A 127580-nucleotide genomic window follows, 5' to 3' on the forward strand; every position below is an offset into this window, starting at 1 on the left:
GACAGCGCCTCCAGAGATAGGTACGCCCCTTATTTGAACAGGAAACCCACTAAAATAAAAGGACGGTACCTCTCCACCGCATCAGTTAAGTTACAGAGCACAGAAAAGGAGTACTAGAAAAAAAAACGGGGTTAATCCAACACCAAGGATCACACCCACTAAATCGTGGAAGTCAAAAACGTGAGTAAAAAGGAAAAAAAAAAAAAGGGAGGGTGGGAAGTAGTGGCGCTGTCATGGCTCTGGAAAAAAACATTACCGGTAAGTAATCATGATTTTTCCAGTCGTCACTAGAGCGACACCAAAGAGATTCAAAAGATAACACCATTAGGGAGGGACCACAGCCTATAGAACCCTTCTACCGAATGTCATATCAGACATGGCAGAAAGATCTAGCTAGTAGTGCTTAAAAAAGGGGGGCTGAGGCCCCTGGTCTTAAAAAAACCCATGGGCCCCAACCCTAAGCCGTCCTGCACTCTGACAGCGCCACAGCACTTCTGGCTCTACGATCCTAGGACAGAAAACCAAACTGATGCGGTGGAGAGGCGTTGGAGTGGGTGGAGTGTGTCCAAATGAGGGGCGAACCCATCTCTCTGCTCTGATGGCGAAAATTCTTGGTTTATGAAGAGTTATTAGATTTCCAGTGTCTTTTCCCCTAAAAGATATTTTGCAGTCTTTTGCTTGGACGGTGCACAAGTTGGAGCAAATTATGAGGAGCCGCTTCGAAGAACAGATGTCATTTTTTTAGTATTTTTCAAAACAAAGCTCAAAAAAAAAAAAAAATGCACAAAACACCAGGACCTCAATGTTCTTATCGTAGTGAATGGAAAAAGCCTTGTGATTTTTGAAGGTCAACTCCATGAACCTCCCATCAGCGCCGAGCCGTTATTACTTTCTGCCTCCAATCTACCTACCTGAGTAACTTCATTCCCGCTTAGCCCATTCCCCACTCGATGACCACACACAATGAGCGAGCATGATTTTATTTTATATCTTTGGAACAGAATCAGTGATTAACACTGGAAAAAGGAAAAAAAATAAAATAAAATCCAACAGAAATTGACCCTTCTGAAATACATCACGTAAGTGAAGAGCTGATGTATCCTAGACCTTAAATACATTGTGGCTTGTTCAGACCATTCAGCCACTGGACCACCAGGGTCTTGCTCGAGAAGACACCATTCTACTGCTCTAGTCTACTCATCGCTAGGTCTTAGTTCTCTTCAGGGACCTCCCATCATGCCACGTCGAGGCCTCATGTCTTCGCTCTCCCAGCGAGCAGCCACCGTCTGTCCGCTAGGACGTTTTAGGCTCCTTGACGTGGACTCTCCGTTTATGTTTGTTGAGGGTGGAGTTATCAACGAAACACTTGTCACACTGGGGACAGGCGAATGGCTTCTCCCCAGTGTGGGACAATTCGTGCCTCTGCATGGTGGCTTTACAGATAAAGCCTTTCTCGCAATACTTACAGGTGTACGGCTTCTCCCCAGAATGCAGCCGTTTGTGGACCACTAAATTGGCATACTGGCAGTAACTCTTACCGCACTCGTTGCACACGTGCGGCTTTTTCTCCGCATGCATCCCTGAGTGCTTGACCACACTCGATTGCCTGGTGAATCTTCTCCCGCACACTGGACATGAGAACGGCTTCTCTCTGGTGTGGACCACCTTGTGGAGCACCAGATGGGAATGGTTTGTGAATCTCCGGCCGCACTCCGCACAGGAGAACGGTCTCTCCCCGGTGTGGATCCTTTGATGAGTTTCCATATGATTCTTGCAGGAAAACATCTTCCCGCACGTGTTACACGGGAAGGCTTTCTCCCCCGTATGAATTTTCAGGTGACGGCTGAGAGACGCCTTGTTGACAAATTTTTTGCCGCACCGCTGACATGGAAACATCTTCCCTCCTGACCTCGATTTTCTGCATCTTTTATCGGTGACTGTTAACTGATATATTATTTCAGATCTGACGGTCGGATCTTGGATGTACTCATTTTCTGTTAGAAAAAAAAGAAAAAATGTCAGAAATGTTTTCCTCCGCTGCCATCTGAATAATGTCAGAGTAAGGACAAATGAGGCCTCTCGGTGGGAGGGACCCCAATAAGTATCCACGTTTGAGGACTCAGCGTGTCCATGCATTACTCAAGATTGTAAATTTATTTTATTTAATGGTTAAAAAGGATTGCCCTCTACTCCGATACTGATGGTCTATCCTCAGGATCGGCCTTCAACATCAGCTAAAGAGGGAAGACGCCAAACACTCCCACCGATCAGCTGCCATCAGCTCCACCAACGACATTCGAAGAGGTGTGGTGGCCAATCCCAGGTACTGGAGATCATCTTCTATTGAAATGAATGACAGCTGGACAGCAGTACCCCAAAAGCTAACCAGTACATGGCATGGCGAGACGGCACCGAACACCATTTACATCTGACCAATGCAAACAGCAGATCGGTGGGGACGCCGGGTGTTGGACCCAAATTGATTGGATTGTTAGAAAGCTTGCAGTGGCTCGTTGGCGAGTATATCTATGGGCGTTACATACTGAAAATGTAGACGCCACTAGGGCGTAAAGATTGGAAACCCGGTTACATTATGTGGGGTCGTGATGCCGCCACAAGCAATTTTCATAGCAGAGATCAACGCAACTTGTGTGCGACTAATGGATTTGGGGGAAGGCAAAAATGCTTCCTAAATAAATAAATCTTTATATAGCGCTAACATATTCTGCAGCGCTTTACATACATCAGGAACGCTGTCTCTATCTGTATGGTTGTTTTTTTTTTGGAGTGTGGGAGGAAACCGGAGAACCCGGAGGAAACCCACGCAAACACGGGGAGAACATACAAACTCCTTGTAGATGGTGCCCTTGGTTGGATTCGAACCCAGGACCCCAGCGCTGCAAGACTGCAGTGCTAGCCACTGAGCCACCACAAGACTGCAGTGCTAACCACTGAGCCACCGTGCCTAGACTCATCTCCAAACTTTTACCCATTAGGCAGCGATCCGCCAGATGCTTGTCCATCTGACAACCATGTATCATCAACACCGGAGACGGTCACACTCCACACCTCTCCAAGAATAACCAGATCAGGACACTAAAAATCAGACCGCCGGATTCTCATCTACCCCAACTTCCGCTATCAGGACGAGTCAGGAGATAACCCCCCCCCCCCTTAAACTTTAGATATCAATCTTGTCCAAATCTGAGGCTCTGGCCGCTATATATCTATGTACGGCTCCCCATTGTTTCAATAATAAGGAAAAGCGATTTTTACCCTCGTGGATTCTGTCCGCTGTGTCCTCAACGACGACGTCTCTAGGCTCAGACTTCACGAGACACAGGGGGATACACGTCTGCTGAACTTCTAAAAATCACAACAAATGGTACAAGTCAAGAAGAGGTTTTCTCCCAGAGTATATGTATATATATATCCCTTCTAACTAAAGGGTTGTCCAGTGTACGAGAAAATAAAAAAAAAAAAAACCCCTCAACAATTCCAAACACCCAATGGTGAAGTCTCAGTTGATAAAAAAGGGGGGACCATAGTTCATGATCCTCGGGCTTGGCCAGAAAAACCATCCCTTGCTCCAGAGGACCCTTCCTGTGTTACATAGGCTGCCCATTGATATGAATGGGTATCGTCCTTTGCATCTCGACGTCACGGGGCTCAGTAAACTACATTGGTGCCCACAAAAAAAAAAAAAAAAAAAAAAAAAAGAAAAGACTGCCCACAAAGTCCAGACTGGACCAGGGACAAGCGACTCTTTCTCCTAACCTCTGATCTGCCCTTCTTTTGGCGTTTCAGCCTTACCCTCGTATTCTCCGGTGTCCGGCTCCTCTTTAATATGGTTCAGGGCTGGGAGACGCTGCTCAACGTCCTGGTGGTTCACGGGAACAGGTTCCCCTGCGAGAGATTAAAAGGATTGTCCCAAAAATCAAAACCTATAGACACAATAAGAGCGTTTCTGATCAAGTAGGCAGCTGGGATCTCAAGGGATTATGGAGAACAGGATCCCCAAATCCCAGCGAGTGCTTTGGTCTCTCCTGCTTCATTTAATCCGGGACTGGTGAAGATCACCCAGAACTGCCATCTTCATCACTCCCTTAGAAACCCTCCTTAGACCCTCTGCAATCAGAAATGCATCTTCTATCACAAGAACAGACCATCTGTTTCTGCTTTGGGACCATCCCCCCTTTTCTAAATAGGTACATTGAGATGGAAAACCCCTTTAAATGCTCCTCCTCGAGGCTGCTCAGTAATTGGGCTGCAGATCAGATCCATGGGCTCCAGGTTACCTTTGGCTTCGCCCACCCGCTTGTAGTTGTAATGTTCTCCGTGTCCTTCCAGATATTCCCATTCATCCTTTGAGAAATAAACCGCCACGTCCTGACACTTTAAGGGCACCTGAAATACAACCACACATAAAAGTCATCTCCTGTCAATTTGATAGGTGTGATCACTGGAGGTCTGACTGCTGGGACCGTCATCGAAACCAGGAGTCTGATGGGCCCCTTGGAATGGAGGTAAGGTTGAGCCCTTCTGCTCCATACATTTCCTACGAGAGAGCCAGAGATGGCCAAGTCTAATGGGCGGACCCCCAGCGATCAGTAATGTGTCCGCTATCCTATGTAGGGGCAATATCCTACTAACTTGGGAAAAATGTTAAAAAGGGACAACATTGGATTGCTGGGAGTTTAGAGTAGGACGGTTTTGGACAACGCCTTTAAATGACTTTTTAGAATCCTCTGCCCTAATTTTCCCACCTCACATGTCAACAGCCGGATCATCTTATTGGTCAGCTCCAGGATCTTCTTCTGATTTCGGTCCGCTATTCCCAGGAGGGTGAATGTGAGATCCGATCGCGTTGCCGTAGAGTCCGCCATGTCGTCATGAACTTCAGCAGCTTGGAGGCTGTAAGTGCACTGGTTTCCATCGGCTTCTCTCTTCACAAGTATATAATCCTGGTGGAAGAGCGTGGAAGACATTATCTATGGTGTGGCACGCCATGAGCCCGAGGCGGCTACCAAGGGAGGGCGTCCCGCCAAGAGCCCGAGGCGGCTACCAAGAGAGGGGCATCACGCCAAGAGCCCGAGGCGGCTACCAAGGGAGGGCGTCCCGCCAAGAGCCCGAGGCGGCTACCAAGGGAGGGCGTCCCGCCAAGAGCCCGAGGCGGCTACCAAGGGAGGGCGTCCCGCCAAGAGCCCGAGGCGGCTACCAAGGGAGGGCGTCCCGCCAAGAGCCCGAGGCGGCTACCAAGGGAGGGCGTCCCGCCAAGAGCCCGAGGCGGCTACCAAGGGAGGGCGTCCCGCCAAGAGCCCGAGGCGGCTACCAAGGGAGGGCGTCCCGCCAAGAGCCCGAGGCGGCTACCAAGGGAGGGCGTCCCGCCAAGAGCCTGAGGCGGCTACCAAGGGAGGGGCATCCCGCCAAGAGCCCGAGGCGGCTACCAAGGGAGGGGCATCACGCCAAGAGCCCGAGGCGGCTACCAAGGGAGGGGCATCACGCCAAGAGCCCGAGGCGGCTACCAAGGGAGGGGCATCACGCCAAGAGCCCGAGGCGGCTACCAAGGGAGGGGCATCACGCCAAGAGCCCGAGGCGGCTACCAAGGGAGGGGCATCACGCCAAGAGCCCGAGGCGGCTACCAAGGGAGGGGCATCACGCCACGAGCCCGAGGCGGCTACCAAGGGAGGGGCATCACGCCACGAGCCCGAGGCGGCTACCAAGGGAGGGGCATCACGCCACGAGCCCGAGGCGGCTACCAAGGGAGGGGCATCACGCCACGAGCCCGAGGCGGCTACCAAGGGAGGGGCATCACGCCACGAGCCCGAGGCGGCTACCAAGGGAGGGGCATCACGCCAAGAGCCCGAGGCGGCTACCAAGGGAGGGGCATCACGCCAAGAGCCTGAGGCGGCTACCAAGGGAGGGGCATCACGCCAAGAGCCCGAGGTGGCAGCCAGGGGAGGGGGAATGATATGAGTGACAGCTAGGGGAATGGGTGGGTCATGGCATGAGCCCAAGGCGGCAGCTGGGGAGGTGGGGGAAGGGATCACGCCATGAGCTGGTCTGAGTCGTTCACAGATCCTCACCTCAGTAGTCAGGAGACAGATGATCTCCAGCGTGTGATTAAGTATGGCCTCTGCCTTCTCCATTGTCTCCACACACACATGGATCCTTCTCCAAACGTTCACCGCCCTAACAAGAGAAAACGATACTTACAGCCAGAGATTAGTGCCCGTCGTGGGTATTTACAGGAATCTGTTTCACCTCACTAGTTGTGAGAGCTGTAGATAACCATTTTTTGTTTAAGGGGGGTGGGGGGGGGGGGGTGTCCGTAAGAGAACCAGCACAACCCGCCCCCCACCCCAAAAGAAAAACAACAACAAAAAAAACCAAAAACCCACACACACTACGGGTTGAGCAGGCGAACTCGACCCTGAACAACGAACCCTACACAAGTCATGGGAAGCCAAGTTCAGGGCTGTAGAATAGTTGTAGTAAGGGCTAGGGGGCTATAAAAGGAACCTGAACGGGGGTAAGAGCAGGACAATTGTTCTGCAAACAAATGTGGAAAGGGCTTCAGAGATTCTCCACAGACCAGCAATTTAAAAAAGCCCCTTACAGATTCTGTATTGCCATGATAGGAAAAAGGTGCCCCACAGAGCAACAATTTTAAAAAAGGCCCCTACAGAGTCCGTCCACAGCTCCAGCTCAGTGGGTAACTTCAACCCCAAACATCCGAGTTTCAGCACAGCCGGCTGTTGAGTCCCCCTGCCTGTGCTAAGCTGAGGATGGTCGTGCAGGTGTCACACTGACCGGATGAGTAGGTGCACCAAGCGGAGTAGTAGTACTAGTAGGAGGCGGCAAAACAGAGATAAAATGTGCATTAATTCTCGGTGGCGTTAGGACATGCACTAAAACAGTTTCTGTCTAAGGCGCAGCCCACATTACATTATACCCTGCGACCCGCTTTTCACATTTCACCATCACAGCCAAGGAGGGCGCCCTCACAAAACATTTTTATTTTTTAAAATTCCCCGATTGAGCCTGTTTTCCCAAGTTCCCCTTACACGGCCTAATTTTCAGCTCGTGTTGAGCGCAGTATACCGCTAGCTGGATTTGAGATGGAGCAGTGGTCCGCTAGCTATACTTGCTGCTGCCAGTCCCAGACATTTACACTTGAAGCTGCTCACCCATGTGGATTAGGGTCTATCCCGGGAATCTGAAGCATTTATTTTGGAGAAGAACAAAAAAAAAAATATTGTTCACAGCAGGCAGCTGTGTCTGAATACGACAACTTTCAATAATGGACCAAGAGTGGATTTCCATTTTTGGGTTTGGTGTTAATGTGGCCATTAATATACAGTGTGTCCACCCATATCCTGTCCACCGCCATTAACCTGAGAACGGCGGCAGCTATAGGCATAGAAGTGGTGTCTAGGTATAGTAAAGTAGCCATGTACTACGCAATGAAACCACCTATAGCGCCACCTGGTGGAAAACGACGGAGTTAGCATTTTTATCTCGAAAACGGAACGAGATAGAGAAAAAAAGTGAATTACAAAGTTGTATGGCATCATCAATTCAATACGAATCAACACCTTGCATACAGAAATGCTGTGATATGAAACCCATGACCCCCCCCCCCCCAAAACACTGAAGGCTGGTCACGCATATGGCGCTCATGTAACTTTGATGCTCCATGGCCCCCGTCAGCAGCAATGCACATCTGGCCTCTGCACAGCATACTGTATCTTGCTGCACGCTGTGCAATATGGTGGGTGACACGTTTGCACAAGCATCTGTGATACGTGGTCGTAGGTCCTGCAATGTTGGTGGAGGGGTCGCATACACCTGCTGTTTGATGTGACCTCACAGAAAGAAGTCCAATGGGGTCAGGTCAGGTGAGCGGAGGCCACTCCACACAGCCACCATACCCAATGACTTGTAGGAAGGTCTCCATGAGGTATCGCTTCACGTCCGCAGCCTTGTGAGTTTTACACGTTCTAATCACAGCATTTCTGTATACAAGGTGTCGATTCGTTTGGAATTGATGATGCCCTACAACTTTGTCATTCACTTTTTTTCTCTATCTTGTTCCGTTTTCGAAATAAAAATGCTAACTCCGTTGTTTTCCAGCAGGTGGCGCTATAGGTGGATTCATTGCGCAGCGCATGGCTACTTTACTATACCTAGACACCACTTCTATACCTATAGCTGCCGCCGTTCTCAAGTTAATGACGGTGGACAGGATATGGGTGGAAACTGTATTACACCGCCTGTACGCTGTGGTTTTGTACTGCTACACAAAGCTGCGTGACGCAGCGCTGTATTTCACTTCTACACCGAACTCTTCCTATTCTAATGAAGGCAATATGGCGCTGCGACTCATGATCAGACCTTTATACAGGCCGAGTCATGGGGTGCGCTGGCCAATCACAGCTATGCCAATACTTAACATGGCTGCGATGGCTCCGGAAGTGCCCACAGCCTAAAAGCTTGCTGACTGGCTGCTCCGCAACCTTCAACAAGCTTTACTCGGGTGACAAACCCGAACAGGGCGTACAGTAAAAAGTACGCGTTCGGGGTTCAGCAGTGGACCCTAAACTTTACAGTTCATGTTTGCTCATCCCTAGCCCATCGCACAACTAACCAGCGCCCAGCGGTCCCTGCAATATCACTACAGCCATCGCTAACAGGAACGCTGCAGCCAATTACTGGCCGCACATATCAGCACCACTGAGGCCAGTGATCGGCTGCAGTGGTGACGTGAAAGAGCGGTGATTGAGGCACTTATTAAAGGGATTATCTTTCTATAAGAGGATTCACTGACTGCTGGAACCCGCCAGCTCCATAGATCGGGGTCCTGCTGCGCTCGGCGTCCGCTCCATTCACTGCTCATAGGGCGGCTGGAGAAGGTGGTGAGCAGAGGCCAGCGCTCGTGACACGGAGGTGGGCTACATACAAGATTATATGCTGCTATGTAATCCATTTTATCCATATACACAGGCACTTGTTTCTTTTCTTTTGCTGCCCCCCCAAAGAAATCCCGTTCTGCCATTGAGCTTTCTGCCTCCTCATCACATTTAATGAAAGGCAAATCTTTTTATATAGGTTGTTTTTTTTTACTTCTACTGGACTCTCCCAGGCACCAGATAGTCTTTGTAACTTAATAGAAGGGCATTTCCTTTTTAAAAAGCCTTTAACTTTCACTTTTTTTTTTGGAAGCTGCGGTATATTGGGACGCTGCCCCGGGCAGTCCGGTCACCGGCTTCATCAGAGGATGGAGATGGCAGTGACAGGGGCTTTCTTGGGGTCCGCTACGGCAACCAGCAATGGAATCAGGACTGAAGCCTCTTGTGCACCCTCCAGAGCCTCCCATAGCATCTGCGCGTGCCCCCAGAGGTCCGCCTATCACTCACAGGCCCACCTAGACCCCGTAGGCCCTCCTAGCACCCAGCCCCGTAGGCTCGCCTAGCGTCCACCCTCGCCGACCCGTCCCTGCAGGGCCACCTAGAACCTGCCCACGAAGGCCAGCCTAGCCACCACCGGTTCACCTAGCGCCCACCCTCAAAGGCTTACCTAATGCCCGTGCCCACCCCCGGAGACCAGCCTAGCGCCCGTGCCCACCCCCAAAGACCAGCCTAGCGCCCGTACCCACCCCCAAAGACCAGCCTAGCGCCCGTGCCCACCCCCAAACACCAGCCTAGCGCCCGTGCCCACCCCCAAACACCAGCCTAGCGCCCGTGCCCACCCCCAAACACCAGCCTAGCGCCCGTGCCCACCCCCAAAGACCAGCCTAGCGCCCGTGCCCACCCCCAAAGACCAGCCTAGCGCCCGTGCCCACCCCCAAAGACCAGCCTAGCGCCCGTGCCCACCCCTGTAGGTCTGCCTAATGCCCGAACCCATGCCCAGAGGCCTGCCTAACGCCCGCCCCTGTAGGTCTGCCTAGCGCCCGTGCCCACCCCCTAAGACCAGCCTTGCGCCCGTGCCCACCCCCAAAGACCAGCCTAGCGCCCATGCCCACCCCCAAAGACCAGCTTAGCGCCCATGCCCACCCCCAAAGACCAGCTTAGCGCCCGTGCCCACCCCCTAAGACCAGCCTAGCGCCCGTGCCCACCCCTGTAGGTCTGCCTAATGCCCGAACCCATGCCCAGAGGCCTGCCTAACGCCCGTGCCCACCCCCTAAGACCAGCCTTGCGCCCGTGCCCACCCCCTAAGACCAGCCTTGCGCCCGTGCCCACCCCCTAAGACCAGCCTTGCGCCCGTGCCCACCCCCAAAGACCAGCCTAGCGCCCGTGCCCACCCCCAAAGACCAGCCTAGCGCCCGTGCCCACCCCCAAAGACCAGCCTAGCGCCCGTGCCCACCCCCAAAGACCAGCCTAGCGCCCGTGCCCACCCCCAAAGACCAGCCTAGCGCCCGTGCCCACCCCCAAAGACCAGCCTAGCGCCCGTGCCCACCCCCAAAGACCAGCCTAGCGCCCGTGCCCACCCCCTAAGACCAGCCTAGCGCCCCTGCCCACCCCTGTAGGTCTGCCTAATGCCCGAACCCATGCCCAGAGGCCTGCTTAACGCCCGCCCCTGTAGGTCTGCCTAGCGCCCGTGCCCACCCCCTAAGACCAGCCTTGCGCCCGTGCCCACCCCCAAAGACCAGCCTAGCGCCCATGCCCACCCCCAAAGACCAGCCTAGCGCTCGTGCCCACCCCCAAAGACCAGCCTAGCGCCCGTGCCCACCCCCAAAGACCAGCCTAGCGCCCGTGCCCACCCCCAAAGACCAGCCTAGCGCCCGTGCCCACCCCCAAAGACCAGCCTAGCGCCCGTGCCCACCCCTGTAGGTCTGCCTAATGCCCGAACCCATGCCCAGAGGCCTGCCTAACGCCCGCCCCTGTAGGTCTGCCTAGCGCCCGTGCCCACCCCCTAAGACCAGCCTTGCGCCCGTGCCCACCCCCTAAGACCAGCCTTGCGCCCGTGCCCACCCCCAAAGACCAGCCTTGCGCCCGTGCCCACCCCCAAAGACCAGCCTTGCGCCCGTGCCCACCCCCAAAGACCAGCCTAGCGCCCGTGCCCACCCCCAAAGACCAGCCTAGCGCCCGTGCCCACCCCCAAAGACCAGCCTAGCGCCCGTGCCCACCCCCAAAGACCAGCCTAGCGCCCCTGCCCACCCCTGTAGGTCTGCCTAATGCCCGAACCCATGCCCAGAGGCCTGCTTAACGCCCGCCCCTGTAGGTCTGCCTAGCGCCCGTGCCCACCCCCTAAGACCAGCCTTGCGCCCGTGCCCACCCCCAAAGACCAGCCTAGCGCCCGTGCCCACCCCCAAAGACCAGCCTAGCGCTCGTGCCCACCCCCAAAGACCAGCCTAGCGCCCGTGCCCACCCCCAAAGACCAGCCTAGCGCCCGTGCCCACCCCCAAAGACCAGCCTAGCGCCCGTGCCCACCCCCAAAGACCAGCCTAGCGCCCGTGCCCACCCCCAAAGACCAGTCTAGCGCCCGTGCCCACCCCCAAAGACCAGCCTAGCGCCCGTGCCCACCCCCAAAGACCAGCCTAGCGCCCATGCCCACCCCCAAAGACCAGCCTAGCGCCCGTGCCCACCCCCAAAGACCAGCCTAGCGCCCGTGCCCACCCCCAAAGACCAGCCTAGCGCCCATGCCCACCCCCAAAGACCAGCCTAGCGCCCGTGCCCACCCCCAAAGACCAGCCTAGCGCCCGTGCCCACCCCCAAAGACCAGCCTAGCGCCCATGCCCACCCCCAAAGACCAGCCTAGCGCCCATGCCCACCCCCAAAGACCAGCCTAGCGCCCATGCCCACCCCCAAAGACCAGCCTAGCGCCCGTGCCCACCCCCAAAGACCAGCCTAGCGCCCGTGCCCACCCCCAAAGACCAGCCTAGCGCCCGTGCCCACCCCTGTAGGTCTGCCTAATGCCCGAACCCATGCCCAGAGGCCTGCCTAACGCCCGCCCCTGTAGGTCTGCCTAGCGCCCGTGCCCACCCCCTAAGACCAGCCTAGCGCCCGTGCCCACCCCTGTAGGTCTGCCTAATGCCCGAACCCATGCCCAGAGGCCTGCCTAACGCCCGCCCCTGTAGGTCTGCCTAGCGCCCGTGCCCACCCCCTAAGACCAGCCTTGCGCCCGTGCCCACCCCTGTAGGTCTGCCTAACGTCTGAACCCACCCCCAGAGACCCGTCTAGCACCCAGAGCCACTTGCGCAGGTCATGGACCCTCACGTCCGCCAGCGCAGGCTCTGGATAGCCGTCCGGTCATCTCCCACCAGCAGAAACTTCACAGATAAAAATAAAAAGGGCCACTCTGCGGCTTCACAGACCCTTCAGATCACTCCGCGCCCCATAGATGCAGCAGTTGCCATTCACTGACAGGAAGCAGAGATCTGAAGGAAACACAAGGGAAACTCGCAGAACTTTGCTCCCCGGTAATAGCATTGCTCTGAAACTCACTGGGTAAAAAAAATAAGTGAACCCCCAAAATGTATGCAAATTCTGCAACGTGACCTTGCGTGTATGAACCAATCAGCGCCCTGACTCTGGTTGCTATAGGCAACAAGCCCATTTCTCAGCTATTTCCATATATCAGGCTCACAGGGGCAGACTCGGGGCGCATCAGCTGCGCCGCCCTCCTGCCGCCCGTATATCACAGCACACCGCGCCCGCCCGGCTCCGCTCACATGTAAACACTTTCCCAGTCCAAACACAAAGCTCCTACCTTCTCCGACCATGTGAGGGGGCGGGCTCACCGGCTCTCACACTCCTATTGGCTCCTTATTTAACGCCTCCGAAGAGCATTCTGGGAATCGTAGTTAGGTCATTGTATTCCAACTGCTAATTACGTCCTCTGCTAAACTACAACTCCCAACATGCCACGGCGGAGCCTTGTCGTATTTCATTTCCGTCCATGTATGGCAACACGGGATATGTAGTTCTACGCGGTGCGCTGATCATTAGTCTATAGCGAGGATTGAACTACAATTCCCGACAGCCTACCGGGCTCCTCAGCTGTGATTGGCTGTTGCTTTCCAGAGCGCGTCAGGTCGAGTAGTTCTACGTCACTTATTGAAGGTTGGGTTGTACTGGTGCCTGGACTACATTTCCCGAGATGCCACAGTGCTAGGATCGCTTTGATTTGTATTGGTTGCTGTCTTTACAGGCTGCTGGGATTTGTAGTTCTGCGGCAATTAAAGAAAAAATCATTGCGGTTTCCAGATTTCAGCACAAAAATACATTTTTTGGTGTTTATTGCACTTCTATAATGTTAAGCATCGAATCCTTTCCATTTTCAAGAGCTCTGCTTGTTATCGGTGAATGGAAACACGATTGATTATAACCAGTGGCTGAAACCTGTCCTGGTCGCTTCCCACTAACCCCAAAAAATGGCGTTAGAGGGACTGTCCACTACTTTTAAACACCTTATTGGTGGCAAAGAAATTAAAAATCCATCCTACCAATCGGACTGTAGTCGCTCTTGGATCCCCTTCTAAAAGGGAATATGCTGTAACCGCTGCAGCCGATCAGGAGCCATTGACTGGCTGCAGCAGTCACGTGACATGTCAAGGAGCGAAGGATCGGTGTCAGTCCAGAAGCAAAGTTTTCATTTTATTAAATATTTTATACATCAACATACAGCTGTTCATATCCAATGGTGGACATCCCCTTTAATCTTAAAGGGATAGTCCACCATTGGGGCAACTTTTCTTTTTTAACCTTAATCGCATGGATTTGGGGCTAAGAAATATTTTTGCAATTGTGCTTCATTAACCCTTTTGCCCCATTCGGCTTTTACAGGCGCTTTGGTTTCCCGACACATTTAACTTTGATTCTATCTGGGGTCATAAATCAGCTGAGAGGAGCTCAGAAAGACAGTCCCATCAGAATGAGCTCACTGATCAATCCTCAGTAAACTCAGTCTGCAGCCAGTGAACGTACGATGAAAGATAAAGGGTGCAACATTTTTAATGAAACACAATTACAAAAAGGATATTTTAGCTCCAAGTGCAGGCATTAAAGTGAAAAAAAGACCCCCAAAAGTGGACGGGTAACCTCAATAATAGTAGGGAATCTCTATAACCCAAATTTAAAGAGGTATTCCCATAAATAAAGCGAGGGTTTCCACGCAGACTTTTATAATGTAGGGTCTCCATCCATTCTAGACCCTGTGCAGCCCCCCACCAGTCTAAATATCCATGAGATGACCACTTTCCTCCCACTGGCAGCAAATGAGGGTCGGAAAGTTTTTCCGCAATTACAAGGCACTGCTGGGTCTAGTCCTTAGGATTATAGTATCGGACCCCCATACTTTATATTTAGGGTACAGTTCTATTTTATTATTAGGGGGTGGCTTAGAAAATAAAAGGTCATCTGTGCCCAAGGGTTTTTCCACCTTCTGTCCCAAGTCCAAAGTGTCTTATGGCTCGTACACATCCATGGGGTCCTGCTGTACCTACAATATTTTATGGGGTCACACTATGCTCCAGGACGGTGGGGGCCACATGAACATTCAAGTGTATTCACGCAAATTTTAAATATTCAAATAGCACCATCAGTGAGGACATGAACTCTAGCGCCACCTATAGGAGGTAGCAATAAAACCCTATAGTGACTCTTGAGACTTCTCATGACTTAAAGGGAACCTGTCACCAGATTTGGGGCCTATAAGCTGCAGCCACCACCACTGGGCTCTTATATACAGGATTCTAACATGCTGTATATAAGAGCCCAGGCCGCTGTGTAGAAGGTAAAAACACTTTATAATACTCACCTAAGGTGTGGTGCAGACTGATCGGATGGGTGTCTCTGTTCTCCGGTACCGGTGCCTCCTCTTTCGGCCATCTTTGTCCTCCTTCTTCTGAAGCCGGCGTGCATGACGTGTCCTACGTCATCCACACTCGCCAGCATTGAGGTCCCGCGCAGGAGCACTATAATACTTTGATCTGCCCTGCTCAGGTTCTTTTTATGATATGAAGCCAAATGAGAAACTCCATTTTTCGGGATGTTTGCCCCTCATCAGTACAAAGCAGGAGAATAGGTTTGGCTGGGTGATAGGAGACCTAAAAGAGTAAAGTTTCTCCATGTGGGAGACTTATAAATCATTCAATGACATAAAAGATATTGACTTTTAGTTTGCCACTTCCAATATGTGGCGCTAGAGCCCCTGCCCTCTTTCTCTCAGAGTTGATTTATATATGTGAATTCCATGGCCTTTAAGTCTCCTTACACAATTTTGCACTTTTCACAATGAGAAACTTTACCCCTAAGTCCTCATGTGGATTTCCCATCACGGATTAGCAGGTAGATTGTGTAAGAATACAATATATATTTTTCTATATGCTTTTCTACTGTGAGAATACAATATATATTTTTCTATATGCTTTTCTACTGTGAGAATACAATATATATTTTTCTATATACTTTTCTACTGTGAGAATACAATATATATTTTTCTATATACTTTTCTACTGTGAGAATACAATATATATTTTTCTATATACTTTTCTACTATGAGAATACAATATATATTTTTCTATATGCTTTTCTACTGTGAGAATACAATATATATTTTTCTATATGCTTTTCTACTGAGAATACAATATATATTTTTCTATGTGCTTTTCTACTGTGAGAATACAATATATATTTTTCTATATGGTTTTCTACCGTGAGAATACAATATATATTTTTCTATATGCTTTTCTACTGTGAGAATACAATATATATTTTTATACTGTATATACTTTTCTACTGTGAGAATACAATATGTATTTTTCTATATACAATATTTATTTTTCTATATGCTTTTCTACTGTGAAAATACAATATATACTTTTCTACTGTGAAAATACAATATATATTTTTCTATATGCTTTTCTACTGTGAAAATACAATATATACTTTTCTACTGTGAAAATACAATATATATTTTTCTATATGCTTTTCTACTGTGAAAATACAATATATACTTTTCTACTGTGAAAATACAATATATATTTTTCTATATGCTTTTCTACTGTGAAAATACAATATATACTTTTCTACTGTGAAAATACAATATATACTTTTCTACTGTGAGAATATAACATATATATTTCTATAAAGCTTTTCTACTGTGAGAATACATATTTTTCTATATGCTTTTCTATAACTAAGCTTTTTTCTATATGAGTAAGAAGATAGAACCTGTAAGCATGTGTACATCAAAGTCAGCAGCTGATGTCATTAAACAAGGGAACAGAATGAAGATGTTGATAACAATGACTGGTTGCAGCTGCGCAAATTCAAATTTGGGACCCTACAAGTTATGGTGAGTCAGAAAACAGTAGAGGCTGGAGAAGAAATCCAAAAAATCGACAAACATCACAGGCTATCTACATATGCTTTTAATATAACCAATGGCATACTTAGGAATTTTGCTAAAAGAGTAACCCATTACTGTTCTATAAAAAGGCTTGTAATAATAAAGCACGTCACATGTGTGCACCTTACTGAGAAAGGAATTAATACCAGATATCTTGTGTGGTCTGAATTCCTCCGCCGGCTCTCAGTGACCTTTGAGTTTCAGCAGACAATCACTAGAAGATGATTTCCTGAAACTGTGGAATTTCTCCTTAACAAAAGTATACAGAACATTATCACTTACCATCTCAACTGCGGACCGGGTAAAGTCTGTGGCCCGTCTACAACAAAACCCCCGATATGGAAAATCTGCAAATGTCGGACAACCCCATCCACATGCACTGGATCAGGAAACTTTCTAGCTAAGAAAAAAGGATGACAGACCCCCATGGAAAATTATTTTTTTCATGCTAAAAAAAAAAAATTAAGAAACAGACCATGGGCCCGATTCATTATGTCATTTGCATCTTTTTTGTATATTTTATTGTGTTTTTTTCCTTCTTTCCCTTTTGCGCCTTTTTTATAGTCTAGTTTTAACTTGTTTGCCTTTTTGTTCTGTTCCTCATTGCTGGTTCTTGTGTTTCAAATGTTTTTGCCTAAATAATCAAATACGACTATTAAAAAAAAAACAAAAACACCCTCAAAGAAGAATATAAAGAAAAAAAAAAAAATATATATATATATATATATATATATATATATATATATATATATATATATATATGAGAGAGAGAGATAATTACGGTATGTCTGTATATATATATATATATTATATACATACATATACAGGGTGGTCCAAAAGTAGGTGGACAGTATGTGTAATAGGGTTATCAAACATGGTGTAAAGTGAAACTGACTCAGTTGCCCTTAGCAACCAATCAGATTCCACCTTTCATTTTCCAAAGAGTCTGTGAAGAATGAAAAGTGGAATCTGATTGGTTGCTTCGGGCAGCTGAGTCAGTTTCACTTTACACCATGTTTGATAACCCTATTACACATACTGTCCACCTACTTTTGGACCACCCTGTGTATATATATATATATATATATATATATATATATATATTGGTAATTGTTTTCCACAAACGCACTCCAGTCCTCCCAACTAGAGTCATTATACGTCCATCTCGATTTTTTTGTACAAATTGTTGCCTAATATGTGACTCAAAAGAGTTAAAGTAAAATACTTTTTTTTTTTATTTTTCACAAAACTCATGAACCACGTGCGAAATAATGAAAACGTTAGAGCATAAAAGGTCCACAGATACCACGAGAGTGTTTGTTGTGAGGAGGTAAACGTTGGAGGATTTATGAGATTAGTGGCCTCATCATAAGCTGCTTGGATGGTGTCCATCTGCCGGCACTTCCAGCAATCACCGATGTATTTGTCCTACAGCGCCTCCACAGCACAAATGAGGAATTACAGTTTTCATGAAATGCGTCCTCCAGAAAAAGGGAAATTCTTCATAGCTACTTTTTTGGCTAAACGAAACAAGTGCATCTCAATAAATTAGAATATCATCAAAAAGTTATTTCAGTAATTCAATACAAAAAGGGAAACTCATATATTATAGAGTCATTACACACAGAAGGATCTATTCCTATATATTATATAGAGTCATTACACACAGAGGGATCTATTCCTATATATTATATAGAGTCATTACACACAGAGGGATCTATTCCTATATATATATACACACTAGCTGTACTCCCCGGCTTCGCCCGGGTTAATAACTGTTGTTAACAAAATAGAATGTATTAACCAAAATGTATTCTGCACACAAACACCACAAAACAGATATAAATGTAATTATTAAAAGGCAAAAACTAAGCTAATAGAAGCATTTCACAACATATATTTCATCACCACAGATATTCCACACAGATTTAACTAAGTTGGTCAAGTAATGTGCTCCGTCTGTCTCTTTCCAGATCTGTTCTTTCCCCGTCTGTCTCTTTCCCCATCTGCCTGTCTCTGTCTGTCTCTTTTTTTGTCTGTCTCTATCTCTGTTTCTTTCCTTATCTATCTCTTTCTAGGTCTGTCTCTTTCCCCGTCTGTCTCCCTGTCTCTTTGTCTGTGTCTTTTCCTGTCTGTCTCTTTCCTTGTCTGTCTCTATTTCTCTGTCTCTTTCCCCATCTGTCTCTATCAAGGTCTGTGTCTTTCCCCATCTATCTTTGTCTGTCTCTCTGGTTGTCTCCTCCTTCCCTGTCTGCCTGTCTCTTTCTGCATGTCTGTCTCTTTCCCCATCTGTTTCTTTCCAGGTCTGTCTCTTTCCCCGTCTGTCTCTGTCTGTCTCTTTCACCGTTTGTCTCTGTCTGTCTCTTTCCCTGCCTGTCTCTCTGTCTGTCTCTCTCTATCCGTCTCCCCACCAACATCTTATTACCTCACATATAAGCTTCTTATACTATGAATGTCTTTTGTTCCTATAGCAACCAATCACAGCTCCTACTAAAAACCTGTAGTTCCAGGCTCCATTTACTTTAATGAAGGCATGTTTTTTGGAGAGTAACTGTAAAGCGCGGGGTACATTTTCCTGTCAAAACATTGTCTACGACGTTCCCTGGGTCACATGAGGTGTCTGTCAGAGATCCCTCTGTGTGTAATGACTGTATATAATATATAGGAATAGATCCCTCTGTGTGTAATGACTCTATATAATATATAGGAATAGATCCCTCTGTGTGTAATGACTCTATATAATATATAGGAATAGATCCCTCTGTGTGTAATGACTCTATATAATATATAGGAATAGATCCCTCTGTGTGTAATGACTCTATATAATATATAGGAATAGATCCCTCTGTGTGTAATGACTCTATATAATATATGCATTTCCCTTTTTGTATTGAATTACTGAAATAAATTAACTTTTTAATGAATATCTAATTTATTGAGATCCACCTGTAGATCCCCCTAATAACGGACCCCCTTTCTATATTAGTCCAGAATGTCCTATTCGGCTATTTGAATAAATGTTTTTTTTCCACCCAAAAGGTGAAAAAATGAATCCATGATAGAATTATAATAAATCCATAACATGAGTATTTATCTGCCCCTTAACAGTTGGGGCATTTATACGCCATCTTCAAAAGTTTGGGTATGACCTGTTTTTGGTAGAGTCCGGAGTCACGAGCCGTCCTGCCCCTCGGGTGACTGGCGCTGGGCTTTACAATGAACCCTTTTATGCACCATCAGAGAAAACCACAGGATGAAGCTTTTCCCACATTCGCACTGGTAAGGCTTCTCTCCAGAGTCCTCATACTGGACATCACTGTCACCGTCCATGTCGTCCACGACAAGGTCCTGCATCTTGTGTGTTCTCTGGTGTCTGTACAGGTGTGACGTGCAGGTGTAGCTTTTACCGCACTCACATTTATAAGGTTTTTCCAGAATTCTTTCTCCATCCCGAAACCTGGAACGTATAGCGACGTCTTGGTGAGTCCTCTGATGTCGGTAGAGATGAGAACTCGACGTGTAGCTTTTCCCACATATGCACACATATGGTTTCATCCTCCCTTGGTTCTCCATCTCGGTATCTTCCACAGAGTCACCCTCATGTTCTTCTATCTTGACCTTCTCTAGGGCGTGGGTCTTCTGGTGCCGGTGCAGATCTGATCTCCTGCTGAAAGTCTTCCCACAATCGCATATGTAAGAACTGACAGTTTCCTTAGGTCCATCTAAGTGAGTTCTCTGATGTCTGTAGAGATGAGAGCTGCATGTATAACGCTTCCCACAAGCGCAGACATAGGGCTTCAGTAGATGTTCTTCAGGGTCACGCTCAAGATTATTCGAGGAACCAGCTGGGCAAGTCTTCTGATGCCTGTGGAGATGATAAATGGTGGTATAGCTCTTCCCACAGACGCATGAAAAACATTTTTCAACTGTGGCCTTCACTCCACCAGATTCTCCGACACCACCACCAGTATTCATCTCAATATTTCCTACGTGAGTCTTCTGGTGTCGGTTGAGATGAGAGCTCCTGGAGTAGCTTTTTCCACAAACACAGGAGTACGGCTTTGACTTTTGGTTTTGCTGGTGTTTGGTTCCTTTTGTATCTTCAGGTTGGTCGTCTTGGGCACCTTTGTCTTCTATTAGAGTCTCCTGGGGTTCAGTCTTCACTGCTGTATGGATCTGTTCAGTAAACAAACCTGTTCCATCAGCATTTTCTTCAACTTTAATGGATGATATTGACGGAACATCTATGGTTTTACTTACACCACGACCGGAGCTTTCCGTACTAATATAGTTTCCATCAGAAGTAAAGTCTTTTTCCGTTTTGATAGTCTTCCCAATACTTCTGTTTTCATGGACAGTCTTACATAGATTGCCCACATTCTCCACCGTTTGTGGAGGCAAGTGTCCTGACGAGGACAATGAGGAAGCATTGGGTTTCGACTTCTTCGATTCAGTCGATGATCTTAGAGACGTTTCTACGGAAGCTCTTTTCCTTGGTTGTTCCATGGTCTTCTCGCTTATAGGACCTGGATCTTCTCCACTTTAGCAGAACATAAACCGGACTGGATGATCAGGATCTGCTGGACAGAAGCAAAAGTATACAAAATTATCACCCCAACAGGATCTTCCTTGGGTATAATGGACAGGTATAAAATAAGCCATTGCTGACGTTAGCGCTTCTAAGGCTATGGGTCCACGGGACAATGTACCCGCAGACTTTTCCACAGGATTCCCGCAGCTGCTCCCCGGAATCCACAGACATCCATTGCTGCGGGATTCTAGCATTTTTGTTGCGGTAAACCTGCGGGACAAGTGCGGAAATACCAGCGGAAGTCCCGGCCCCTATCTCTAAAGCGGAGAGGTGGGACATCCGCAGATATTTCCGCCGGAATAATTGACATGCAGTTACGTGTGGCTGTGGGAAATCCGCAGCATATTCCGCAGCATGGAGACAACACTCCCCAAATCCCATAGGATAACATGGGGAGTGTCTGTACTTGCTAGAACCTGCAGATTTATATAGAAAATCCAGATAAATCCGCAGGTTTTCCACGGAAAAATCGCGGGTACGTTGTCCCGTGGGTACATAGCCTAAGGTTGTAGTAAAAAACTCCCAATATGCCAAGAGCTGCTGCTCCCCGCAAGCAAAACACGTGAAGGGTCATTCCTGTCATTAAAGAACATGCTTATACTTTTGCAGTCTTCATACAAATTTTTTTGCAATGTTTGTGGGACGCCCTGGACTAGTAACCGGAGCACCAGGAGGGGTACTCAGACCCAGTACAAAGCCCCGAACCGACAGGGCCGAGTCAAATCAACTGATTGAGGACTTGACTTAAGGACCTTTCCTGCAAAAGACCCGTTAGAAGACAACAGCCCAACCATACAGGGTAAAGCCACCACCAAGGCATAGAGACCCAAAGGGCCAGCGTCTGCGGGCAAACGGGGCTCTTCCGACACCCAGCAAGCCGAGGAGCGGACTACCGTTACTTAGGCATAGGAGTCAAACATTAACACAAAGATGTGCAGGAGAAAGGCGGAAACCACCAACCTGATAAGGGAGAAGCTGCAGCCGTTCATCATCCCGTTTGGTTTACCAGAGACTCCAGTGTATCGTGTCATAGTGAGTACACCAGTGCCTTTGGGACGTGCACCAGCATCCAGTACGCACCTGTCCCCACGCCTCAGCACCCCCCTCCCTCAGGCCCCCGGGACCATCACTCCCCTACCCACGGAAGGGTCAACACCAAGCTGCGCAATACAGTCCTCGGGAGTCTAGTTAACGGCAGCGGTGGTGTCCATCTATTCACCACAACCCGTGGGTGGCGTCACAAACTTACATCCCTTTCAAACCACCGCGGCCCAGGCCGTGGAACTCCCCACCAAAGTCCCTGCATGTAGCGCCGACCCCCTTACAGAGCGACGTGACCCCCGGGTCCGTGAGGAGCTCGAGCCACCCACCGTACGAGCACGGATCTGAGCGGCTCGGCGGTCGCAGCCAAGCCCGCGGGGCGGTACACATCGACTCATCTGGCATCTGCGAACAGGATAGAACCGTCCACTTACTTGTGGGAGTGCGACTTGAAATTGTCGTTCGCGGCGTCCCGCTGAAAAATTGCAGAATCCACCATCTTGGGCGCTAAAAGTTCCCGCCCGAGCCGTCTTCTCCGAGCAGAAAGGGTGCGAAAAGCGAAGCCCCGCCCCCTGAGAGCAGAGCGGTGCAAAGAGCAAGGAGAGTGCCCCAAAAGGACCAAGGGGGGGAGGGCAGGTGAAGATCCAGCCTCATGTGACTGAGGAGATAAAAGGCAGGGACTCCAGGACTCTGCCACCCGTCTGGTTCCTGGACAAACAAGTTACAACACGTCCGCCCCATCTGAGAAGCCCGAATTCCCGGAGCCCGAGCCCGGAACAGCGGCGTGGGTGGAAGCTCGGACGGCCATGATGTGCTGCCGTCTCCAGGCCCAGGTACGCTACCTTATGGAGCAATGGGCGGCCGAAATGGAGGGGATAGCCGCCGCCGTGCGGGCATGTGACGTGGCGGCAGTGTTGGAGGAAAGGGTGCGCGACCCACGTCCCTATGTCCGAGAGGGACCGGCTGTTGCGGCTGAGGGACCCGGTCTGCTTCTGCCCTCCATACTGCCTCCCCCACTGTCCATAGTGGTCGCCGTTATCTCTCCACCCGGATCCACACCCCCGTCACCGGTGGCGGAGCCCGTCCCAGACGCCCAGGTGGAGTCGCCTGTGGCCGCAGCACGCGGACAGCCACCCGATCGGCCCGCACTACCTCCGCTCCTGTGGAAGGCTAAGTCCCGGAAATTGCCCGCGCCTGATGTGGTTCGGCCCCGGCAGTCCGCCCGGCCGAGGAGGAGAGCGCTACCCGGAAGAAGGCCCAGAAGGTGCGGCAGGCCGTTCCCGGGTCTCGGCTGAGGTCCCGCGGGGAGGCCGCTGCAAGGCAGCAGAGCCGGCTGCGACACAGCGGTGTTCCCCCTGGAGGGTGACGGTCGTGGCCGCCACCGGGGAACTCCAGCTGGGCCAGACCCCCACCCATAGAGACCCCGGGCACGCAGACGCCCCGTATTGGGAGCGGCAGCCAAGCCAGATGGGCCGGGAGATTGAAGCCCGGAAAAAGCGAAAAGCAGAAATCCTGGCCCGCACAATCCGGGAGAAGGAGAACCTGAGGAGTGCCACCTACCGGGTACGAGGCCAAAAGTACCAGGGTCAGGTCCGGAGGTTTGACCGTGACCGCGGATGGGGGTTCATCTATGAGCTCGGCCTGGAGGCCGAAGTGTTCTTCTCCCGCAGAGATGTGAACTCGCACCTACCCTATGGTCACCCGGACCGTGACCTGCTACCCGGCGACTTGGTCCATTGTGGGGAGAGGGGCTGGTTTGCCCTGGATGTCCGACAGAGAGGGCCGCAGTGCCCCGGAGCGGCCCCAGTCCCCTCCAACACCGTACAGCCCTGAGGTTGCCGTCGAGGAGGAATATGAAGAGGAGGATAAGGAGTAAAGGCAGCGGATCCCGGCTGCCAAAGTTGAACAGTCCCCGTTGGGCCCATACTGCCCATGGGACTTTGTTTTTGTCCCGTTTCATAAAGACAAGGCCGAGAACTGGCAGGCCACCCAAAAACTATTGGGCTTGTAAATAGCACCTCCCTTTAACCGGCCTTACGGTTTCACAGCCTCCGGAGAGGCAGACTGGAGGATGGGCCTGCGGGAAATAGATGGCCGAGGCCCGCCACCACTGCGACCGGTGGCCATCCTCCGAGTCAGGGGTCCCCTTGGACGTGGGGCCTCTGAAAAGACAGGCAGATGTGAAACCCTGCACCCGTCCCGTTGGATAACGCCTGGGCCCGTTCCTGGACTGGGGAAAAGGGGTGCTGTCCACTTCTTAGGGGCAGCATCAAGGCTCAGGTTGTTTGGGTGGGTGATTGAAGGACCCGGACCAGTTTCCCGCTATTAATAAAAGTTTACCGTTTGCAACGGTCAAGCATGTGCCTCCCGTAAGGGAAGATTTAAAAAGCTGATATTCAAAGTTTATACAACTGTTAGTATACTTACTGTGTTCCCGTTTTTATCTTTCAGAAACAAAATAAACTGGTGATGGACGGGCAGCCCGCGGACGGTCTGCATTAAACCAGGGGGGAATGTGACGCCCTGGACTAGTCAGGTCGTCCCAGGTAGTCCATGCGCACACACCCCCTCCCTAAAAAGGTGACAGCAGCCAAACTTAAAAACCTTGTCACCACCCTCTGGGTTTGATGTCCACACCAGGGGGGTGGAGCCAGGCGGTTGGCTCCACCCACCGATGAGTTCACAGGCTTGGAGGCGGGAAAAAGACAAGTTGTGGGAGTCTAGTCTTGACAGTGAAGGAGAGAGGTCGAGATCAAGGGCAGACCTGTGACCAGGCCTGCCAATAGTCTACTCAGGTGGCTAGGTCGGAGCCCAGTCACCTCTCTGGCAAGGAGGCAGATGGTGGTGGCCTCCTGCAGGAGCTGGGATTACAGCTGGTGGAACCGTAGGGACCAGGGTCGGGCGGTGGCCCGCCGGTAACGAACCGGAGAGCAGATTGGAAACCGGAGGACCAGGAGGGGTACTCAGACCCAGTAGGGAGCCCTGAAGCGACAGGGCCGAGTCAAATCAACTGATTGAGGACTGGACTTAAGGACCTTTCCCGCACAAGACCCATTAGAAGACAACAGCCCAACCATACAGAGTAAAGCCGCCGCCAAGGCATAGAGACCCAAAGGGTCAGCGTCTGCGGGCAAACGGGGCTCTTCCGACACCCAGCAAGCCGGGGAGCGGACTACCGTTGCTTAGGCATAGGAGTCAAACATTCACATAAAGAGGTGCAGGAGAAAGGCGGAAACCACCAACCTGACAAGGGAGAAGCTGCAGCCGGCTGCGGGCCCCGTTCATCATCCCGTTTGGTTTACCAGAGACTCCAGTGTATTGTGTCATAGTAAGTACACCAGTGCCTTTGGGCCACGCACCGCACCTGTCCCCACGCCTCAGCACCTCCCTCGGGCCCCCGGGACCATCACTCCCCTACCCACGGAGGGGGTCAACACCAAGCTGCGCAACACCGTCCCCGGGAGGCCTAGTCAACGGCAGCGGTGGTGTCCATCCATTCACCACAACCCGTGGATGGCGTCACGAACTTACATCCCTTTCAAACCACCGCGGCCCCGACCGTGGAACTCCCCACCAAAGTCCCTGCGTGTAGCGCCAACCCCCTTCCAGAGCGACGTGACCCCCGGGTCCGTGACGAGCTCGAGCCACCACCCACCGTACGAGCACGGATCCGAGCGGCTCGGCGGTCGCAGCAGAGCCCGCGGGGCGGTACATTTGTCTTTTACAAACTGTTTCCTGGCCCTTGCTGCCTGCAGAATGAGTTAACTGAGAAACCTATCAGTGAGCTCCTCCCCAAGTTTGCAACTTATGTCTTTTTCTGACCTCCTCTGTGCTGATTTATAACCACATTGAAGTTGAACCGAGCGATTGTGCTCAGAAATCAGCTCAGAAACAGTGACTTACAAACCGTCCCATCCGAACAAGCTCGTGAACTCATTTTACTGTAGACGCTGCAACGTGGAGGTTATAGGGTTCAAACGGTGCAACATTTTTCATAAAAACGCAAAAATAATTTTTTGTACAACATACACGCACTGACCCTAAGAACGGGGCTCTCTAATGTCCATTTGGGAGTGGAGCGGTGACAGCGCATTTATATTATTGCTTTAGCAAAGGCAAATACTGATCTTTGAGAATAAATCATCGCTATTGTCATTTTTTGTTTTTTTTTAACTTGATTCCTTTTATAACACAATCAGAAACAAAATTTCAAAAAAATGGGTATAAAAGCTCTTAATTTATTGTATATTAATTAAAATACAAAACAATATAATACAATACAATATCAAAAGCAAGATTGCCAATCCATCAAGTCTGTAGCTGGAATATACCTTCATCAGGAGCCTCCTGATGAAGTAGTAGCACGAAACACGCGTCGAGGCAACAGGGTCTGACTGAATACCTTTTCTGCACGAAGTAAGTTAATTTTTTCTACATTGAATGTGTTATTTTAAATTATTTATGAGCTGATTATATTTATAACACTAGCTGATGTTAGAATTCAATTCTGGAATAATATATAATTTTAGTGTCGCTCATTATAAATATTAAACGCTTACTGATTCTTATTATAAGTGCAGGTATATTTGTTTTACTAAACATCTTTTTGCACTAAGTTCTTTTTTTTACAATTTTCCTTATAATTAATGCGACATTTTGAATATATTTATATGAAGATAATTTATTCTACCACTAGATGGTGCTAGAGTTCAATTTTGGAACAAAACGAATATTTTAGTGTTTCTAAATATAATTAATAAATAAAAAGTTACTGATTTTTACTGTAAATGCAGGTATATTACAAAAATGAACTTACTTAGTGCAAAAAAGGTATTCAGTCAGACCCTGTTGCCTCGACACGCGTTTCGTGCTACTACATCATCAGGAGCTGCCTGATGAAGGTATATTACAGCTACAGGCTTGATGGATTGGCAATCTGGCTTTTGATAGAATATTGCATTGTATTATATTGTTTTGTATTTTAATTAATATACAATAAATTAAGAGCTTTTATACTCATTTTTTGAAACTTTGTTTCTGATTGTGTTATTGATTAAAGGAGTTTAGCTCATTATTTTATGATATTTTTGGATGATTGTTTGATTCCTTTTAAGTCCACTTTCAAAATGATTGTACATTACCAGCATCTGACGCAGTAGGGTATAAAAGTAGATATGTAGGATAGTGTAAGACCATGATAGACGCAAATATGAACAGGGTCTTAGGGTACTTTCACACTTGCGTTGTTTTCCTTCCGTCACAATCCGCCCTTTTGGAAAACAGCGGAATCAGTTAATGGATTTTCCCATAGACTTGTATGGATGACGCATTGTGTCAAAAGTACTTGCGTTGCTTCCGCCAGGTGGAGAGAAAGAAAAAAAAAAAAAAAAAAAAAAAAAAAATCACAGAAACTTTATTTTGTCTCTCGGTGGCTGAACGTTCAGCTGAGCACCTGGCAGCCGGCTTTTGAGAGCGCTCAGCTGATCTCCCAGCAGCCGGCTATTGAGAGCGCTCAGCTGATCGCTTGGCCGCCGGCTTTTGAGAGCGCTCAGCTGATCGCCCGGCCGCCGGCATTTGAGAGCGCTCAGCTGATCGCCCGGCAGCTGGCTTTTGAGAGCGATCAGCTGATCCGCCGGCATGTGAGAGCGATCAGCTGATCTCCCGGCAGCCGGCTTTTGAGAGCGCTCAGCTGATCGCCCGGCAGCTGGCTTTTGAGAGCGATCAGCTGATCCGCCGGCATGTGAGAGCGATCAGCTGATCTCCCGGCAGCCGGCTTTTGAGAGCGATCAGCTGATCCGCCGGCAGCCGGCTTTTGAGAGCACTCAGCTGATCGCCCGGCAGCCGGCTTTTGAGAGCACTCAGCTGATCGCCCGGCAGCTGGCTTTTGAGAGCGATCAGCTGATCCGCCGGCATGTGAGAGCGCTCAGCTGATCTCCCAGCAGCCGGCTTTTGAGAGCGCTCAGCTGATCGCTTGGCCGCCGGCTTTTGAGAGCACTCAGCTGATCGCCCGGCAGCCGGCTTTTGAGAGCGCTCAGCTGATCGCCCGGCAGCCGGCTTTTGAGAGCGCTCAGCTGATCGCCCAGTAGCCGGCTTTTGAGAGCGATCAGCTGATCGTTCATAATAGTCTGCTGCCGGTAAAACTGTAAGGCTATGTGCCCACGCTGCGGATTTTGCGCGGATTTTGCGCGGATTTTGCCGCGGATTTCCTGAAAATCTGCAGCAGCGGCACTTCCAAGCCATTTCAATGGCATTTTGGAAATGCTGTGTCCATGCTGCGGATTTTTCCGCTGCGGATTTTGATCCGGAAAAATCTGCAGCATGTCAATTGTTTGGTGCATATTTGGTGCGGATTTTTGGTTTTGAATGGGGAAAAAAAAAAAAAATCCGCATCAAAATCCGCGGCAAATCCGCGGGTGCGGATTTGCCGCGAAAGTCGCGGATTTTCAGGCAGAAAAATCCGCAGGTACATTCTACCGTGGACACATAGCCTAAAGAAGAAAAAAAAAAAAAAAAAAGCTTTCCGTTGTTTCGTACGATCCATTGCATCTATCACACAACGCAATGCAACGGATGCCGTCCAACGCAAGTGTGAAAGTAGCCTTGATTGTACTTGTTTTTGGGAAAACCGTCTGCCACCCAATAGGGTCACCATAAGGCTATGTTCCCACATTGCAGATTTTCTGCACCTAAAACTGCATGTCTTGGCAGGAAAACCCTGTGGGGGGGTAAAAAAAAAAAAAAAAAAAAGAAGTTTTTGCCGCAGTTAAAAAACAAAAAAAAAAGCATGAAAAAAAACAAAAAAAACCCCCACTGTGTATGCACACGGCCTAAGGGTACGGGCACATGCTGCGTTTTTTGGGTGCAGTTTTGGTCTCAATACCGCATGCATTTAATTCCCCAGCAAAGTCTATGAGATTTTATTTTGGCTGTCCGCACAGTGCAGTTTGTTTTTTTTTGCTGTGTTTTTGTGGTGACCATAAAGATGCAGCGTGTCAATGCTTTCTGCATTTTTCCTCCATCGAATTCAATGGAGAAAAATGCAGCAATAAAAGTAAGTGGTTTTTTTTTTATAGGTTTTTGCGGGGCCAAAAGCGCTGCATCTTTGTGGTCACAAAAAACCGCAGCGTGCGCACACAGCCTTACAGTCCTGTAATACGCTCCACATATAACTAGGAAGGTGCTGACATTCATATTCATGTGATTAGCGGTAAAACCTGTAGACGAGTTCTCAAGCACAGAATTCGCGGACCCGCTGTTTTTTTTATTCGCCATTTTAGGTTATTAACCCAATAATTGACGCCTTTTATCACCAATTAGAGCAAATGATCAGTTTTGCTTTTTTATGTTGTGGATGATTTTTAGATTTTTTTTCTTCAAAAACTGCAAATTCCAAATATTGGCGCTTTTCTTTTTCACTCCAATATTTAGCTACATCCATACATATCTGAAAACGCTAGTAATTACTGGGAAATTCCCGTACCCCGGCCGAAGATAACCTAAAAAAACCATAACTCATCGCCCAGCAGTGATTGCTGTATGAAATCTAGAGTGTACGAGAACAATTCAATTTTTTTTAAAAAATTTTTTTAATTATTATTTACATTTTTTTTTCCAAAATCAACAAGATTTTGTTGCAATGTTTTACGGGAAGTTTTGTGCAGGTTTTTTTTTTTTTTTCGTTAAAAAGGGACGTTGTGGGCAAATATTGGCTTCAAATCAATAGGAAAAAAAGGATTCCACACCGCGCAGTCTTGGAGGGGCATTTTTGCACGCCTCCGGTGTTTTTTCTTGCCGCCTTGGGGTCTTCCTAATCCCGGCATATTCTTGTATGTTTTCCCATCAGGATATAACATAAAGGCTGCAGTCACCTGGTGACAGATTCCCTTTGGAATAGTCACATAAGAACTTGTGTGTTGTAGTTTTTGCATTATTTAGGGTAAATCGAACTTATTTTTTTACTTCGCTTTTTTTATGCAGCTTTAGGGACTTGAACCAAAAGGTCCGAGCACACGACATCTGGAGACGGAACAAGGAAAATCCTTTTAACATGCAAGTCCATAAACAGGTGTGTACTGTGCCGCCACATGGTGCGCTGAAGTCTATACAGATGTGTACACTACTGTGCCGCCACATGGTGCACCAGAGCCTAAAAAGGTATGTATTGTGAAGCCACATGGTTCATCAGAGTCTATATAGGTGTCCTGTGCAACCACAAAGTGCACCAGAGCCTAAACAGCTGTTTACTGTGCCTCCACATAGCGCACCGGAGTCTATACAGGTGTGTACTGTGCCGCCACATAGCGCACCGGAGTCTATACAGGTGTGTACTGTGCCTCCACATAGCGCACCGGAGTCTATACAGGTGTGTACTGTGCCTCCACATAGCGCACCGGAGTCTATACAGGTGTGTACTGTGCCTCCACATAGCGCACCGGAGTCTATACAGGTGTGTACTGTGCCTCCACATAGCGCACCGGAGTCTATACAGGTGTGTACTGTGCCTCCACATAGCGCACCGGAGTCTATACAGGTGTGTACTGTGCCTCCACATAGCGCACCGGAGTCTATACAGGTATGTACTGTGCCTCCACATAGCGCACCGGAGTCTATACAGGTGTGTACTGTGCCTCCACATAGCGCACCGGAGTCTATACAGGTGTGTACTGTGCCTCCACATAGCGCACCGGAGTCTATACAGGTGTGTACTGTGCCTCCACATAGCGCACCGGAGTCTATACAGGTGTGTACTGTGCCTCCACATAGCGCACCGGAGTCTATACAGGTGTGTACTGTGCCTCCACATAGCGCACCGGAGTCTATACAGGTGTGTACTGTGCCTCCACATAGCGCACCGGAGTCTATACAGGTATGTACTGTGCCTCCACATAGCGCACCGGAGTCTATACAGGTGTGTACTGTGCCTCCACATAGCGCACCGGAGTCTATACAGGTGTGTACTGTTCCTCCACATGGTGCACCAGAGTCTATACAGGTGTGTACTGTTCCTCCACATAGCGCACCGGAGTCTATACAGGTGTGTACTGTTCCTCCACATAGCGCACCGGAGTCTATACAGGTGTGTACTGTGCCTCCACATAGCGCACCGGAGTCTATACAGGTGTGTACTGTTCCTCCACATGGTGCACCAGAGTCTATACAGGTGTGTACTGTTCCTCCACATAGCGCACCGGAGTCTATACAGGTATGTATTGTGCCTCCACATAGCGCACCGGAGTCTATACAGGTATGTACTGTGCCTCCACATAGCGCACCGGAGTCTATACAGGTGTGTACTGTTCCTCCACATAGCGCACCGGAGTCTATACAGGTGTGTACTGTTCCTCCACATGGTGCACCGGAGTCTATACAGGTGTGTACTGTTCCTCCACATGGTGCACCGAAGTCTATACAGGTGTGTACTGTGCCTCCACATAGCGCACCGGAGTCTATACAGGTGTGTACTGTGCCTCCACATAGCGCACCGGAGTCTATACAGGTGTGTACTGTGCCGCCACATGGTGCATCACAGTCTTTACAAATGTGTTGTGTACTGTGCCGCCACATGGTGCATCGAAGGGTTTACAGGTGTGTACTGTGCCGCAACATGGTGCACCGGAGTCTATACAGGTGTGTACTGTGCCGCCACATGGTACACTGGAATCTCCACCGCCTCGGGGCAGATTTTACAGTGCACTACTCTGTTAGTATATAATGGAGGGGGTATCACATTTTTTTCCAGAATTTCCACATCACAACCAATCAGAACACAGCGCTGCTGTATAGCGGTGATCAGGATTTCTAGATGGCGGTCTGCAGCCCTGATTAATAAACCATCTCCATGGTTCTAGAGTATACTACCTGCATACAGTGTGCAGCTATCAGGGCATGCTGGGAGGTGTAGTCCTGCAGATACTAGCTGCCCACCCGCCTGGCTCTGCACGGGGCTGGATCCCCATCAATTCCCTATTTTAACGCAATGGGACATCATCCATCCAGCACAGGGACTGCTAGTCCCAGCATGCCCGGAGTATAATAGTCCCAGCGCCACATTGCGGGGTCCCCCCGCCGCATCACTCACCAGCGTCCCCCCAACAGCAGCTCCCGGGAATCTGCGCCGCATCACAGTCCTCCTGGCCCGCTAACAGGCTTGCTGCATCGTGATTGGCTGCTTCCGACCCAGTGACGTCTCTCAGCCAATCAAAATTTAGGGAGCCGCACAGAAGCAAATATGTGAGCCAATCATAGAGCTGCTTGTAAGACTGAAGCGATGCGCGCGATGTATGTGCGGCAATGCATGATGGGACTTGTAGTTCTCGCTCTGGCTGATGTGATGGCTCTGTATGTGTGGCATCTGTTGTGATAACATTGTCTCGGTCCTTGGAAACCGCCCACAGTCAGCAGAGGAGGAAGCGGCATCCCTGCGTCTCCTCTGCGGAGAGGATCGATCTTGAAGAACTACAACTCCCAGCATTACCTATTTACTTCTTAATTACTGTCCTCTTATCTCCTTTTATCTGCCCTGGTAATCAGACTATAGAAACTAAAGGAAATAAAGCGGGGTACAGCACCACCAGGCCCAATACCGAGGCAGGGTCGGGACACACTAATGCCAACCACTGGTTGTCATGGTGACATCAAAATCACTACCCTCCCTGCCACTCCAGTGTCATCAAGCATCTCATGTCCCCATCTTTTACCTTGGGCATCACCGAGCCCCCACCATCTTTTACCTTAGGCATTACCATCTTTTACCTTAGGCATCATAATCTTTTCCCTGTAGGCATCACGGAGCCCCCACCATCTTTTACCTTAGCAATTACCGAGCCCCCACCATCTTTTTACCTTAAGCATCACCGTCTTTTCCCTGTAAGCATCACTGACTCCCCACCATCTTTTACTTTAGGCATCACCATCTTTTCCCTGTAGGCATCACCGAGCCCCCACCATCTTTTACCTTAGGCATCACTGAGCCCCCATCTTTTACTTAAGGTATCAAGCTCCCCCATCTTTCACTGTAAGCGTTACCAAGCTCCTGCCATCTTTCACTATAGGCATCACTGAGCCTCCACCATGCTTCACTGTAGTTATCATTGAGCCACAATTATCTCTCACTGTAGGTATCTCTAAGCCCCCACCATTTTTCACTGTATTAATGACCAAGCCACCACCATCTCTCATTTTAGAAACCATTGAACCCTAGCCATTTTTCACTGTAGGCATCACCAAGTCCCTGCCATTTTTCACTGTAGGCATCACGGAGCCACCATCTTTCACTTTAAGCATCATTAAGCTCCCAATCATTTTTCACTTCAAGCAGCACCAAGCCCCTGGCGTTTTTCTCTGTAGTCGTCATCACCAAGCCCCTGACATCTTTCACTGTAGGCATCAATGAGCCCCCACCATTTTTTACTGTAGGCATTACAGGGCCCCTACCATCGTTCACTATAGGCATAAGGGCCACCATGTTTCACTTTAGGCATCACTGAGTCCCTGCCATCTTTCTCTGTAAGCATCACTAGGCCCCAGCCACACTTCACTGTAGAGCGTCCTTCTCAGCACATATTCAATCTCCCCGCTCCTGACGCACCCCTGATCCCGAGACCCAACAATTTGCAGCTTTGTTTCATGGTTCCGAAGAACAGAACCCCAAACCTTTGGCTATTTCTATGGTTTTCAGCGCATTGTGGTCACTTTGTGCTGTGGGGTCAGTAGAGGTGACGTCCTAGGGTCCAGACATGGAGACCTTCAGCCCTACCCACTCTGGGTATAAAGGAACTGAACGCATCAGGAGCCAGAAATCTGCAGAAATCACATTCCTGGGACTTTCTTACTCGTCTACATACATTTCCAAAATTCCATGGGATCAGTCCTTCGTTAACTTCATAATCCCACCCGGTCCCGTTTACCCCACATTGACGGCCATTAAAACAAAACCCCAAAACAAGGAACTTGACTTTCTTATCCCCAGACATTTTAGACAATACCCCACCCCCTATCTTTTGCAAGATGCAGATTACTGGCATCCAGAAGCATGGAAAGGGGGGTGATGCGACCTGATACACGGTGTGCTCTATGGGGAAGAGGGAGTAGAACCCAACACTGATGGAGTGGGAAAGATTGGAGGGGGGGGGGGGCAGCTTCTGGAGTGCCCCTACCGTCACCAGCTGCCAGAAGCTCCTGCACATTCCCCCTTAATGTCATGGTAATGATACAGCAGCAGCACCAACGTTATATACTGCGTCCTCTGGGCGATTCCTCCCCCCAACCATATATTATGTTATAAATATATCAGTATTGTGCAACAAGTATCACCTAATACACTTCTGGGTTCAATTAGACTTTGCATTAAACCGTCCTCCTCATCACACTGGTCACATTTTGACATCATGAGACCAAGACGACGCCTAACAATTGATCAGCAGCACCGCGCCAATGCGAGGCTTCAAGCAGGAGGTTCTCAGATGGAAGTGGCCACTGAGCTTCAAGTGTCACCAGCAGGTTGTACAGAGACACAGAGAGACTGGAAGAGTCACAGAAAGGCAGAGAAGTCGATGTCCTCTGACCACATCCCACACTGATGACCGTTCATCATGAACCAAACGATGAATGCCAAACAACTCCAGGCACATTTAAGGCAGGTCAAAGGCCCGCCCAAGTGTCACATCAAACCATCTGAAACCATTTACATCAGTGTGGTCAGTGTGCTAGACGACCTGCAAGGTACCTGACCACACCACCAGGAACAGGCGTCATCTACGTTGGACCAGTGGCTTCAGTGCTGGTCACTGATGAAAGTTGATCATGCTGAGCAGAAATGATGGCCGCCAATGATGTCAGGGACATCAAGGAGAGCGCTGTGCATCAGCCACTGTTACCAGATGAGCATTTGGTGGTGGTGTTAGTGTGGGCCGGTGTGTCTACTCAGTACAGAACGGCCCTACACTGTGTGTCTGGTACAGAGACAGCCCCGTCTACTGGAATGACATCATTAATCCAGTCATTGTGCCTCTGCATGAACAACACTGGCCTAATGTCATCTTCATGGAGGACAATGCTCCAGCTCATTGAGGTCACATCATTAGGGAGCGGCTGCTGGAGACCGGAGGACCTCAAATGGAGCGGCCGGCACTATCTCCAGACCTGAATCCCATAGAAAACCTATAGGATCAGTCGAGATGCCGTGTAGCAGTTGTAATTCTGTACCCCAGAACCTCAATGACCTGAGTGACGGGCTTCAAAAGTGGGACGCCAACCTCCTCAGACAAAAACTCCACTTGTGACCAGCAGGAGGCGTCATTGTCAGGTGTACTTGATGCTTAAAGGGAACCTGTCACCAGATTTGTGGCGTATAAGCTGCAGCCACCATCAGTGGGCTCTTATATGCAGCATGTTAGAATCCTGTACATAAGAGCCCAGACCGCTGTGTAAAACGTAAAAATCACTTTATAATAGTCACCTAATGGTTGCTGTAGTGCAGACTGGTCGGACGGGTGTCTCAGTTCTCCGGTGCCATCTCTTTCGTCCATATTTGTCCTCCTTCTGAAGCCTGGGTGCAGGACGCGTCCTACGTCATTCATAAAAGCCAACACTGGGGTCCTGAGCAGGGCAGATCAAAGTATTGTAGTGCGCCTGCGCGGGACCTCAATGTCGGCTAGTGTGGTTGACGTAGGAAGCGTCTATGCACCCAGGCTGCAGAAGAAGGAGGACAAAGATGGCCGAAAGAGGAGGCGCCGGTATTGGAGACCGGAGACACCCATCCGACAAGTCTGCACCACACCTTAGGTGAGTATTATAAAGTGATTTTTATGCTATACCCCCGGCCTGGGCTCTTATATACAGCATGTTAGAATGCTGTATATAAGAGCCCACTGGTGGTGGCCGCAGCTTATAGGCCCGAAATCTGGTGACAGGTTCCCGTTAAGGCCACACAACAAGTCATTGAGACAGTGACATTTTTGGTTTTTGTTTCAATAAATTGTTTGAGACTAGGAAATCACCATCGCTTAATCTACTTAAATGCCCGAGTGTCATGATGATATCACTGTAGCGGGAACTTTACATACTTCATAAGTTTCACCCGAAATTCAAATAGCCCTAATTTTTGTGAGTAGAGTATATATCTCCACGATGCACACCATGAACCCCGGACCGGTTTTTATAAATATTGGGTTAATAATATACATATATTTTAAGTTCTAAGAAATACACGTCTCTCCTAGAAATGTTTCAAGGATCCTTTTATTTATAGCAAAAGCCGAGGACTTTCCTCTTTAGGGTATGGGAACATTAAGGGGGTTTATAGCAGGTTTGTGGTGCTGGTAAATTGACTTTGCCGTTCATATGGGTTTTTTTCTGTCTTTTTTTTCTGTCTCCCCCTTTACCCGTTTTAAACAGTCACTCTGGGTATACAGGGTATAGCATGGTGACGGTCGTCTTCCCTGTACGCCTCATAGCAGATATCTTCTTATATCGCCGTATTGAAATGAGCGCTTCTAGGCTACTGCGCGTTTGCTGCCCTCCTCCGCACTATTACCCTGGATGTCTCCTCCTATTAGAGTCACCGTATACCTGTGACTTTTTCTCCAGTTGCCATATCCGGCGCATGCGCAGTAAATTCTTCTTCCGTAGCGTCGTCTTCCGAGTTCCTTCAATGTGCTGCGCATGCGCCGGGGCGTCACCGCTACTTACGGTTTCTCTATCCCCAGCAAAATTAGGAGTGTCGCCAAGGGGTTAAGTATAATGCCTCAAGCATATGGAAAAATATTGGAAAATACAATGAAAAATGCTACTTGCTAACTTGAATATGTGAATAATGAATTGCATACCTGCCATGAATATTAGGAAAAAGGAGATATTTAGCAATCGCATTGATCAATGTAACTGAGCCCCAAAACCTCGTCAAGGTATATCTCTATATTGGGGTCCCTAGCTCTGTGACCCTAACTGTGTGATATCTCATTGCAATTAAAAACTGCTGTGTGTGGAGAGGGGTAACCAAGGACTTTCTTATATAGGAGATGGAAAAAACATGGCCAAAAGGGGCGGAGCTGTGTTCACATTCAGAAAAAAAACAAACAACAAAAACAAAAAACAAACTACATATAACTGAATAGGATAACTGAAGTGAGCACTAATATATATATTTTGAGTGCAAGCCAAAATATACATACTATATAAGGATAAGGCTGCACATCAAACTTAGATAATAGTATAATGCCTCAAGCATATGGAAAAATATTGGAAAATACAATGAAAAATGCTACTTGCTAACTTGAATATGTGAATAATGAATTGCATACCTGCCATGAATATTAGGAAAAAGGAGATATTTAGCAATCGCATTGGAAAAATGGTTACCCCTCTCCACACACAGCAGTTTTTAATTGCAATGAGATGACACACAGTTAGGGTCATAGAGCTAGGGACCCCAATATAGAGATATACCTTGACGAGGTTTTGGGGCTCAGTTACATTGATCAATGCGATTGCTAAATATCTCCTTTTTCCTAATATTCATGGCAGGTATGCAATTCATTATTCACATGTTCAAGTTAGCAAGTAGCATTTTTCATTGTATTTTCCAATATTTGTCCATATGCTTGAGGCATTACACTATTATCTAAGTTTGATGTGCAGCCTTATCCTTATATAGTATGTATTTTTTGGCTTGCACTCATAATATATATATTAGTGCTCACTTCAGTTATCCTATTCAGCCAAGGGGTTAAGGACCCCAAACCCTTCCACTATCTAGTTGGCCCCATAAACCCGCAGTTGGACCCTACATAGGTCTTGGATATACAGTCAACACCTCTGCCATCTACAGCGGCTGATACAGGTTTTACAGATGAGACCTTCCTGATTTTTTTTCTGGGAAAGACATTTCTCTTCTAATTGTCAGCGCAGGGTTAAGTGATGCGACAAAAAATAAAGCAAGAAGTGGTAATGACTGTGGTGTGAGGCCACTGACCACAAGAGAGGCCCTGATGGAGCCATGAACATGGGGGGGGGGCAACACCACGGGCCAGCCATAAACAGGGGGGCACACCACGAGCCAGCCATAAACAGGGGGGCACACCACGGGCCAGCCATAAACAGGGGGGGGGGGGGCACACCACGGGCCAGCCATAAACAGGGGGGGCACACCACGGGCCAGCCATAAACAGGGGGGCACAAAACGGGCCAGCCATGATCTCCATTTATGTAAACCAGGGGTGAGCAATTAATTTGGAGGGCAAACCAATAGGCTGAAATTAACTCTGCCCAATATTAATAATTTTATATTAAATAACAATTGTATAACTTAATAATGAGCAAAATTAAAGGACAAGTATACTGATCCCCTTGTACACAGTGCGAGCCCCCCCTATACACAGACCCCCCTATACACAGTGCGCGGCCCCACACAGCCCCCCTATACACAGTGCGCGGCCCCACACAGCCCCTCCTATACACACTATAAGGCTGGTTGCTAGGCAGTGTGCCCTTAGTAATCAGGTGATATTACTGCATTATTCATATAGCTGACCATGGCAGCCATATTTTGGTTGCTAGGCAGTGTGTCCCTAGTAACCAGATTACTGCATTTTTCCTATATCTGAGTGACTAGATCCTGTCCACCATATTTTGGTTGCTAGGCAGTGTGTTCCTAGTAACCGGATTATATTACTGCATTATTCCTAGTAGGTCATGTCCTCCATATTTTGGTTGCTAGGTGATGTGCCCTTAGTAACCAGTTGACCATGCTGTGTAATTCCTCTATTTGAATAGCTAGATCATGCCCACCATATTTTGGTTGCTAGGCAGTGTGCCCCTAGTAACCAGGTGACCTTGCTGCATTAGTCTTCTTTCTGAGTAATTAGGTGATGGCAGCCATATCATTTTTGACAAAAGGAGGAGTTTCCAGGGGGATCTGCTCTTTCCTGATCTTCTTGGACCTTGTGATCACCAATCCTCGGAGTCGTCCGTGTTTTCAGACTTGGGGTCCGCTTGGGGTCTTGTCTTCTTATGGACCCTGTAGTGCACGTCCAGAGTAAATTTCCTGGAGAAGGTCTTCTCGCACTTGTGACACTTGTAGGGCTTCTCGCCGGTGTGTATCCTCAGGGGCCGCTCCAGGAGGGTCTTCCGGCCGAACGCTCTGGAGCACTCGGTGCACTGGTGTGGCCGGTCCCCCGTGTGAGTTTGTTGATGCCCGTTTAGGCTTGACGAGGTAGTGAACGTCTGATGACATATTGGACACGTGAATGACCGCACCCCGGTGTGGACCCTCTTGTGGGCGGTAAAGTGGGACTCAGTGACAAAGGTCTTCTCACATTCGGAGCAGCTGTATGGCCTCTCCCCGGTGTGGACTCTCTGGTGGGCCGCCAGACCCCGCTGATCGCAGAAGCTTTTCGCACACTCCACACACTTGAAACCAGTCTGGCCGGAGTGTTTCCTCTTGTGTCGGTTCAGATGACACCGGTGCTTGAACATCTTCCTGCAAATGGCGCAGACGTAACGAGTCTCTCCATTATCGTCCTCCACAATCTCCGAAGTGTCTTGTACGTCACCTAAAAACTCCTCTCTACCATCCTCCCCGAAATACGTGACGTCCATCTGTGGCCCGTGGATCCCACCCCCCCCTTACTGTCCTCAGTCTGGACACTTTCATCCATGATTAGATCCTCCAAGGTGTCTGGAGAGAGACAGACGGTTAAGGTCTGGAGAGAGACAGACGGTTAAGGTCTGGAGAGAGACAGACGGTTAAGGTCTGGAGTCATCCCAGGGTCTGGCTTCTTCTTGGATGGATGAAGACTGTAAGTTCTTCCTGTCTTCTCAAATCTGGTGCAGGTCATCCATCATGGCCAAAAGACATTTTCATGTCCACCGCTGAGGGCGGGAGGAGGTGACCGGCCGTCCCACCGCTGCCACTTACATGTTGGGTTTTACACCTATCAGCAGGAGACAAAAAAAAAAAAATCAATTCCCAATCTTAAAAGGTTTTCTCCACAATATTTAGACAAACACGTCTGCTTCCAGAGACAGCGCCACCCCAGCCCATGGTTGTATCAGGTACTGCAGCTCCACTGAAGTCACTGAGGCTGGGCTGTAATGCCGGGGACAACCTGTGAACAGAGGAGGCAACGGTTTAGGCACAAAAACAGCCCCGGGACCCGCAGACGCCCCCAGCCCCACAGACGCTCCGCGGACCCCCGCAGACGTCCTCCTTCCCCGGAGATCCCCGCAGGCGCCCTCCTTTCCCGGGGACCCCCGCAGGCGCCCTCCTTTCCCGGGGACCCCCGCAGGCGCCCTCCTTTCCCGGGGACCCCCGCAGGCGCCCTCCTTTCCCGGGGACCCCCGCAGGCGCCCTCCTTTCCCGGGGACCCCCGCAGACGCCCTCCTTCCCCGGGGACCCCCGCAGACGCCCTCAGTCCGCTCCTGTCCTTAGTGCACTCAGCACTGACCGTCCCTTCCTTCCTCAGCGGGGACACATCAGAGTGAGTGCAGCTCCAGGACAGCACTAAATCTCAATTCTAATTGGTGGAAAAAGTGAGGTCACGCCCATTACAATGTCTGGATTTCATTACTTTCATTGGTCGCGCACTTGAGCCTCGCTTTCAGAATGGAAACTACGCGTTTTGATTGGCGGAGCCGCCGCTGGAACGCATGCGGACACTTCCGGCTGTCTGCAGTGCAAACCGCGCGGCGGAGGAGAGAGGGGAGGTCAGCGGCGGCGGGAGTCGCGTGAGGCCAGTAACACTGTCGTGCAGAGCGGCCGTAAAGCGTCTACCCCAACAATCACGTAAATGCCATCTAGTGCAGCGCCATTATTCCTGCATAGTATCTCCATTTAGTGCCACATAATACTGCCTGCAGGTCCTCAATAAAATAGTCATTAATTGTGTGCACTGTGCCCTGATTATACCTCTGCAGCCCCTAATTGTCCCCTCTGTGCCCATACAAGAATCCAGCCACATGGTGCACAGGTAATGTGTGCCGTATACAGCACCGGATGCAGCCATGTAATGGTGCCCACAGGGCCTGTCATTTCCTCACCATTTGTGCCCATATGGTATGATATAATACTGCCATACTGTGCCTGAATAGTAAACCTGACTACTGTATACCCTTATAGTGCTAAATAATACTGCCGTCCCATCCTACATGTGTCTGCATAGTACCCAAATATTACCGCCATGCCTTTCCTAAATAATTCTCCCTAATGGTGTATATGTAGTGCCGCCAAGTGGTCCACTCCTAAATTGTGGTGCTACAGTATTACACCTAAATAATTATGCAATGCCTGCCTGCTATTGGTGCCAATATAATGTCACAATGCCATTATGGCCGCACCGTACGGCACCGCATTACCCATAGTGCTCTGCTGAGGCGTCGTGTCTTAAAGGGGCTGTACACAACAATCTCCCTTTCATTACTTGGTTTCTTCTGCCTTTTAGAACTCTTCCCCCTCCATTGCGATGCTCCGCCTCTTACGTGCCCCCAGCCGCGGTGTCATAGGGGAAGCACCCTGCAGGGGCGCCGCTAACGCCACCACAGAGCGGATCAGGCGGGATGAGCGGAGACGCCGCCAGCAGAGTCAGCGGGAGGAGGGCGCCGCTCTGGAGACGGTATGTAACACTGCAGTACAGTGTGCGAGTGTGTGTTCATTCCCCATGTACAATCGCTCATGTCACCTGCATCTTCAAAACATCTCCGGAATCCGACCACTTCTCACCTGTCACTCATACTCATTCTCGTCTGGACTAGTCCTTGGTCTCCCTCTAACCAAACATTCTCCTCTCCAATCCGTCCTGAATGCGGCTTCCAGGGTCGTATTTCTATCCAGCTGCTTCACCGATGCCTCCACCCTGTGCCAGTCATTACACTGGTTACCCAATCTCTTTAGAATACAATACAAACCTATACCTCTCACCCACAAAGCTCTCCACAGCTCTGCACCCCCCTATACCTCATCCCCTCCATTCCACAACTGACCTCAGACTAACATCCTCCATAATCCAATCCTCACACCTCCCTCACCAAGACTTTTCTCATGCTGCACCAGTTTCCTGGAATGCACTACCCTAAACAATGCACCTAATATCCAGCCCCCACTTATTGTAAAGCGCTGCGGGACGTGTTCACGCTATAAAAATAAACGTTATTATTATTTATTATATAATATATATTCATTAATTAGCATCACGTGTCCACAGGCGGCTCCAGGCTCGGGCCGGCGCTGGGGAGACAAGGAGACGGTGGAGTATAACGGAGGCACGGCGCCAGGAGAAAAGAAAGGTAGGACTCCGGAGGCTCGCGAGACATTACTGTTCTTACCTCCTGCTGTCACCAGAGGGCAGCATCACACTGTGTGATGTTATATGGGCACAGTATGGCGGTATGTCAGCTCCTTATTATGATATGTCATCTGTCAGACACTGTGTGACATTATATGGGCACAGTATGGCGGTATGTCAGCTCCCTATTATGATATGTCATCTGTCAGACACTGTGTGAAATGTAGGGGCAGTATATCAGCTCCTTTTGATCATATGTATCCTGTCAGACATTGTGTGATCTTGTTTGGGCACATTATGGCGGTATGTCAGCTCCTTATGATCATATGTCGTCTGTCAGACAGTGTGATGTTATATGGGCACAGTATGGCGGTATGTCAGTGCATTATGATATGTCTGTCAGACAGTGTGACGTTATATGGGCACAGTATGGCGGTATGTCGGTGCCTTATGATAATATGTCGTCTGTCAGACACTGTGTGACGTTATATGGGCACAGTATGGCGGTATGTCAGTGCATTATGATATGTCGTCTGTGAGACAGTGTGACGTTATATGGGCACAGTATGGCGGTATGTCGGTGCCTTATGATAATATGTCGTCTGTCAGACACTGTGTGACGTTATTTTGGCACAGTATGGCGATATGTCAGCTCCTTATGATTTGCCGTCTGTCAGACACTGCGTGACGTTATATGGGCACGGTATGGCACAATATAATATCTATGACTATCTGAGCTCTGGCACTGCGTAGCTTTATATGTGCTCAGTATGGCGCTACCTTGGCTCTGTATAATCACATGTTGCTTGGCTGTATGTGGGCACAGTATGGCAGTATGCGGACTATGATTATATATGGTGTGTTGGACTGTACTCTACCTCTGCTTGCTGTCCTTTAGGCTCAGCTTCCCTGACTGCTGCATTATATTTAATTTCCAGATACCAGCATCCCCCTCCCCGCGGCGTATAGCCCCCGATACGTGGAGGCCGCGTGGTATTCCTGGTGGGTGACGCAAGGATTCTTCAAGCCGGAGTATCAGGTGAAGACGCGGTGGGGGATGTAGCCCCCGCTCGTACTTCGTGACCCCCATATTAGAGTGAAGAGCTCATACTGAGAACAAGGAGAGGGGAGAGGAGGGAGATGCGGCTTCAGGACCCACACATTTTCTGCCCTTGTTTTTTTATCAGGGGTCTTTACAGGGTTAAAATAACATGGGGGGGAACGTCTGATTGGATTAGATCCCCTTCTGGTATATGGCAGATCCCGCCGCTGTGTGGACAGAGGGGAGGAAGGACCCCACATCTGCAGATCCCACCCTCCTGGCTGCTCCCTGTACCCGGCCGATGTAACATGTTATGGATGTGATTATTCGGGGTTGTTTCTCCCTTCGCAGGGTGGTCTCCCCCACGCCCAGCCCCAGGTCTTCTCGCTCTGCATCCCTCCGCCCAACGTCACCGGCTCCCTCCACCTGGGCCACGCTCTCACCGTCGCCATTGAGGACGCTCTGGTGCGCTGGTGAGTGGAAGCCATGATTAGTCCTGTAATACCAGACACGGCCTGTATGCTGGGGCGGCGCTGTTTCTGCGTGGGGGGGAAAGCAGCGCCATCGTTTTCATATTCAGCAGCCATCATGTCACCGCTTTCTTCTCGGCCAGGAGGCGGATGCTGGGGCAGAAGGTCCTGTGGGTGCCCGGATCCGATCACGCGGGAATCGCCACTCAGGTAAGAAATGGGCGGATTTCATCACGGATCCGTGAATGCGGTTTGCGGCGCCCGGTTACTACACCGCCATGCTGTACATAACTGTAACTCCCAGGATGCCACATTCTGGGACTTGTAGTCCCACAGACAGACTTGATGTTTTTTTCCCATCATAGACCGTGGTGGAGAAGAACCTGTATAAAGAAGGGGGTGTCTCTCGCCACGATTTGGGTCGGGAGGAGTTTCTCCGGGCCGTGTGGCAGTGGAAGGAGAGGTAAGAGGTGCTGCACGTGGCCTGGACGTGGCCGTGGCCTCGTTGGGTCTTTTTTTTTTAATTTCTCATTTTTTTTCTCCCTGAAGTAAAGGGGACAGGATCTATCATCAGCTGAAATCCCTGGGGGCGTCTCTGGACTGGGACCGGTCCTGCTTCACCATGGACGAGGTAAGACATATACACATACATGTATATATGTAACATACACTGTACATATACACCAAAACACATACAGCTGCACTCTAGAATGCTAACGATGGGTAAGGGAACTCTGGTATTGCATTACTGCTATAGGAATGTCGGAAAAAAAAAGATATTTAGTTTATGTATTGGCCAATGTATGTGAGCCCAATAACCAACGGCAAGGTGATCTCTTACTGTATATACCGGGAACTTAACCTGTAATGCCACTATCTGGGTTAAAACCTCCATGTCTGGGCAGCTAGACTCCTGTTATAAAGGGGAGTGGACACAGCCTGGTTATAGGGCAGAGTGCTCAATCAGAAAGGGAGGTACTACAAATATACAAAATTATATATATGTGTGTGTGTATGTGTGTATATATATATATATTTATTTATTATATATACAGCTAGCACCTGTTCACACCTATTGGATGTGCGGGTCAGTCTTTTTGTATATTATACAGAGATCACCTTGTCGTGGTAATTGGGCTCACATGCATTGGCCAAAATATAAACTAAATTCTCTTTTTTTTAAAAAAAAAATATTCATATATCAGTAATGTAATACCAGAGTTCCCATATTCATTGTTAGCATTCTAGAGTGCAGCTGTATGTGTTTTGCAGTTATATTGTGTTTTCAGCTAGCCCCTGTTCACACTTATTGGATGTACGGGTCAATCTTATTGATATATTTGTTATTCATATACACCGACACCGCACACCAGGAATGTACACAGCACCGATCGAGATCCATTCTCAGGATCGGCCAGGGTGCAATCCACAAGACATCACCTATCCTGGGATAGCATTTAATGATGGAGGTAACCCTCTCCTGCACCATGACACACGTATTATCCGTCCACTGAATGATAATAAAATACAGTGGAGGAGACCCACGAGGACCCCACTGCTGACACAGAGACATTCCCATTACTGAGATAAGAGATGGCAATTGGTGCCGATCAGATTCTATGGAGGTGGGAGGAGCTAGAGGAAGAGCTCCGCCCCCTTCTATCTAGATAGAATATCGCCACCACCAACTGCCATCTCTTATCTCAGTAATGGGAAAGTCTTCACTGAATACAGATTTTACCTCCAAAATTGATAATTTTGATAATGCTGTTTGTGCCCGTGTCCTGCGCTCCCTTGTCCTGCGCTCCCTTGTCCTGCGCTCCCTTGTCCTGCGCTCCCTTGTCCTGCGCTCCCTTGTCCTGCGCTCCCTTGTCCTGCGCTCTCTTGTCCTGCGCTCTCTTGTCCTGCGCTCTCTTGTCCTGCGCTCTCTTGTCCTGCGCTCTCTTGTCCTGCGCTCTCTTGTCCTGCGCTCTCTTGTCCTGCGCTCCCTTGTCCTGCGCTCCCTTGTCCTGCGCTCTCCTGTCCTGCGCTCTCCTGTCCTGCGCTCTCCTGTCCTGCGCTCTCCTGTCCTGCGCTCTCCTGTCCTGCGCTCCCTTGTCCTGCGCTCTCCTGTCCTGCGCTCTCCTGTCCTGCGCTCCCTTGTCCCGCGCTCCCTTGTCCTGCGCTCCTTTGTCCTGCGCTCCCTTGTCCTGCGCTCTCTTGTCCTGCGCTCTCTTGTCCTGCGCTCTCTTGTCCTGCGCTCTCTTGTCCTGCGCTCTCTTGTCCTGCGCTCTCTTGTCCTGCGCTCCCTTGTCCCGCGCTTGTGACAGCCGGGCCCCTCTTCTGATGTCCGGAGTCAGAGGTGTCACAGATCCCGGTTGATTAACTCCTGAGATGCTGAAGTGAATATAGAAGTGTATCAGCGATGTCCCCCTGGCCGGTCCCTGTAGTGGCTCGTGGGACTATATTGGCACAGGCCACATTCTTAGTTTGTCCCGATTGCTGGTCGCCTCTATAGAAGTAATAGCTGTGATTTATGTAGCGCTTTCCTATACCGTGGTGCAGTATAATGATCGTCGCCGTCGCCCCTCCTGACCTTCTTCCTCTCATCCCCAGCGCTTCTCTCGGGCCGTGTCTGAAGCCTTCATTCACTTATATGAGAGCGGTTTGGTTCGGCGCCGGCATCGTCTTGTGAACTGGTCCTGCGCCCTCCGATCCGCCATCTCTGATATCGAGGTAAGACGCAGACATGCGCTGGCTCTTATACGGCATGCGGGGGACGTGGATACACCGCCACATCTGATAGAGGGGAGACGCCGACTGATGGCCACCCTTCAACATGGAGGGGGAGACATGGATAGTCTTCTGCCTCAGAGGGGGGACGTGAACCATCGGCCACCTCTGATACAGCAGGGGACACATGATCCGTCAACCACCTCTGATACAGCAGGGGAGACATGATCCGTCAACCACCTCTGATACAGCAGGGGAGACATGATCCATTGGCCACCTCTGATACAGCAGGAGAGACATGATCCGTCAACCACCTCTGATACAGCAGGAGAGACACGATCCGTCGGCCACCTCTGATACAGCAGGAGAGACATGATCCGTCGGCCACCTCTGATACAGCAGGAGAGACATGATCCGTCAACCACCTCTGATACAGCAGGGGAGACATGATCCGTCGGCCACCTCTGATACAGCAGGGGAGACATGATCCGTCGGCCACCTCTGATACAGCAGGAGAGACATGATCCGTCAACCACCTCTGATACAGCAGGAGAGACATGATCCGTCGGCCACCTCTGATACAGCAGGAGAGAGATGATCCGTCAACCACCTCTGATACAGCAGGGGAGACACGATCCGTCGGCCACCTCTGATACAGCAGGAGAGACACGATCCGTCGGCCACCTCTGATACAGCAGGAGAAACACGATCCGTTGGCCACCTCTGATACAGCAGGAGAGACATGATCCGTCAACCACCTCTGATACAGCAGGGTAGACATGATCCGTCGGCCACCTCTGATACAGCAGGGGAGACATGATCCGTCGGCCACCTCTGATACAGCAGGAGAGACATGATCCGTCGGCCACCTCTGATACAGCAGGAGAGACATGATCCGTCAACCACCTCTGATACAGCAGGAGAGACATGATCCGTCGGCCACCTCTGATACAGCAGGAGAGACATGATCCGTCAGCCACCTCTGATACAGCAGGAGAGACATGATCCGTCGGCCACCTCTGATACAGCAGGGGAGACATGATCCATCAACCACCTCTGATACAGCAGGAGAGACATGATCCGTCAACCACCTCTGATACAGCAGGAGAGACATGATCCGTCAACCACCTCTGATACAGCAGGAGAGACATGATCCGTCGGCCACCTCTGATACAGCAGGAGAGACATGATCCGTCAACCACCTCTGATACAGCAGGAGAGACATGATCCGTCAACCACCTCTGATACAGCAGGGGAGACATGATCCGTCAACCACCTCTGATACAGCAGGAGAGACATGATCCGTCAACCACCTCTGATACAGCAGGAGAGACATGATCCGTCAACCACCTCTGATACAGCAGGAGAGACATGATCCGTCAACCACCTCTGATACAGCAGGAGAGACATGATCCGTCGGCCACCTCTGATACAGCAGGAGAGACATGATCCATTGGCCACCTCTGATACAGCAGGAGAGACATGATCCGTCAACCACCTCTGATACAGCAGGAGAGACATGATCCGTCGGCCACCTCTGATACAGCAGGGGAGACATGATCCGTCAACCACCTCTGATACAGCAGGAGAGACATGATCCGTCGGCCATCTCTGATACAGCAGGAGAGACATGATCCGTCGGCCACCTCTGATACAGCAGGAGAGACATGATCCGTCGGCCACCTCTGATACAGCAGGGGAGACACGATCCGTCGGCCACCTCTGATACAGCAGGAGAGACACGATCCGTTGGCCACCTCTGATACAGCAGGGGAGACACGATCCGTCGGCCACCTCTGATACAGCAGGGGAGACACGATCCGTTGGCCACCTCTGATACAGCAGGAGAGACATGATCCGTTGGCCACCTCTGATACAGCAGGGGAGACACGATCCGTCGGCTACCTCTGATACAGCAGGGGAGACACGATCCGTTGGCCACCTCTGATACAGCAGGAGAGACACGATCCGTCGGCCACCTCTGATACAGCAGGAGAGACATGATCCGTCGGCCACCTCTGATACAGCAGGAGAGACATGATCCGTCGGCCACCTCTGATACAGCAGGAGAGACATGATCCGTCGGCCACCTCTGATACAGCAGGAGAGACATGATCCGTCGGCCACCTCTGATACAGCAGGAGAGACATGATCCGTCGGCCACCTCTGATACAGCAGGAGAGACATGATCCGTCGGCCACCTCTGGTACAGCAGGAGAGACATGATCCGTCGGCCACCTCTGATACAGCAGGAGAGACATGATCCGTCGGCCACCTCTGATACAGCAGGAGAGACATGATCCGTCGGCCACCTCTGATACAGCAGGAGAGACATGATCCGTCGGCCACCTCTGATACAGCAGGAGAGACATGATCCGTCGGCCACCTCTGATACAGCAGGAGAGACATGATCCGTCGGCCACCTCTGATACAGCAGGAGAGACATGATCCGTCGGCCACCTCTGGTACAGCAGGAGAGACATGATCCGTCGGCCACCTCTGATACAGCAGGAGAGACATGATCCGTCGGCCACCTCTGATACAGCAGGAGAGACATGATCCGTCGGCCACCTCTGATACAGCAGGAGAGACATGATCCGTCGGCCACCTCTGATACAGCAGGGGAGACACGATCCGTCGGCCACCTCTGATATGGCCGAGGGAGGTGTTGACCGTCCTCCTTCCCCTCTGTTCTCAGTATACACCGCACCTCCCGTTCTCTCTCCACAGGTGGACAGTCGGCAGCTGGATGGTAAAACCTACCTGGCCGTTCCTGGCTACAAGAGGAAAGTCCCGTTCGGGCTCCTGTTCAGCTTCGCTTACCCCACAGAGGAAGGAGGTAGCCCCCGTCCCCCCATTACGCCCCCTCAGTGCGGCCTCCCGATCACTCACCTGATTTCCTTATTTGCAGATGGTGAAATCCTCGTGGCCACCACCCGTCCGGAGACCATGCTGGGGGACACGGCGGTGGCGGTCCATCCAGACGACCCCAGGTACCGGGTGAGTTTCCATTATTCTGGTTTTTGGAAGAAGATGAGACACAAGAATGTGGGAAATAAGATTCCAGAGAACGCGATCCTCCTTCATTACTGTAATATGGCAGGTGCCGGCTGTGCCATACGTCCTGCACCCGGATCTAGCTCTGACCACTGCCATATAGTCATAGAAATCCCGCTGTCATTCCCTAGTAGCAGCTTATAAATGGCACAATCTGCTCCCAGCAGCCCTTCTAGAATACAATTCCGGGGGGCTGATGGGTTGTCATTGTCCCCAGGGGTCTTTTCTTTGCCCCCATTTCTGCCATTTTGGTCATTTAAGTCCAGTCAAAATTATTTATCAAAATCTAAAATGTAATTCACTTCCAGGGTAAATCCTATAAAGAGGAAAAAAATAATTTTGTCCCCTTTGGAAGGATAATATTCGGATGCCGGCAGCCACCACTAGGGGGAGCTGAGTGCAGACAGATTCACAGTTGAGCCCTATAGAAGCTGTCAGCGCCCCCTGGTGGCTGCAGGAGGCAATACAACAGCATGAGGGTTATTTATATGAGTGTATCTGAGTTTTATGAGTCCTTCTGCCGTAGAGTCTCCATGGCAGAAGCCTCCGTCACCCCTTCACCGGGCGTCTGCTCCCTGTTGTCGCCCACCAGCTGGTGAACCCCGAGTTTGGCACCGGTCAGTATAGCACCATATGGAGGTTTACAGCTATGACTCACTAGATGGCGGTGTGACCCTCGCTGCCGGTTTATTTCTAGGAGCGGTGAAGGTGACCCCCGCTCACAGCCCGGTAGACTTTGAGATGGCACGAGACCTGGGGCTTCCATCGGTGTCTGTGATCGGGGAGGATGGAGCAATGACGGAAGCCTGCGGGGACTGGATACAGGTCTGATCGCCGTCACATCACCCCCCCCTCCATCTCTCGAGATAGTCGGCGTTACAATGTGTCAGCGCATTCTTACAGGGCGTGAGAAGATTCGATGCTCGGGAGAAGATTGTGGCCGCCCTGAAGGAGAAAGGGCTTTATAGAGGAGACCGCGAGCATTCAATGCTGCTGCCCGTCTGTAGGTGAGACCGTCCGCCATCCAGGTGTAGTGCTCTGTACAGCCACCAGGTGGCGCTGACTGACTGCTTCATCGCCATCTAGTGGCAGATTACAGCTGCATCATCGCCATCTAGTGGCAGATTACAGCTGCATCATCGCCATCTAGTGGCACACTGGCAGATTACAGCTTCTTCATCACCATCTAGTAGCACACTGGCAGATTAAAGCTGCATCATCACCATCTAGTGGCAGATTACAGCTGCATCATCGCCATCTAGTAGCAGATTACAGCTGCTTCATCGCCATCTAGTGGCAGATTACAGCTGCATCATCGCCATCTAGTGGCAGATTACAGCTGCTTCATCGCCATCTAGTGGCAGATTACAGCTGCATCATCGCCATCTAGTGGCACACTGGCAGATTACAGCTGCTTCATCGCCATCTAGTAGCACACTGGCAGACTACAGCTGTTTTATCGCCATCTAGTGGCACACTGGCAGATTACAGCTGCATCATCGCCATCTAGTGGCACACTGGCAGATTACAGCTGCATCATCGCCATCTAGTAGCACACTGGCAGATTACAGCTTCATCATCGCCGTCTAGTGGCACACTGGCAGATTACAGCTTCATCATCGCCATCTAGTGGCACACTGGCAGTTTACAGCTGTTTTATCGCCATCTAGTGGCACACTGGCAGATTACAGCAGAGTTTCTTAATACCTGTGAAGCCTAAAAATAATACTAAGAGAGAGAAAATATATAAAAACAAAGAAAAAGTAGTTTTCAAAACAAGGCATCAAGCGCGCCAAATCCCTGTCTATAGAGATCAATGATAGTGTTGTTCCCTGCAGCCACCACTAGAGGGAGCTCACTGATGACTGATGTCCACAGACTGCAGTAACAGATCCCTGTGCACAGAGCTCCCCCTGGTGGTGGCTGCAGGAACATCATACACGACCATACGTCAGCGCTTGTCCGTCTCTTTGTGTCTTGCAGCCGCTCCGGGGACGTGATTGAACACTTACTGAAGCGCCAGTGGTTTGTGAACTGTGAGGAAATGGCCCAAAAAGCTCTGAAGGTAAAATGCGCTCTCAGATTATTGTACCCCCCCCCCAATCACCCTGCGTGTCTTCTCATATGACCGATGTGATATTACCCCAAGGCGGTGGAGTCGGGGCGGGTGAAGATCACGCCGTCTTATCACCAGAAGACCTGGAAGAATTGGCTCTCGAATATCAGGTAGACTCCTCTCCTGCTGGTGACCCCCATGCTTTACACTGCAGGCTGCACTCGGAAGATAACACAATTACTGATGTTAGGTGACCTGCCCCCCTCTGAATACTGTCCCTACCCCTATTAATAACTGTGCCCCTATTCTTTCTGGGGTGTATCTGATTTTTGCATTAACCCCTTTCATTCCAGTGACTGGTGCATCTCGCGGCAGCTGTGGTGGGGTCATCAGATTCCCGCTTATCTCGTCACCTCGGCTCCGCCGCCCCTCCAGGTTAGTGGCCTCCAGAATAATGGTGCGGTCCATACATCCGAGGCCGGCCCCTCCCTGACCCCCCTATTTGTGCCTCAGGATAATAAGGATGAGAGCGAAGGATTCTGGGTAGCTGCTCACAGCGAATCAGAAGCTAGGAAGAAAGCCACCAACGTGTTAGGAAAACCAGAGGGCGAAGTCGTACTTAGAAGAGGTGAGGGCTTATATATTACACCTACAGGGGAGTGTCCTACAATCGTCCGATAATCCAGAATATCTGGTAATCCGGCACCATGATGTTAGAGAAACGTAGTGTTACCGTCCAATAATCCAGAACATCTCATAATCCAGCACCATGATGTTAGAGAAAAGTAGCGTTACCGTCCGATAAACCAGAATATCTGATAATCCGGCACCATGATGTTAGAGAAATGTAGTGTTACCATTCGATAATCCAAAATATCTGATAATCCGGCATCACAATGTTAGAGAAAAGTAGTGTTACCGTCCGATAATCCAGAATATCTGGTAATCTGGCACCATGATGTTCGAGAAACGTAGTGGTACCATCCAATAATCCAGAATATCTCATAATCCAGCACCATGATGTTAGGGAAAATTAGTGTTACCTTCCGATAATCTAGAATATCTGGTAATCCAGCACCATGATGTTCAAGAAACATATTGTTACTGTCTGATAATCCAGAATATCTGATAATCCGGCACCATGACGTTAGAGAAAAGTAGCGTTACCTTCCGATAATCCAGAATATCTGATAATCCAGCACCATGATGTTAGAGAAAAGTAGTGTTACCATCCAGTAATCCAGAATATCTGGTAATCCGGCACCATAACGTTAGAGAAACGTAGTGTTACTGTCCGATAATCCAGAATATCTCATAATCCAACACCATTATGTTGGGGAATATTAGTGTTACCGTCTGATAATCCAGAATATCTTGTAATCCGGCACCATGATGTTACTGCATATACTGATTCAGCCTCATTGCTCTTCTCCCCGTGTAGATGAAGACGTTCTGGACACTTGGTTTTCGTCGGCTCTTTTCCCGTTTGCTATGCTGGGATGGCCGGAGCCGGTGAGTTCTGTTCCTTTACAGGTTGGGGATTATATTCCGGGTTATTTGGGACACTTATTAGTGATCTCCCGTCACTAATGTAGATTTATCTGCATTATAACCTGACGCTGCAGCTTCCTGCAGTCACCACCAGGGGGAGCTAACTCCCTAGAGTTAGTCTACAGTTCAGTGTTTGCAGGAAGCTCCCTCTAGTGGTGACTGCAGGTATATAGCTCCCTCTAGTGGTGACTGCAGGTATATAGCTCCCTCTAGTGGTGGCTGCAGGTATATAGCTCCCTCTAGTGGTGGCTTCAGGTATATAGCTCCCTCTAGTGGTGGCTGCAGGTATATAGCTCCCTCTAGTGGTGGCTGCAGGTATATAGCTCCCTCTAGTGGTGGCTGCAGGTATATAGCTCCCTCTAGTGGTGACTGCAGGTATATAGCTCCCTCTGGTGGTAACTGCAGGTATATAGCTCCCTCTAGTGGTGACTGCAAGTATATAGCTCCCTCTGGTGGTGACTGCAGGTATATAGCTCCCTCTAGTGGTGACTGCAGGTATATAGCTCCCTCTGGTGGTGACTGCAGGTATATAGCTCCCTCTAGTGGTGACTGCAAGTATATAGCTCCCTCTGGTGGTGACTGCAGGTATATAGCTCCCTCTGGTGGTGACTGCAGGTATATAGCTCCCTCTGGTGGTGACTGCAGGTATATAGCTCCCTCTAGTGGTGACTGCAGGTATATAGCTCCCTCTAGTGGTGGCTGCAGGTATATAGCTCCCTCTAGTGGTGGCTGCAGGTATATAGCTCCCTCTAGTGGTGGCTGCAGGTATATAGCTCCCTCTAGTGGTGGCTGCAGGTATATAGCTCCCTCTAGTGGTGGCTGCATGTATATAGCTCCCTCTAGTGGTGGCTGCAGGTATATAGCTCCCTCTAGTGGTGACTGCAGGTATATAGCTCCCTCTGGTGGTGACTGCAGGTATATAGCTCCCTCTGGTGGTGACTGCAGGTATATAGCTCCCTCTGGTGGTGACTGCAGGTATATAGCTCCCTCTAGTGGTGGCTGCAGGTATATAGCTCCCTCTAGTGGTGGCTGCAGGTATATAGCTCCCTCTAGTGGTGGCTGCATGTATATAGCTCCCTCTAGTGGTGGCTGCAGGTATATAGCTCCCTCTGGTGGTGACTGCAGGTATATAGCTCCCTCTAGTGGTGGCTGCAGGTATATAGCTCCCTCTAGTGGTGGCTGCAGGTATATAGCTCCCTCTAGTGGTGGCTGCAGGTATATAGCTCCCTCTAGTGGTGACTGCAGGTATATAGCTCCCTCTGGTGGTGACTGCAGGTATATAGCTCCCTCTAGTGGTGACTGCAAGTATATAGCTCCCTCTGGTGATGACTGCAGGTATATAGCTCCCTCTAGTGGTGACTGCAGGTATATAGCTCCCTCTGGTGGTGACTGCAGGTATATAGCTCCCTCTAGTGGTGACTGCAAGTATATAGCTCCCTCTGGTGGTGACTGCAGGTATATAGCTCCCTCTGGTGGTGACTGCAGGTATATAGCTCCCTCTAGTGGTGACTGCAGGTATATAGCTCCCTCTAGTGGTGGCTGCAGGTATATAGCTCCCTCTAGTGGTGGCTGCAGGTATATAGCTCCCTCTAGTGGTGGCTGCAGGTATATAGCTCCCTCTAGTGGTGGCTGCAGGTATATAGCTCCCTCTAGTGGTGGCTGCAGGTATATAGCTCCCTCTAGTGGTGGCTGCAGGTATATAGCTCCCTCTAGTGGTGGCTGCAGGTATATAGCTCCCTCTAGTGGTGACTGCAGGTATATAGCTCCCTCTGGTGGTGACTGCAGGTATATAGCTCCCTCTGGTGGTGACTGCAGGTATATAGCTCCCTCTGGTGGTGACTGCAGGTATATAGCTCCCTCTGGTGGTGACTGCAGGTATATAGCTCCCTCTGGTGGTGACTGCAGGTATATAGCTCCCTCTGGTGGTGGCTGCAGGTATATAGCTCCCTCTAGTGGTGGCTGCAGGTATATAGCTCCCTCTAGTGGTGGCTGCAGGTATATAGCTCCCTCTAGTGGTGGCTGCAGGTATATAGCTCCCTCTAGTGGTGGCTGCAGGTATATAGCTCCCTCTAGTGGTGGCTGCAGGTATATAGCTCCCTCTAGTGGTGGCTGCAGGTATATAGCGCAGTGTTTTACCCTGATCCTTAGGAGCTGATTTGTTTTTTTTTATTCTTGTTCTTCCAAAAGTCAGAACATTTAGAACTTTATTGAAATTTGGAGGACAGACGGTAACGTTTCTCATTGTCTCTTCCTTACAGACTAAAGATCTTGAGGACTTTTACCCCAACTCCCTCCTGGAGACGGGCAGTGACCTGCTGTTCTTCTGGGTGGCCCGGATGGTGATGTTGGGGGAGCAGCTCACAGGGCAGATACCCTTCAGAGAGGTACGTCCAAAATAAAGGGGCGGGTGCCGTACAAAACCCCTTTTATTAAAGGGGTCTATTTCATTCTGGAAGACTCAGCGTGTCTGAGCAATATTCGCTGATTTTATTGGGGACTGTGTAGTACTTCACTTTTCCTGTGGGGGCGCTGCAGGGAAATTCATCACTTACTGCGGAGCTTTCCATAGATCTCCGCTGGTCACTGGGGTTCCAGCGGCCGGGCGTCCAAACTACAGAGAACTGTGTTTTGTTTTTTTTTTTTTTTGTTTATTTTTATAATCATAAAAAATTGTCCCTTTAACGTTGTCTATATTTTGGGGGGTGTTTTTTTTTTTCATTAATGCACATATTTTTGGTTAAAAATCATTAAATATTTTGCCTTCTGTAGCCTTTGTGCTGCAGAATGAGCTAACTGAGGATCCTTCAGTGAGCTCACCCGGTTTTTAACTCTTTTAATCCGATGGTGTTTTTTGTTTTTTTTTTCCTGAGCTGCTCTCAGCTGATTTGTGACCACAGACCACATCAAAGTTGAATGTTTAGGAAATAGACAGTCTGTAAAAGCCAAAAGGGGGCAATATTTTTAATTATATGGAATTTTTAGCCCCAAATATATGCACTTAAGTAAAAAAAAAAAAAAGTAAATGTCCCCAGAAGTGGGAAAACACCTATAATATATTCACATTTTACATTCTGTACCTTCTGTCCAGTTAGGTGGGTGGAGCTGAGCTGCAGTACCAGACATCGCCTGGGGGCTAGAGGGGCGCTGTTTTAAAAAAAAAAAAAATATATTATATATATATATATATATATATATATATATATATATATATATATATATATATATATATATATATATATATATATATATATATATATATATATATATATATATTATATATGGTGATACCAATTCTTTATCTTTACACATGGTGAAAAAAAAAAAAAAAGTGGTCCGCCTGTAGCCAAATGCTACAAGAAGGCAACTGCCAAGAGGACTTATGGACGCCTGCTATTAGAGCGTGTCCAGAGATTGACAGCGGCAATTAAGTGGTTAAGCAACAGAAGTCAGATCTCGCTATGTTGGCTGCTGTTAGAGGCCGGTGCTGTCTGTATAGCACAGCCGGCGCCTGCCATGTGTGCTGCTCGCTCAGCTCCTGCGCCTGCGTTTTTAATGTGATGAACCCCCTCGTGATCCATGCCGGCGGCCGCTCTCTGGTCACTTCCATCTGTCTCCTTTCAGGTTTTCCTACACTCCATGGTCCGAGACGCTCACGGGAGGAAGATGAGCAAATCTCTCGGAAATGTCCTCGATCCTCTCGACGTGATGACCGGCGTCACCCTGGAGGTGAGTGCAGCTCCATACCCCCCCCCCCCCTTCCTGGTAAAGGGCCCCTATCCCTGACCAGTATTACCAAAATTTCAAGCCTTCTCCCTTGAAGAGATGCACATGCGCGACCTCGGCTGCGTTGATGGAGCGGAGGCCGAGCATGCGTATCTCTGCCGCATACAAAACAGGGATCTGCAGAGCAACAGGTTCAGGATTTTCTTCATCGTTCCTTATGGGAGACCCAGACCATGGGTGTATAGCTTCTGCCTCCGGAGGACACACAAAGTACTACACTAAAAAGTGTAGCTCCTCCCTCCGAGCATATACACCCCCTGGATGACAAATCTAACCAGTTCAATGCTTTGTGTTCAGGAGGTCACACACACACATGCATTCTCTGATTTTTGATTTTTGATTTTTTGATTTCAAAGATTTGGAAGAAAAGCGGGTCCAGTCTGGATTCCCGGCATGTCCCTTCTCACCCCACTGTGTCGGCGGTGCTGTTAAGGTTGACTTTACAAGGCTGGAGCCTTCACATGCCGCGCTCCTTCACCATCCCCTGAGGCTCTGGCTTGAAGTGGGAGCCATCACGGTTCTCTCTGCTTTGCAGGAGACCGGTCTCCATCCGCAGCCCTGTCAGGATCCTGCCGGAAGGAGCGCTCACCCCCCCCCCCAGGGACATGGCCCTGCGTCTCATAAGCTAAGTATTGAGACGTTATTCAGGGGTCCCTTGTACATTTATTGAGGGGGGAGTGTGTTTGTTAACCTTGCTGTGATTTCCGGCCGTTCTCTGGGTTTTTCCTGAGAACCGCGCCGAGGGTGCCTGCTCGTCGGCCGCATGTAAAAATCTAGGCCCCGGCTTCAGATGCGGCCTAGTTTCGTTTTCAGCTTCCCCTGCATGTCATTCATGCAGGGGAACAGTGTGGCGCCGCCCACCGGCCGTTCAGCACAGGGGAGGACACTCCTCTCTGAGGAGATGTTTCCCTCCCCTGTATTTCTCCTTGGCCCTCCGGTTTCCCGCTCTTGGGCTAATCCCCGCCCCCCCTCCTCACTCCAGCGCCATTTTATCAGCGTTCTCTCACTGATCGGCGCTGGCTGCTGCAGCTCTGCATCTGTCTGGGGGTCCGAGCTGTGGAATCAGGAGGGCACACAAAAACCGGTCTGGTAAGCCACAACCTCTGGTTGTGGGCTTTATTATACACTCTCAGGGGGTCATTCTAAAGGAGTGTGTTCTTTACTGCAGAGCCTCCACCTCAGCAGCATATCTCACACTAGGAGCAAGGCTGCAAAGCTATACGCTATATGCACTGCATGTAAGCTCATTCTGCCTGAACCGAGCACATATCCACATTGTGATGCCTGCTCTAACATGGTGGTGCCTCAGCCTGGAGTCTCCCCAGGGGTCCCTCCGGCTGCTCCAGCCCCGGTGGCTGAACCCCCGGCTTGGGTAGCATCGTTTTCTAATGCTATCTCCCAGTCTTTTGCCGACTCCATGGGACAGCTGTCCCGGACTCTGCTGACCATGCATCAGCCCCCTTCTCAGGGCGCCTCTGCCGCTCCGAATCGCTCCGCAGAGCTAACAGAGCATGTTTTAGGACCCCGTCCTCCTAAACGGAGACGCAGGGACCCTTCTCCTTCCTCGTCCCATGGCTCTGATTCACGAGCTGAGGTGCAGGGCGAGGAGGATACTTTTACTGTGGGCTCAGACGCTACTTCTATGTACCCCATTGACTTATCTGAGGGTGATGCGGATGTTAGTGACTTGATTGCATCCATTAACTCCGTACTGAACCTCAACCCACCAGAGTCAGAGGAACAAGCCTCTCTGGTAGAAATACACCAGTTTACCTCACCTAAGAGGGCAAGGAGTATGTTTTTTAACCACTCCAGTTTTCAGGCCACTGTGACCAAGCCCAGGGCCTGTCCTGACAAACGCTTCCCAAAGCGTAGTTCTGATGACCGTTTTCCGTTTCCACCACAGGTGGTCAAGGAGTGGGCTCATTCACCAAAGGTAGACCCCCCCGGTATCTAGACTCTCAGCCCGGACAGTTGTATCTGTGGCCGATGGCACCTCTCTTAAGGATCCCACTGACCGCCAGGTTGACCTTCTGGCCAAATCTGTATATGAGGCGGCAGGGGCCTCGTTCTCCCCATCTTTTGCAGCAGTGTGGGCTCTTAAGGCAGTCTCTGCTTCTCTGGCGGAGATGCATTCCCTCACTAGGGACTCTATGCCCGAAATGGTTGCCTTAACTTCCCAGACTTCGGCTTTTTCATCCTATGCCATGTCTGCCATTCTGGAGGCTTCTCACCGCACGGCGGTGGCTTCCGCTAATTCCCTCGCGATCCGCAGGATCTTGTGGCTTCGAGAGTGGAAAGCAGACGCTTCTTCCAAGAAGTACCTTGCTGGGCTCCCCTTTGCTGGGTCCCGGCTGTTCGGTGAACAACTGGATGAAATTATTAAGGAAGCTACTGGCGGGAAGAGTTCTTCCATGCCACAAACTAAAACCAGGAAACCTGTCCAGGGCAGGAACCAGTCGAGGTTTCGTTCCTTTCGTTCCTCTAACTGGTCATCCTCTAAGCCCTCAGCTTCGTCCACTAACTCAGCCAAGGTTCGCAAACCCAGCTGGCGCGCGAAGCCGCGTCCTCAGAAGAACGGAGGCGCTGCCACTAAGGCAGCCTCCTCTTGACTATCTGGCTGCGCCAGCAATGTCCTTGGTCGGTGGCAGGCTCTCCGACTTTGGCGACGTGTGGTTTCAGCACGTCTCCGATCAGTGGGTGCGGGATATCATCTCCCACGGCTACAGGATAGAATTTTCTTCCAGCCCGCCAAACAGATTTTTTTATGTCCACTCCCCCCTGCTCCAAAGCCGCCGCCTTCTCACAGGCCGTGGCATCCTTGCAGGCCAACGGAGTAACTGTTCCGGTTCCCGCCCAGGAACGGTTCAGAGGTTTCTACTCAAACCTCTTCCTGGTCCCCAAGAAGGACGGTTCCTTCCTGCCCATCCTGGATCTCAAGCTTCTCAACAAGCAGGTTCAGGTGCGGCACTTTCGCATGGAATCTCTGCGTTCGGTCATTGCCTCAATGACCCAAGGAGATTTCCTAGCATCCATCGACATCAGAGATGCTTATCTGCATGTGCCTATTGCGGTTTCACACCAGCGTTGGCTACGCTTTGCAATCGGAGAGGAACATTTCCAATTCGTGGCTCTCCCCTTCGGGTTAGCCACGGCCCCTCGTGTGTGCACCAAGGTCATGGCAGCAGTGATTGCGGTTCTGCACCTCCAGGGGTTGGCAGTGCTCCCTTACCTGGACGACCTTCTAGTCAAGGCCTCATCCAGTGCAGACTGTCAGCGGAGTGTCTCGCTCACTCTCGCCACGCTTGTTCAATTCAGGTGGCTTGTCAACCTGCCCAAGTCCACTCTGACCCCGACCCAGAAACTTACGTACCTAGGGATGCAGTTCGAGACTCTGCCGGCACTTGTGAAGCTGCCCTTAGTCAAACAGCAGTCCCTTCATCTGGCGATGCGCTCTCTGCTGAGGTCCCGCCGTCATTCCATCAGGCACCTCATGCAGGTGCTGGGGCAGATGGTGGCGTCAATGGAAGCGGTTCCCTTTGCCCAGTTCCACCTGCGTCCTCTGCAGCTGGACATTCTCCGCTGTTGGGACAAGCGGACCTCTTCCTTGCACAGGCTGGTGGCTCTGTCGCCACAGACCAGGAGCTCTCTTCAGTGGTGGCTTCGGCCCCTCTCTCTCTCTCAGGGACGCTCCTTCCTGACTCCGTCCTGGGTGATCCTCACCACGGACGCCAGTCTCTCCGGCTGGGGAGCAGTATATCTCCACCACAGAGCGCAGGGCACTTGGACTCCGTCCGAATCAGCCCTCTCGATCAATGTGCTGGAAATCATGGCTGTACTTCTAGCTCTCGTAGCCTTTCACCACCTGTTGGCGGGCAAGCACATTCGAGTCCAGTCGGACAACGCGACTGCAGTTGCCTACATCAATCTTTCCCAGAGTCCTGCGCAAGATCAGAATGGAGGGCCGTCGGGTCATAATCATTGCTCCAGACTGGCCCAGGCGAGCTTGGTACCCAGACCTGCTCCGTCTGTCCGTAGAAATGCCGTGGCATCTCCCGGACCGCCCAGACCTTCTCTCTCAAGGTCCGTTTTTCCGCCAGAATTCTGCGGCTCTCAGATTGACGGCGTGGCTCTTGAGTCCTGGATCCTGACGGCGTCAGGCATTCCTTCCGAGGTCATCTCCACTTTGACTCAGGCTCGGAAGTCTTCCTCGGCCAGGATTTACCACAGGACTTGGAGGATTTTCCTGTCCTGGGTCGCTCTTCCGGCCATGCTCCTTGGCCGTTTTCTTTGCCGACCATCCTGTCCTTTCTACAGTCCGGTCTGCAGCTAGGTCTATCCCTCAGTTCCCTCAAGGGACAGGTCTCGGCTCTGTCGGTATTGTTCCAGCGGCGTATCACCCGACTGGCCCAGGTGCGCACCTTCATGCAGGGCGCGTCTCACATCATTCCGCCTTACCGGCGGCCTTTGGATCCCTGGGACCTTAATCTGGTCCTCACGGCCTTACAGAAACCTCCCTTTGAGCCTCTTAGGGAGGTTCCTTTGTTTCGACTTTCACAGAAAGTGGTCTTTCTGGTGGCCATAACTTCTCTCAGGAGAGTCTCTGATTTAGCTGCGCTCTCCTCGGAGTCACCTTTTTTGGTTTTTCACCAAGACAAGGTGGTTCTCCGTCCGACTCCGGACTTTCTCCCTAAGGTGGTGTCTTCCTTCCACCTTAACCAGGACATTTCATTGCCTTCCCTTTGTCCGGCCCCTGTGCATCGCTTTGAGAAAGTGTTGCATACCTTGGATTTGGTGCGGGCGCTCCGAATCTATGTGTCACGCACCGCCGCTTTTAGGCGGTGCACCTCTCTTTTTGTGCTCACCACAGGTCAGCGCAAGGGTCTCTCGGCTTCTAAACCGACACTAGCTCGTTGGATTAGGTCGGCCATATCCGATGCCTACCAATGTTCTCAGGTGCCCCCTCCGCCAGGGATTAAGGCGCACTCGACCAGAGCTGTCGGTGCCTCTTGGGCTTTCAGGCACCAGGCTACGGCTCAGCAGGTCTGTCAGGCTGCCACTTGGACTAGCCTGCATACCTTTTCGAAGCACTACCAAGTGCATGCTCATGCTTCGGCAGATGCGAGCTTGGGCAGACGCATCCTTCAGGCGGCTGTCGCCCATTTGTGAAGTTAGGTTTGCCTACTTCTCAATTCTGTTTATTTCCCACCCATGGACTGCTTTGAGACGTCCCATGGTCTGGGTCTCCCATAAGGAACGATGAAGAAAAAGAGAATTTTGTTACTTACCGTAAATTCTTTTTCTTATAGTTCCGACATGGGAGACCCAGCTCCCTCCCTGTTGCCTGTTGGCAGTTTCTTGTTCCGTGTGTTTTCACCGGCTGTTGTCGTAGTCAGAGGTTCCGGTTGTTCCGGGTTTTACTCTATCTCTACTTATGGGTGGATGTCCTCCTTCAGCTTTTGCACTAAACTGGTTAGATTTGTCATCCAGGGGGTGTATATGCTCAGAGGGAGGAGCTACACTTTTAGTGTAGTACTTTGTGTGTCCTCCGGAGGCAGAAGCTATACACCCATGGTCTGGGTCTCCCATGTCGGAACTATAAGAAAAAGAATTTACGGTAAGTAACAAAATTCTCTTCGGCGCTCCATTGGGAGACCCAGACGATTGGGTGTATAGCACTGCCTCCGGAGGCCACACAAAGCAATTACACTAAAAAGTGTAAGGCCCCTCCCCTTCTGGCTATACACCCCCAGTGGGATCACTGGCTCACCAGTTTTCTGCTTTGTGCGAAGGAGGTCAGACATCCACGCATAGCTCCACTGTTTAGTCAGCAGTAGCTGCTGACTATGTCGGATGGAAGAAAAGAGGGCCCATATACGGCCCCCAGCATGCTCCCTTCTTACCCCACTTGTGGTTCGTAAGGTTGAGGTACCCATTGCGGGTACGGAGGCTGGAGCCCACATGCTGCTTTCCTTCCCCATCCCCCTGAGGGGCTCTGTGGAAGTGGGATCTTACCGGCCCCCAAGCCCTGAGGCCGGGCTCCATCCACAGACCCAGTTGAACCTGATGGATAAGGAGCTGTGTACCATTCAGGGACAAGGCCCTGCAACTTTCAGGTACTCTGTGTCCCCGTTCAGGCGGGCACGCACACACCAGACTTGCTGGGTGTGTTAGTGCGCCGGGGACAGTAACGCTGGGGTTTGAGTCACAGCAGCTTAGCTGTGTGACTTCATGTAATGGGAACTACCGCGCCGGCCACTCTCGGAGCGGCGGCGCGGCTGGGACTTGTAGTGCGCCGGGGACTTAGCGCCGACCGCGCTTTTACGGCGGCGGCGCTTATAAATTTAGTCCCCGGCTTTTGCGGCCTAGCTCCGCTTCGTTCCCGCCCCCTCCCTGTCAATCAGGGAAGGGGAGAGACGCGGTACGTTTACTCAGCGCCGAGGGCTGGAGCCTTATTTACATGCTCCAGCCCTCTCACTTGGCACAGTGGGACACAGGTTTCCCGCTTTTAGTCTGGCACGCCCAGGGCCCGCCCCCCCCTCCACAGGACGCCGGCAGCCATTCCTGCATGCAGTCTGGCTGGAGGACGGACACAGGCTCTGGGAGACCCAAGACTAGGGATTTCTGGACCACACACCCGCGTTTAGCGGGCGGTAAGCAGCACTTTAGTGCTGGCCCCTCTTGTGCCACAGTGTGTATTGGTGTACTTTTTCCTGTACCAGATATCTTTAGATATATACTGCACTGTACGGTCGCTTCTTGGCTGTATACCCTATATTGCTCTGGGAAGACAACAACATGTCATCCACAAAACGCAAGGGTGCCAAGGCACGGGCTGTATACACTGCTTGTGCAGCATGTGGGGCTAATCTACCAGCAGGCTCCAACGACTCTCATTGTGTGCAATGTTCAGTTCCAGTGGCACTTCGTCAGCCAGAGCCTATTGTGGTGGTAGCCCAGGCAGAGACGCCTGTGAACCCTGCCCCGGTGACGGGGACAGAATTTGCAGTCTTTGCTGATAAAATGTCTGTGACTATGACAAAAATCCTGGAGACCTTGCAGTCCAGGCCAGTTGCTCAGACCATGGACACTGCTGTGGCTATGTTCCCAGGTCCCCCTCAGTTGGAACTAATCCGTACTTCAAGGGGGTCCCAGGCATCACAGGCTGAGGGCTCTGACTCTGATGACAGTCCCAGCCCGCCTAAGCGAGCTCGCTGGGAGAGACCCTCCACGTCATCACGCGGATCAGGGTCTCAGCGAGAAGGGTCTCTATATGATGAGACAGAGGTGGGTGATCAGGAGTCTAGCCCTGACACCGCACTCAATTTGGATACGCCAGATGGTGACGCCATGGTAAATGACCTTATAGCGGCCATCAATAGGCTGTTGGATATTTCTCCCCCAGCCCCTTCAGCAGAGGAGGCAGCTGCCCAGCAGGAGAAATTCCATTTCCTGTATCCCAAGCGTAAATTGAGCACCTTTCTGGACCACTCTGACTTCAGAGCATCAATCCAGAAACACCATGCTTATCCGGACAAGCGTTTTTCCAAACGTCTTAAGGATACACGTTATCCCTTTCCCCCTGACGTGGTCAAACGCTGGACCCAGTGTCCAAAAGTGGACCCTCCAATATCCAGGCTTGCAGCTAGATCCATAGTTGCAGTGGAGGATGGGGCTTCACTTAAAGATGCCAATGACAGACAGATGGACCTTTGGTTGAAATCTGTCTATGAAGCTATTGGCGCGTCGTTTGCTCCAGCATTCGCGGCCGTGTGGGCGCTCCAAGCTATTTCAGCCGGTTTGGCACAGGTGGACTCTTTCATACGTCCAGCAGTGCCGCAAGTGGCGTCCTTAACTACGCAAATGTCTGCGTTTGCGACCTACGCTATTAATGCGGTACTGGACTCTACGAGCCGTACCGCAATGGCTTCCGCCAACTCTGTAGTTTTGCGCAGAGCCTTGTGGTTAAAGTAATGGAAAGCAGATTCTGCTTCTAAAAAATGTTTAACCAGCTTGCCATTATCTGGAGACAGACTGTTTGGTGAGCAATTGGCGGAAATCATTAAACAGTCCAAAGGTAAGGACTCTTCCTTACCCCAGCCCAGATCAAGCAAACCTCAACAGAGACCGGTGGGTAACAGACATTTTGTCTCACGGGTACAGGATAGAGTTCAGTTCTCGACCTCCGCCTCGGTTCTTCAGAACTTCCCCACATCCCGACCGAGCAGATGCCCTGCTGCAGGCGGTGCATTCTCTAAGAGCAGAAGGAGTGGTGGTCCCTGTTCCTCTTCGGGAACAAGGACAAGGTTTTTACTCCAATCTCTTTGTGGTGCCAAAAAAGGACGGCTCATTCCGTCCTGTTCTGGACCTAAAACTGCTCAACAAGCATGTGAACGCCAGGCGGTTCCGGATGGAATCCCTCCGCTCCGTCATTGCCTCAATGTCTCAAGGAGATTTCCTAGCATCAATAGACATCAAAGATGCTTATCTCCACGTGCCGATTGCTACAGAGCACCAACGCTTTCTACGCTTCGTGATAGGAGACGACCATCTTCAGTTCGTAGCTCTGCCATTTGGTCTGGCGACAGCCCCACGGGTGTTCACCAAGGTCATGGCGGCAGTGGTAGCAGTCTTGCACTCTCAGGGACACTCTGTGATCCCTTACTTAGACGATCTACTTGTCAAGGCACCCTCTCAGGGGGCATGCCAACTCAGCCTGAACGTTGCACTGGAGACTCTCCAGACGTTCGGGTGGATCATCAACTTCTCAAAGTCAAATCTGTTACCGACCCAATCACTGACGTATCTTGGCATGGAGTTTCATACTCTCTCAGCGATAGTGAAACTTCCGCTGGACAAGCAGAGGTCACTACAGACTGGGGTGCAGGCTCTCCTTCAAAATCAGTCGCACTCCTTAAGACGCCTCATGCACTTCCTGGGGAAGATGGTGGCGGCAATCGAGGCGGTTCCGTTTGCGCAGTTTCATCTGCGCCCACTTCAATGGGACATTCTCCGCCAATGGGACGGGAAGTCAACATCCCTGGACAGGAAAGTCTCCCTTTCCCAGACGGCCAAGGACTCTCTGCAGTGGTGGCTTCTTCCCACCTCATTATCACAGGGAAGATCCTTCCTACCACCATCCTGGGCGGTGGTCACGACAGACGCGAGTCTGTCAGGGTGGGGAGCAGTTTTTCTCCACCACAGGGCTCAGGGTACGTGGACCCAGCAGGAGTCCACCCTTCAGATCAATGTTCTGGAAATCAGAGCAGTGTATCTTGCCCTACTAGCCTTCCAGCAGTGGCTGGAAGGAAGGCAGATCCGAATTCAGTCGGACAACTCCACAGCGGTGGCATACATCAACCACCAAGGGGGGACACGCAGTCGGCAAGCCTTCCAGGAAGTCCGGCGGATTCTGATGTGGGTGGAAGCCACGGCCTCCACCATATCCGCAGTTCACATCCCAGGCGTGGAAAACTGGGAAGCAGACTTCCTCAGTCGCCAGGGCATGGACGCAGGGGAATGGTCCCTTCACCCGGACGTGTTTCAGGAAATCTGTCGCCGCTGGGGAAGGCCGGACGTCGACTTAATGGCGTCCCGGCACAACAACAAGGTCCCAACCTTCATGGCACGGTCTCGCGATCACAGAGCTCTGGCGGCAGACGCCTTAGTGCAAGATTGGTCGCAGTTCCGGCTCCCTTATGTGTTTCCACCTCTGGCACTCTTGCCCAGGGTGCTACGCAAGATCAGATCCGACTGCAGCCGCATCATACTCGTCGCCCCAGACTGGCCAAGGAGGGCGTGGTATCCGGATCTGTGGCATCTCACGGTCGGCCAACCGTGGGCACTACCAGACCGACCAGACTTGCTGTCCCAAGGGCCGTTTTTCCATCGGAATTCTGCGGCCCTGAACCTGACTGTGTGGCCATTGAGTCCTGGATCCTAGTGTCTTCAGGATTATCCCAAGGGGTCGTTGCCACCATGAGACAGGCTAGGAAGCCCACGTCCGCTAAGATCTACCACAGAACGTGGAGGATATTCTTATCCTGGTGCTCTGCTCAGGGAGTGTCTCCCTGGCCATTTGCATTGCCTACTTTTCTTTCTTTCCTGCAATCTGGGTTAGAAAAAGGTTTGTTGCTCGGCTCCCTTAAAGGGCAAGTCTCGGCGCTATCCGTCTTTTTTCAGAAGCGTCTAGCACGACTTTCTAAGGTACGCACGTTCCTGCAGGGGGTTTGTCATATCGTACCCCCGTACAAGCGGCCGTTAGATCCATGGGATCTGAACAGGGTACTGGTTGCCCTCCAGAAGCCGCCCTTCGAGCCTCTGAGGGAGGTTTCACTTTCTAGACTATCACAGAAAGTGGCTTTTCTGGTAGCGATCACATCTCTTCGGAGAGTGTCTGAGCTAGCAGCGCTGTCATCCAAGGCTCCCTTCCTGGTCTTCCACCAGGACAAGGTAGTGCTGCGACCCATTCAGGAGTTTCTCCCGAAGGTGGTATCCTCTTTTCATCTTAATCAGGATATCTCTTTGCCTTCTTTTTGTCCTCATGCAGTTCATCGGTATGAGAAGGATTTACATTTGTTAGATCTGGTGAGAGCACTCAGAATCTACATTTCTCGCACGGCGCCCCTGCGCCGTTCGGATGCACTCTTTGTCCTTGTCGCTGGTAAGCGCAAAGGGTCGCAGGCTTCCAAGGCCACCCTGGCTCGATGGATCAAAGAACCAATTCTTGAAGCCTACCGTTCTGCTGGGCTTCCAGTTCCATCAGGGCTGAAGGCCCATTCTACCAGAGCCGTGGGTGCATCCTGGGCATTACGACACCAGGCTACGGCTCAACAGGTGTGCCAGGCAGCTACCTGGTCGAGTCTGCACACTTTCACCAAACATTATCAGGTGCATACCTATGCTTCGGCGGATGCCAGCCTAGGTAGAAGAGTCCTGCAGGCGGCAGTTGCCTCCCCGTAGGGGAGGGCTGTCTTGCAGCTCTAACATGAGGTATTTCTTTACCCACCCAGGGACAGCTTTTGGACGTCCCAATCGTCTGGGTCTCCCAATGGAGCGCCGAAGAAGAAGGGAATTTTGTTACTTACCGTAAATTCCTTTTCTTCTAGCTCCTATTGGGAGACCCAGCACCCGCCCTGTTGTCCTTCGGGATTTTTGGTTGTTTTCGGGTACACATGTTGTTCATGTTGAATGGTTTTCAGTTCTCCGACGTTACTTCGGAGTGAATTTGTTTAAACCAGTTATTGGCTTTCCTCCTTCTTGCTTTTGCACTAAAACTGAGCAGCCCGTGATCCCACGGGGGGTGTATAGCCAGAAGGGGAGGGGCCTTACACTTTTTAGTGTAATTGCTTTGTGTGGCCTCCGGAGGCAGTGCTATACACCCAATCGTCTGGGTCTCCCAATAGGAGCTAGAAGAAAAGGAATTTACGGTAAGTAACAAAATTCCCTTCTTTTGGGGTCCCAGACATAAGCAATTTTTCCCCTATCTATAGAATTTGAGATTATTTTTTTTTTATTTTTCTTAGTGGGGGAGTAACTTGTGTAACCCCTTATATACCTCACTGCCAATTTTATATTCCGCACATCCTCCATCCTAACAACCTTTAAAAAATTTTTTTTTTTTAAATTTTTTCTTTACTTCCCCCCCCTCAAAAATAAAAAATTGGAACAAAAGCAGGAAAGTTGTTTTTACCTCCGTATTGCACCCCCCCTCCCCAAAAAAAAGAATCTGAATCAAAGCAAGAACATTTTTTTTTCACCTCCGTATTGCACCCCCCCCAAAAAAAAGAATCTGATCAAAAGCAGGAACATTTTTTTCTTTTTTTTTTTTTACCTCCGTATTGCACCCCCCACCCCCCAAAAAAAGAATCTGAACAAAAGCAGGAACAATTTTTTTCTTTTTTTTTTTTTTTTTACCGCCGTATTGCACCCCCCCAAAAAAAATATCTGAACAAAAGCAGGAACATTTATTTATTTATTTTTTTTTTAAATTCTTAATTATTTTTTTTTTCTTGTCATAAAATATACCTTTCTTTATCGTTTCTTATGGGAGACCCAAACCATGGGTGTATAGCTACTGCCTCCGGAGGACACACAAAGTACTACACTCAAACGTGTAGCTCCTCCCTCCGGCTATATACACCCCCTGGATGACAATCTACCCAGTTCAATGCTTTGTGTTTCAGGAGATCACACACACTTGCATTCTCTGATATTTTTTTCTTTTTTTCATTTTTATTTTTAAAGATTTGGAAGAAAAGCGGGTCCAGTCTGGACTCCCGGCATGTCCCTTCACGCCCCACTCTGCGGGGTGCTGTTAAGGTTGACTTTAATAAGGCTGGAGCCTTCACATGCCGAGCTCCTTCGCATCCTCTGTCGAGGCTCTGTTTGAAGTGGGAGCCATCACGGTCCTCTCTGCTTGCAGGAGGCCGGCTCCATCCGCAGCCCTGTCTGGTCCCTGCTGGAAGGAGCGTTTACCCCCCTCTCCAGGGACATGGCCCTGCGTCTCAAGAGCTAAGTATTGAGACGTTTTTCAGGGGTCCCGGGTACTTTTATTTGGGGGACAGTGTGTGTTGTAACTTTACTGTAAATTTCGTCCGGTTCTGGGAGTTTCCTCTGAGAACCGCGCCGAAGGTGCCTGCTGCTCGGCCGCGTTTTGAAATCTAGGCCCCGGCTTCAGTTTGGGCCTAGTTTCGTTTTCGGCTCCCTGCATGTTTTGCATACAGCGCCGCCCACCGCCCGGCCAGCAGAGGGGAGGACTCTCCTCTCTGGGGAGATGTGCCCTCCCCTGTACCTCGTCCTGTATCTCTCTGCCCTCCGTTTCCCGCTCCTGGGCTTATACACGCCCCCCCTCCTCCTCCCAGCGCCATTTTCTCAGCGTTCTTACACTGGACGGCGCTGGGAGCTGCAGCTGTTGCTGTTTTGGGAAAGCTGTCGCTTCATTGGGACTTGGAGCTGTGGAATCCGGAGGGCACACAGAGAGTGGTGTGGTAAGCCACAACCTCTGGTTGTGGGCTTTTTATATACACTTTCAGGCATTCTACAGGAGTGTTTTATTGCTGCAGAGCCCCCCCATCAGCAGCATGTCTGTCACCCGGAGCATGGCTGCAAACATGTATGCTTTTTGCACTGCATGTAAGCGCATTCTGCCAGAGCCGAGCACATTCCCACATTGTGATGCCTGTGCTAACATGGTTGTGTCTCAGCCTGGAGCCTCCGCAGGGGTCCCTCCGGCTGCTCCGGCCCCGGTGGCTGAACCCCCGGCTTGGGTAGCATCCTTTTCACAAGCTATTTCCAAGTCTTTTGCCGACTCCATGGGGCAGCTGTCCCGGACACTGCTGTCTATGCATCAGCCCCCCCCTCAGGGTGTCTCTGCTGCTCAAAGCTCTGCGGAGCCCTCAGAGCATGTTCTAGGTCCCAGTCCCCCTAAACGGAGACGCAGGGACCCTTCTCCTCCCTCGTCCCACGGCTCTGATTCATGTGCCGACGTGCAGGGCGAGAAGGATTCGTTTACTGTGGGTTCAGACGCTAGCTCTAGGTACCCCATTGATTTGTCTGAGGGTGATGCGGATGTTAGTGACTTGATTGCGTCCATTAACTCCGTTCTGAACCTCAACCCACCAGAGTCAGAGGAACAAACCTCTCTGGTAGAGATACACCAGTTTACCTCTCCTAAGAAACCTAGGAGTATGTTTTTTAACCACTCCAGCTTTCAGACCACTGTTAACAAGCCCAGGGCCTGTCCTGACAAACGCTTTCTGAAGCGTAGTTCAGATGACCGTTTTCCTTTTCCACCAGAGGTGGTTAAGGAATGGGCCCAGTCCCCAAAGGTAGACCCTCCGGTGTCCAGAATCTCAGCCCGCACAGTCGTAGCTGTGGCTGATGGCACTTCTCTTAAAAATCCCACTGACCGCCAGGTTGACCTTCTGGCCAAGTCTGTATATGAGGCGGCAGGAGCCTCGTTCTCCCCGTCTTTTGCGGCAGTATGGGCTCTTAAGGCAGTCTCTGCCTCTCTGGCGGAGATGCATTCACTCACCAGGGACTCTATTCCTGAGATGGATGCCTTAACTTCTCAAGCTTCGGCTTTTGCATCCTACGCCATGTCTGCCATCCTGGAGGCTTCTCACCGCACGGCGGTGGCCTCCGCTAACTCCCTCGCGATCCGCAGGATCTTGTGGCTTCGAGAGTGGAAAGCAGACGCTTCCTCTAAGAAGTACCTTGCGAGTCTCCCTTTTGCTGGGTCTCGGCTGTTTGGAGAACAGCTGGATGACATAATTAAGGAAGCTACTGGCGGAAAGAGTACTTCCTTGCCGCAAACTAAGGCCAGGAAACCGGTCCAGAGCAGGAACCAATCGAATTTTCGTTCCTTTCGTTCCTCTAACTGGTCAGCCTCTAAGCCCTCGACCTCGTCCACTTCCGCAGCCAAGGATCGTAAACCCAACTGGCGCGCAAAGCCGCGTCCTCAAAAGGCCGGAGGAGCCGCTGCCACTAAGGCAGCCTCCTCTTGACTATCTGGCTACGCCAGCAACATCCTTGGTCGGTGGCAGGCTCTCCCACTTTGGCGACGTGTGGTTTCAACACGTCTCCGATCAGTGGGTGCGGGATATCATCTCCCACGGCTACAGGATAGAATTTTCTTCCAGCCCGCCAAACAGATTTTTTCTGTCCACCCCCCCCCCTGCTCCAAAGCCGCCGCCTTCTCTCAGGCCGTGGCATCCCTGCAGGCCAACGGTGTAATTGTTCCGGTTCCCGCCCGGGAACGGTTCAGCGGTTTCTACTCAAACCTCTTTCTAGTCCCCAAAAAGGACGGTTCCTTCCGGCCCATCCTGGATCTCAAGCTTCTCAACAAGCACGTTCAGGTGCGGCACTTTCGTATGGAATCTCTGAGATCGGTCATTGCCTCAATGACCCAAGGAGATTTTCTGGCATCCATCGACATCAGAGATGCCTATCTGCATGTTCCTATTGCGGTTTCGCACCAGCGTTGGCTACGCTTTGCAATCAGAGAGGAACATTTCCAATTCGTGGCTCTCCCCTTCGGCCTAGCCACGGCCCCTCGAGTATTCACCAAGGTCATGGCAGCAGTGGTTGCGGTCCTGCACCTCCAGGGGTTGGCAGTGATTCCTTACCTGGACGACCTTCTAGTCAAGGCCTCATCCAGTGCAGACTGCCAGCGGAGTGTCTCGCTCACTCTCGCCACTCTAGTCCAGTTCGGGTGGCTTGTCAATTTGCCCAAGTCCACTCTGATTCCAACCCAGAAATTCGAGTACCTAGGGATGCAATTCGAGACTCTGCCGGCACTTGTGAAGCTGCCCTTAGTCAAACAGCAGTCTCTTCGCCTGGCGGTACGCTCTCTGCTGAGGCACCGCCGTCATTCCATCAGACACCCCATGCGAGTGCTGGGTCAGATGGTGGCGTCAATGGAAGCGGTTCCCTTTGCTCAGTTCCATCTGCGTCCCCTGCAGCTGGACATCCTCCGCTGTTGGGACAAGCGGATCTCTTCCTTGCACAGGCTGGTGGCTCTGTCGCCACAAACCAGGAGCTCTCTTCAGTGGTGGCTTCGGCCACTCTCTCTGTCACAGGGACGCTCCTTCCTGACTCCGTCCTGGGTAATCCTCACCACGGATGCCAGTCTCTCCGGTTGGGGAGCAGTATTTCTCCATCACCGAGCACAGGGCACTTGGACTCCGTCCAAATCAGCCCTCTCAATCAATGTGCTGGAGATCAGAGCTGTGTTTCTAGCTCTCCTAGCCTTTCACCACCTGTTGGTGGGCAAGCACATTCGAGTCCAGTCGGACAACGCGACAACGGTTGCCTACATCAATCACCAGGGCGGGACTCACAGCCGTCTGGCGATGCTGGAGGTTCAACGAATCCTCCAGTGGACGGAGGACTCGAAGTCCACCATATCTGCAGTCCACATCCCAGGCGTAGAAAACTGGGAGGCCGATTATCTCAGCCGTCAAACCGTAGACGGCGGCGAGTGGGCCCTGCATCCGTCAGTGTTCAAATCACTCTGCCGCAAGTGGGGCACTCCAGAGGTAGATCTAATGGCATCCCGGCACAACAACAAGGTTCCGGTTTACGTGGCTCGCTCCCACGATCCTCAAGCCTTCGCAGCAGACGCACTGGTTCAAGATTGGTCTCAGTTCCATCTGGCCTATGTGTTTCCCCCTCTAGCGCTCTTGCCCAGGGTTCTGCGCAAGATCAGAATGGAGGGCCGTCGAGTCATGCTCATTGCTCCGGACTGGCCCAGGCGAGCGTGGTACCCAGACCTGCTCCGTCTGTCCGTAGAGGTGCCGTGGCGTCTCCCGGACCGCCCAGACCTTCTCTCTCAAGGTCCGTTCTTCCGCCAGAATTCTGCGGCTCTCAGACTGACGGCGTGGCTCTTGAGTCCTGGATCCTGACGGCTTCAGGCATTCCCTCTGAGGTCATCTCCACCATGACTCAGGCTCGGAAGTCTTCCTCGGCCAAGATTTACCACAGGACTTGGAAAATTTTCCTGTCCTGGTGTCGTTCGTCCGGCCATGCCCCTTGGCCGTTCTCCTTGCCGACCATCCTGTCTTTTCTACAGTCCGGTCTACAGCTAGGACTGTGCCTCAATGCCCTCAAGGAACAGGTGTCGGCTCTGTCTGTGTTGTTCCAGCGGCGTATCGCCCGACTGGCTCAGGTGCGCTCCTTCATGCAGGGCGCATCTCACATCATTCCTCCTTACCGGCGGCCCTTGGATCCCTGGGACCTTAATCTGGTCCTCACGGCCTTACAGAAACCCCCCTTTGAGCCTCTCAGGGAAGTTCCCTTGTCTAGACTTTCACAGAAAGTTGTTTTTCTAGTAGCCATAACTTCTCTCAGGAGAGTTTCGGATTTGGCTGCGCTCTCTTCAGAATCCCCCTTTTTGGTGTTTCACCAAGACAAGGTGGTTCTTCGTCCGACTCCGGACTTTCTCCCTAAGGTGGTGTCTCCTTTCCACCTTAACCAGGACATTTCATTGCCTTCTCTTTGTCCGGCCCCGGTGCATCGCTTTGAGAAGGCGTTGCACTCCTTAGATTTGGTGCGGGCGCTCCGAATCTATGTGTCACGCACCGCTGTTTTTCGGCACTGCACATCTCTTTTTGTGCTAACCACTGGTCAGCGCAAGGGTCTCGCTGCTTCTAAACCGACTCTAGCTCGTTGGATCAGGTCGGCTATCTCCGATGCCTACCAGTGTTCTCAGGTGCCTCCCCCGCCGGGGATTAAGGCGCACTCGACCAGAGCTGTCGGTGCCTCCTGGGCTTTCAGGCACCAGGCTACGGCTCAGCAGGTTTGTCAGGCTGCCACATGGTCCAGTCTGCACACTTTTTCGAAGCACTACCGGGTGCATGCTCATGCTTCGGCAGATGCGAGCTTGGGCAGACGCATTCTTCAGGCGGCTGTCGCAAATTTGTGAAGTTAGGTTTTGCCTACTTCTCAGTTTGGTTTATTTCCCGCCCATGGACTGCTTTGGAACGTCCCATGGTTTGGGTCTCCCATAAGGAACGATAAAGAAAAAGAGAATTTTGTTTACTTACCGTAAATTCTTTTTCTTATAGTTCCGACATGGGAGACCCAGCACCCTCCCTGTTGCCTGTTGGCAGTTTTTTGTTCCGTGTGTTTCACCGGCTGTTGTTAGTAGACAGAGTTCTGGTCTTTCCGAGTTTTACTCTTTCTCTACTTATGGGTGGATGTCCTCCTTCAGCTTTTGCACTGAACTGGGTAGATTGTCATCCAGGGAGTGTATATAGCCCGGAGGGAGGAGCTACACGTTTGAGTGTAGTACTTTGTGTGTCCTCCGGAGGCAGTAGCTATACACCCATGGTCTGGGTCTCCCATGTCGGAACTATAAGAAAAAGAATTTACGGTAAGTAAACAAAATTCTCTTTTTATCCCGCCTGCAGAAAATAAATAAGTAAACTTTATGTGATAACTTTGACAAAAAATGGAACTTTATTTCTATTCAAATGAATCTCCCCCCCTCCAAAAAAAAAATAAATTAACTTTTTTTTAATAAAAAAAAAAAAAAAGATTTTCTTAGGAAAAAGTTCTACAATTTTTTTTTAAATAAGGAAATAAAAAAAAACTACTAAAATAAGTAATATATATAATTTATTTTTTCTTCGGCGCTCCATTGGGAGACCCAGACGATTGGGTGTATAGCTACTGCCTCCGGAGGCCACACAAAGTATTACACTAAAAAGTGTAAGGCCCCTCCCCTTCTGCCTATACACCCCCCGTGGGATCACGGGCTGCTCAGTTTTCAAGCTTTGTGCGAAGGAGGTCAGACATCCACGCATAGCTCCACTGTTTTAGTCAGCAGCAGCTGCTGACTATGTCGGATGGAAGAAAAGAGGGCCCATATGGGGCCCCCAGCATGCTCCCTTCTCACCCCACTCTTGTCGGCGGTGTTTGTTAAGGTTGAGGTACCCATTGCGGGTACGGAGGCTGGAGCCCACATGCTGCTTTCCTTCCCCATCCCCCTGAGGGCTCTGGTGAAGTGGGATCTTACCGGCCTCCAGGCTCTGAGGCCGGGCTCCATCCACAGACCCGGAGATCCTGCTGGAATGGAGCGGAGTATCGTCAGGGACAGGCCCTGCAACGTTAAGGTACTCTGTGTCCCCGTACAGTCTATGCACAGACACACTCCAGCGTTGCTGGGTGTGTTAGTGCGCCGGGGACAGTAGCGCTGCGCGCTTGGGCTTTACTCACTGCAGCTTAGCTGAGTGAGTTTATGTGTCGGGAACTACCGCGCCAGCCGCTGCTGGAGCTGCGGCGCGGCTGAGACTTGTGGTGCGCCGGGGACTTTCGCGCTGCCGTGCTTTTATGACGGCAGCGCTTATAAATCTAGTCCCCGGCTTTTGCGGCCTAGTTACGTTTCGTTCCCGCCCCAACCCTGCCAGTCAGGGAAGGGGCGAGACGCTGTACAATGATCAGCGCCGAGGGCTGGAGTCTTATTTACATACTCCAGCCCTCTCACTGGGCACAGGGGGACGCCAGTTTCCCGCTCTTGTCTGGGGCACGCCCACGGCCCGCCCCTCTTCACAGGACGCCGGCAGCCATTCCTGCAGGCAATCTAAGCTGGAGAACGGACACAGGCTCTGGGAGACCCAGCAAAGGGATTCTGGCGACCACTTACCCGCTTATGCGGGCGGTAAGCAGCACCTTGGTGCTGACCCCACTATTGCCACAGTGTTTTTTTTGTGTACTTTATCCTTGTACTTATATTTGCAAGACCATACACAGACACACGCCAGCATTGCTGGGCGTGTTAGTGTGCCGAGGACAACAGCGCTGCGCGCTTGGACTATACTCACTGCAGCTTAGCTGAGTGAGTTTATCTGTGGGAAACTGCCGCGCTGGAGGCTGCGGCGCGGCTGAGACTTGTGGCTGTACGGTCGCTTCTTGGCGATATACCCCTAGATAGCTCTGAGGAGACAACAGCATGTCGTCAGCATAGAGCAAGGGGGCCAAGGCACAGGCTTTCTATGCTGTCTGTACCGCACGTGAGGCTGTTTTACCGGCAGGTTCCACTAACCCCTAATGGGTAGAGTCTCTGCTAGTGGTGGCCCAGAGAGGGCCACCTGTGAAACTGTCCAGAGGACAGAGTTTGCAGTTTTTTTGCTGATAAAATGTCTTGGACTATGAACAAAATTCTAGCAACTTTGCAGTCCAGGGCGGTGACTCAGACCATGGGCATTGTTGAATCAAGGCTCCCCGGTCTCCCTCGGTTGGAACTAATCCGTGCTCCAAGGGGGTCCCATACATCCCAGACTGAAGGCTCTGACACGGACGACAGTCCCAGACAGCCTAAGCGAGCTCGCTGGGAGAGACCCTCGACTTCACACACTGGTCAGGGTCTCAGCGAGAGGATTCTCTGTATGATGAGGTAGCTGATCAGGTTTCTGATCCTGAGACCGCTTTCATTCTGGATGCTCCTAATGGGACGCCATGGTGAATGATCTCATAGCGCCCATCAATACACTGGTGGATATTTCTCCCTCAGCCCCTCCAGTGGAGGAGGCAGCTTCAGCAGGAGAAATTCCATTTCAGGTATCCCAAGCGTAAATTCAGTACTTTTTGGGCCTCTCTGACTCAGAGGAGCAGTCCAGAAACACTACGCTTATCCAGACAAGCTTTTCTCCGCCGCGCCATCCTCCATAGTTGCAGTGGAAGATGGGACTTCACTTAAAGATGCCATTGACAGACAGATGGACCTCTGGTTGAAATCTGTCTGTGAAGCTATCGGCGTGTCGTTTGCTCCGGCATTCGCAGCCGTATGGGCACTCCAAGCTATTTCAGCTGGTCTTGCGCAGATAGACACTGTCACACGTACATCTGTGCCGCAGGTGGCGTCCTTAACCTCGCATGCATTGCGACTTACGCTATTCATGCTGTCCTGGACTCTACGAGCCGTACGCCGGTGGCGTACGCCAACTCCGTGGTTTTGCGCAGACCCTTGGGGTTAAGGGAATGGAAGGCAGCTCCTGCTTCCAAAAAGGGCTTAACCAGTTTGCCATTATCTGGTGACAGACTGTTGGCTGAGCGATTGGATGAAATCATTAAACAGGCCAAGGGTAAGGATTCTTCCTTACACCAGCCCAGATCAAACAAAACCCAAGGAAGGACAGTCGACGTTTCGGTCCTTTCCAGGCTCGGGCTGGTCCCAATTTTCCTAGTCCAAAAGGACTCAAAAGGCTCAGAGGGGCTCAGACTCCTGGCGGGCTCAATCACGCCCAAAGAAGGCAGCCGGAGGAACCGCTACCAAGGCGGTTTCCTCATGACTTTCAGCCCTCTCTCTCCGCATCCGCGGTCGGTGGCAGACTCTCCCGCTTTGGCGGCATTTAGCTGCCACAGGTCAAAGACCGGTGGGTGAGAGACATTTTGTCTCACGTGTACAGGATAGAGTTTTGTTCTCGTCCTCCGGCTCGATTCTTCAGAACTTCCCCACCTCTCGACCGAGCCGATGCTCTTCTGCAGGCAGAAGGAGTGATAATCCCTGTTCCTCTTCAGGAACAAGGTCACGGTTTTTACTCCAATCTGGTTGTGGTGCCAAAAAAGGACGGCTCTTCCGTTCCGTTCTAGACCTAAAACTGCTCAAAAAGCAGTGTAAACCAGGCGGTTCCGGATGGAATCCCTCCGCTCCGTCATTGCCTCAAGGTCTCAAGGAGATTTCCTAGCATCAAGAGACATCAGGATGCTTATCTCCACGTGCCGATTGCTCCAGAGCACCAGCGTTTGCTGCGATTCGTTATAGAAGACGAGCATCTTCAGTTCGTAGACCTGCCCTTAGGTCTGGCGACAGCCCCACGGGTTTTCACCAAGGTCATGGCGACAGTGGTAGCAGTCCTGCACTCTCAGGGTCACTCTGTGATCCCTTACTTGGACGATCTACTTGTCAAGGCACCCTCTCAAGAGGCATGCCAACGCAGCCTGAACGTTGCGCTGGAGACTCTCCAGAGTTTCAGGTGGATCATCAACTTTTCAAAGTTAAATCTGACACCGACCCAATCACTGACATATCTTGGCATAGAGTTTTATACTCTCTCAGCGATAGTGAAGCTTCCGCTGGACAAACAGCGTTCACTACAGACGGGGGTGCAGTCTCTCCTTCAAGGCCAGTCACACCCCTTAAGACGTCTCATGCACTTCCTAGCGAAGATGGTAGCAGCAATGGAGGCAGTCCCTTTCGCGCAGTTTCATCTGCGTCCACTTCAATGGGACATTCTCCGCCAAAGCGATGGGAAGTCGACGTCCCTAGACAGGAACGTCTCCCTTTCTCAGACGGTCAAGGACTCTCTTCAGTGGTGACTTCTTCCCACCTCATTGTCAAAAGGAAGGTCCTTCCTACCCCCATCCTGGACGGTGGTCACGACAGACGTGAGTCTGTCAGGGTGGAGAATAGTCTTTCTCCACCACAGGGCTCAGGGTACGTGGACTCAGCAGGAGTCCACCCTTCAGATCAATGTTCTGGAAATCTAAGCAGTGTATCTTGCCCTACAAGCCTTCCAGCAGTGGCTGGAATGCAAACAGATCCGAGTTCAGTCGGACAACTCCACAGCGGTAGCATACATCAACCACCAAGGCAGAATACGCAGTCGGCAAGCCTCCCAAGAAGTCCGGCGGACTCTGATGTGGGTGGAAGACAGAGCATCCACCATATCCGCAGTTCACATCCCGGGCGTAAATCTGGGGCCTTCGGGGGAGGCCGGACGTCGACCTAATGGCGTCTAGGCACAACACCAAGGTCACGAGTTTCATGGTGTGGTCTTACGATCAACGAGCTCTGGCGGCAGGCGCCTTAGTTCAGGATGGGTCGCAGTTCCAGCTACCCTATGTGTTTCCCCCTCTGGCACTGTTGCCCAGAGTGCTACGCAAGATCAGCTCCGATTGCCGCCGCGCCATCCTCGTCGCCCCAGACTGGCAGAGGAGGTCGTTGTACCCGGATCTGTGGCATCTCACGGTCGGCCAGCCGTGGGCACTACCAGACCGGCCAAACTTACTGTCCCAAGGGCCGTTTTCCATCTGAATCCTACGGCCCTGAACCTGACTGGGTGGCCATTGAGTCCTGGATCCTAGCGTCTTCAGGATTATCTCATGACGTCATTGCCACCATGTGACGGGCTAGGAAGCCGACGTCTGCCAAGATCTACCACTGGACGTGGAAGATATTCTTACCTTAGGGCTCTGCTCAGGGAGTGTCTCCCTGGCCATTTGCATTGCCTACTTTTCTTTCCTTCCTGCAATCTGGTTGGGAAACAGGTTTGTTGCTCGGCTCCCTTAAAGGACAAGTTCCAGCGCTGTCTGTATTCTTTCAGAAGCGCCTAGCACGACTTCCTCAGGTACGCACGTTCCTGCAGGGGGTTTGTCACATTGTCCCTCCGTACTGAGGCCGTTAGACCCATGGGATCTGAACAGGGTACTAATTGCTCTCCAGAAGCCGCCCTTCGAGCCTCTGAGGGATGTTTCACTTTCTCGACTTTCACAGAAAGTGGCCTTTCTGGTAGCGGTCACGTCTCTTCGGAGAGTGTCCGAGCTAGCAGCGCGGTCATCCAAAGCTCCCTTCCTGGTGTTTCACCAAGACAAGGTAGTGCTGCGCCCGATTCCGGAGTTTCTCCCTAAGGTGGTATCCCCTTTTCATCACAATCAGGATATCTCCTTACCTTCCTTTTGTCCTTATCCATTTCATCGATATGAAATGGATTTGCATTGTTGGATCTGGTGAAGAGCACTCAGAATCTACATTTCCCGCATGGCGCCCCTGCGCCGATCGGATGCACTCTTTGTCCTTGTCACTGGTCAGCGCAAGGGGTCGCAGGCTGCCAAATCCACCCTGGCTCGATGGATCAAGGAACCAATCCTTGAAGCCTACCGTTCTGCTGGGCTTCCGGTTCCATCAGGGCTGAAGGCCCATTCTACCAGGGCCGTGGGTGCGTCCTGGGCATTACGGCACCAGGCTACGGCTCAGCAGGTGTGCCAGGCAGCTACCTGGTCGAGTCTGCACACCTTCACCAAGCGTTATCAGGTGCATGCCTACGCTTAGGCGGATGCCAGCCTAGGTAGAAGAGTCCTGCAGGCGGCGGTTGCCTCCATGTAGGGAAGGGCTGTTTTTACAGTCCAAACTTGAGGTATTAATTTACCCACCCAGGGACTGCTTTTGGACGTCCCAATCGTCTGGGTCTCCCAATGGAGCGCCGAAGAAGAAGGGAATTTTGTTACTTACCGTAAATTCCTTTTCTTCTAGCTCCAATTGGGAGACCCAGCACCCGCCCCTGTTTCCTTCGGGATTTTTGTTTTTTCGGGTACACATGTTGTTCATGTTGAATGGTTTCAGTTCTCCGATGTTACTTCGGATTGAATTTGTTTAACCAGTTATTGGCTTTCCTCCTTCTTGCTTTTGCACTAAAACTGAGCAGCCCGTGATCCCACTGGGGGTGTATAGCCAGAAGGGGAGGGGCCTTACACTTTTTAGTGTAATGCTTTGTGTGGCCTCCGGAGGCAGTAGCTATACACCCAATCGTCTGGGTCTCCCAATTGGAGCTAGAAGAAAAGGAATTTACGGTAAGTAACAAAATTCCCTTCTTTAAATCCAGAAAAATCATAACTTCATTATACATGGCCAAAAAAAAAAAAAATTTACTGGGGTTTTTTTTCTCCATCTCTGAAAATGGTAATCACAATTAATCATTAAGTTCTATTCACCCCAAAAAGGCGCCATAGAAAACTAAACCTTGTGAAAAAAAAACCCCAGACTCTTAAACAGTTAAATCGCTGGGAAGATAAAAAAATAAAAAAAATATGATTCTTGAAAAGTAGCGTTAAAAAAAATGCTGACTCTAAAAAACACGCACTAAAGGGTTAAGAAGCGTTTTATTTTATATATATTTTTTTTTTCTCCCTGTCACATAATGCTATCACTCCAGCACTTCTTTTGCGTCTTTATTACTTTCCTTCATTTTATTCTCACAGAACCTGCGGGAGAAGCTGAAGGAGGGAAATTTGGACCCACGAGAGTTAAAAGTAGCCGAGTCCGGACTGGTAAGAACAAAGGGACATCCGATGCACAAATTACACCGCCAAAGATAAATGGAACCTCAGGTCACTGCACAGAGCAATGTGATTGTGCAAATAATACCGCCATGCAGTGCTCAAAAACAAAAAAAAAGCGCTATATCTTGCCACAAAGTACTGCCATACTCTGCAAAACAAAACAGTACTCTGCAATGCACAAATAATACCGCAATGCAGTGCCGAAAAAATAAAGCTATAGTGTATTAGAAAGCATTGTCATACATCGCAAATAACCATACAATACAAAGTACGTATAATACCGCCACACAGTGTACAGGGTAGAGGTAGTAGAGCTATATTACTTCTAAAAACACTGTCATAAGCTGCAAAAAAAAAAAAAGTTATACAACCGCCATACAGTGTCCAAATGAAAACTAAAAAAACACTGCAAAAAATAATAGATCTATATGGCACCTTACAATACTGCCATACACTGTAGAGCAGAAATGCTGCAGTAACACTTGCGGAAGTTCAAGTATAGCTTGAGTGATTCCTGCACAGTCGCCCTGCGGTGGAGGCTCCTGGGACAGTTGCTGTGACTTCCTGCGCAGTCGTCCTGCGGCGGAGGTTGCCGGGACAGTTGCTGTGACTTCCTGCGCAGTCGTCCTGCGGTGGAGGCTCCTGGGCAGTTGCTGTGACTTCCTACGCAGTCGTCCTGCGGTGGAGGCTCCGGGGACAGTTGCTGTGAATTCCTGCGCAGTCGTCCTGCGGTGGAGGCTCCTGGGACGGTTGCTGTGACTTCCTGCGCAGTTGTCCTGCGGTGGAGGCTCCTGGGACGGTTGCTGTGACTTCCTGCGCAGTCGCCCTGTGGCGGAGGCTCCTGGGCAGTTGCTGTGACTTCCTGCGCAGTCGCCCTGTGGCGGAGGCTCCTGGGCAGTTGCTGTGACTTCCTGCGCAGTCGTCCTGCGGTGGAGGCTCTCGGGACAGTTGCTGTGACTTCCTGCGCAGTCGTCCTGCGGTGGAGGCTCTCGGGACAGTTGCTGTGACTTCCTGCGCAGTCGCCCTGCGGTGGAGGCTCCGGGACAGTTGCTGTGACTTCCTGCGCAGTCGCCCTGCGGCGGAGGTTGCCGGGACAGTTGCTGTGACTTCCTGCGCAGTCGTCCTGCGGTGGAGGCTGCGGGACAGTTGCTGTGACTTCCTGCGCAGTCGCCCTGCGGCGGAGGTTGCCGGGACAGTTGCTGTGACTTCCTGCGCAGTCGTCCTGTGGCGGAGGTTGCCGGGACAGTTGCTGTGACTTCCTGTGCAGTCGCCCTGCGGCGGAGGTTGCCGGGACAGTTGCTGTGACTTCCTGCGCAGTCTCCCTGCGGCGGAGGTTGCCGGGACAGTTGCTGTGACTTCCTGCGCAGTCGTCCTGCGGCGGAGGTTGCCGGGACAGTTGCTGTGACTTCCTGCGCAGTCGCCCTGCGGCGGAGGTTGCCGGAACAGTTGCTGTGACTTCCTGCGCAGTCGCCCTGCGGCGGAGGTTGCCGGGACAGTTGCTGTGACTTCCTGCGCAGTCGCCCTGCGGCGGAGGTTGCCGGGACAGTTGCTGTGACTTCCTGCGCAGTCGCCCTGCGGCGGAGGTTGCTGGGACAGTTGCTGTGACTTCCTGCGCAGTCGCCCTGCAGTGGAGGCTGCGGGACAGTTGCTGTGACTTTCTGCGCAGTCGTCCTGCGGTGGAGGCTGCGGGACAGTTGCTGTGACTTCCTGCGCAGTCGCCCTGCGGTGGAGGCTCCCGGGACAGTTGCTGTGACTTCCTGCGCAGTCGCCCTGCGGTGGAGGCTTTCGGGACAGCTGCTGTGACTTCCTGCGCAGTCGCCCTGCGGCGGAGGTTGCCGGGACAGCTGCTGTGACTTCCTGTGCAGTCGCCCTGCGGTGGAGGCTCCCGGGACAGTTGCTGTGACTTCCTGCGCAGTCGCCCTGCGGTGGAGGCTCCCGGGACAGTTGCTGTGACTTCCTGCGCAGTCGCCCTGCGGTGGAGGCTTTCGGGACAGCTGCTGTGACTTCCTGTGCAGTCGCCCTGCGGTGGAGGCTCCCGGGACAGTTGCTGTGACTTCCTGCGCAGTCGCCCTGCGGCGGAGGTTGCTGGGACAGTTGCTGTGACTTCCTGCGCAGTCGTCCTGCGATTAATCATCATTTCCTGTCTTTTTCTTCTCTCAGATGAAGGATTTCCCGCACGGGATCCCGGAGTGCGGCTCCGACGCCCTGAGGTTCGCTCTTTGCTCCCATCGAGTACAAGGTGAGGCTCGGTCTCCTGTCTCCGGCCCGCACCATCCTGGAGGTGCACAGCGCTAGAGGAGACGCATTTTGTGTTTTTTTCCTGAAACAGCGCCTCCTTTCTCCCCTGGCCATGTCTGGTACTGCAGCCCGTCACATTGTGGTGCTCCAGGCTGCTCGTGGGGCTGTGCGGTACATTTTTTGCCATGGTATATACCGCAGACGTGACGCCGTCCTCGCCCTTCCCCTCTTCTCTTCCAGGTGACGACATCAATCTGGACGTGGCTTCGGTCCTCGCTGTGCGCCATTTCTGCAATAAAGTGTGGAATGGGGTGAAGTTCGCGCTGTCCTCCCTGGAGGAAGGGTTCACCCCCGCACCAATGGAGGAGGTGAGGGACGCTTCTGTTATGTCCTCTGCTCTCGTTAATCCCTTAAAGGGGCGGTCCAGGGCTGATATATGGCGCGTGCACTCATCAGCACAGCGCCGTACACCGTGTAGTGGCCGTTTTAGGTACTGCAGCTCCTATTACAGTGAATGGAGCTGAGCTGCAGTACCGGAGATCGGCCACTACATAGTGTGTGCAGGGTAGATGGGAAATGGCGCCGTCTTTGTGGTCGGAGGTGACATTACTTTTCCTTCTCAGCTGCGGCCGTCGGACCCCCTGGACCGGTGGCTGCTGGACCGGCTGCGGCAGGCGACGGAGGAGTGCGAGGACAAGCTGCAGAGCTACGAGCTTCACCAGGTCACCGCCGCCATCCACGGCTTCTGGCTGAAGAACTACTGCGACATCTACATAGTGAGTGCACGACTACAACCCCCAGCATGCCCGGGCTGTTCCCTGCCGGGAGTTGTGCCATTTTTGCAACAGTCCTGTGTCTCCCCCTCCCCCCTCCATTCATCATTGATGTGTCCTGGTGGTCCCAAAGAACAGAGTAGAAAATATATATATATTTTATTTCCCTGATCTATGTCAAATAGTCACAGTTAAAAAAAAAAATCTCGCACCGTTTTGTGCACGCAGCTCCCGTGCAGACTGATGTGCAGGCTCTGACTATCTGGGATTCTTTGTAGTCTGTCACTATGGCGATGCATTAGTCTGCAGCGGAGCTGTGTGCATATTGTAACACACTTATACATTTTTTACTTATAGGAAGCTGTAAAGCCCGTCCTGAAGGGTCCCGGCGGCTCCGACGCTCGGCAGGTGCTGTACCGGGGGGCGGAGGTGACTCTTCGGCTTCTTGCACCCTTCACCCCTTTCCTCTCTGAAGAGCTGTGGCAGCGATTGCCGCCATCGCCCCCATGTCAGGCGGCCAGCGTCTGTGTGGCAGAATACCCGCGCCCCGGGCACACGGTACGGTGTATCTCGCTGCAGCCGCGGGTTGTGTGTACCGATCCCTGTGTTATGGCGGTCACTCATTGCTCCCGCTCCTCCCGCAGGGTCACTGGTTGTATCCGGAGGAGGCGCGGCGCTTTGACTTCGTATACTCGGTGGTCCGGACGCTCCGTGGACTGAGGAGTGACTACAACCTGACGAAGGCCAGGCCGGAAGGTAAAGGGGGACCGAGAATCAAAGACCATAAACCCTGCAACTTCCTAATCTCGAAAATAATGAATGAATTGGGCCCTAAATATGTTAGGTTATTTCATTTTATTCCCATGCGTTCAATTTGGTGCTGCTGCTTAAAAGGCTATGGACAGAATCGGTCTCCTTCCCCCCTGACATCTGACAGTGTCATTTCTTATTAGAATCAGTCTCCTTCCCCCTCTCTGGCAGCTGACAGTGTCATTTCTTATCAGAATCAGTCTCCTTCCCCATCTGGCAACTGACTATGTCTTTTCTGATCAAAATCAGTCTCCTTCCCCCTCTGGCAACTGACAGTGTTATTTCTTATCAGAATCAGTCTCCTTCCCCCTCTATCAGCTGACAGTGTCATTTCTTATCAGAATTGTTTTCCTTCCCCCCTCTGGCAGCTGACAGTGTCATTTCTTATTAGAATCAGTATCCTCCCCCCCTTTGGCAGCTGACAGTGTCCTTTCTTATTAGAATTAGTATTCTTCCCCCTCTGGCAGCCGACACTAATTTCTTATCAGAATCAATCTCCTCCCCCCTCTGGCAGCTGACAGTGTTAATTCTTATTCTCCTGCAGAATATATCTTTTTGGTTTTGCTGCCGTGCTCCTCTCCTGGTTAGCAGTGCCACAAGGCTGATCACTGTAGAGCCCTGGCTGTGCAGAGACTGGGCATGTGTGACCACCAGCGCTCTGCCCATTGGGTGGTCCTGCACATTGTACAGCGGGTGGCGCCGCACTGTATAGGAAATATTCTTCTCTGGATGATATATGTAACACCATGTAAATGGCAATAAAATGTTTTTATGACTTATGCACCTAATATGGTATTTAACTGATAAGAAATATTTGCATAAATTTGGACACCCACTTTAAGTACGGTAACTGCTTTATTCTCCAGTTTGTATCTGCTGCTCCCAAGAAGACGACCTGCTCTCTCTCCAGTCCTTCCTGTCTCCGCTGCAGACCCTCTCCTTCTCGGGCCCCCTCCACCTCTCGGGGGCCGCACCCCAGGCTCTCAGGGGGGGTCCTGGCTGGGCCTCAGAAGAAGTCACCCCTGACTGTCACGTGTACATGAACCTGAAGGTAAGTTATCGATCTGTCAGAGGACGCCCACTATCCACCCCCCCATTCCTTCCTGAGACGTCCCTGCCATCAGTTTTTTGGTTACGATCTCCGCTTGCTGTCTGTGAATGGCGGCTTTCTTGCTCTGACCCCGAGTGCAGAGAACTTGTACAGTATAAAGTTACACAACTTTTTCCTTTATAGTAAAGTATCTAAAGTTGGAGAATTCTTAAGGTTTGGCAGTTTTTTATTGTGTTTTGTCTTTATTTCCTCCCTGTAGGGATCGGTGGATCCGACCTCCGAGATCCAAAAACTGCAGAGTAAACTGAGCAGGTTACAGAACCAGCGGAAAGGAAAGATGGAGGAGACAGAGGTGGGTCATCAGCATCCGTCACCACTCATTGTCATCGGCCCGATCCTGTATAGCCATGGTCGCTCGCCATCCTCCTCCTCATTATCACCACTCATTGTCATCGGCCCGGTCCTGTATAGCCATGGTCGGACGCCATCCTCATTATCAGCACTCATTGTCATCGGCCCGGGCCTGTATAGTCATGGTCGGACGCCATCCTCATCCTCATTATCAGCACTCATTGTCATCAGCCCGGGCCTGTATAGCCATGGTTGGACGCCATCCTCATCCTCATTATCAGCACTCATTGTCATCGGCCCGGTCCTGTATAGCCATGGTCGGACGCCATCCTCATCCTCATTATCAGCACTCATTGTCATCGGCCCGGGCCTGTATAGCCATGGTCGGACGCCATCCTCATCCTCATTATCAGCACTCATTGTCATCGGCCCGGGCCTGTATAGCCATGGTCGGACGCCATCCTCATCCTCATTATCAGCACTCATTGTCATCGGCCCGGGCCTGTATAGCCATGGTCGGACGCCATCCTCATCCTCATTATCAGCACTCACTATCATCGGCCCGGTCCTGTATAGCCATGGTCGGACGCCATCCTCATCCTCATTATCACCACTCATTGTCATCGGCCCGGGCCTGTATAGCCATGGTCGGACGCCATCCTCATCCTCATTATCAGCACTCACTGTCATCGGCCCGGTCCTGTATAGCCATGGTCGGACGCCATCCTCATCCTCATTATCACCACTCATTGTCATCGGCCCGGGCCTGTATAGCCATGGTCGGACGCCATCCTCATCCTCATTATCAGCACTCACTGTCATCGGCCCGGTCCTGTATAGCCATGGTCGGACGCCATCCTCATCCTCATTATCACCACTCATTGTCATCGGCCCGGGCCTGTATAGCCATGGTCGGACGCCATGCTCATCCTCATCCTCATCTTCATTATTGACGTTTTTTTCTTCTTTTAGGACAATTCTCTGCAGATGAAAATCTCCAAAATACAGCGTATAATGAAGACCTTGGAGCTAATGTCTTAGGAGGGAAGATATAACCAGCAAAGCGAAGGAGCGAGCGACACCTTGTGGTCACCGTGTGTATCACAAGCTCCAATTTATTGTATGAACTGAGGAACCTGGGATATGGACTGTGACTGTGTGTCATTGCATGACCTGAGGAAGCTGGGATATTGACTATGGGATGGTCTCATTGTATGACCTGAGGGAGCTTGGATATTGACTATGCAATGGTCTCATTGTATGACCTGAGGGAGCTTGGATATTGACTATTGATGGTCTCATTGTATGACCTGAGGAAGCTGGGATATTGACTATGCGATGGTCTCATTGTATGACCTGAGGAAGCTGGGATATTGACTATGCGATGGTCTCATTGTAAGACCTAAGGAAGCTGGGATATTGACTATGAGATGCTCCCATTGTAAGACCTGAGGAAGCTGGGATATTGACTATGCGATGGTCTCATTGTATAACCTGAGGAAGCTGGGATATTGACTATGCGATGGTCTCATTGTAAGACCTAAGGAAGCTGGGATATTGACTATGAGATGCTCCCATTGTAAGACCTGAGGAAGCTGGGATATTGACTATGCAATGGTCTCATTGTATGACCTGAGGAAGCTGGGATATTGACTATGAGATGCTCCCATTGTAAGACCTGAGGAAGCTGGGATATTGACTATGCGATGGTCTCATTGTATGACCTGAGGAAGCTGGGATATTGACTATGAGATGGTCTCATTGTATGACCTGAGGAAGCTGGGATATTGACTATGCGATGGTCTCATTGTATGACCTGAGGAAGCTGGGATATTGACTATGCCATGGTCTCATTGTATGACCTGAGGAAGCTGGGATATTGACTATGCGATGGTCTCATTGTATGACCTGAGGGAGCTTGGATATTGACTATGTCATGGTCTCATTGTATAACCTGAGGAAGCTGGGATATTGACTATGCGATGGTCTCATTGTATGACCTGAGGAAGCTGGGATATTGACTATGCGATGGTCTCATTGTATAACCTGAGGAAGCTGGGATATTGACTATGGGATGGTCTCATTGTATAACCTGAGGAAGCTGGGATATTGACTATGCGATGGTCTCATTGTATGACCTGAGGGAGCTTGGATATTGACTATGTCATGGTCTCATTGTATAACCTGAGGAAGCTGGGATATTGACTATGCGATGGTCTCATTGTATGACCTGAGGAAGCTGGGATATTGACTATGCGATGGTCTCATTGTATAACCTGAGGAAGCTGGGATATTGACTATGGGATGGTCTCATTGTATAACCTGAGGAAGCTGGGATATTGACTATGCGATGGTCTCATTGTATAACCTGAGGAAGCTGGGATATTGACTATGGGATGGTCTCATTGTATGACCTGAGGAAGCTGAGATATGGACTATGCAATGGTCTCATTGTATGACCTGAGGAAGCTGAGATATGGACTATGCGATGGTCTCATTGTATGACCTGAGGAAGCTGGGATATGGACTATGCGATGGTCTCATTGTATGACCTGAGGGAGCTGGGATATTGACTGTGATGGTCTCAGGTACTCGCGAGCGTTGCCTGCCTCAGATGTCGCTCTGCATAGTGTAATATGAGCACTGCTGTATATACTTCTGTATGATGTGTATCTTATTATTTTTTTTTTTCTTACGCTGATGACGCACAATGAAATGATTAGTAAAATTCAGATTCCGTCAGTGGTGAAACTGGAAATCCTGCTGTAACGGGAAGTATTTGGGATTAATTTATATCTACGTACGAGCGGCCGACGTGCGGATACTGCACAAAGGAGCAATGTCCTGTGGATATGGGGTTAATCTGCAGGTTAGTAGCGTGTAAAGCTGCACATTATACCCTGCTGCCGGGAGGATATTAACTTTAACCCTCCTGGCAGTTTTCAGGTTCAGTCTCGGGGGCGGCGCCAGCGCGGGTTCAGTCACAGCACCGTGTATGGAGAGCGGCGGCTGTAACCGCCCCCGACACTGACTGACAGCTGCTCAGCATTAGACCCTGCTGTCAGTCAGTGCAGGGTCAGTTACAGCTGGCGCTCTCCATACACGGTGCGGTGACTGAGCCCGCACTGTCACCACCCCGAGACTGAAAGCTGCCAGGAGGATTAAAGTTCATTTCCAGTGGGCAGTGCCAGCACCAGGCAGATTCAGAATGCTATTACCCTGCAGATTAACCCCATAGTTGCAGGTTAAAAGTGTTTTTACATGTGACTGGTTCCCAATTTAACCTGTTAAAGTAAAGGTATGGCCATTATGGCCCTGCTACACTGATTTAATGGATGTCTGTAGTAAAAAAATCCGTAGCCTGGTCCTTGTTTAATTCACGTTAGAGATTTCGGTGCATCAGGGCAGGACTGGGGGTAGCGTCTCCGGCTCTGCCGTGGCCCCTCCTTTTTCAAATTTCACGCTAGTACCACCTTTGCCGCGGACGGCGCTTGCGCACATTCATCTCTTGGCGTTCTGCAGCAAAATAGCCCCGGATGTGACGCATGCTCAGATTAACCTCCGGCGGTCTTCAGTAAAATGGTGGCGCATGCACACATCAACATCTCTACTTGTCATTGAGCCGAGATCCCCATCTGCGCATGCGCCGCCACCAGTGCCATTTTACTAAAGAACACCGGGAGATCAACGTGTGCAAGAGCGTCGCTAGCATGGAATTTGAAAATGGAGGCTCATACAAATTTTGCTAAACTACAGCAGAACTGAACGCCCTGCACACAATCCTGTCACGCTGGGTGTGGGGGGGGAGGGGGGTTAGACACCCACAAAGTGGACTTCTGGGAATAAGGGAGGCTGAAACACAAAGAGGGGGGGGGGGGGAAACCAGGGGCTCCTGTGCTGACCCTGACACTGGGGGGCCCTGCACTTGCCCTCAAACCACAGGTACCTATAATGGTTAGGAGGTGGGGCTCGTTGGCGGGCCACACCTCCTATCCAGACCCTAGGACTAAATCCCACCAATCCACGGGGGGGGGGGTTTACAAACACAAAAATACCCAAAACAAATTAAAAACAACAACTTATCTTGAGAGGGAATCTTCAGCATCTACAGCAACAGTAGTCTGAAGCCATATGCACTCCTGCGCAAGCAACTTCTCCAAGTGAAGAGTATAACCCGCACTGGAGGAGCGCGAGGCCCCACGTTATAAAGGCCCTTAATTACCATCTGGAGGAAAGGCTCCTCCAACCTGGCAAGGAAACAGAAAAAAAACAACCCTAAATCAAGCCCTTAAAGGGACAGCGTCCATTAACGTCTGGACGATCGCCGGGCTCTTCTGCACCTGGTCCCAGCAGCAGCACCTGAAGGTCCAGACACATCTGTGACAGCCCCGATGCACAAAGACGCTACTGCACCAATACTCCTAAGGTAAATTTATACAAGAACCAGGCAATGGCTACAGCTTTTGTACGACCGGTTCTATATTAATAAAGAGGCGGAGGTCCCCGGTGGTCAGGGTCCACGTCACTTGGAGATATGATGCAGAGAGTCTGTCTGACTCTGAAGGTCCTGGCCTGTCCCGTTTTACACAGACGTCCTATTGATGGAAATGTGTAGTACTTAATTTCCCCTTTGGGGGCGCTGCAGGGAAACATAACACCTTCTGTGCCCTGGATTATTGGGGTCTTGTGGCTTCGGACCTTGCATAATGTGCATCTAAAAGTCATAGGAACTGGACATTGATCGGTGGGAAAAAGAAAGGTGCAGGAGCAGCGCAGTCTGTGTCTCCTTCCAGCTTTATATCACTGAGTCTTTCCCTCGCCCTGTCTGTCACGTAAGTGATACAATGAGGGTCTTCTCATGTCACAGAGGCAGCGGACATCAGATTTTGTCTTCTCAGCTCTCTGACAACTCTCACGTCTCCTTCCTCCTCCTGACACACACGGGGCCTATACATTAGTCTCTTGTCTCGCTGCTTTTTTCCCCTCGAGTGTTTTTTTTTTATGTTCGCTCTCTGACGCTTTATCAGCTGTGTAGAGGTGTTCATTTTTGGCCCCAGCCCCCTCCAGAACTGTACACACAAATCACACGGTGAGACCACCACATATGACACATCCTCATTTATTGCACATGTGAAAAACAGTTTAAAAAAAAATTCAAAAAGTTTAAATTTAAAAAACAACAAACATCACAAGCACACTCTGTATGGCAGGAGCGCCCCCGGAGGGGCCGGATCAGTGGACTGGAAAATGGTGAGAAAAGTTATGGAGTTACGAGTGAGACGACGTCATGAATGAGACCACCTAACCTGACACGCGGACGAGACACGAGACGGGGCTGACGGGAGCGGTACAAAAATAAATATATACAATTTATGTTTTCACTTATAAAAAAAATGTTCTCACGGGGGTCGGCAGCAGATCGAGGAAAGAAGCCCTGCAAAGGAAAAGATGGGGTTAATAAAATCATCAGAATATGAGGGATCAGACGGCGGGCGGCGTCCGTTCATTCATCCATTCATTCATTCATCATCTAAATCTCACTTTACTTCAAAGTATTTGGTTTCGCATCTTAATCACTTAATATTAATCACTGGCATCTAAATTATCCAGCCCAGTTACCCCCGGTGTATAACATCCGTCTCCTCACCAAGCACAATGCCGAGCCGTACATCACCAAGCACAATGCCGAGCCGTACATCTCCAAGCGCAATGGCGAGCCATACATCACCAAAAAATGCCAAGCCGTATATCACCAAGCACAATGCCGAGCCGTACATCTCCAAGCGCAATGGCGAGCCATACATCACCAAAAAATGCCAAGCCGTATATCACCAAGCACAATGCCGAGCCGTACATCATAAAAGCACAATGCCACGCCGTATATCGCCGAGCTCAATGCCGAGCCGTACATCACCAAGTACAATGCTGAGCCGTACATCACCAAGCACAATGCTGAGCCGTACATCACCAAGTACAATGCCGAGCCGTACATCACCAAGCTCAATGCCGAGCCGTACATCACCAAGCACAATGCCGAGCCGTACATCACCAAGTACATTGCTGAGCCGTACATCACCAAGCTCAATGCTGAGCCGTATATCACCAAGCACAATGCTGAGCCGTACATCACCAAGCACAATGCCGAGCCGTACATCACCAAGCTCAATGCCGAGCCGTACATCACCAAGCTCAATACCGAGCCGTACATCACCAAGCACAATGCTGAGCCGTACATCACCAAGCACAATGCCGAGCCGTACATCACCAAGCACAATGCTGAGCCGTACATCACCAAGCTCAATGCCGAGCCATACATCACCAAGTACAATGCTGAGCCGTACATCACCAAGCACAATGCCGAGCCGTACATCACCAAGCACAATGCCGAGCCGTACAGCACCAAGTACAATGCTGAGCCGTACAGCACCAATCACTATGCCGAGCTGTACTTCAAGCACAATGCCGAGCATTGGATGGAGCTGCCGCTACCACTGGGCTCTGGAGGAGACATGTTCTGTTGAGGGATGGATTGCACTGCTCTATGTGTGATGGAGGAGTCTAGGTTTGGTGAATGGAGAACGTTACCCCCTGATTGCATTGTGCCCGCTGTACAGTTTGGTGGAGGAGGATATCACTATGGGGCTGTGATCGGGGGTCAACCTAAGTGAAGGGAACTTTTAATGCTTCAACACAAGACATTGTGGACAATTGTTGCTTCCAGCTGTGTTAAGCAGTTTGGGGAAGACCCTTCTCTGTTCCCCATGACTGTGCCCAGTACTCAAGGTCCATACAGATATGGTTGAGGGAGTTTAGTGGAAGAACAAGACCGGCTGCACAGAGCTCGGACCTCAGCCCCATCAATAATGGAGATTGTGAACCCAACCTCACATAGGCTCGTCTGGATGAAGGGGAAAAATTCCCACAGAGGTTTCCAAAATATTGTGGAAACCCTTTCCAGAGGAGCGTGAGACGTTCTATCTGCAGAGGGGCCAACTCCATATTAATGTACTAAGATGTAAGGTCATAAAACTCCCGTAGGTGAATTGTGAATGGCTCCTAATACTTCTGCCCATATATTGTAGTTATGTAGGCCCAATCTTTGTCTCCTTGGCCTTTTACTGCGTATAACTAAAGCCATCCATACGCTGTAGATATTTGACAAGGGAGGAACGTATTCTGAATGTGACGGGACCCGTAAGCTGCCCCCGGCCATAGATTATTGTTACTAGAAACAAAAGGATAGAGTATGTTGAAATCCAACTGTCTCATCCTTCTCGTTCCCCAAATCTGCCATTGGCAGAGAGTCTAGAAACCAAGATATTCGTTGGTTTGTCCATGTGGCTCACTGAAATTGGCTAGTTTGCCATTTGTGTGGCTTGTGGAATGGTCTAGTGACCATACTAGGCAGTGGTGGGATATCCTGTCAGTCATACCTTGTATGTCAAAATATTAAACTGAATAGTAAGAACAATCATTTATTCAGTTTAGCCATAGACCCCCATAGACTTACCTCAAAGACTAATTACTTGCTCCATCATCGACTCATCACCCCGACTGCTGAGATTGTTGCTGTATAAAACCTGTATACAAAGACAAGTGACCTCCTTACTATGTGTCCTCCACCATCACATATTTTGTACATAAACTTCGTAGACGCTGAAGATCCGCTACCCCTTCCTATTCAGCACCACCTGGTCACGCTTTACCTTGATTTTGGGATTGTTGGTTTTGTTGGAAACTTCCTCCTCCTGTTCCTTGATTTACTGATCCTCCACCGGTTCCACCACTAGATCCGTGAGATTGTGAAATCTGTGAAAATCCTCCACCAGTTCCTCCTCCTGCTCCCTGATTTGCTGATCCTCCACCACTTCCACCACTAGATCCGTGAGATTGTGAAATCTGTCCACCACCAGTTCCTCCTGAAGCTCCACCATGGGATTGTGAGATTTGGGAGAAATCGCCACCTCCTGTTCCACCATGATTTCCACCTTGGTTGGACCCTTGACCTGCTGTAAAGAAATTGAGAGTCGGTGACTAAATGTCTAGTAAATGGCTTTTTGTTTTAGAAGAATAAATCCTATTCGCACCAAATTTTAAACATTCTAGAGGCCTATTTCCTCCTCGAGGGGGCTCATCTCTACATGACTTCTCTTAACCTACCTATAGGATATAAATCTGCCTCCAATGGCAGCAATAAATATAATAAGGACAACAAGAAAGCGGGACCCGTGAGTGTCTGATGGAGTTGGCTTAGAACTAAATTTGGTAACACGGTCTAGTGGTTTGTGGCTTCTTCGATCTAGACCCCTCAGGTAGCCCCTTTTCATGGCATGAAGTCACCATGTCATGGTACCAAGGCAGCTAGTAAAAATTAAAGTCACGTGCTGGACAAATCAAGGCAGGCAGAGTTTGGTCATAAGTGGTGGATCGGCAAAGGTGTAGACAAGAAGATACTAAGTAGGAGCAAACAGCAAAGCCGATTCGTGTACCTAAAGGATCATATTTTTTTAGAGAAGAGGTCTTTAAAATACGAGACCATTAGGGTTAAATGTTGCATATTGTTCGTAAGAAGTCTGGACCTGGTGCATGTATGGCCAGTATGGCACCATAAATCAGGAAAGTATCGAAAAGGACGCCAGACCTCCAGCCATGTACCATGCGAGTGGGAGAATAGAACAGTGATCTACCCGAAAAAAACCAGACTAAAGCCTTATGCAGTTTAGAGGATCATTTTAGCTGTGGTTTTTTTTCACGCCCATCTTAAGAAAATACAGTCATCACAATTAGGAGTTTAGCGTGATTCTTACTTTGTCCATTCTTTTTGCATCCTGGGGAGATGGGGACATCATTTGGGTTTACTCCAGCTAAAAAAAAAATAAGGTGAAAAATTAGTTGATAAAGAAATGCAAACTATGGATGGCTTCTATATATTGGATTCATAACAACAGCTCAAGACACCCAGAGAAAAACGTGACCTGACCGCTGCCCGCACAAAAATGGATCTCCTGATACTTGGCTAGAATTTACACCATGAAATATGCTCTACTTCAGTTTTGTTATCGGTTCAAACTTAGATTACCATCAAAAAATTTGATGATCTATCATCATCTCTGTAGAACTTTAGAAGAAGGTTTTGGTTTTTCGATCTCATAGATTCTAAAATGTGGCCCCAACATATTGATTGGTCTGGACGCTTTGTATTGTTAGGGGCTGGGGAACCTTACTGGTGCGAAGGAGTCCACACCCTGAGACAACTTCCCCACCAGCTATGACCACTAAGTCCTTCACCTGTAGCAAATCTCTGTTGAGTGGACAAAGCAGATCTGAATGTGTTCTACAAAGAGTCGATGTAATGAAGATTATTTTGAATGAAATGGTGAAATTAAAAAATGTTTAATGAAAAATGTTAGGGTAGGAACCCCTCCCCCCCAAAACCATACATTATTAATTTTTTATATCTATACTTACGTGGTAGCTTAAGAGAGCTGGTTGAACTTCCGCCAGATATGGAGCCAGAGCCTCCGCCACCACCGATACCACCCCCGTGAATAATCTGTCCAGATCCCACACTTCCTCCAGAGAAGGAGCCTCCTCCAGCACTCTGGCCAAATGAGCTTCCACTTCCTCCCACGAAGGAGCCTCCTCCTGCACCCTGGCCAAATGAGCTTCCACTTCCTCCCGCGAAGGAGCCTCCTCCAGCACCCTGGCCAAATGAGCTTCCACTTCCTCCCGCGAAGGAGCCTCCTCCAGCACCCTGGCCAAATGAGCCTCCACTCCCTCCTGCGAAGGAGCCTCCTCCAGCACCCTGGCCAAATGAGCCTCCACTTCCTCCTGCGAAGGAGCCTCCTCCAGCACCATGGCCAAAGGAGCCTCCACTTCCTCCTGCAAAGGAGCCTCCTCCAGAACTTTGGCCAATTGAGCTTCCACTTCCTCCTGAAAAGGAGCCTCCTCCAGAACTCTGGCCAATTGAGCTTCCACTTCCTCCAGAGAAAGAGCTACCTCCAAAACCCTGGCCAAATGAGCCTCCACTACCTCCAGAAAATGAGCCTCCACTTCCAGAGAATGAGCTTCCTCCAGAATTCTGGCCAAATGAGCTTCCACTTCCTCCAGAAAATGAACCTCCACTACCTCCAGAGAATGAGCCTCCACTTCCTCCAGAATGTGAGCCTCCAGTTCCTTTAGAGATTGAGCCTCCACCCGATGAGTGGGAAAATGAACCTCCACCAGCTCCTTGGGAATTGATTGAATTTTGGTGTGAAGAGCTACCCCCTGCACCTCCACCTGTTGCAATGAATTGGAAACCTCCTCCGCCTCCTCCACCTCCTCCTCCTCCTCCTCCAGAAGAGCTGCTGAAGACAAATGGTCCTGCTCCTCCTCCTCCGCCACCACCGCCACTTGTCCAGATGCCACTACTACTTTCCATGCTACCTCCTTGGATAACTGTGTTGCTGAATTGGATATCGGCTTGCACAGACTGGGAGCTACTGCCGTCACCTGCAGATCCACTCACAGATCCTCCAGAAGAAGCCCCACCTAGACCTGCAAAAAACAACGCAAAGGTCATCGAGCAATCCCTGTAGGTCATAAATTACACAAGCATTTTATCTGAAGGCTTTTGATTTTGAGGAACTTTGCAAATACTTTATATGTGTGATCTTCTTCCGGCCTTCATGCTTTATGTACCACTCACATACAGAGCTGCGTGGACAAGTAAGTTTGCTACATCTGCTCTATTGGCTTATTTCTTTGCACTCCCTGCTGGTTCAGTGTCTGAATAAAGCGTTTGTGAAAAACAGAAGCATCCTCAGAAGTAGATACCTTATAAGGGTTGTTCAGACGTACTCATAGAATCATAGAATAGTAGAGTTTGAATGGACCTCCAGGGTCATCTGGTCCAACCCCCGGTTCACAGCAGGATTCACCATATTGTCCCACACAGATGTCTGTTCAGCCTTTGAAGACTTCCATTGAAGGAGATCTCACCACCTCTTGTGGGAGCCTGTTCCACTCGTTGATCACCCTCATTGTCAATAGTTACTATATTGATAATATATCTGTAGGATAGATGACCAATATCAGATCGGTGGAGGTCCACTTGGCACCCTAACCAATCAGTTGCTTGCAGATCCAGTTGCCAGATGTAAACAGAGCTTTGTTCACTGTTTACACTACCACCACCGATGTAGTAAACAGCCGACTGGTGGATGTGCCAAATGTTGGACCTCCACTGATCTGATCATCTATCCTAAGGAAAAGTCAACATTATCTTCTCAAGCTTGGAAAACGCCTTTAATAATACTAGCCAACAAGCTGGCCAGGAATGGTAAGCCAACGAGGCTACTAGGACACACATATGGTCTCACCCAACATCTGAAGAGTCTACGTGTCATGGTAATACTGGGTAATATGGTTGTTGAAGAGACTTATGCAGTCTCGAAGGGTTTCTATTTGTCATAATCTTTTCAGAAAGGTATCTACAGCTGAGGACTATCGTATATTATCCATCTACTGGCTTACGTGGTGCAAAGAAATTTTTTCTTTTGATATAATAGAAGAATTCTGAATACAGCTGTGGAGCTGACCGGTTTATAGGTCTTGGCATTACTCAGCTTAAGACATTTATTGAGCTATAATTTACAGGACCATTCCTGACTGCCAGATCCATTTTAGACTCCTCTCTCTACTGCCCATATCACCATGGCTGCCCCCAATATTAATATAATGGAGACGATGTAGGGTAGTAAGAAGTGGTGTCACTAATGTAGAAGGTGCACGCTCTACTAGTGATGACGAGAATACCCACCAGAAGAGCCACCGCCGGAAAGCTGGATGTAAGCTGCATTCCCATCACAGATGGGGAATTTGGCAATGGGGTCTGCAGAAAATACCGAAGAAAGGGAGAAAAAGAAAACAATGGTGAAGGGGTTAACTTACAATAATATATTTTTCTATTACTCTAAAATCAATCAAGTTAAAATATAGTCATACACTGATTGGTACTGCAGCTTATCACTTAAAGGGATTGTCCACTACTCACACAACCTATTCACAATCAGTGTTTCCCCCATGTAAAGTAACAGTTATACTCATGTCCGGTGTGGGTGCTTTTCCTGCGACATTGGCACCTGGTGTCCCAGGGCTTGTGTGACATTATTATGTAAAATGGGCCCTGCAGCCAATCACCAGTTGATACCCAATAACTTCTTTTGGACAGTTTTGATTCCCATAGGAAGTCAGAGAGAAGTAGCAACTCTCACTTTTTCTGGGTGTCAGGAAGAAAGTGAGAGGAAAGCGGCTGGTGTTTGGCCTCAGGGATCATGTGACATAATAATGTCACACAAACCTCAGGAGAGCCAGTGCTGATACCACTAGAACGGCACCAGAAGTGAGCATGGGTGTTATTAATTTATATGGGGGAAAACATATTGATTGAGAAGGGGTTATCCAAGGAATATTTTACAGTATTTTGTCATAATGCTAGTAACACCCGTAACTTACCGGTGGGACCAGTTGGTTTGTAGCTTGGGATCCTGCAATATAACGGGGCAGCATCTGCAAAGATAAAAATGAATATGATGAAGCATAATGTTTAATATAACTGTGTGTGTGTGTGTGTGTATATGTATATTATATATATATATATATATATATATATATATATGTATATTATATATATATATAATATTATATTTTTTTTTAATTTTTTTTTATTTGTCTTTTTGTTTCTTTGTAATTGCAAAATTAAGAAGCACCCTCACAATGCTTATAGAAGTAGAGGATATTTTGGATTCCTTCAGATTATGTTGCAAAATATACTTGTTGATTTTAGTTTCCTGGCAGTTTGATTGATCAGTGTTTGTGTTGTCTGCATTCTGCCACCGGCACTGATAATATTAATCAATCATCTGCTGCAATCACTCCTCCAGATTCCTGTATGATTCAGAACCTTAATCCACTTATGTCTGGATCGTCTTGCTTTTTTGTGTCTGAGGTTATGGATTAGAGCAGATGGATATTTTTATAAAATTTTTATTTATTTTTATTTTTATTTTTTTTTTATTTTATTTTAATATTTTCTTTTATACCAATTTTGTATCTAGCAAAAGTCATAAACCAGGTAAATTTCTTAAAATAATAATTGCTAATTTTTAGTACGTTTGTTCTTTTTTTTTTTTACATTTTGCTTTTACCATTTTAGGCCACATCTTCCTCAAAAATGAGAAGTTTTAGAAAAATCATAAAGCTACAAAATTCATGGAAGATTAAAAAAAAAAAAAAAAAAAAAAAATAAAATAAAATATAAAATGATCGTTTCTAATTTTAGTATTTTTGGGAGGATTGAATTTTTTCATTCCATTTTATTACAATTTGCTTTAATTTTTTAAATTATATTTTTCTTTTTTTGTTTACTTAATGGTTCCTTAAAAATAAGAACTTTAGGAAAAGCACAAAGATGAGTAAATCATATAAAGTGAACAACAAAAAATAGTCAACACAATCCGAAAAGCAAGATAATGCAAAATGTATTAATTTGTTACGTAATTTTTCGACCTATTTTACTTTCCTGTTTTTATGCCATGTAGTTGCTAATAATTAGGTGAAAACTTTGAAAACAATCGGACTGATCCATAAAGTAATTTTCGACTTAATACCGACCATCCTGATATGGAAAATTACCTAGGGTGGAAAAGGTTGTAATCTGCATCTTCCTCCTCTTTGGCCTCAGGCAGTGCTGACATTTGACAATAGGGTACTACAATTATAATATATAAGGACTATCCTACAATATGACCCATAATTCACTCATCGTACTTACTGCAGCACGCCCTATCACGCCCTTATACCAAAATTTTGCTGCCAAAGCACATTGTTGGACACCGCCCTTTGGTGCTCCCAAAGTCTTGGCGTTAGATATTCTGACCTTTGCCCCTACTAAGTCCAAGTTCCAAGAAGATTTTTGGGTAGTTGCTTATTTATCCTATAGGTCAAATACGTCCACTTGAGTCTAATCGCTTCTAATGGAGTGGGCGATTGCACCCATCCACTCTTCTAGGGCATTTGTAGATTCCCCAAATTAAACCGGTCTCGTAGAAGCTTGGGCTGAAGCATGTTCCACTTTGACACCTCAAATCCAAAATGGGTTCTTTATGGTGCAGCTGTTGCACCCCTGATGCGACCCTCAACAGGTAACCTATACCTATGATCCAAGTGTCGCCCAATGCACTATTGGCTCATTACATAGCTAAAACCACAAACCAACCATCAGCACCATGGACAGAGATTCAGGCCAATTTACTGACAGTCCCTGCTACCTATTACCAATTGGATTCTTCTTCTTATGTTTCTTTAGAGCTAATATGGAATATTGGTATTTGTGTATGTAGCAAACTGTGCAAACGGGTAAATACAACATGTATAAAACACATTTATACAATCTCTAAATAAGTGTTCAGTTTTTAACAAAAAATATAAAAGTAATAAAATATATAAAATTTATGTCACATTTAGTGACATAAGAAAGTGATTAAACATACATAAAACACGTGTAATACAAAAAATGTAGTGTCTATTTCATAGAAAAAAGTATATAAAAGATCAATATAATAATATATATATATATATAAAAAAGAATATAAACAGTTGTACACAATATGATAATTCAGTGTACAGTTTATGTAAAAAGAGTATGTGAAGCAAAAAATAAAAAATATATAAATTGTAATTATATATAACAAAACTGTGTCCAAGTTATTAAAAAATATAAAGAGAATTAAAATATATAAAAAATATATTTTAAACAATAGAACAAATCATTTTGACTTATACAAAATATAAAAAAGCAATAAAATATATACTGTGTATATATATATATATATATATATATATAAAATAACATCACAGTGTTTAATTTCTAAAATGAAATTATATAAAAGAGCACTAACGTGTAAAAAAATCACTTATATATATATATATATATATATATATATATATATATATTATATCTAGATATCTAGATATATACTGTATATAGATAAAAAAAGTGCTTGTTCTGGAGAACTATTAAAAAAAATTTACTCAATTGAAAAAAATCTTTGTTTTATACAAAAAAAAAGTATATAAAAGAGCAATACCATTTATAAAAAAAAGACATTTATACAATATTGTATGTAAGGAACAAATCTGTGCCCAAGGTATTAAAAAATGTAAAATATAAAATGTTTACATAATATCATATTTCAGTGTCCAATTTATATAAAAATATATATAAGACCAAAAAAATAAAAATATAGATATATATATATATAGATATATATATAAAACACACATCTAAACATGTGATTTCTTTAAATATAAAAGAGCAATAAAATATATATAAAAAACCTTTTATATAATATAGCAATTGAATGTCTAATTTATGAAAAGAAGTATATAAAAGAGCAATAAAATATATAAAAAAAACACATATAACAAGTGTCCAATTTATAAAAAAGTATAAAAAGACCAATAAAATTTACCGTATAAAAAATACATTTATATGATATTATATATAAAAAAAACTGTGTCCAACTTATGAAAAAATATAAAAGAGACATAAAATATATTAAAAAGACATATTGATATAATAAAAAATAATCAGTGTCCAATATATAAGTGTAAAAGAAATGTGTATGAAAAGCTGATAAAAAGTGCCATTTTATAAATTATTTTCAGTAGCATGTAAAATATTTGTTTTTAATTATTGTCCAGATATTCCTTGAAACATTACTTACAACATACGGTATAGAATATCATAGATAATAAATTTAGAAAATAATTGGCACAGATTTGATTTTTAGTCTGTAAATGTATAATATGTATAATGCCGTATCCTTAAAAATCCAAAACTAAAAAAAAAAATAATTTTGTTCAAATGATAAAAAAATGTAAATAAATATATAATGAAAAAAATAATAACACATTAAAAAACAAGTAAATCTCAATTAAGAATATTAAAGTAAATATATAATATATGTATAAATGTAGATATATGTAATATATATACATATATATTGACATATATATATGTAAAAATTATGATATTGTAAAAAAGTATATAATTTTGAATGCTGAAAAAATAATTAGTGATAATTTTTTTTATATATTATTTAAAAATAGAATTGAATGATTTTTTTCTGTTCTTCTATATAATATTGTTTGTGTAGTGTTCCCGCCGGTGCGTCTCATACTTACTGCAGACGGTGAGCAGCGCGGTGCAGCACAGCAGGGCCCTCATTGGACCAGACCGGCTCATCCTGACGTTTGGAGGTTCCCTTTTTTCGGAGCACAGGATCCTTCCTCAGGTCGGTGTCATATATAGAGCTGGCTCAGTAGGAGGAGATGTTACATCTTTTTGGCTTGTCTCCTGGGGTGAGCCTGACAAAGCATGCCTCATGAGGGTGTGTGAGCGCTCGGGGAGCTGACACCCATGGGTGCGTCTGTTTATGGCTCTGGTTTTATTCACATCCCAAAACAACAGGCAACCTAGCAGTTATAGGGTGAATCACCCGTCCTCCGATGCTGCTTTCTCCCCCTCCTTGTCCTCATCCTCCAGCTTTTACGTCCGTGCCTGTGTCATTCTGCTCACATCTGTCTCACCTTTTTCCCTCCATCAATCTTCATTACACTCGATCTCACGGTTTTTGCCGTAATATTCGGTATCGATCAGTTTATATTTTCTATTTTTCTTTTATGTCTTTGTGTGTTATTTTTCTCCTTTAGTATTGCTTTTCTTTCAATGGCATTTTTTCTATTGCATTTGTTTCCTTTTTGTTTTCTTTTGTAGTATTTATGTGTTTTTTTGGGGTTTTTTTTTACAGTTTAGGGTGAAATATTAAAATTATTTTTTATTTCATTTAGTTTTTTTTTTATTTTAATTTCAGTTAATTTTCTTTTTATTGGAAATTGTATGATGTTTATTCTTCTTGTTTACATTGTTTATTTTGCATGTTCTCGATCTTCCTAGTAAATTGAAAAAATATAATAAATTTGATACGGACACTAAATGGTTTATACAGTACAGTATAACAGTATATAACAAAAGTGAGTACACCCCTAACATTTTTGTAAATATTTTATTATATCTTTTCCTAGGACAGCACTGTAGATCTGACCCTGCGATACAATGTACAGTGTCAGTGTGCAGCTTGTATAACAGTGTAAATTTGGTGTCCTCTAAATAACTCATCATACAGCCATTAATATCAAAACGCTGGCAACAAAAGTGAGTACACCTCCTAAGTGAAAATGGCCAAATTGTGCCCAATTATCTATTTTCCCTCGCTGGTGTCATGTGACTCATTAGTGTTAGGTGTGAATGGGGTGGGGGGGGGCAGGGATGTTACATTTGGTGTTATCTCTCACACACTCTCTCATAATGGTCAATGGAAGTTCAGCATGGCTTCTGATGGAAAATAATTCTCTGAGGATCTGAGAAAAAGAATTGTTGCTCAACATAAAGATGGCCAAGACTATAAGAAGATTACCACCACTCTGGCACTGAACTGCAGCATGGCGGCCAAGACCATACATGGGTATAACATGGGAGGATCAACTCAGGACAGGCCTCACCATGGTCGACCACGGAAGCTGAGTGCACGAGCTCAGCGTCACATCCAGAGGTCGTCTTTTCAGAATAGATGAATGAGGGCTGCCAGCATTGCTCTAGAGGTTCCAGAGGTGGGGGTCCACCTGTCAGTGCTCAGATCATACATCGCACACTGCAGAGGTTACAGGGGTGGGGAAAATATAGTGGCACGTCACCTTCCTTATTAAAAAAACATTCTTCTTTATTCATGGGTCTTAAAACACAGGCAAGCAAAGAGACGCCAGGAGCATGTGGATACCTCTTGTGCCATTTTATACCCAAAGCAATCCTCCACTGTGTGACAGTTTGGAGACAACAGTCCATGGGAACGCTGTCTTCTTAAATCCTTGGCCATCTGACCACTTACTAAACACAGTCGATCATCCCTACCACCAGCCACCTCAATACCGAAGCACATTGTCCACACCATGTACCTTTCCTCGTGAAGATGGTGACTTTTTTGGCACAGCCTTTTTTTATAAGACTCATTAGACAGTCTAAACCTGGATGGCAGGCGCGGACCTAATGTATATGCAGACCTGGGAGAGGTCACCCAACTAATTGACACCATAGCAATCACAATCACACTACATGTGTAGCTCGTTTCCACGTGAAGATACTTTCCTGATGGCACAAGAGGGAGGGAGTCCTCCCATCTCCGGCACTATGACTGTGCTCTGTTTATGCCCTTGCATATGCAATTACTTTCCTTCGTAGCTGTGCTTTGGACCTGTCGTGTAGAAGGAGAGAGAAGGAGAGACTTTGAGCCACAGGCTGCACTGTTGTGTATGAAAAAATGCAAAATCTGCCTAAAGATCTAAATTGTATTTTTCTTCTTTATAGATATATCGTACTGGTTTTTTTGGTTATCTTTATATATAAAACATATGGAAAAATTCTGGAAAATATGGGCCTTTTTTTTCTTTTTGGGGCCTGTTCTGCCCGGCGATGATCTCTCCTGCTTGCCTTCACCTCAAGTCAACTGAGTAGCTGTTCCTCTTCTGCTCTGCTCTGGTGATGGAGCTTCATGCTGATTGACTGCCGGCTCCCCGCAGTTATAAAGTGGGGAGCTATATATAAATCGTTGTGACATCAGCAGTGGCGCTCCATCAATAGAGCAGAGCGGAAGAAAAGTGTTATGCTCGCTGAGCGAGCGGTAATTTAGCGAACACACAGGGCCACAGCACACAAAAAACCCAGAGGGGCTTGAATGTGGAACCACACCTGGTTTTTAACAGAACCTCTAGTGGTGAGGGTGTTATGCTGCAGGTGAGAGACCGGGTGCCACTTGGGATGACTGATGCTGCTACAGCTGGCCCCAGGGGTACGGGAGTGATAGTCTCTGAAGATAGGTAACAGCAGCAGCAGGTGACGAGGTTTCAATCGGGATGGATGGATAGGGCAGCAGTAGCTGCTGAGGATACTTTGCAACAGCGGGTATTGTGGTTGACGGCTGGCGTGGCAGCTTGTAGTAGTGGCGACAGGTTAGGGATCAGAGCAGCAGCACACTGAAACATAAATATATGTCAACAGCGTGAGACTAGCGGAGACTTACCCAGGCACTTCCAAAAGGGAGGAAGTACCTTTAGCCTAACCAGGGAAGTGCCTTAAATACCTGCAGCCTCTCAGCTGACCTAAGAGGCACTGCCGGGTAAAGGGTGTACTGACCCTTTAAGAAAGGGGGCGTGCCCCTAGAGCAGAGCCAGGAAGCCTGCGATGAGGAGAGAGCAGCATGGGATGGGAACGGTGCGGCCACTGCAGGAGGGACAAACGGGTGAGCGAGCCAATATCCCCACCACCAGGGGAGAGGGGAGGACCATGTGGGGATGCCAGTGTGAGCGTTACAAAAAAGAACTGCTCTGTTGACGTGATGTCACCGTAAGCTTGAAAATTGCTGGCAGGTATGGTCCGTGACTTCTCCGCGATGTGGGAGATTGTCATAGGGTAGAACAGGCAGGTAGTTAGACACATAGGAAAAAAAACAAACAAAAGTCATGGAAAACCCCTTTAAAGATTCTAGAAAATTATGGTGCAAGAACAATTATGTTTTTGTGACGAAATAATGTGGCATTCACAGAAGAAAGTAGGACAAGCAAAGCGTTGTGGCTTCTACAGTCACCACCTGACGTGTGCCACTTTTATTTGTGGGGGTCTTATGATGTGTACGGTTTATAAGACTAATCCCGGGACGGCACCGAACCAAAAAACAAAGTGAAATTCATATCCGAAATATGTATTATTTTGTGTCGAAGAAGGTGTGATAAGATGGGCACAACTCTACATACCCAAAGGCAGAAATCACTTACAACATGGCGGGCTGTCAGTCAGCCTAAGTGACCAATCAACCGAAATATTTCCTGGAATACGCGGCAAATTCTTCTATTATGTTGTCAGTTATGAAACAATTTGGGATAATCATTGTAAATTAGTGATGTCCAGTGAGTTCGGTCATACGGGTGATTCAGACATGGTGGCCTCTTCTGCTCATGCGCCACACAAACTGTAGGAGAGGAGGCTCTTTGTCTTGGAATATTAGAAGTGATTAGAATGAGTTGTGAAACTTATAAAGTCTCGCGTAAGTAGATTGTCGGTTTTATTACTTCTCATTTACAAACGCCCACCTATAAAATATCCTAAATATAGTGTGAAGAAATTGTAGTCATTCTATCATGACGAATGACATGGTAAAGTATCGTGTAGGCAATTATCCTGGTGACTAAGGTGATACATACGGTGGACAGTCATGTTGTCTGGTTCCCTCATCATACCGAGCTTTAAGACTGAGTTATAGTAGACGAGGATCTAATCCCATCATGGCCGAAATGTGAAAAAAACAAAAACTGATAAAGGATACCGAGACAATGAGATGCTGTGCACTCTGCAAACATCGGTGGTTCACGCCATTGACACTGCTCAATCACGGCACGAATATCAACCTGTCCAGTCATGGAGCAGTGTCACCTGCACCGAGAGAAATAAGTGATGACAGGTGTGTGGCGCCCTGGACAAGCCAGGACGTCACAGGTACTACAACAACACACCCCACACCCCGGCTAGGCCCATCTAGGTCAAACACAAATCTTTGTTGCCTCCCTCCAGGGGCTGATGTCCACACCAGGGGGTGGGCCAGGCAGTTGGCCCCGCCCACCGAGGAGTTCACAGTCCTGGAGGCGGGAAAAGGAGTCAGATCAGTTTTGGAGTTAGAGAAGTGAAGTGCTAGTAGAGGAGACTGACCATGTCCGGGTGCGTGGCCCGGGCACATACAGCAAGGTTGGCAGACGGTGGTGACCGTCTGCAGGAGAGGCTGATTAGAGTAAACCGTAAGGACCGGGGACGGGCGGTGGCCCGCCGGTACCGGATCGGGGAGCGAAGAGAAGCCAGCACCATTCGGCAGGGCCTACGGACCCCGACCAGGCTAGGAGTCACCGTAAAACCGGTCAAATCCGTTAGCGAAGGGAACCTCCGGGGTTTCCCAGCAGTCAAGACCTGATTGAAGGCAACAGCTCACACCGTGAAGGGGAAACACAGTCACCGCCAAGGCTACAGTTCCCAGGGCCAGAGCCTGCGGGCAAAAGGGGCTCCCTCAGCACCCATCCAAGCTGGGGAGCGGGTTACCGGTGGGAAGCCATTGGAACCGTGAACACAACACAGGTGCAGGGAAAGGCAGTCACCACCAACCTACCGGGAGAGCTACCGCAGCCGTTTGTGGGACCCGTCCATCCAGCCGTTTGTTTTACCGGAGACTTTGCATTCATCATTGGCTGAGTGAGTACCACCATGCCGTGCGGCACAGCACTGCCCCCGCGACCCTGCACCTCACCAGGCCCCATAACCCGCCTGCCATCCCTAACCCTCACCGGGCCCCGGGACAACCAACCCCCCCTACCCACGGAGGGGAGAAACAACATCCAAGCTGCTCCCTGTCACCGCTCCCGGGATCCCCGTCCAGAGTAGCGGTGGCGTCACAGCCTCACCACAACCGTGGGTGGCGTCACGGACAATATCCCTAAACCAAACCCCCTTTTACTCACGGGCGAGGAGCGCCGCTCGAGTCCCCGGGATCCGGCCCATTGCTCGAGCCACCACCGAGCAGCAGCAGCAGCAGCCGGACCCGAGCAGTGGGTGAGCGCAGCGTCCCCTCCTCCGCCCGCGACATGTGCACTGGAGAGGAGTCCCCTAGAAGAGCTGGCATGTTGGTCAGCCTATCCAGGGGGGGTCCATCAATATGTGCCGTTACAGGATAGTTTGTCAATCTCCTAGCACAGTCTCATAGAGCGGATACCATGACATGAGAAAAGCCGGCAGGTTAGTCAGCCTATATACGGGGGTGAATGAATATGTGCCATTACAGGATGGTTTGAAAATCTCACGGCAGAGTCACATAGAGCAGATACCAGGACATGAGAGGAGCTGGCAGGTTGGCCAGCCTATCCAGGGGGGTCTATTAATATGTGCTGTTACAGGATGGTTTGCCAATCTCCTAGCCCAGTCTCATAGAGTGGATACCAGGACATGAGAAGAGCCGTCACGTTGGCCAGCCTATCTAGGGGGGTGCATCAATATGTGCCTTCGCAGGATGGTTTGCCAATCTCCTGGCACAGCCTCATAGAGCAGATACCAGGACATGAGAAGAGCCAGCAGGTTGGCCAGTCTAACCGGGTGGGTACATCAATATGTGCCTTCGCAGAATTGTTTGCCAATCTTCTGCTACTGTTTCATAGAGCAGATACCAGGACATGAGAAGAGACGGCAGGTTGGCCAGCCTATCCAGGGGTGTGCAGCAAAATGTACCATCACATCATGGTTTGAAAATCTTCCAGCAAAGTCTCATAGAGCCAATACCAGGATATGAGAAGAGCCGTTAGGTGGGCCAGCATATCCAGGGGGTGCATCATTATGTGCCATTGCAGGATGGTTTGCAAATCTCCCGGCAGAGTCTCGTAGAGTAGATACCAGGACATGAGAAGAGCCGTCAGGTTGGCCAGCCTATCAAGAGTTGTGCAGCAATATGTTCCATCACACGATGGTTTGCCAATCTCCCTGCAGAGTCACGTAGAGCAGATACCAGGACATGAGAAGAGTCGTCAAGTTGGCCAGCCTATCCAGAGGAGTGCAGCAATATGTTCCATCGCAGGATGGTTTGCAAATATCCTGGCACAGTCTCATACAGCAGATACCAGGACATGAGAAGAGCCGTCACTACCATTGAAGGACATCAACCTAACATCAACACCGGTGTCTGCTCCTGTGTGCGAGGAGGAACAGAAGGAACAGTGTTGGAGCCCTACTACTTGACCTCCAGCGGCTACTGCTGTACATGACCAAAATGTGAGAAACAGACTCCATGAGGCCCTGGTGCCGTGAAAGGGGACCATGGCTCACATCCTTGGCTTTCATCAAAGAATACAGTATTTAGTGCATCACTTCAAAATGCCGCTGGAGTCTAGTGATGGTTTGGGGTCAGTCCTCTCACCCTAAAGTGACAAATTCAGTTTTCGTAAACCACCATCCCAGTTACAACATCGGACCCCTCCCCACATACAGACATGTGAGTTCATACACTAGTGATCACATTATGGGATGTCAGGATACATACAGACATGTGGGCTCATACACTACTGATCACATTATGGGAAGTCAGGATACATAAAGACACGTGGGGTCATACACTACTGATCACATTATGGGATGTCCGGATACATACAGAGACTGGGCTCATACACTACTGATCACATTATGGGATGTCCGGATACATACAGAGACTGGGCTCATACACTACTGATCACATTATGGGATGTCCGGATACATACATAGACTGGGCTCATACACTACTGATCACATTATGGGATGTCCGGGATACATACAGACAAGTGGGGTCATACACTACTGATCACATTATGGGATGTCAGTATACATACAGACATGTGGGCGTACAGTACAGACCAAAAGTTTGGACACACCTCATTCAAAGAGTTTTCTTTATTTTCATGACTCTGAAAATTGTAGATTCACATTGAAGACATCAAAACTATGAATTACCACATGTGGAATGAAATACTAACAAGAAAGTGTGAAACAACTGAAAATATGTCTTATATTCTAGGTTCTTCACAGTAGCCACCTTTTGCTTTGATTACTGCTTTGCACACTCTTGGCATTCTCTTGATGAGCTTCAAGAGGTAGTCACCGGAAATGATCTTAACTTCACAGGTGTGCCCTGTCCGGATTAATAAGTGGGATTTCTTGCCTTATAAATGGGGTTGGGACCATCAGTTGTGTTGTGTAGAAGTCTGGTGGATACACAGCTGATAGTCCTACTGAATAGACTGTTAGAATTTGTATAACGTTAACACAGTTTCTTTGTAGCGTTTGATGGTTTTTGCCACTGCACTTGTGGACACTTTCAAAGTTTTCCCAATTTTTCGGACTGACTGACCTTCATTTGTTAAAGTAATGATGGCCACTTGTTTTTCTTTACTTAGCTGGTTTTTTCTCGCCATAATACAAATTCTAACAGTCTATTCAGTAGGACTATCAGCTGTGTATCCACCAGACGTCTGCACAACACAACTGATGGTCCCAACCCCATTTATAAGGCAAGAAATCCCACTTATTAAACCTGACAGGGCACACCTGTGAAGTGAAGACCATTTCCGGTGACTACCTCTTGAAGCTCATCAAGAGAATGCCAAGAGTGTGCAAAGCAGTAATCAAAGCCAAAGGTGGCTACTTTGAAGAACCTAGAATATAAGACATATTTTCAGTTGTTTCACACTTTTTTGTTAAGTATTTCATTCCACATGTGTTAATTCATAGTTTTGATGCCTTCAATGTGAATCTACAATTTTCAGTCATGAAAATAAAGAAAACTCTTTGAATGAGAAGGTGTGTCCAAACTTTTGGTCTGTACTGTATGCGCCGATTATAATGGGGCAGACGGAGTCACCGTGTGTCGTGCACCATTTTCGGGAGTATAGCCTATTGAACGCAGCCACCCAGACGTATTTTCTCGGACTGTCCTGGAATTCCTGGACGGTTGGAAACCCAGATCGTTACCTCTTCAGAATGTTTGCACTTTGTTGAACCTTTTTGAGGAAAAAACCTAGAATATTAGTGGATCCCTTGATTGCGCTCCACTTGGCTGTCAGTTTAGTAATTGCCGTCTACGCCGCGGCTGTGGAGGGTGATATCACCGTATGTCCACTCACTGTATACATGTGTATATGAGCATATTTTGGAATTTGGAGCAGTCATTATATAGGATTTCCCGCATGGCTCCGTGTCCCCCGCCTCCCTCCATGTAATTCATCCACTTACATCATAGACAGTGACAGATCTGACAGATATTCTGCCTATTAGTCATGGAGGTGTCAGGACCTCACCGGAGTCAGAGGTTCAGGTGGGTGGAGAACGTGGGAAACCTTATTACTGAGGAATCTGGTGGACGTCACCGGGGGATTATAAGGTTTTGTGCACAGAGAATTATTTCGTGGAGCAGAAACTGATCGGAAACTCAAAAATCGTCATTAAAAACGCAAAACTCCTCAAAAACTTGGAGTTTCTGTTCATTTCTGCTAAAACAAAAACTCAACAAAAACACTCAGTGTGCACAGACCCCAAGGATAGGTTCAGTGGAACTTTTTTCTGTCCACCTTCAAAAACCACATAAAAAAGTTTTCGGTGAATTTTTATGCAGTTTTTACTGCATTTTTCCTGCTTTAATTGATTCAGTTATCACATTTGTAATGTGTTTTTTCTTTATTTTTTCAAACAAAAACACCTCAGGTATTGTCATGTTGCTTCTTTTTTAAAACACTTGGAAGAAAACATCATCATGTGCACCGCAGGCATCACAGGTTTTTTCAGTGAAATGAATATTCGTCTTATTCCAACAGTTTTTGAAGCGGTTTTAATGCAGATTTCTTCAAAAATTCACATTGGAAACTGTATGAAAATAAACTCGGAGTCGTCAAGTGGAGCAAAGAATTAGTTAATATGCAAAATATATAAAATTGAGCTGAGCGGCCTCTTCTTGCTGTTTCACAGATAACATCTGACACAAGGAGACGTGACCACTGCAGCCAATCACTGGTTGCTTCCTCGAGTCTCTGATCTTCCTCCAGGATTTGACTGATTTGCCAGTGATGCTTTTCTCTAATGTTAGGAATCTTTGTTCTTCCTCTTATTGAAATTATTTTGCCTGTGTTATTAAATTAAAACACCAACATTCATTGAGTTTTTGGTGAACTGCAGTGTAAAGCATGGAGGAGGAATAGAGCAATAACATCCAGCCCCTTGTCCCTGGTGTATTATGTCTGGGTCCCTCGCCTTTCCTCTGTGTAAAACCTCCGGCCCTCTGCCCCCGATGTATAATATCCATCTCATCACCTCCTGTGTATAATATCCAGCCTCTCACCACCAGTGTAAAATATCCAGCCCCTCACCCCTGGTGTATAATATCCAGCCCTTCGCCCCCTGGTGTATAGCATCCGGCCCCTCACCCCTCTCTTACATATAACATCCGGCTCCATTGCCCCCCTCAGATGTCTAACATTCAAGTCGGATTTTGGTATTCGGTCTTCGGGTTCCTGCTGTTGTTGGTATTCAGTATTCGGTCTTCAGGTTCAATCTGTAGTCGTTATTCGGTCTTCGGGTTTCATCTGTAGTCGTCATTCGGTCTTCGGGTTTCTTCTGTAGTGGTTATTCAGTCTTCAAGTTCCTTCTGTAGTCATTCGATCTTCGGGTTTCTTCTATAATTGTTTCGTATTCGATCTTTGGATTCCTACTGTAGTTGGTGTTCAGTATTCGGTCTTCACGTTCCTTATGTAGTCGTTATTTGGTCTTCGGGTTTCTTCTGTAGTCGTTATTCGGTCTTCAGTTTCCTTCTGTTGTCCTTATTGGGTCTTCAGGTTCCTTCTGTTGTTCTTATTCGGTTTACAGGTTCCTTCTGTAGTCGTTATTCGGTCTTCAGGTTCCTTCTGTTGTTCTTATTCGGTCTTCAGGTTCCTTCTGTAGTCGTTATTCAGTCTTCAGGTTCCTTCTGTAGTCCTTATTCGGTCTTCAGGTTTCTTTTGTAGTCGTCATTCGGTCTTCGGGTTTCTTCTGTAGTTGTTATTTGATCTTTGGGTTTCTTCTATAATTGTTGTTTCGTATTCGGTCTTTGGATTCCTAATGTAGTTGGTGTTCGGTATTCCCCTCTTCAGGTTCCTTCTGTAGTCGTTATTCAGTCTTCAGGTTCCTTCTGTAGTCCTTATTCTATTCGGTCTTCAGGTTTCATTTGTACTTGTTATTTGGTCTTCAGGTTCCTTCTGTAGTCGTCATTCGGTCTTCGGGTTTCTTCTGTAGTCGTCATTCGGTCTTCGGGTTTCTTCTGTAGTCATAATTCGGTCTTCAGGTTTCTTCTGTAGTCGGTATTCGGTCTTCAGGTTCCTTCTGTAGTTGTTACTCGGTCTTCAGGTTCCTTCTGTAGTCCTTATTCGGTCTTCAGGTTCCTTCTGTAGTCATTATTCGGTCTTCAGGTTGCTTCTGTAGTCGGTATTCGGTCCTCAAGTTCCTTATATAGCTGTTGTTTTGTATTCGGTCTTTGAATTCCTACTGTAGTTGGAGTTCAGTATTTGGTCTTCAGGTTCCTTCTCTATTTGTTTCTTGGTATTCGGTCTTCGAGTTCCTTCTGTAGTCAGTATTCAGTCTTCGAGTTCCTTCTGTCGTCAGTTTTCGGTATTTGGTCTTTGAGTTCCTTCTGTGTTTCGTGGCTGTAAACCGCACCACCACTCATACGACACTTCCCTTCCAACTGTTGGCCCCATCTCCTCCCTTTCTTGGCCTTTCCAGGCTTTTTTAATTACCAACTGCACCACAAATACCAAGTGACCCAGTGTCTCTTCTAAATTCTTCCGTCAAGGAAACACATACTCCACTCTTTAGCTCCTGCATGTTCTTTTCAAGCAGCAGATGACGGTATCCACTTGCTGATGCTGTGAGATGTTGACTGGATACAGCGTTTTTCACCAGCCCCTTATATAAAGCCACCACCACTGGACTCTGGAGAAAATGATTTCTGTGCAGTGCCGGATCGCACTGCTCTATCTGCATCTGATGGAGGAGTCTGGGTTTGGTGAATGGAGAACATTACCCCTTGACTACATTGTGTCTGCTGTATAGATGATGGAAGAGGATAATAGCATGGGTTGTCATCAAGGGTCGGCTTTCGCCTCTTAGCTCCAGTGAAGGAAATCTTAATTCTTCAGCACAAGACATAGTGGACAATTGTAGCTTCTAGCTTTTTTGGGCGAAGGCACTTTTCTGTTCCCCATGACTGTGCCCAGTGCACAAGGTCCATACACACATGGAGGAGTAGTTTGGTGGGAAGAACATGACTGACCGCACAGAACCAGAAACTCAACCCTATCCAATAATGGAGATTGTGAGTCCGGCCTCTCCCCGTCTGACCTCACAAATGCTTTTGGGAGGTGAGAAAAGCTCCTGGAGGGGAGATGTGGAGGTGGCCCAAGACCTATATCTATACAGTATATATGTAATTGAAATACAGCGTCTTATGCAGGATTATTCCCCGCACTGCTGGTGTATTCCTCCCTTTGGTTATATAATACATATTGTACTTTCTTCACAAGACAAGAACGTGATTGATTTGATGGATATTCTGTCTCTTAGTCACGCTGATGTCAGGGATCAGGTGGGTGGAGATCCTTAAAGGATGGATTGGGAAATCTTATTATTTTGGATCTGGTGAACATCACCTGGAGATTAATGGGAATGTATTTCTGGCTCTCAGGATTGTGATATCACACTTATCTTTATTAATGAGATTATTTTTGTTGGACGTTACGTAATAAAATTGCATCAAGGAAATCTGACAAACCAATGGCAAAATCAATGACAGCGCACTGGGCTGCCCATGAATAAGGGCCTATATAGGAATTGTGCACACCCCTTATGTACAGCATCTTCTGCTGCATATACCCGGCCTTATGTATATATGTGTCCACATGTTAAAATGTGCCATTTATTGGGCAAAATATAAGTACATAGAGTGGAGAGCCATCATAATGGTATCATTTATCATTACGGATGGATGGAGAAGAAGATGGCCAGTCAGGCGAATAGATGAAAGGACAGATGGACATATGGGTTGAGGGAGGGATGGATTAATGGATGATATGATGGATCATATGATTTATGTATGTATGGAGGAATGAATGGATGATATGATGGATCATATGATTTATGTATGTATGGAGGAATGGATGGAGGAATGGATGGATGATATGATGAATGGAAGAATGGATAGATAATATTATGGATGGATGATGTCACGCTCCCGATACCTCAGCACCGCTCCTCACCCACTGATCCGGTCGCACCATCTCGGCACCGCTCCGTACCCACTGATCCGGCCTCACCGTCATTGCACTGCTACTGGTCTTATGAGTCTGACTCTGAGTCTTAGCCACATGGTTCTGTATAGGACCAGGCCGCGCCCACTCTCCTGGTCTTATAGGCCCAGCACACCTGCAGCAGGAAATGACATGAGGCTGTGCTGGGTATATAAGACTGGCCTTTCCATGTGGGCGGGGCCTGATCAACGTGTTTTGAAGCCTTGTCTTTTGAGCTAGGTTCTCAGGTCCCCTTGTACTGTGTCCTGTTACCTGTACCAGCATTCTGTACCGTCTTAAAGAACTCCGTGACCCTGGTGACCTGGTTATACCTGTCCTTGCCACGCCAGTGCTCCGGCTGCCGTGTACCCTGCCCTCCGGTGGGGTGCATGGTCCAGTGGATCCACCTCCTGGGCCTACCAGTCCTCCCTGCCCTGACAGATTGATCAGGCCATGGATTCCGCCAGAGCACAGACGTCTGAACTGGCTGAACTGCGCCAGGAACTGGTGCGACAGAGAGAAACCTTAACCCGTATATTGAATTTCCTGACGTCTGTGGACAGCCGCTTGTATACGTTACAGACCGCCGCCTCGACCTCATCCACACAGCGCACAGCTACTACGTCCGAACCCGTTGTCTCCTCGGCCTCGCAACTCCGCCTCGCTGCACCGCCTCGCTATGCGGGAGATCCCAAGACCTGCAGAGGCTTCTTGAACCAGTGCTCTCTGCATTTCCAGCTGCTCCCGCACCTGTTTGTTTTGGACCAAGCAAAAGTGGCATTTCTAATGTCACACCTAGAAGGCGAAGCTCTGGCCTGGATAAATCCGTTGTGGGAGAACGAGGATCCGGTGACCACCGACATCCGGGAATTCCTTCAGGCTTTTAGAAGTACCTTCGATGAACCAGGACGTACTAACGTGGTTACCTCTTCGCTCCTCCGGCTACGCCAAGGGACCCTAACGGTTGGCCAGTACGCCATCCAGTTCTGCACGCTTGCCTCCGAGCTAGGCTGGAACAATGAGGCATTGACTGCCGCCTTCTGGGAGGGGCTCTCCGGTCGCATTAAGGACGAATTAGCCGGTCGTGATGTTCCCCGTACGTTGGACGCTTTGATATCCCTAGCCACCCGGATTGATCTCCGTTTTCAGGAACGGACCAAGGAGGTATCCCGGGAGAAGCGACCAGTCCGTCACGCCTTTGTCCTGCAGAGGTCTACCGTTCCCCCGCCATTGCCTTCCTGTGATTCAACTCCCAAACCTATGCAAATAGACCGGTTGAGCCAAGCTGAGCAACGCCGTGTAGAGCGGCTCGCCCGGGGCCTGTGTTTCTATTGTGGAAGCGGTTCACATCTGCTCCGCTCTTGCCCTGAGAGGCCAGGAAGACCCCAAGTCCAAGGGATGGTGGGAACCGCCACTCTTGGTACCGGAATCCCCTCAGTCCCGGTTATACAGACTGTCCAGGTGACGACTGAGAATACCCGGTTCACGGCAGAGGCTCACATTGATTCGGGGGCAGCGGGTAATTTCATTCTACAAGCTACAGTGGACCGTTATCGAATACCGGTCATCCCGCTTGCTAAACCCCTTTGGTTCGCCTCCGTGGACGGAAAACCGCTATACGAACCCGTCCGGTACACCACCGAACCCGTGAGACTCTGTGTTGGTGCCCTGCACACTGAGACTATTGCTTTGTACGTCATCCCGAGAATGACTCCCGCGCTCCTGCTGGGTCTGCCCTGGCTACAACTCCATGACCCTGACATCAGTTGGCGCTCTGGCGCGATCACTCGTTGGAGTCCGTTGTGCCAGGATACCTGTCTACAGCCTGTTCCTCGGTCCCTGTCACCTGGGCCTGTCATGTCACAACAGGAGGAAGAAGTGACGACGCAGTCCAGCGTCATACGACAACTCCTGTCTCTTGTACCTGTGGTGCCACCAGAACAAGAGGAGGAGACGACGCAGTCCAGCGTCGTACCACAACTCCTGTTGCCTGAGTCCTTGGTACCACCGGGCCCTGAAGAAGAAACGACGCAGTCTAGCGTCGCTCCACCGTCCGTGGCTATTGAGAATTTGATGTCACCGGCTACTGAGGATGAGACACCGTCCTGTACCCGGTCCGAGCCACCTGCTCCGATCGTCTACGACCCCAGTCCTGCTTCTGTCTGTCCCCCGCTACCCGTTGCCACTGCTGGTAGATCTTCGGCTAAGCGTCGTGCGGCCAAGAAGGCGGTACGGGGTCAGCGGTCCTTCCCCGCCTTTGCGTTGGGTTCTGGTCCGGTGACTCGATCCGGGGTGCCCCTGGGGTACTGTGCACGGAGGGGGGGGCATAGAGGGGGGGTACTGTCACGCTCCCGATACTTCAGCACCGCTCCTCACCCACTGATCCGGTCGCACCATCTCGGCACCGCTCCGTACCCACTGATCCGGCCTCACCGTCATTGCACTGCTCCTGGTCTTATGAGTCTGACTCTGAGTCTTAGCCACATGGTTCTGTATAGGACCAGGCCGCGCCCACTCTCCTGGTCTTATAGGCCCAGCACACCTGCAGCAGGAAATGACATGAGGCTGTGCTGGGTATATAAGACTGGCCTTTCCATGTGGGCGGGGCCTGATCAACGTGTTTTGAAGCCTTGTCTTTTGAGCTAGGTTCTCAGGTCCCCTTGTACTGTGTCCTGTTACCTGTACCAGCATTCTGTACCGTCTTAAAGAACTCCGTGACCCTGGTGACCTGGTTATACTTGTCCTTGCCACGCCAGTGCTCCGGCTGCCGTGTACCCTGCCCTCCGGTGGGGTGCATGGTCCAGTGGATCCACCTCCTGGGCCTACCAGTCCTCCCTGCCCTGACAGATGATATGATGGATGGAGGATTCTAAGGATGATATGGTGGATGGAGGATTGGATTTAATGGATGAAGGAATGGATGGATGAGATGATGGATGGATGGAGTAATGGATGGATGGATGGATGGATGGAGTAATGGATGGATGATATGATGGATGGAAGATTGGAAGGATGATATGGTGGATGGAAGATTGGATTTAATTGATGGATGGAGGAATGGATGGATGATATGATGAATGGATGGATGAATGGATGGATGGAGAAATGGAGGGACTGGTAAGTAAAATGATTGATAGATAAATAGATTAATGAATATAAAAGTGCATTGATGAGTAAATACATGGACTGTTAGAAGAAAACAATGGATGGATAAACTTAGGAATGCCTGAGCTATTGAGCCAATATACAGACAGATAGATGAGTAGAAGGTTTGATGGACAGGTTTGTGGATGGATGGATGGACAATAACTGGATGGAAAGTTTCTAACAGTTGGCCAGATAGATGAATGGCTGAGTAGATGGATGTATTGATTGACGGTTGATTGGATAGGTAGATGGATGTATAGATGGATGGAAGAATAAATGAACTATTTAATGGTAGTATGGATAGTAGGATGGATGATGAATTGATGGGTGGAGTGATAGCTGGACTATTGAGTGGGTAGATGGATAGGTGGATGGACAGATGAGTATATGGATTGATTGATGGGTGAAAAGATGAATGGAAGAATGGGTGGAGTGATGGATTGACTAGTGAGCAGATAGATAGATAGATAGATAGATAGATGAACGGACAGGTGACTATATGGATGGATTGATGACTCCTCTGGTCTTTGGACCTAAGAAGAAGTGCTTCATCCTCCTCTGCAACTAGTACAACCAGTACCATCAGGTCAGTGGTTTCTTCCGATCTTTCAGGTGAATAGTTTTTCGGTAGTCATTATCAACTGTTGAAAGTCCCCTGATTTTAGTGACAGATGCCAGTCATAAGGTCTTGTCATCACCATAAATTACACAATCTATTAGACTATGTTTATATCCACTCAACACATTAAACAGGCAACACGGAGGAGTATGGGCCACCTTGATGGCAACCAATCTGACCCATTATAGTCAACAAGGTTGGTTGGATGCCATTGGTTTTCCCAACATATGAGATCCGATGCTTCCATTAGTCCTGGTTTTTTGTGCCTCATTCTAGGTCTATCATTGGACATACCATGGTGGCTCACGTTTTGTAGTCTGATCCAGTTTACATAAATGTATTGTGACAAGTCATAGCACTGTAGTAACACCTTGATTTTGTGCCATATACATGAGAGATATGAGCCGGAGCTCCCTGTATTAAATGTAGCACAGGAGTTAGAACTTGTCATTCCGGATGAGGAGCCACCAATCATTATCTATGGTCTTCGCACTTTTTCATCACTTTATCTTCACCCCAGGCCAGATTGGTGCAGTAAATTATTCTGACTCGATAGAGATGTAGCAGGAGACCTTAGATGAAGAAGATTTACACACGACATATTATCTCCTCACACATCTCAGGATACAGAACATGAAAACAATTTGTTGTGTGAAGATTATTACTATTATACAAATGGAGTGAAAAGATTATATAATGTGATAGAGGAGGAGTAAAAGTGCCGAACTGTGTCCACTGTAAAGCTCACCGCAGGAGATGGAAAAATGGCAAGCAAGAGTGGACCCACTGGACCACAAGAGAACCCCGGGCTCAGCCTTAATGGGAGAGGCTTGACTAAGTGCCCACCGCAAGGCAGACGCCATGTACTTCTCCCAGAGACCAGGACTGTGGCATCTGACTCCTTGGGCAGGGATTGACACGGGGACAGATGGACAAAGTCACTAGTGTAGCAAGTACCTGCGGAATTACTGAGGCTGGTGGCACAACCAGGGTAGACTGACACAATCTCTAGCATAGGAAGGGATAACAGGGTAGCTGAGGCTGGTGGCACGGCCGGGGTGGACTGACAAAGTCTTTAGTATGGCAAGGGTTTCCGGGGTAGTTGAGGTTGAGGTTGGTGGCACAGCCGGGGTGGACTGGCACAAGCTCTTGTATAGCAAGAACCTCTGGGGTAGCTGAGGCTGGTGGTACAGTCGGGGTGGACTGACATAGTCTCTAGTACACCAAGAGCCTCTGGGGTAGCTGAGGCTGGTGGCAATGCCGAGGTGGACTGGCATAGTCTCTAGTATAACTGGGGCCTCCGGGGTAGCTGAGGCTGGTGGCACGGCAGGGGTGGACTGGCACAGCCTCTAGTATAATAGAGGCCTCTGAGTTAGCTGAGGCTGGTGGCATGGCCGGGGTGGATTGACACAGTCTCTAGAATATCAAGGGCCTCCAAGGTAGCTGAGGTTGAAGGCACTGTGGGGGTGGACAAGCACAGTCTCTAGTATGGCGAGGGCCTCAGGGGTAGCTGAGGCTGGTGACACAGCCGGGCAGGATGGACACAGTCTCTAGTATAACAAGAACCTCTGAGTTAGCTGAGGCTGGTGGCATGGCCCGGAAGGACAGGCACAGTCTCTGGTATAGCAAGAGCCTAAGGGGTAGTTGGGGCTGGTAACACAGCTAGGGAAGATGGACACAATCTCTAGAATAGCAAGAGCCTCCACGGTAGTTGAGGCTGGTGGCACGGCTTAGGAGGATGGACACAGGATTCCGACAGGCAAGGGTACTGTACACTGTAACAGAAGCACAGCAGCCAAGGAGACTTGACAACTCGCTGGCTAGGGCAAAGCACCACTAATTAACTGAATGCATTGATCAGGCACCTCCCCTAGTGGGAGAGAGCCTTAAGTACCCACTGCCTCTAAGCAATAGACCGAGAGGCACTTCAAGGAAATGGCATGCTGGTCCTTTAGGAGAAGGGCAGCCGTGCACGCACACGCCCTAGGAGCACTCCTGGAGGCCCTGTGCTGCGAGCACAACCCCCGGGAGGAAAAAACAGGGAGCATCCACGTGGAAGCGCACGGGGACGCTGGGTAGCGTAGTGAGAGTCGGCCGCTGCGGTGAGTAAGTGCACATCCCTGTGGGGGAGGAAGCAAAGGGTGCAGGGATGCCAGCGCTACATCCACTCACCAGTCTGCTATACTACTACTATTGCTCACCGGTCTACTATACTACTATGTTGTTTTTCAAATTAGTGTGCACTTAGTCTTGCATATGTGTGTGTGTGTGTGTGTGTGTGTGTCTGCTAAAGGAATCCGCACCGTCTCATTTACAATCACAGTATTTTGAACAGACGCCTCATGTGTCTCAGGGAGCGTCATAGACTATGTTTTGAGGGCAAAATGTAACCCCGCGCTGTACAGTTTTTTGCCAAAACACCTGCTTACATTAAAGTGAATGGAGCTGGGAGCTACAGGTCATTAATAGGAGGTGTGATTGGTTGCTATATAAGCAAGGATGGTTGACCTTAGGGAGATCAACATCCAACACCGCGGAGACACCATCACGTGTTTCTCAACACAGTGATTCTAGAGCAATGCCCCCTGGGAAATATTCAAAACAAGAAAGCCTGCGGAGACACCATCACATGTTTCTCAACGCTGGCAGGAAACTAGCCAGGTCTTTCACCAGGAAGGAACAACCACGGGAAGGGTAGTCTCCAGTCAAGGAGACCACCTATGCCAAACATGGTATCCATCTACAGACAGCTGTTTCGGGGTATTTGCCCCTCATCAGTGTGGAGTAGGAAACTGGCTAGTGGGAGCAATGCCTAGTAGAAGACTACATAGGTAAGGATGGTGACCTCGGGGAGATCAACATCCAACACCGCGGAGACACCATCACGTGTTTCAGATGGACAAAGTCACTAGTGTAGCAAGTACCTGCGGAATTACTGAGGCTGGTGGCACAACCAGGGTGGACTGGCAGAATCTCTAGTATAGGAAGGGATAACAGGATAGCTGAGGCTGGTGGCACGGCCGGGGTGGACTGACAAAGTCTTTAGTATGGTAAGGGTTTCCGGGGTAGTTGAGGTTGGTGGCACAGCCGGGGTGGACTGGCACAGGCTCTTGTATAGCAAGAACCTCTGGGGTAGCTGAGGCTGGTGGCACAGTCGGGGTGGACTGACATAGTCTCTAGTATAACTGGGGCCTCCGGGGTAGCTGAGGCTGGTGGCACGGCTGGGGTGGACTGGCACAGCCTCTATTATAACAGGGGCCTCTGAGTTAGCTGAGGCTGGTGGCACGGCCGGGGGGGATTGGCACAGTCTCTAGAATAACAAGGGCCTCCAAGGTAGCTGAGGTTGAAGGCACTGTGGGGGTGGACAAGCACAGTCTCTAGTATGGCGAGGGCCTCAGGGGTAGTTGAGGCTGGTGACACAGCCGGGCAGGATAGACACAGTCTCTAGTATAACAAGAACCTCTGGGGTAGCTGAGGCTGGTGGCATGGCCCGGAAGGACAGGCACAGCCTCTGGTATTTCAAAAGCCTCAGGGGTAGATGAGGCTGGTAACACAGCCAGGGAAGATGGACACAATCTCTAGAATAGCAAGAGCCTCCACGGTAGTTGAGGCTGGTGGCACGGCTTAGGAGGATGGACACAGGATTCCGACAGGCAAGGGTACTGTACACTGTAACAGAAGCACAGCAGCCAAGGGGACTTGACAACTCGCTGGCTAGGGCAAAGCACCACTAACTAACTGAATGCATTGATCAGGCACCTCCCCTAGTAGGAGAGAGCCTTAAGTACCCACTGCCTCTAAGCAATAGATCGAGAGGCACTTCCTGGAAATGGCATGCTGGTCCTTTAGGAGAAGGGCAGCCGTGCACGCACATGCCATAGGAGCACTCCTGGAGGCCCTGAAACAGGGAGCATCCACGTGGAAGAGCACGGGGACGCTGGGTAGCATAGTGAGAGTCGGCCGCGGCGGTGAGTAAGTGCACATCCCTGTGGGGGAGGAAGCAAGGGGTGCAGGGATGCCAGCGCTACATCCACTCACCAGTCTGCTATACTACTACTATTGCTCACCGGTCTACTATACCACTATGTAGTTTACAGATTAGTGTGCACTTAGTCTTGCATGTGTGTGTGTGTGTGTGTGTGTGTGTGTCCGCTAAAGGAATCCGCACCGTCTCATTTACAATCACAGTATTTTGCACAGACGCCTCATGTGTCTCAGGGAGCGTCATAGACTATATTTTGAGGGCAAAATGTAACCCCGCGCTGTACAGTTATTCGCCAAAACACCTGCTTACATTAAAGTGAATGGAGCTGGGAGCTACAGGTCATTAATAGGAGCTGTGATTGGTTCCTATAGGCAACAGAGGACATTGTTAGTATAAGAAGCTTATCCTGGCTTTATCCACATGTGGACCTGCAGGAACTCTAGAGATGAATGTCGATACTTGCAGTGATCTGCGGACGCAGACTTTCATTTTGCTGGTGATGAATCACAGACAACATCCACTAGAAGTCAGAAATCTTCCTGAATAATTGCAGGACTGTCTGTGTACATACAGAGCAGGGTGAATCCCGTGGCATCGGCGCTGTGTGCAGGTGAGATGTATGTAAGTGCCACCACACCCGTGTATCTTTCCGGGTACAGACACTCGCCCTGCGGCGTAATGTAAATAAGGGATTAAACACAATGCCAATATGTATAATGTCCTGAGCTATATATAGTGGGGGAAGCAGAGGGATTGCGAAAGAGTACAGTTTGCAGCTGCATTCACTGAAAGCTTCACAGTAGAAATCTCCCAGAATTCCCTGCTGGTTTCTTTCTCTGCACAAACCTTACTTTGCATTCTAGCTCGTGTCCTATTTGCAGTGGCAAGGGGTACCACATTTTACGGGGGCTCCACTACCAAGTGATCCAGCTCCCTGAGCGATGCTACCATGCTGGGAGCGAGAGGAAACACGGCAATTGGCGCAACACGATGGGAAAACCAGGGAAGCAATACAACAAAAGGCCCAAGCGCTAGGGAAAGGGGTCTCCTCCTAACACTCACCCGAGGGTGACCGTGTGCTCCCTAATATTCTTAGAAAGGTGTGATGTCACGGGTCTAGGCCTTCACTGGCCCTGGTCTTCAGGCCGCTTTACATGCAACGACATCGCTAACGAGATGTTGCTGGGGTCACGGAATTCGTGCCGCACATCCGGCCTCGTTAGTGACGTCGTTGCGTGTGACACCTATGAGCGACCGCTAACGATCAGAAAAAACGGCAAAAATCGTTGATTGTTGACACGTCGTTCTTTCCCAAATATCGTTGCTCTTCTGAGACGGAGGTTGTTCGTCGTTCCTGAGGCAGCACACATCGCTACGTGTGACACCCCGGTAACGACGAACAACAGATTACCTGCGTTATCCAGCAACGAGGTGGGAGTGTCCTTCATGTGGCTGCTCTCCGCCCCTCCGCTTCTATTGGTGGCCCGCTGTGCGACGTCGCTGTGACGCCGCACGAACCTCCCCCTTAAAAAAGAGGTTGTTCGCCGGCCACAGCGACGTCACTAGGAAGGTAAGTATGTGTGACGCGTACTAGCAATATTGTTCGCCATGGGCAGCGATTTGCCCGTGACACATGCACGCACAACGGGTGCGGGTGCGATCGCTAGCGATGTTGCAGCGTGTAAAGTGGCCTTTACTCTAGTGAAGGCCAGCGACAGGCTAGCCTCACCACTACCCTGGTGGGAAGAAATTTGATGCACTGGTGGGATGAATTCAGATGGGTTGAAGTAAGGGTTCACAAGTTAGGGGCCCTTTGCACACTACGACATCGCAAGCCGATGCTTGCGATGCCGAGCGCGATAGTCCCTGCCCCCGTCGCAGCTGCGATATCATGGTGATAGCTGGCGTAGCGAACATTATCGCTACGGCAGCTTCACATGCACTCACCTGCCCTGCGACGTCGCTCTGGCCGGCGACCCGCCTCCTTCCTAAGAAGGGCAGGTCATGCGGCGTCATAGCGAGGTCACACGGCAGGCGGCCAATAGGAGCGGAGGGGCGGAGATGAGCGGGACGTAAACATCCCGCCCACCTCCTTCCTTCCGCATAGCTGGCCGAGACTCAGGTAAGGAGATGTTCCTCGCTCCTGCGGCTTCATACACAGCGATGTGTGCTGCCGCAGGAGCGAGGAACAACATCGTAACATTGGTCTTTCCCAACTCATGGGAATTTCCGATGCTACACTGATGATACGATTACGACGCTTTTGCGCTCGTTAATCGTATCAAAAATGCTTTACACACTACGATGTCGACAGCGACGCCGGATGTGCGTCACTTTCGATTTGACCCCACCGACATCGCACCTGCAATGTCGTAGTGTGCAAAGTGCCCCTTAGGGGCGTAAAATACTTACCTTGCCCCTGGCGCTGGCCTACCCATGCTGTCTTAATAGTAGCACAGCAAAGTGTTAAGGCGGTTGTGTGTTGACAGGTTTGCTGACTGTTTCCAATAAACATGGAGTATACGGCCATAGAGTCATACCCAAAAGTGTTGCCACCCTTGAAATTGTTCCAAAAAATGAAGTATTTCTCCCAGAAAAATATAGCATTTAAACATGTTTTGTTATACACATTTTATTTCATTGTCTATATTGGAACAACACAAAAAAACAGAAAAAAAGACAAATTGGACATAAATTTCACACAAAACTCCAAAAATGGGCCAGACAAAATAGTTGTCCCTCTCAATTTAATATTTGGTCGTTCCCTTTACCCTTTGGAATAAATATCTATTGCTTCCTATAACCGTCCACAGCTTCTTCCTCCTCTCACCTAGAATCTCAGACTCTTCTTTATAAACTTCTCCATATTTGAAGGCGTCTTCTCTTCTCCCAACAGCAATTTTCATATCTCTCCATAGGAGTCAATGGAATTTAGATCCAGACTCATTGCTGACACTTCAGGACTCTCCAGCGCTTTGTTTCCATCCATTTCTGGGGCTTCTTGAAGTGTTTGGGGTCTTGTTCTGCTGGAAGACCAATGACTTATGACCCAAATCCAGCTTTCTGACACTGGGCACTACATGTGACCGAAAATCCTTTGTAATCTTCAGATTTCATGATGCCTTGCACACAGTTCAATCGCCAAGTGCCAGAGGCAGCAAAATAACTTCAAAACTTCTCTAACCTCCACCATGTCTGACTGTAGGTCATGTGTTCCTTTCTTTGCAGGCCTCATGCTGATTTTGGTAAACAAGAGAAAGATGTGCTTTACCAAAAATCTCTATCATGGTCTCAGCTGTCCACATGTCGCTTTACCATAAGGATCTTGTCTTTTTGTACATTTTGGCAAGCTGCAGTCTAGCTTTTTTATGTCTCTTGTGTCAGCAGAGGGGGGCCTCCTGGGTCTCCTCCACTGTGTTTCATCTCATTCAAATGTGGATGGATAGTTTGCGCTGACACTGATGCCCTCTAAACCTGCAGGAGAGCTGGAATTTCTTTGGAACTTGATTGGAGTTTATCCACCATCTGATCTATCCTGCGTTACAACCTTTCATAAATTTTTCTCTGCTGTTCACGGGGATTAGCTTCAGTGCCATGGGTTGTAAGCTTATTGATTATGTTGCACTACATGGACAAAGGAACATCAAGATCTCTGGAGATGGACTTCTAACCTTGAGATTGTTGTTATTTTTCAACAATTTTGGTTTTCATCTCCGCTTTCAGTTCCCCATGCTTACCGTGGCGTGCGCGCACACACACACACACACACACACACACACACACACACAATGCAAAGATTGAGTCAACTTCTCACCTTTTTATCTGGTTTCAGGTGTGATTCTCATATTGCCCCCCCAAATTATGCCCAATTTGGCTTTTTTTCCCTCAGTTTTTTGTGTTGTCCCAATACACACAAAGCAAAATAAACATGTGTATGACGAAACATGTGTAACTGCAATAATTTTTGGAGAAATACTTTATTTTCTGGAACAATTTCAAGGGTGCCAACACTTTCGATCATGACTGTATGCACGTAAGACATCTCTGAACAGATAAACTTTAGAAACTGTTTTGAAAGTTGAAGTGAGTAATTGATAGGT

The 127580-nt window shown here is 49.2% G+C and overlaps 5 protein-coding genes across 9 annotated transcripts; 1 reads left to right on the forward strand and 4 right to left on the reverse strand.

The window, feature by feature from the left end:
* Nucleotides 1-971: 971 nt before the first annotated feature.
* On the reverse strand, nt 972-12755 carry LOC142250329 (uncharacterized). The gene is made up of 7 exons (XM_075322472.1): nt 12712-12755; nt 6087-6192; nt 4767-4964; nt 4299-4407; nt 3814-3906; nt 3277-3366; nt 972-1994 (listed from the first exon to the last, which is right to left on the reverse strand). The coding sequence occupies exons 2-7, from the start codon at nt 6147-6149 to the stop codon at nt 1294-1296; spliced, it is 1254 nt and encodes a 417-aa protein (XP_075178587.1). The 5' UTR covers nt 6150-6192; nt 12712-12755; the 3' UTR covers nt 972-1293.
* Nucleotides 12756-17564: 4809 nt separating this feature from the next.
* Nucleotides 17565-32138, reverse strand: LOC142250954 (uncharacterized). Of its 2 annotated transcripts, none has more exons than XM_075323298.1 (2): nt 32064-32138; nt 17565-20930 (listed from the first exon to the last, which is right to left on the reverse strand). In XM_075323298.1, the coding sequence occupies exon 2, from the start codon at nt 20857-20859 to the stop codon at nt 19525-19527; it is 1335 nt and encodes a 444-aa protein (XP_075179413.1). In that variant the 5' UTR covers nt 20860-20930; nt 32064-32138; the 3' UTR covers nt 17565-19524. The 2 variants fall into 2 exon arrangements, with proteins under 2 accessions (XP_075179413.1, XP_075179414.1); XM_075323299.1 differs by having other exon boundaries at nt 17565-20933; nt 32064-32125.
* Nucleotides 32139-38400: 6262 nt separating this feature from the next.
* LOC142250955 (uncharacterized) lies at nt 38401-40489 on the reverse strand. The gene is made up of 2 exons (XM_075323300.1): nt 40429-40489; nt 38401-39915 (listed from the first exon to the last, which is right to left on the reverse strand). The coding sequence occupies exon 2, from the start codon at nt 39578-39580 to the stop codon at nt 38930-38932; it is 651 nt and encodes a 216-aa protein (XP_075179415.1). The 5' UTR covers nt 39581-39915; nt 40429-40489; the 3' UTR covers nt 38401-38929.
* A 156-nt stretch (nt 40490-40645) lies between these two features.
* VARS2 (valyl-tRNA synthetase 2, mitochondrial) lies at nt 40646-89455 on the forward strand. 4 transcript variants are annotated; one of them, XM_075323302.1, is made up of 30 exons: nt 40646-40713; nt 41422-41592; nt 42181-42262; nt 43200-43300; nt 43655-43776; nt 43917-43983; nt 44139-44236; nt 44323-44404; nt 46369-46488; nt 49216-49324; nt 49397-49485; nt 50069-50159; nt 50240-50367; nt 50446-50549; nt 51526-51607; nt 51692-51768; nt 51952-52033; nt 52112-52226; nt 53040-53110; nt 55408-55533; nt 56771-56875; nt 81410-81478; nt 83651-83729; nt 83969-84096; nt 84352-84504; nt 84859-85059; nt 85146-85257; nt 86178-86362; nt 86622-86714; nt 87686-89455. In XM_075323302.1, the coding sequence occupies exons 2-30, from the start codon at nt 41443-41445 to the stop codon at nt 87752-87754; spliced, it is 3090 nt and encodes a 1029-aa protein (XP_075179417.1). In that variant the 5' UTR covers nt 40646-40713; nt 41422-41442; the 3' UTR covers nt 87755-89455. The 4 variants fall into 4 exon arrangements, with proteins under 4 accessions (XP_075179417.1, XP_075179416.1, XP_075179419.1 ...); XM_075323301.1 differs by having other exon boundaries at nt 40653-40766; XM_075323304.1 differs by having other exon boundaries at nt 40664-40687.
* A 2361-nt stretch (nt 89456-91816) lies between these two features.
* Nucleotides 91817-103052, reverse strand: LOC142250957 (uncharacterized). The gene is made up of 8 exons (XM_075323306.1): nt 102944-103052; nt 99212-99265; nt 98517-98588; nt 96182-97252; nt 95521-95577; nt 94420-94722; nt 94224-94293; nt 91817-92147 (listed from the first exon to the last, which is right to left on the reverse strand). The coding sequence occupies exons 1-7, from the start codon at nt 103002-103004 to the stop codon at nt 94259-94261; spliced, it is 1653 nt and encodes a 550-aa protein (XP_075179421.1). The 5' UTR covers nt 103005-103052; the 3' UTR covers nt 91817-92147; nt 94224-94258.
* Between the last annotated feature and the right edge of the window lie 24528 nt (nt 103053-127580).

This window comes from Anomaloglossus baeobatrachus, chromosome 9, assembly GCF_048569485.1.
Source record: "Anomaloglossus baeobatrachus isolate aAnoBae1 chromosome 9, aAnoBae1.hap1, whole genome shotgun sequence".
Lineage (NCBI taxonomy): Eukaryota > Metazoa > Chordata > Amphibia > Anura > Aromobatidae > Anomaloglossus > Anomaloglossus baeobatrachus.

Coding starts and splice junctions, on each gene's coding strand:
- LOC142250329 (XM_075322472.1), bottom strand. CDS start 6,149: ATGGAGAAGGCAGAGGCCATACTTAATCACACGCTGGAGATCATCTGT. Junction 3,907..4,298: donor GCGGGTGGGCGAAGCCAAAG/GTAACCTGGAGC, acceptor AATCTCTCGCAG/GGGAACCTGTTCCCGTGAAC. Junction 1,995..3,276: donor AGCGGACAGAATCCACGAGG/GTAAAAATCGCT, acceptor TTTTTCTAACAG/AAAATGAGTACATCCAAGAT.
- LOC142250954 (XM_075323298.1), bottom strand. CDS start 20,859: ATGGAACAACCAAGGAAAAGAGCTTCCGTAGAAACGTCTCTAAGATCA.
- LOC142250955 (XM_075323300.1), bottom strand. CDS start 39,580: ATGGACGTCACGTATTTCGGGGAGGATGGTAGAGAGGAGTTTTTAGGT.
- VARS2 (XM_075323302.1), top strand. CDS start 41,443: ATGCTCCGCCTCTTACGTGCCCCCAGCCGCGGTGTCATAGGGGAAGCA. Junction 43,777..43,916: donor GAGGACGCTCTGGTGCGCTG/GTGAGTGGAAGC, acceptor CTTCTCGGCCAG/GAGGCGGATGCTGGGGCAGA. Junction 55,534..56,770: donor GGCAGATACCCTTCAGAGAG/GTACGTCCAAAA, acceptor GTCTCCTTTCAG/GTTTTCCTACACTCCATGGT.
- LOC142250957 (XM_075323306.1), bottom strand. CDS start 103,004: ATGAGCCGGTCTGGTCCAATGAGGGCCCTGCTGTGCTGCACCGCGCTG. Junction 99,266..102,943: donor CGCGCTGCTCACCGTCTGCA/GTAAGTATGAGA, acceptor TTATCTTTGCAG/ATGCTGCCCCGTTATATTGC. Junction 98,589..99,211: donor CAAACCAACTGGTCCCACCG/GTAAGTTACGGG, acceptor TATTTTCTGCAG/ACCCCATTGCCAAATTCCCC.